General features: G+C 46.8%; 3 protein-coding genes across 5 annotated transcripts; all 3 read right to left on the minus strand.

The window, feature by feature from the left end:
• Window positions 1–359: 359 nt before the first annotated feature.
• On the minus strand, window positions 360–14,223 carry gtf2f1 (general transcription factor IIF, polypeptide 1). Its single transcript, XM_080216618.1, has 14 exons — window positions 14,138–14,223; window positions 12,481–12,544; window positions 9,414–9,460; window positions 7,501–7,573; window positions 6,900–7,093; window positions 6,609–6,779; window positions 5,406–5,608; window positions 4,689–4,842; window positions 4,495–4,556; window positions 4,036–4,164; window positions 2,602–2,675; window positions 2,364–2,499; window positions 1,508–1,634; window positions 360–1,293 (listed from the first exon to the last, which is right to left on the minus strand). The coding sequence occupies exons 2-14, from the start codon at window positions 12,490–12,492 to the stop codon at window positions 1,083–1,085; spliced, it is 1,593 nt and encodes a 530-aa protein (XP_080072744.1). The 5' UTR covers window positions 12,493–12,544; window positions 14,138–14,223; the 3' UTR covers window positions 360–1,082.
• Window positions 14,224–15,623: 1,400 nt separating this feature from the next.
• Window positions 15,624–28,474, minus strand: yju2b (YJU2 splicing factor homolog B). Of its 2 annotated transcripts, XM_080216660.1 has the most exons (10): window positions 28,433–28,474; window positions 28,051–28,113; window positions 24,543–24,596; window positions 23,500–23,582; window positions 22,797–22,852; window positions 20,936–20,996; window positions 20,619–20,761; window positions 20,183–20,355; window positions 18,502–18,640; window positions 15,624–16,141 (listed from the first exon to the last, which is right to left on the minus strand). In XM_080216660.1, the coding sequence occupies exons 2-10, from the start codon at window positions 28,051–28,053 to the stop codon at window positions 15,702–15,704; spliced, it is 1,152 nt and encodes a 383-aa protein (XP_080072786.1). In that variant the 5' UTR covers window positions 28,054–28,113; window positions 28,433–28,474; the 3' UTR covers window positions 15,624–15,701. The 2 variants fall into 2 exon arrangements, with proteins under 2 accessions (XP_080072786.1, XP_080072785.1); XM_080216659.1 differs by lacking the exon at window positions 28,433–28,474 and having other exon boundaries at window positions 28,051–28,188.
• A 20,737-nt stretch (window positions 28,475–49,211) lies between these two features.
• Window positions 49,212–105,432, minus strand: LOC145361040 (sphingosine 1-phosphate receptor 2-like). 2 transcript variants are annotated; one of them, XM_080216587.1, is made up of 3 exons: window positions 105,339–105,432; window positions 86,696–86,959; window positions 49,212–52,555 (listed from the first exon to the last, which is right to left on the minus strand). In XM_080216587.1, the coding sequence occupies exon 3, from the start codon at window positions 52,417–52,419 to the stop codon at window positions 51,352–51,354; it is 1,068 nt and encodes a 355-aa protein (XP_080072713.1). In that variant the 5' UTR covers window positions 52,420–52,555; window positions 86,696–86,959; window positions 105,339–105,432; the 3' UTR covers window positions 49,212–51,351. The 2 variants fall into 2 exon arrangements, with proteins under 2 accessions (XP_080072713.1, XP_080072714.1); XM_080216588.1 differs by lacking the exon at window positions 105,339–105,432 and having other exon boundaries at window positions 86,779–86,980.
• Window positions 105,433–144,179: the final 38,747 nt, after the last annotated feature.

The raw sequence follows: 144,179 nt of genomic DNA on the forward strand, positions 1-144,179 counted from the left end.
GCCTCTTGCCCTTTGCCCCAAGATCCAGTCACCCTGGTTGTCCCATTGTGTCCACAACTACCATTTCAGCTCCACTGATAGCAGTGATGAAACAAATCAGGATGAAAACCACTGGCCATTTTATTGGATAATAGGTCCAGCCTTAACCATTACATGTGGGACATTACACAGTTAATACAGTGAGTAAAATGAACACCCTGAAGAACCAGCACTGGGAAATAACATAACCTCGTACAGTCTCCATCTTACTCACAGCACTGTCTTTACACAGCTAACTCCAGCAACAGGAATAATCCTCTTCTGTTCTGCCTTCCCCTGATTCCACCACCGCCCCCCCCCCCCCCCCCCCCACTTCACCCCAATCCCAACCCAACCCAAATCAAATCACCACCAGCCACCACCCCCTGGGCTGCTCTGTAACAATCCACTGGGGCTGGTGTGTGTAGTTTATTCCCAATCGCTGCCCTCTCTCCATACAGCTACTCTCTGACCATCACTGAGAGGAGAGAAGGCAGTTGCTTTGTCATTTAAAGTTGACTGCCCATTTTAACCCCATGGTCTCTTTGTAAACAGTTGTGTTTGATGTCAAGCACCTTGTTCCTGAGCCTGTGTGTGGATTATTTAGTCTCATTCTATGCAGGGAGCTCTCTGCTGGGTTCAGTCTGATCAGCCACCCCCTCCCTGTGAAACTCTCAGTGACAGCCGCGGTGGAGCTGAGGATGTTGGTGTCTGTCTGAGGTGAGGGATTTCCCAAAGCAGTTACTGGAATGTGGAGCAGTCCCAATACCAGGCACCAGCCGCACAATGTGAATTTCAGCAGCCCCCCCTGCCCGCGAGTGAGAATGACCATGGTTTGATTTACCAGTCAGTCTGCGCTGTGGGTGAAACCTACCTCAAATATAAAACCCTTCACCCCTCCAGCTACCGGTCCCAGCTGGAATGGAAGCCCAGGCTGCCACTGAGGAAGGAAGTGCTGGGTCCAGGGCACAACTATCAGCATCCTGTACAGTAGGACAGAGAGATCACCCGCTATACACATAGGAACAGAACAAAAAGCTACATACACACAGACTGGGCGCCTCTCAAATCCCCTCCTTCAGGAAGAAGTGCATCTTCTCATTAATCATCTTACGCTCAGGGTTGAGCTTTTTCAGGATCTGTGCCAGTACGTTCACCGTCTGCTCACTACTCAGACCCGTTTTCTTGGTTTGGAATTTCTTCAGCAGGTCCTTGGTGGTCATGGGTTTCCGGATGAGGTATCGTCGGACAGCATCCTCCGTTAGTTGAATATCACTGGAACAGGGGGTGGGGAGGAAAGGGTTAAACACGAGGCACCAACTCACTGACAGCACTGAACACTGCCCCAAAACAATCCACCGACTCCATAAACCAGCCCCACCCTAATCCATCAATCTGTCTTACATCACACAGGTAACGCCACCCTCCCCCCCCCCAACCCCGGCCCTTCCTAAACTCCCCACCACACGGCTGGCACTGCTGCACTCACCCGCTGCTGGGCGTGGATTTTCCGGATTGTGGCTGTGGTGTGGATTTACCCGATGCCGACTGTGCCCCGGCATCCATCTTCAGCCGCTTGGCCACTGGAGTTTCCGCAGAGCCAGCCTGCCGCTTCCCTGGGAATGAACAAAACACAGACCTTATTCCCTTTCTGCTGCTCCCAGCACTGCCAGGATCCAGTCAACTCCTGAATTACCCAGTGTGGCTGCACATCCCCCGGGGACCCTGCTCTGCCACCCCCACCCCTCCCTGAGGACCTAACCCAGCCCTGCCCCCCTTCCATAAGAACTAGGGGCCATCTGGTCCCTCGAGCCTGCTCCGCCGTTCAGTAAGATTATGGCTGATCTTTTTGTGGACTCAGCTCCACTTACCCACCATAACCCTCAATTCCTTTACTGTTCAAAAATATGTCTATCCTTGCCTTAAAAATTCAATAGCCTCAACTGCTTCATTGGGCAGAGAATTCCACAGAACTTCCTCTTCAACTCCTGACACTCCCACCCCTCCCTGGGAACCAGGCCAACCCAACCCCCCATCCCCCCTCCATCTTCCACCCTGGGACCCAGCCCAGCCCCCCATCCCCAACAGGTGCACAGCCCTGGCCCCACCTTGGGGGACTCATCTCTGCACCTGCACCCCCTCCCCCTCCCCCCAACTTCTCCATCCTGGGACACTGCTCTGCCCCCAGAGCCCGCCCCTTGCCACATATTCTGGGTTCCTCGACTAACATCCCAGCCCCTGTCCCAGGGGATCTGGCTCCTGCCCTCCTCTCCCTATCCAGGGTTCTCAGCCCCCTCTCCTCTGCTGCAGTCTGGCTGTGTTAGGCTCAGATGAACTCTCTGCACCTTGCTCCAGTTTGTTGGCAGCTGCTTTGAGTGTGGACGAAGTGCTGATCTGTGGGGTGGGGGTGCCTGGCCGGCTGTTCCCACGGGAGCTGTTGTTTGATCCTTTCCAATCTTTCTTTGGAGGAGTTTTCTTCTTCTTTGAACAGAGAGAGAAACAAAGTGTTAAAGAGAGGACACAACCTCCTGTTAGGGGGAGGGGGGCGGGGGGGGGTCTGCATTCTGAATGTGAGAAACTCACCAACATGAAAAGGGCTGAGGCAGCTTCAGACTCAATGTCACTCTCATCTGAAGATTCTGATTCATCACTGCTGTCTGTGTGGAACAGAACAAATAAATTACACCTCAGCTCCCAAACCTTCAGCTTCAAAGCCCATCTCACCCTGAAACACCTGACAATTGAGACACATTGCTCACGTCCTGTGCTGCTGGTGTGGGGAACTCCCCTCCTGATCATTACCCACTGACTAATACACCCAGTGTATCTGTTCCCATACAACCTGTTCCTTACTTCTCACTACGCTTCTGCGCACCTCTCTCCATTTCAGTGCTTGTATCTGTGCATTGTTGGAAAACCCATATCTTGTGATTGCATTAGTTGGATCTTTTTAAACAAAGGGTTACAAGTTCACTTTGGACAGCCAACCTGCATGCTGAGGAAGTCACATGATTTCAGCTACCTGATCAGCTTCCTTCGCGGAGGGGGAAGAGTTAGTTTTAACTGCAATCCTTTGAATTGTTGGGAAAATCTATTTTAATGGTGATGGTTTCTTTTTATTCTTTTATGGGACGTGACATCACATCACTGGCAAGGCAAATATTTATTGCCCAGGCCAGGTTCCTTCAGAAGGTGAGCTGCCTTCTTAAACCGCTGCAGTCCAGGTAGTGTAGGTACACCCACAGTGCTGTTAGGGAGAAAGTTTGAGAATTTTGACCCAGTGACAGTGAAGAAATGGCAATTTATTTCCAAGTCAGGATGGTGAGTGATTTGGAGGGGATCTTATAGGTGGTGGTGTTCCCAGGTATCTGCTGCTCCTGTCCTTCTAGGCAGTAGTGGTCATGGGTTTGGAAGGTGCTGCCTAAGGAACATTAGTGAGTTCCTGTAGTGCCCCCTGTAGATAGTACATACGGCTGCCACTGTGCGCCGGTGGTGGTTTATTGTAAATCACCAGACTGGGGAGCGTTAGGTTTCAAACCTATTGTTTTTGAACTCTGTGTATTATGGGCAATAAGCTGAGAAGGAAGGGTTCTCTAACTCACTCTCCTCTACCTTGTCTGAAATACTGCGTGCAGTTATCAACCTGTAGCCAGAGCGTAACATGTCTGCATTTGGATCCTGTAAAGCTGAGATAAGAACTGATCCAGGTCCATAATGCTCTCCATGCCAAGGCTCCATGGCTGAAACCCTCCAGACATTGCAGAACCAGTGGCCCCGTCATCACATCAGGGAGCTTCAGAGCAACATCTTTATCCTTTAATTTACAAAGCCTATCCCCCAGAACCTGAAAAGACCCGGTTTCTTTGTCCTTTATTTGTGTGGGTGCTGGGGAATTTTTACAAAGGGACTGACAGTTACACTGTGAGTACAATCGTTTGTTTGTGTCCACAGCTACAGCACCAAGAGTCACACGAGACAGAGAGAAACGGCAGCTGGAAAAGCAATTCCAATTCTCACCTTTTTTCTTCTTTTCCCTCTTCTCAGGAGCTGCAGATTTCTTCTCCTCTTCCTCCTCATCTTTCTCTTCATTGGGTTTCTCCTCTTCACTCTCTTCACTGCTCTCCGATGCAGCACTCTCATCAATACCTGAAAAACACCGTGACAGAACAATTCAAAACCCTCGTCCCCTACACAACTGGAGAGAGAGAAAGTGGGGGAGTGCAGGGGGGAGTGGGGAAAAGGGCAGCAACAGACTGGAGGAGGGGGCAAAGGGGGGGGGGGGGGGGGGAAGGCAGAGGGCAGTTTTCAAAGTTTCAGATACTGCTGAAACACTGCGTATCTGCCTCTCCCAGGCACCCAGACACACCACTCCTGCTTCCCCGCACACCCCACTGCCCCTGCAGGACCCAGCTCCATCCTGACCCTGTCAGGGTGACCCTGCATCAGGGTGAAGAGACAAACAGAGTGGCTAAATACCTTTGGGTCCCTCTTCGCCTTTATCAGCTTTTCCTTTCTCTGCCTCCTCTTCATTATTGTCACTGAAAATCAGACAGAAGAGGATTTACAATCAGACACAGCACACAATGGAATCAGCTGTCCCAGCAGAACTGCTGTGGAAACTGGAGAGGAATCATAAACACACCCAAAGCAGGTAAAGACACAGCAAATACCTGGATTCATCATCGGAGATATAATCCACCTCCTGCCCCTCAAAATCTCCATCATCACTGTCCTCAAAGGCCTCGTCATCGGAAGCTTTCTTCTTCTTTTTCTTTGCTGCTGCTTTCCCTTTCGTCGGGGTCTTTGAGTCTTTTTTCCCACTTCCTGCAGAAAGTAAAACAAGTTACAAAACAAATCCGTGATTGCAGGAAAGTTCAGGCCTGGGGCCAGTGCCCACCCTCTCTGGGAGGCGCAGTGACCCACACCCTAAACTGGATGCATTTTCTTCAGTTCCAGACAACTGATTTTCCAGAGGATTTGCAGTTATTTGGGATAATGAGGGGACATCCTGGGTGAAAGGTGGGCATCACTGAGAGCTGTCCACACACAGGCTTACACTGTGGCTCATCAAATCCAATCCCTCTCAGACTGGGAAAACAAGATGATTGTCTGGATGATGTCAGGAGATGGTGCACTTACAACCGGACAAGGGCTGGGACAGGAAACAGTTACTGAGTTTCCTCTGTTCATTTTTAACTGATGTTGACATTCTACCTTCCTTGACATAGCCCGGGGGCGGGAGGGGGAGCAGCGAGGGGAGGGCACAGTCGGGGAGGGCAGGACACAGCAGGGAGCGGGACATGGCAGAGAGGCAGGGGTGAGATTGGAGAGGAGGGGCACTGGGTGGGACAGCTTTGGGAGCATCACAGCATCTGCCGGTCACTCACTGTCCTCATCGCTTTCCTCATCATTCTCATCCGAGCTCATTTCCAGGTCGTCTTCCAGATCATGGATTCGGAGGTCGCTCCCTTTCTTCTTTCTCTCCTTGCCTTTCTTTTGCTTCTCTTCCTCTTCGTCTCCATCATCACGGTCCTGATCTTTCAGCCTCTTCTGCAGCATGATGCTGAAATGGTTCACCACTTTGTTACGTCTGAACAATGGGGCCCGTTGTGAGGGTTCCCAGGTATTTGAGAGAGAGAGAGGGAGGGAGAGAGAGAGAAACAAAAAGGTGCAGGGACTGAAATCACAGAATGTCAAGCCAACCGACAATAAGCAAACTGTTTCTTTACATCTCTCAGGGCAGCTCCTGGTACAGAAGGGGTGATGTGCTTGTGGACTGCGGTTCTGTAAACCACGCAGTAAGAAGCCCCACAACACCAGGTTAAAGTCCAACAGGTTTATTTGGTAGCACGAGCTTTCAGAGCGCTGTTCCCTCACTCTCCTGATGAAGGAGCAGTGCTCAGAAAGCTTGCGATTCTAACTAAACCTGTTGTGAGAACTTTTTACTGTGCCCAACCCAGTCCAACGCTGGCATCTCCACATCAAGTAAACCACAGGTATAACTAGCTGGCTTTGTTCCCTCTGTGAGATGGTGGTCAAACACAGCTCCGGTTTCACTCTCAGCTATCCAGTGTTTGGACACTCACTGTGGTGCTGACATACACAATCCAGCAGGGATGCTGAGGGGCTACATATATTCAGTTAGCCTCCTGGGGGCAGGAAAGCTAAGCCAGGGCTCTCTGCCACACTGTAACCCCAGGACCCTGCCCTACAAAAACAAACATTAATTCTAAACCTTGGATTTTATTAAATACCAGCTCACTTTTAGAGGTGGGATAATTGAACAAGGGGCTCCCATTTCCACAGTCAAATCTGTCTTTATTATTATATTTGATTGGAAATTCCTTGAAAGGAATTATCTGTGAAGTAATCACAGGCTTATTCCCAGGGGGGAGTGGGGGAGGAGTGCCGGGTAAAGCATATCAACTTTGAAGAAGTTTCTTAAAACCCAATGGCATGAGGATTGAGGTGAAGTTGATTACTCAGCTCCGTCACTGTCCATCTGCAGGTGAGAGTTAAGTGGCAGAGCATGAACAGCAGGAGAGGGGGGTGGAGCAGAATTCCCGTGGCCACGTGCGCTCGGTCATTACCTTCCCCACTCCTCCTCTGCCTCCTCTGCAGTCAGCGTCTTGTGTTTTGCTACAGGGACAAAGTTGTACCAGGCGTTCACAGGAAATGCTTCGAATGCCCCGTCTGGACACTGGGTAAAGATGTAGTAGGAGGCATTTTCCGTGACCCCACCTTTCCTCTGACCTTTAAACCTTGAAGGAGGGAAAAAAGGGAGCATTAAACCGACCGGGTGGGTGGGGGAAAGAGAGAGAGAGAGAGCACGGGGGGCTGCTTCCAGCTGCTTATCAATAAGTCGACGGCACGTCACTTACTTGCGGCCAGCTTTCCCATTAACTCTCAGCAGCCAGGGCTGGTCTTCAGCTTTGAACTCTCGGGTGACGATCCCAAACTTCTTCTTGCGGGATTCCTCTCGCAGCTTTTTGCCAAACTCACTGCCAGCACCAAACATGGGTTGCTCTTCTTCCTGGTAAATCTTCTTATTGCTCAGATCACGCTCCATTTTAGCCTCAGAGAAAATAAGGAATTTTACAGAACGGTCTCCAACAATGCCAGGGAAAATGACGAGTCAGAGGCATCAACAATCCCCCGACACGCTCACACAGACACTGACATACGCACACACCGACACACACACACACATATATTTTATAGATTTGAATAAGATCCACTGTTGGGTGAAGCTTTTTGCTTGCCTCTTAGAAAAATGGAGTTTTTGTTCCGGTCCACATGAGCGAATAATAGAAACTGTTGGAACACTGAGCAGCTCAGGCACATCTGAGGCTCCCCCACCCTGTGGTGGCTCCACAACTCTCTCTTCCTACATCTCCCTTCCTTATGGCACCACCACAACTTTCTCTCTCTCACCCTGTTGGGGTTCAGAGCCACTCTCTCTCCCTGCCCTGCTGGTCTTACCTGTGTCCACGTGGAGAAGTTGATTTTATCTGCAGCATTGAATGCCATGATGTTGTGTTTCTTGGTGTTGTTCCTGGGAAGAGAATCGTTTTATGTTTAATGATCAGCCCATTAACCTCCACCCTGCCCACCTCCCACACACCCCACCCAGCCAAGTCACCCTGCGCCCCCTTTTCCACATCCTCCAGCTTTACACCACCCTCTGACCTCTCACTCCACCCTCCGACCTCTCACCCCACACTTATCAAGCCCCCTCACTCTCATCCCAGTGCAGCTCCCACCTCAACATTCTGACTCCAACTCTCTACAACCCCCCAACACACCCACCCTCATCCCACATCTCACCACATTCCCCACCTATATCTCCTCCCATAGTAAGTTTCTCTGCATCCTCCCACGCCCCAAATGCAACACCCCCAATCTGCTTGAGTTTTTCTTTCTCACTGAAATGTAAAGTGCATGGGATTGGGGGAAGTGTATTGAGATGGAAAGAAAACTGGTCAGCAGAGCAGAAACAAAGAGTAGGAATTAATAGGTGCTTTTCAAATTGGCAGGCAGTAACGAGTGGGGTGCCACAGGGATCAGCGCTGGGACCCCAGCTATTCACTATGTATATTATTGGATGAGGGAACAAAACGTAACATCTCAAAGTTTGCAGATGACACCAAGTGGGGTGGGAGGGTGAACTGTGGCTAGGATGCAGAGATCTTTCAGAATGATCTGGACAGATTGGGTGAGTGGACAACTCAATGGCAGATGTTGTATAATTTGGATAAACGTGAGGTTATTCACCTTAGAAGCAAAAACAAGGTGTCAGATTACTACCTGAATGGCTGAAAAATTCGGAGAGGGGAGTGTGCAGAGGGACCCGGGTGTCCTTGTACACCAGTCACTGAAGGTAAGCATGCAGGTGCAGCAGGGGATAAAGAAGGCAAATGGTATGTTGGCCTTCATTGCGAGAGGTTTCGAGTACAGAAGCAGGGATGTGTTGTTGCAATTATACAGGGCCTTGGTGAGACCACACCTAGAGTATTGTGAGCAGTTTTGGTCTCCTTTTCTGAGGAAGGATGTTTTTGCTCTCGAGGGAGTGCAGTGAAGGTTTAGCAGGCTGATTCTGGGACTGATGTATGAGGAGAGATTGACCAGGTTAGGACTGTTTTCGCTGATGTTCAGATGAATGAAGAAGGATCTCATAGAGACTTATAAAATTCTAATAGGACTAGACAGGGTTGATGCAGGGAGGATGTTCCCGATGGTGGGGGAGTCCAGAACTAGGGGTCACAGTCTGAGGATTCAGGGTAGACCATTTAGGATGGAGATGAGGAGACATTTCTTCAACAAAAAAGTGGTGAACTTGTGGAATTCATTACCACAGGAAATAGTTGATGTCAAAACATTGAATGTATTCAAGAGGTAGCTGGATATAGCACTTGGGACGAATGAGATCAAGGTTAAGGGGAGAAAACAGGATTAGACTATTAAGTTGGATGATCAGCTATAACTGTAATGAATGGCAGAGCGGGCTCAAAGGGCCAAATGGCCTCCTCCTGATCCTATCTTCTGTGTGCCTTTACCGAAATATCTCCTTAAAACTCTGCCTCTCTCTGCTGACCTATTCCTTTACCTACTTTCCCACCTGAATTTCATCAGCTGTTTTCATGTCCTGATAATTGCCTTTAGCAACATCACCCTGATTAACAGAGCCTCCACCTTTCCTTAGATTTACCGTACTTGTGCTGTTAATTGATCTGTTTTGTTAGGAATGCCACGTGCATTCAAAGACAGAACGAGACCATCAGCTGCAACTGAGCAAAAGCAGCTTACTGATTTGGGACAGACCGTTTACCAGCGAATCCCAAACTGTTCTGCTATTTTTACCAACTGTTGGCAGTAACGATCAGAGGGTCTCTTACTTGGGGACGCGGACTGTGTACTCGGTCACTGCTTGGCTGCTTGAACCCTGTTGAAAGAAAACAGCAACGTGGTCAGTGTGGATCTTGCAATGAACCACAATCTCAGCTAGTGCCACTGTAATTATAATAACATCTTTCAACTGCTGACTGGCTGCAAGACAACAATAATTGCCTCGTGCTCTGAAAGTCCCGATTAGAGAGAGCCAGAGATCTCACAACTACAGAAAAGATATAGTGCAGAAAAAGGCCATTCAGCCCATCGAGTCTTTGCTGGCCAAAAAACAAGAGTGTTAAGACACTAGCTGCTCAGTTAAATCTCACATTCCAACACCTGGTCCGTAACCGTGCAGGTTCCAGCACTTCGGATCCAGCTCCCTTTTAAATGAGTTGAGCATTTCGATTCTATCACTCTCTCTCTCTCTCCATATTACACCCTCAACATTCCCTGTACACTCCACCACAAACATATCTGCACTGCACCAGCTGCGCAGACAGGGCTGATCCCAGGGCAAAGAGAAGCAGAAGAGAAGGGACTACAAATAGTCAAATGGTCTTACTCTTTCCATCAAACTTCGTTAATGTAGAATCAAGCAGCTTTTACCCTCTAACAATCATAGCTTTTCTGCCCCTTGGGAATGTCTGAGTGGTTATACTGTTCACAGCTCAAGAAAGGTTCAAATGATTTGATTTATTATTGTCACATGTATTAACATACAGTGAAAAGTATTGTTTGTTGCACGCTACACAGACAAAATATATCCTTCATAAAGAAAAGGAGAGGGTGCAAATGTAGTGTTACAGTCATAGCTAGGGTGTAGAGAAAGATCATCTTAATGCAAGATAAGCTCATTCAGAAGGGAAGACGGTGTTCTTGAGTTGGTTGGTACGTGACCTCAGAATTATGTATCTTTGATCAAATGACTTTGATATTATAAATTTTATAGTTTGGTAATTGCTGCAAAAACTAAACTATGCGGTGAATGGAGCAACAGGGCTGAGGGGTTGTTTTTAAATAGGTTAAAATTGCTCAGGAACATTTGGACGAAAGCATTCACGTTGCTCAGTATGGCTTCCAGTTACTGAAGGGAGCACACGAGCTGCAGCCTCACATCGTTCTTAGCTTATTCAACAGCGAGCCTGGATTACATATCCTGTTCTTCAGCATCTGCCAGTGTACACTTACTGGGAGACACTGCGGCTGAACGCTAGCCAGGGTCAGCCTCTTTAGAAGTGAAAACAGGAAATGCTGGAAAATCTCAGCAGGTCTGGCAGCTTCTGTGGAGGGAGAAATAAAGTTAACATTTCAAGTCTAACATGTCTCTTCTTCAGAACTCTGAAGAGGGATGCTATAGACTCAAAACGTTCTCTCTCCACAGCTACTGCCAGACCTGCTGAGATTTTCCAGCATTTTCTGTTTGCACTTCAGATTTCCAGCATCCGAGGTATTTTGCTTTTAGAAACACTTTAAAGGTAATTACTACAGAGGATCCAAAAATAAAGGAATGTGGAGAAACAAGAGAAGCTCAGATTATTCTCCATATAGTGGAAATCTTTTAAAGATGTTCAAATTATTGGCAGTTTTGACATGACAAATAAGAAGTCATGTCTAGTGATAGAAGGGATACAGATTTAAGATGTTTGGAGAAAGATAGAGCAGGGAGATGAGAAGATTTGTCTTTTTAAATGCTGCAGGTTGTTGTGATCTAGAATGCATTGCCTGAAGAGTGTTGGATACAGGTATCATCACAGTGCAGGGGAGGCAACGGCTTAGTGGCATTATCACTAGACTATTAATCCAAAAACTCAGCTAATGTTCTGGGGACCCGGGTTTGAATCCTGTCACAGCAGATGGTGGAATTAGAATTCAATAAAAGTATTTGGAATTAGAATCTACTGATGACCCACTGTCAGAAAAATCCATCTGGTTCACTAACGTCCTTTAGGGAAGAAAATCTGCCATCCTTACCCGGTCTGGCCTACGTGTGACTCCAGAACCACAGCAATGTGGCTGACTCTCAACTGCCCTTCCAAGGCAACCAAGGATGGGCAATAAATGCTGGCCAGCCAGCAACACCCGCGTCCCACGAAGGAATTTTAAAGAAAATTCGGAAGAAAATTGGATAAAAACATAAAAAGGAAACATTTGCAGACTGGGAGTAATTAGATTTGTTCTTTGAAACTTTTTTGACTTCAGGAAGCGTAAAGGAGAACATGCCCCTGTCTACATCATTGGGGACAAAAAGTAGAAAAAGTCAAGAGCTTCAAGTTTTTAGGTGTCTAGATCACCAACATCCTGTTCTGGTCCCCCCATGCTGACACTATTGTTAAGAAAACCCATCAAGGCCTCTACTTTCTCAGAAGACTAAGGAAATTTGGTACGTCTGCTATGACTCTCACCAACTTTTACAGATGCATCATAGAAAGCATTCTTTCTGGTTGTATCACAGTTTGGAATGGGCTCCTGCTCTGCCCAAGACTGCAAGGAACTACAAAAAGTTGTGAGTCTAGCCCAATCCATCACACAAACCAGCCTCCCATCCACTGACTCTGTCTACACTTCCTGCTGCCTCGGCAAAGCAGCCAGCATAATTAAGGACCCCACATGCCCCAGACATTCTCTCTTCCACCTCTTTCATCGGTAAAAAGATACAAAAGTTGAAAGTCACGTACCAACCGACTCAAGAACAGCTTCTTCCCTGCTGCTGTCGGACTTTTGAATAGACCTACCTTGCATTAAGTTGATCTTTCTCTACGCCCTAGCTTTGACTGTAACACTACATTCTGCACTCTCTCGTTTCCTTCTCTATGAACAGTATGCTTTGTCTGTATAGTATATACTTTTTACTGTACGTTAATACATGTGACAATAATAAATCAAAGAAAGAGCCAACACAAGAGATGATGGGTAAATGGCCTCCGTCTGTGCCAGGATCCTACAGGCTGAGGACTGATACAATTGCTATACAATCTTTCCACAGTTCAGCCGCACATCAGACACCGCCACACAATTCTTCACAAACTATTCCAAACTACCCTCCCACCCCATTTTGGTAACCAGCTCACTTACCAGATTTGCCATAATTGTGAGTATTTGGACAGTTTTCAACTTCTGATTTAATCTGATTTAGATTCTGTAATAGGAATGAAATAAGATGAACAGTCCATAACATCCTTCACATTCATCCTGCATCTCTCACCCCAGGATAAGAATTCGGACTTGGGTAACGGCACAACTTTGAAATTTACAGTGACACAAAACATGGAAATGTAATAAACAAGAAGACGCAGTGGCACAGTGCTCAGCAGCTGCCTCACAGCAAGAGGTCTCACAATACCAAGTTCAAGTCCAACATTGTTTGGAATCATGGGCTTTCAGAGTGCTGCTCCTTCATCAGGTGATCATTGTGAGACTTCTTACTGTGTCCACTCCAGTCTAATGCCAACATCTCCACATCATGGCCTCACAGTGCCAGGGACCTGGGTTTGATTTCCAGCTTGGGACACTGTCTTGGGTGGAGTTTTCACATTCTCCCTGTGTCTGCGTGGGTTTCCTCCGTGTGCTCCAGTTTCATCATAGTCTAAAGATGTGTGGATTAGGTTGATTTGCTATGCTAAATTGACTCCAGTTTCAGGGAGATTAGCAGGATAAATATTTGAGGTGACAGGGTTAGGGCCTGGGTGGGATTTTTGTTGGTGCAAGCTCCATGGGCTGAACAACTATAATACTAAAGGCTTTTAAAGAGGGCATTGTACAGGCTGGAGGAACGGGTAGTCATAGCTGATGAAATTCTACTCAGTAAACTAATATATTTCAGACAGGCAAGGACAGTGAGACAATAGAAGCGAAACTGCACTGTTTCAAGAGTGTGCAGGAACAGAGACACTGATAGGGGTGGGGAGATTAAAATACAAATCTTCAAAGGTGGTAGGACAGGTCAACAAAGCAATTAATATAGTCCATGAGGTCTGGCGCTTTATAAATGGAGTAAAAAGATCCAGGAAACTTAATTAAATACAAGCATAAACTCCATGTGTAAATGTAGTCTGATACAGCCCAAGCTCCCATTGTTAATGTCCAGAAGCAGTTCATAGGCCAACAGCAGGCAACAGTGAGGGTTTGAGGGTAACAGAGAGTGCGGGGGGGGGGGGGGTAGTTTAGGGGTCATGGATCGAGTGGGGAGGTTAAATCATTTTGTGGGGATTTTGGCGTTTTCAGGTTTATTTTTGGAGCTACGTTGAGATTTTTGGAAGGTTGCAATACTGAAGGCTTTATTTGAGTTTTTCTGAGGGGTAGATGTTTTGGGGAGTCGGATATTTTGGGGAGTAAGTGATATATTTTGGGGAGTGATGTGTTTTGGGAAGATGTTTTGGGCAGTGGGGTATTTTGGGGAGATGGTTTAGGGAGGGGGGTATTTTGGGGAGATGGGGAAAGGGGTGTTTTGGGGAGATGGGGAAAGGGGTGTTTTGGGGAGATGGGGAAAGGGGTGTTTTGGGGAGGGGGATGTTTGGGGGTGTTTTGGGATTTTGGGGATATTTTTGAAGTTTTTGGGGGGTTTCAGGGACCCAGACATGATGTCCTCAGTGAGCATGCGCACTCGGCTCAATGCTAAATGAAAATGTCCGGGAAGCTGCGGGAGAATCGAAGGCTCCCGATCAATAAATCACCCATTAATCCGCCCAGAAACCGCGTTAATAACACCACAGCAAGAGAAACCGACACAAACCAGCGCCTTCACCACACCGATCCCACCGGAAACCGGCCCAGCGCACAATCTCGTCCCGCCGGAAACCGGTCCGACCAGCAATCCCGTCCCTCCGGAAGCTGGTCTGCCCCACACAGTTCCGGTGCACCCGTTCTATAGTTGCCACATTTCAGTGACTTCAAAGATCATCAAACCTAAAAACTCTCAACAAAATCCAGGCAATACCCAGCGAGCCAGACAGCACCCGTGGGGGAAGATAATATCCTGTGGCAATTCGGTCTTTTGACTATTTCCAGCTTTTTAAAAAATATCTGAGATTTGTTAGAAATATTTGTTAGTCACAAGTAGGCTTACATTAACACTGCAATGAAGTTACTGTGAAAATCCCCTAGTCGCCACACACCAGAGCCTCTTTGGGCACACTGAGGGAGAATTTAGCACAGCCGTTGCACCTAACCAGCATGTCTTTCAGACTGTGGGAGGAAACCCACACAGACACAAGGAGATCATGCAAACTCCATGCAGTGAGAAGTCTCACAACACCAGGTTAAAGTCCAACAGATTCATTTTACTTCAACAGTCACCTGAGCAGCGCTCTGAAAGCTCATGCTCTCATATAAACCTGTTGGACTTTAATCTGATGTTGTGAGAGTTGTTACTGTGCCCACCCCAGTCCAACGCTGGCATCTCCACATCAAGACTCCACACAGACAGTAACTCAAACTGGGAATCAAATCCAGGTCCCTGGTGCTGTTGACGCAGCAGTGCTAACCACCATGCCACCCATTTTTGCTACTGTGCTTTGTCTGAAAGCAGGAATTAGTAAATTCACAATAAATGATGTGCTTAGTTTACTTTTACTTCTCTGCACCTTTCTTCTGATTGTCTCTTCACTTTACCTCTTCGCCCAGAGCCAGTATTTCCAGGGAGATACATTCCTTCAGATGAAAGAGCTGAACCACCCCCATCCCTGCAAGGTGCCCTTCACTCAGCCGTGCCCTGTTACGAGACTGGGATGGTCTGGGTGCACATGTCCCTCCACTCACCTTGCATCACAAGCAACAGTAAATCAAAACATTTATTAGAGGCATTAACCAGAAATTGAGGGGCTGTAACTATCAGGAAAAATTGGCTTAGTTAGGCATTTTAGAAAAGAGAAAGATGTTATGGATCTTTAAGATTAGAATTTGATAGACTTGTTGGGGGGGGGGTGGGGCGAATCTAAGAACCATGGACATCATTACAAATAAATCCAATAAGGAACTCCAAAATATCTACTGTTATCCACAAGAGTGGTGATGACATGGAACACACTCTCACAAGGAATGTTTTAAATTTGATGTAATTTTAGGAATCGGTATCTCCTCACAGCTTTCCAAACTGGCTGGGAACAGACACTGTTTGGAATCAGGAAAGTTCCAATACTGAACTAAGAAGAGGCTTATTCCACTATCAATGTTAAATGTTGCTAGTTCAATACTGACAGAATTCTTCAAAAACACTCGGGTTGATATTAGCGTATTTATTGCACAGCAATGAATTACAAATCAGGAATATCCGTCTGCTATTTACATTCAGGCACAGCTCATGAAATGTCTGCATCTGAACCAGAGTCAGAATAATCAGCAACAAGTGAGCTAGTATTGGCATCAGAATCCATCACAGTCCCAGTCTGCAGAAGAAAACCAGTCTCCCCCCTTGAAGTACTGTCACTCTCTTGAATTGGATTGTCTGCAACGTGATCGACTCTGCTCGTCATCTGCAGTCTGGAGTCCTGATCTCCACTGACTGAGAGTGGTTGCTGCTTCTGGCTTGCTGAACATTCTCCCGATTTCCTTCGGATTATTCCCAGATCACTTGCAGCAATTCCGTTTGGGCTGTTTAAGGTTTTGTTCGTCAATATTTTACTCAATCCCAGTTTTTTTAAGGTCTCACCAGCCTTTTCTCCCACTGCAGCTTGGGGTGAAGCAAACCAGGACCGTGAGGTGATTTCCTTCCGTTTCATTCTCTGCTTGTCCTCGTAGGCTGTGTAAAGAATACCAAGACCATAAAAAACCAGGAGTAGGCCACCCTTGCTCCACCATTCAATACGATTATGGCTGATCCATTTGGGACGAGCACCAGAATCACTATTTTGCTGATATGACCTATGGTCTGTTATATACCACACAGAAACAGGACAATCAGCCTAACCAGCCCATGCCAATGTTTATGCTCCACGCAAGCATCATCTGCACCGACACTTGAGAAACACCTGACCTCCCATCTGATCCCATTTACCAGCACTTGGCCCACAGCCCTGAATGTTTTGACATGCCAAGTGCTCATCCAGATACTTTTTAAGGATGTGAGGCAAACTGTCTCCACCACCCTCCCAGGCAGCACATTCCAGACCGTCACCACTCTCCGATAAAAGTTTTCCTCCACATGTCTCTGGGATAGAGAATTCCAAAAATTCACTACCCTTCAAGTCAAATCATTTCTCCTCATCTGAGTCCTGAATGATTGATCCTCTTATCCTGAGACTGTGCCCCTGTGTTTTAGAGTTTGCTGACCAACTGAAGCAACCTCTCAGCACCTCAGAATTTTAAACATTTCAAAGAGGTCACCTCTCACTTTTCAGAGCTCCAGAGAATACAAGTCCAGTTTACTCAGGCCCTCATCGCAGGACAACCCTCCTCATCCCAATTTAGCGAACCTTCGCTGTACCCCCTCCAATGCCAGAACTGTGTACAGTTTTGCAGTCATGGTCTGACCTGTAGAAAGATTTCTTTATGCTGTATTCTGGCTCCCAGTAAAGGCCAGATGCCATTTGCCTCTCTGATTGCTGCAGCTGCATGAAAACTTTCATTTCTTGTGCAGAGAGCCAAGTCTCTTTAAACATCAACACTTACAAGTCTCACACCATTAAAAACTATCCATGCTTTTCTATTCTTAGGACCAAAGTGAATGACTTCACACTTCCCTATGTTAGACATTCCATGCCATCTTGTGGTCCACTCGCTTAATTTGTCCTTATCCTTTTGCAACTTCTGCATCCTCCCCACAGCTTACCTTCCCAGCTAGCTTGGAATCATCAGCAAAATTGGCTACATCACTCTCCGTCTCTTCATCCAAGTTATTGAGATGGATTGTAAATAGTTGAGGCCTCAGCGCTGATCCCTGTGGCACTCCACCACCACTCCCTGCCAACCAGAAACGGCCCCGTTATGCCCAGTCTCTGCTTACTGTTTTTTGGCCAGTCCTCTAATCCTTGGCTAATATACTACCCCCAGCTCCATAAGCCCTTATGTCATCCTGTAGTCTTTTCTGATTTGATTTATTGTCACAAGTATTGGTATACAGTGAAATGAATTGTTTCTTGTGCGCTATACAGACAAAGCATACAGTTCATAGAGAAAGAAACGAAAGGTGAGGAATGTAGTCTTACAGTCACAGCTAGGGTGTAGAGAAAGATTTTTGTGGTACCTTATTGAATGCCTTGTGGATATACTTCATTTACTTATTCTCTTTCATCTACCCTACTAGTTACATACACAAAAAATTCTAATCCATTTCCCTTTAGTAAAACCATGTTGACTTGTTGAAATTGTGTTGGTGTCGCTCCTGTACACAACTCCATGCACTGCTCTGGACTGAGTGCCGATCTGCTTTCTATTCTGCTGCTGAGCCCTGTTAAATAACACTGTGCACCCAGTCACTAACTACACCTCACTCAGGGAAGAAGCTTCTCACATTCTCTTCTATCTTGGTTGCTCTGACAGTGGATTTATCCAAAATGAGGCACAGCCCAGAACATCCTTTCCAAACATATAGTCTCAGGGCAATCCAGACTGAATCTCAGTGGACGAGGAGACTGACAGCTAATGGCACAAACAATTTTTCCACAACCCTGACAGTTAGCCACCAGTGACAGTGAAACTGGGCAAGTTCAATGCTCCCACATATGGGAAGAAGCCAAAACTCAGACTGCATCTGCCTGATTGAGGACATACTGAGTATAATCCACATACATTCTCACTCTGCTCTAATGACAAGCTAACATGCCCCAGACACTATCCCAGCACCTCCCCAAAATAACACTCAAAGATTAACCTGTCTCCTCAAGATTTTAGCTGACATTCAATCTCTTTTTAAACAGCCTGGGATAGAATGGATCAGTGTTCACAGAACTCCTACAGTGCAGAAAGAGGCCATTTGGCCCATTGAGCCTGCACTGACAACAAACTCACCTAAACCCTATAACCCCACATCTTTGCCCTGCTAGCCCCCTGACACTAAGGGGCAATTTGACAACAAGATCAGCTCCTATTTGAATGATTCAATTCACCCCTCCTGCTCTGGAGGGATTCTATGATTTTATGAATTGATCCCTCCCAACTTACAATCCATGGTGCGGAATTTGAGAAGTGAAGCCAGGTGCTTGTCATCCTCGGACTCCTGAACTAGAGGAATGCTGAGACAGGCTTTATTCCGAAGAGCTTCATCCTTTTCTTCCACCTCTTTCAACACCTTCTTCTCATCCTAGAGACAGGAGATGACATTAATCTAACAATGAATCTACAGGACTAATGGAGACATAGAAGATAGGAGCAGAAGGAGGCCATTTGGCTCTTTGAGCCTGCTCTGCCAATACGATCATGGCTGATCGTCCAACTCAATGGCCTAATCTTGTTTTCTCCCCAAAACCTTTAATCTCATTCGCCCCAAGTGCTATATCCAGCTGCCTCTTGAATACATTCAATGTTTTGGCATCAGTTACTTCCTGTGGTAATGAATTCCACAGGCTCACTGCTGTTTGGGTGAAGAAATGTCTCCTCATCTCCAAGCTAAATGGTCTGCCCTGAACTGTCAGACTGGCCCCTGGTTCTGGAACCCCCCCCACCATCAGGAATATCCTCCCTGCAGCGACCCTGTCTAGTCCTGTTAGAATTTTATAAGTCTGTATGAGCTCTCTCTCTCTCTCTTCTTGAACTCCAGCGAAAACAATCCTAACCTGGTCAATCTCTCCTCATATATCAGTCTTGTCATCCCCGGAATTAGCCTGGTAAACCTTCACTGCACTCCCTCGAGAGCAAAAACATCCTTCCTCAGAAAAGGAGACCAAAACTCCTTGGTGTGGCCTCACCAAGTCCCTGTATAATTGCAACAACACATCCCTGCCCCTGTACTCAAAACCTCTCGCAATGAAGGCCAACATACCATTTGCCTTCTTTACCGCCTGCTGCACCTGCATGCTTACCTTCAGTGACTGGTGCACAAGGGCACCCAGGTCCCTCTGCACACTCTCCCCTCCCAATTTACACCTATTCAGGTAGTAATCTGACACCTTGTTTTTGCTTCCAAAGTGAATAACCTTATGTTTATTCAAATTACACAGCATCTGCCATTGATTTGTCCACTCACCCAACCTGTCCAGATCATTCTGAAAGATCTCTGCATTCTTGTCACAGTTCACCCACCCACCCAACTTGGTATTATCTGCAAACTTTGAGATGTTACATTTCGTTCCCTCATCCAAATCATTAATATATATTGTGAATAGCTGGGGTCCCAGCACTGATCTCTGTGGCATCCCAATCGTTACTGCCTGCCAATTTGAAAAGCACCCATTAATTCCTACTTTTTGTTTCTTTAATAGAGCATAAATAATCATAAAGCACCCGTCAGGACACCAGGGACACAAGCAAGCCTTCACTAAGGATATTCTGCTTTCAATCTTGTGTCTATCTTCAGATCAGTGACTTGTATCACCCTCAAGGCGGTGCAGACACGGCGACACTGACTGCTCTGGGTGGGTGGGGTGCAGACACAGAGACACTGACTGCTCTGGGTGGGTGGGGTGCAGACACAGAGACACTGACTGCTCTGGGTGGGTGGGGTGCAGACACCGGGACACTGACTGCTCTGGGTGGGTGGGGTGCAGACACCGGGACACTGACTGCTCTGGGTGGGTGGGGTGCAGACACCGGGACACTGGCTGATGTTGGCCTCAGTTGAATATGTGTCTGGTGCCTCTAACTGACAACTTCACAGTTTGAAGATAATTGCTCACCAACGACGTACCCGGAATTTTTTGCGCAGCATGCTGTTAATGGCAAAGTCGTCTTTCCAGGCACTCTGCATCTCCTGGATGTTGGACAGGGTGGGGACAGCAATCTTCAGCTTCTCCTGGTCACCCACCCCATGTTCCAGCTTATACATGGGATCTGTCTCCAACTTCTTCTTCTCCTCATGTTCTGCAAGATTAAAGATGTTTGTGTTTAAATGTAGAAAACACAGCATCAGCCTCAAACCACGTCCTTCAGTCTCTTCTCCACATTGACCCTCCAGTCTCAGGCCCTCCCCACCCTCACATCACACCCAGACCCTCGCACCCCACTCTGCACCGACTCTCCAGCCCCCTCCTCGAATTGACCCTCGACCCCCAACCCTCGTGTCCTCCCAATGTCAATCATTGGCCCACAAACAGGATCCAGTGTCCCTCTTCTGGGTTACTAACCAGTAGTTAAAATTTGGTCATTATCCTTCATGTCCCATCGCTCCTCTTTGCGCCGTGCTCCACTCACAATCACATAGTCACAGTTCGCTGGGTCGGTTTGCATCTCAATGTAATTCACACACAAATGGCATTTCATCCGAAACCTGGAACACCCAACATCACATCTTTATCGAGAAAGAGTGGGAGACAGAGAGAGAGAAAGAGTGGGAGACAGAGAGAGAGAAAGAGAAACAGAGAGAGAGAGAGAGAGAGAGAGAAACAGAGAGAGAGAGAGAGAAAGAGCACTCAGGAAACGCAGATTGTGCCGTAGATGGTACCTGTAAATAGGGGTTGTGTAGTAGTTCCCAACTTTCTTCTTCTCGGCATTGTACCGGACACCTAGAACCAGGAAAAAAACCCATTGTAACTCCATCATTCCCAGTGCACATCTCCACCTACACTGTCCTCCATCACACAGTCCCAGGACAGGTACAGCACAGGGTTAGAAACAGAGTAAAGCTCCCTCTACACTGTCCCCCCCACCAAACACTCCCAGGGCAGGTACAGCATGGGGTTAGATACAGAGTAAAGCTCCCTCTACACTGTCCGCATCAAACACTCCCAGGACAGGGACAGCACGGGGTTCCTATTGCACTTTCTTCCTGATGGCACGTCTCAAAAAAAAAGCTGCAAAAATTTCTTGTGGAACCAAATGCAAAGAGCGGAGCTAACTGCACCCACTGTGACTTGACTCTTGACTTGGCATCTTGAAGGGAATTGCTTGATAGAGCAGACGCAGCACGGTTTCGTTAAGGGGAAGTCGTGTCTGACTAATTTACTTGAGTTCTATGAGGATGTGTCTAGAGCAGTGGATAGAGGAGAGTCGGTGGATGTGGTCTTTCTTGATTTTCAGAAGGCGTTTGACAAGGTACCTCACAAGAGGTTATTGCAGAAGGTCAGGGGACATGGAGTTGGGGGTAGGGTGTTAGCGTGGATAGAGGATTGGCTGTCAAATAGGAGGCAGAGAGTGGGGGTTAATGGGTGCTATTCGGATTGGCGGGTGGTGACTAGTGGAGTGCCTCGGGGTCGGTGCTGGAGCCTCAGCTATTTACCATTTATATAGATGATCTGGAGGAGGGAACCGAGTGTATGGTGTCGAAATTTGCTGATGACACCAAGATTGGTGGAAAGGCAAATTGTGCGGAGGGTGTGAAGAGTCTGCAGAAGGATCTAGATACGCTGGGCGAATGGGCCAGGAACTGGCAAATGGAATTTAATGTTGGCAAGTGCGAGGTGGTCCACTTTGGTAGGAATAATGGTAGGAAGGATTATTACTTACGTGGAGAAAAACTGCAGCAGGCGACGGTGCAGAGGGATCTCGGGGTCCTTGTGCATGAGTCGCAAAAACCCAGCCTGCAGGTGCAGCAGGTGGTCAGGAAGGCAAATGGGATGCTGGCCTTCATAGCGAGGGGGATTGAATATAAAAGTAGGGAGGTCTTGCTGAGGCTGTATAGGGCATTGGTGAGGCTGCAGCTGGAGTACTGTGTGCAGTTTTGGGCGCTGTACTTACGCAAGGATATTTTGGCCTTGGAGGGAGTGCAGAGGAGGTTTACTAGGCTGATACCGGAGTTGAGGGGATTGAGCTATGAGGAGAGGCTGAATAAACTAGGCTTGTACTCGTTAGAGTTTAGAAGAATGAGGGGAGATCTCATTGAGACGTATAAGATGATGAATGGGATGGATAGGATAGAGGTGGAGAGACTCTTCCCGCTCAGAAAGGACAGTAGGACTAGGGGGCACAGCCTCAAAATAAAGGGGGGGCGGTTTAGAACGGAGTTGAGGAGGAACTTCTTCACTCAAAGGGTGGTGAATCTCTGGAATTCTCTGCCCATTGAAGTGGTGGAGGCTGCCTCGCTAAATATTTTTAAGACGCGGGTTGATGGGTTTTTGATAAGAGAGGGGATTAAGGGTTATGGGGAGAGGGCGGGAATGTGGAACTGAGCAGCGACAGATCAGCCATGATCTTATTGAATGGCGGGGCAGGTTCGAAGGGCCAGATGGCCTACTCCTGCTCCTATTTCTTATGTTCTTTCTTATGTTCTTATGACTCAGCACCGTGAATTAGAAAGGATCTCACCAGGCTGAGCATCAAACCTCACCACCCCTTCACACACACACTCTGCATTTCACCAGGCTTACCCATTCCAATGTGCTTCCCACAGCCATCACACCAGATGTTGTATGGCATCTCAAACCTTCAGGGAAAGACAAGATTTGGATATCAGTAAACTTCAAAACTATTCTAATGGAATGATAATGATTTGCTTACCCTGAACTTCCATGTCCACAGAATCTGGTCCCTTTCTGCTGCACCACCTGGGCAAAGTGTGAGCTCACACAGTCAGCATTGGCAGGACATTTATCAGGACTAACAGGTGCACGACTGCCAAACCAACCAAGCCTCACCCCATTCTCCCACACAGATTTGGCTGGGCAGAAGCCATTGGTCAAATCTCCCCTGGTAACTGGCTCAACCTGACATCAATAGGAGCTCGAAAAACAGCAAGTAATCAGAAACGACAAGGTTTTCGGCGCTCTATAACACTACACTACAGCATGTAGTCAATCCCAACCCCCCACCACCATCTCCAGATACACACACCGGGGCCCGTCGCCCCCACGTCCACACACTCTGGGGCCTGTCACCTCCACCTCCAGACACACACACACACACACACACACACACACCCCGGGAGCCATCACCCCCACGTCCAGACACACACACCGAGAGCCACAGCCCCTCCATCTCAACAAACACCGGGAACCGTTGCTCTCACCACACTGCTCTAAGTGCAGTAGAAATTGGGTAGGCTGGAATATCAGACTGAAAGCGGGGACTCACCGGATAACAAGAATCCCCTGGGAAAGTTTCCTGGCCCTTTCCCGCAAAGGATGGCTGTTCCTGTATTTATTGAGGGAGCCATGCTGCCAGGGTCGAAAGACACATTAATATTGTTAAGAAATTAGAAGTAAAGACATCACAGCTTTAATGTCTGAGCAGATTTATCAGCAACCTAACCTAACCTCCCCACCCCCACCCCACTCCACCACTGAACGCAGTCACTGTGAAGGAATGGCCTAAATATATATATATGTATACCTGCTGCCCTTATTCTCCCAGGCGATAGTACATGCAGCTTTGCAATCTGCCATCTAAGGAGCCTTGGTGAGCCAATGCAGTAAATAGGGACACACGGCTATCACTGTGGAGGAAGGAATGAATGTTGAAGGTGGTGAATGGGGCCAATGAAACTGGAAACACTGGATGGTGTCAAGCTTCTTGAGTGTTGTGGAAGCTGCACTCATCCAGGCAAGTGGAAAGTATTCCATCACACTCCTGACCTGCAACAGGCTTTAGGGTGTCAGGTGGTGAGTCACTTACTGCACCCTGCCTCTAACCCATTTTTATAGCTACAGTAATCATAACACTGAAAGAGTTACCCTCTCTCCATAGACACAGCTTGATCTGTTGAGCAATCTCTGTTTGACTTGTTACTGGTCTAGTTTGGTTTTTGGTCATTAGCAAGCTCCAGATATTAATAGCGGTGAATTCAGTAATGGCAATGCCATTGAGTGCAAAGGCAAGATGGTTAGATTGTCTCTTGTTGGAGATGGCCATTGCCTGGTACATGTGGCACAAACGTTGCTGGTCTCTTAGCAGCCCAAGCTTGAATGCTGTGCAGGTCTTGCTGAATTTAGACACGGACTACTTCAGTATCTGAAGAGCAGTGTACAGTACCGAATGTTTCAGTGAACCTCTTTGCTTCTGGTCTTGTGATGGAGAGACGATTGTATGCAGCTGCTTATGAAAATATCTTTGTGGATACAGTCTGTATCTCTCACACACTGCTCAAGAACTTCACCTCAAACACAGCAAACTCTTACCTTGACAGGATCAAAGTCTGGAGGGTAATACTTATTCACGCCTTTCCGTTCCCCCTGTCGGAGAAAGAAAAATGGTCCTTTAATTAGAAAGGTCTTTTTCCTTTGAATGCATTCCTCTCCTCCCCAGTGGACAGAATTCTAGAAGTGATTTGACAAGGTGCCATACAAAATAACAGCTTGTGATGTAGGAGTGGCATCTCAGCAGAGATAGAGGATCAGCGGGCTAACAGGAAGAGTAGGCACAATGGGTCACTTTCAGGTTGGCAAAATGATTAGAGCACTGGGCCCTCAACTATTTACCATTTATATCAATGACTTGGATGAAGCACTGAATGTGTGGGTAGCTAAATTTGTGATGACACAAAGGAGAGTAAAGAAACATATTAAGGTTAAGCAGTGGGAAAAACTGGCAGAGTATAATGGGGGAAAATGTGAACTTTCCACTTTGACACAAAGAATAAAGTAGAGAGAGCTTGCAGAACTCAGTGGTGCAGAGGGATCTGGATGTCCTGGTACATGAGTCAGGAAACGTTAATATGCAGGTACAGCAAGTGCTGAGTGATCCATCATTATAAAGTTCTTCGAAAGGCTTGTCATGGCATGAATTCCAGCCTCCTGGACTACCTGGACCCACTACAATTTGACTACCACCGCAACAGGTCCACAGCAGACGTCATTTCCCTGGTCCTGCATTCAACCCTGGAACAGCTAGATAACAAGGACACCTATGTCAGACTACTGTTTATTGACTACAGCTCAACCTTCAACACCATTACTCCCACAAAACCCATCTCCAAACTCCATGGCCTGGGCCTTGCCACCTCCCTGGATCCTGAACTTCCTAACTCACAGGCCACAAGCAGTAAGGATAGGCAACAATACCTCCTCCACGATAATTCTCAACACCGGTGCCCCATAAGGCTGTGTTCTCAGTCCCCGACTATACTCTTTTTCATCTACGACTGTATGGCCAAATTCCCCTCCAATTTGATTTTCAAATTTGCTGGTGACACCACCGTAGTGGGTTGGATCTCAAACAAAGATGAGAATGAGTACAGGAATGAGATAGAGAATCTGGTGAACTGGTGCAGCAACAATAATCTCTCCCTCAATGTCAACAAAACGAAGGAAATTGTCATCGACTTCAGGAAGCGTAAAGGAGAACATGTCCCTGTCTACATCAACGTGGACGAAGTAGAAAGGGTCGAGAGCTTACACGTTTTTAGATCACCAACAACCTGTCCTGGTGCCCCCCGCAAGCCAACACTGTAGTTAAGAAAGCCCACCAACACCTCTACTTTCTCAGAAAACTAAGAAAATTTGGCACATCAGCTAAGACTCTCACCAACTTTTAGATACACCATAGAAAGCACTCTTTCTGGTTGTATCACAGCTTGGTATGGCTCCTGCTCTGCCCAAGACCACAAGAAATTACAAAAGGTCGTGAATGTAGCCCAATCCATCACGCAAACCAGCCTCCCATCCATTGACTCTGTTTACACTTCCCACTGCCTCAACAAAGTAGCCAGCACAATTGCGCACTATAGACATTCTCTCTTTCACCTTCTTCTGTTGGGAAAAAGATACTAAAACCTGAGGTCATGTACCAACTGACTCAAGAACAGCTTCTTCCCTGCTGCAATCAGACTTTTGAATGGACCTACCTTGCATTAAGTTGATCTTATTCTACACCCTAGCTATGACTGTAACACTACATTCTGCACTCTCTCGTTTCCCTCTCTTTGAACGGTATGCTTTGTCTGTATAGTGTGCAAGAAATAATACTTTCCACTGTATGCACATGACAATAATAAATCAAAAGGGAAATGGAATGTTGTATATGGAATGCAATATAAAAGTATTTATACACATGGTTTGCTGCAGTTGCACAGGATGCTGGTGAGACCAAATCCAGTTTTGGTCGCCTTATTTAAGAAAGTATATAAATGTTTTAGGAGCAGTTCATAAAAGGCTCACTCAGCTGATACTTGGGATGGGAAAGGATGATATAGGGCAGCATGGTGGCACAGAGGTTAGCACTGCTGCCTCACAGCACCAGAGACCCAAGTTCGATTCCCGACTTGGGTCACTATCTGTGTGGAGTCTGCACAATTCTCCCTGTGTCTGTGTGGGCTTCCTCCCACAGTCCGCAAGATGTGCGGCTTAGGTTCATTGGTCATGCTAAATTCTCCCTCAGTGTACCTGAACAGGCATCGATGTAGTGTAGCAAAAAGGGGATTTTCACAGTAGTTTCATTGCAGTGTTAATATATGCATACTTGTGAACTAATAAGTAAACTTTAAACTTAAACAGGTTGAGCTTATACCCAGTGGAATTTAGAAGATTGAGAGATGAATTTATTGAAACAGACAAGATCCTGGGGGAGTTTGAGAGGGTCAATATTGGGAAGATGTTGCCACTTGTGGGAGAAACTGGAATTTGAAGACATTAAAAATAAAAGGCCTCCAATTTAAAACAGAAATGAGAAGAATTTTTTTCCCTCTGAAGGCGATGAATCTTTGGAACTCTGTTCCATAGCAAGCAGTGGATGCAGCAACAGAGGCAGATAGATTCCGAACTAACAAAGACACCTGACTAACAAGTGAGTCAAAGGTTATCGGGGGATAAGCAGAATGTAGGATTCAGACCACAATCAGATCAGCCATCATTGTATTGAATGGCAGAACAGAGTTGATGGCTTACTCCTGCTCCTCAGTTGATTGCTGGTTGCACTCTGTACATCTCTGACTTGTCCACCCTTCGCAGGATTCCAGGTCCTGACACTAGCTGAGTATTTGAAAAAGGGAATTTAACAGTGGAGCCTCGGCCAGTTCTCACTGGTATCCATACTGACAGTTTCTGATAGAGTAGAGGAACAGGAACTCTGACTGAGATTTGCTCAAAAGTTACCTCTTTGAAATGTAAGACCAAGACTAGCTTCTCAGGCACCGTCTAGGCATAAACCAGGAGTCAGACTTTGGGACTGACTCGGGATCAAACCTTGATCAACTGGAGAGATGGTTTGCCTCAATACTTTGGAAAGAATCTTGAGAAATGATTTACAGCTGAGTCCCCTCACAGTCAGGCTTGCTGCAGCAACTCATCTCTCTGAGCAAATCACAAGAAATAGTATAGGCTAGTTGTTGCGGCAGAGATTTGGAGTGAGTGGTCAGATTGATTTTGGATTCAAACCATTGGTAATATTTATACAGGTTCATGTCTTCCTGCACATCTTAAACTTGTAACTAATTACAAAAACAAATAATTCTGATCCACCAAACATTAAGATAAAAGATTCACAGGTCATATCTCAACCTGCCAATCTCAGCAGTAACTCACAACGTGTCTGAAGATCAAACAGCATTAAAGGCAGGACTGAATTTTACCAGCTTAAACAGCACACAGCTCTCAAAGGATAAGACCACACATCCTTGGCTTTCAGATAGACAAGAATGATTGCCATTCTATGCATAAATATTCAAAACAACTGCTTGAATAACAAATTTACCATTGGCTATCTCTGAGCTTTCCGTCCAATTGCAGGAAATAGGTTCCTCTCCAATCCAAACCCCTGTGGACAAGAAGAAACTCAGAGTGAACTTTGAAGCAGTGTGCCCAGCTTCAGACACACAGAGTCACACAGACACACACATAGATGACAGTGCCTGGGGGAGGGGGCGCGGAGAGAGAGTGGGGGAAAGAGAAGCGGGAGGGGGCGGTGTCAGAGCTAGTAGGAGTGGCTCTCTCTCTCCCCTAGTTCAGGGCGAACACCAGCCAGGCTCCTCCCAGAGGGGCTGGGGGAGAGCCGAGTGCCGGGGTAAACGATCCAGACTGCAAATGAGACCCAAACCCCGTTTCCACAGCAACCTCCCCACCCGCCGCCATTTTACCCGCTCCCGGTGGTACCCTCACTGCGCAGGCACGTACTCCCCGTCACGACGTAAACACGTCGCTCCCCGCCCCTGACAGCTGGGACCCACCCCCAACAATCGGGCCCCGCCCCTGACTGTCCAGCTCCACTTCCAACAACTGAGCCCCGCCCAATGACAGACGGTCCCCGCCCCCTGGTAACCGCCCCGCCCCCTGGAAACCGGCCCCGGCCCCGCCCCCTGGTAACCGAGCCAGTGAGATGGGGAAGAGAAGATGGCGGCGGTGGGCTAGGAGTTCATATCCCACCTCAGTAATGTCCAGTTCAGAGAGTCTCCATCAGAAATACTCGAGCTAGAACAGGATTTAAGGTGAAATGGGGCAGGGACAGAATCCCAGAAATGTGATAGCAACAGAGAAGGCCATGCTGCCCACCGTGTCTGTACTAGCCCCCCCTGTTCAGTTTGTGCCACAGCTGGCCTTCTCCCTTCCTCATTCCCGGCATCATTCTCGCTAATCTTTCCTGTGACAGGCGGCAAGATGGTAAATAACCAAAGAGTTGTTGGTGCCAAGCCAATCGTAACATCCCTACAGTACAGAAAGAGGCTATTCAGCCCATCAAGTCTGCACCGACCACAATCCCACCCAGGGCCTATCCCTAAAACCCCATGCATTTACCCTGACACCATGGGCCGATCCATCTAACCTACACATCTTTGGACTGCGGGAGGAAACTGGAGCATCCGGAGGAAACCCACGCAGACACAGGGAGAACATGCAAACTCCCCACAGACAGTGACCCAAGCTGGGAATTGAACCCGCGTCCTTGGCTCTGTGAGGCGGCCGTGTTCACAGTGAAAATGGAACAAGCTGGGGGAGATGGGGGTAATGTTACTGGACTTGTCTTCCAGAGCCCCAGGCTCCAGCATTCAAATCCCACCATGGCAGCTGGAGGGATTTAAGTTCAATTAATAAAAATCTGGAATATAAAACTAACCTTAGTATTGGTGACCACTGATTGTCATAAAAACCCATCTGATTCACTAATGTCCTCACCCAGTCTGACCTACATGTGACTCCAAAGCTACAGCAATGTGGTTGACTCTCAGAGTACTCTGAATGTCTGAGACACTCAGTTCAAGGGCAAATAGGGATGGACAACCTGTCCTTCGTGGAGAAATTTTTCCGCAAACACACCTTTGACCACAAGGCGATTAAGCAGTGGTCAGCGCGTAACGTCCTTGGGGCCCTGAGAGAAAAGGAGACGGCGGATCCTGTCGGATGGTTCCCTGAGCAGACTGTCAGTGTCATCTGGCAGAACGCCTCATCACCAGAACTGACAAACAAGCACCAAGATCTGGCTTGGCTGGTGGTGAGAAGGGCACTCCCCGTCAGATCCTTTATGCACGCTCGAGGTCTCAACATCACCGCACGCTGCCCTCGAAGCGGCTGCGGGGCTGACGAGACGGTCGCACACCTCCTTCTGGAATGTGCCTTTGCAAAGAAGGTCTGGAGCGAGATGCAGTGGTATTTGTCGAGGTTCGTCCCGAGCAGCTCGGTGACGCAGGACTCTGTGCTCTACGGGCTGTTTCCGGGAACGCACACCGAGACAAATATCAACTGCTGCTGGAAGGTCATCAACTCGGTGAAGGACGCACTTTGGTCCGCCCGAAACTTGCTGATCTTCCAGCTGAAAGAACTGTCCTCGACCGAGTGTTGCAGACTGGCACATTCCAAGGGCCAGGTCTACGTGCTGAGGGACGGGCTGAAGCTTGGGGCAGCTGCTGCAAAGGCACAATGGGGAAAGGCCACGCTGTAAGGCCTTTTAACGGAGGCAGACCGAGGGCCCAGGAACTGCAGAATACCCTCGACCTGCGTAACTGTGTGCCAATCTGAACACTAACGGCACACAGTAATCTTTTGAGGCGTGTATATAGTTTTTTAAGTATTGAAATGTAATCATTGTAATTAGTACAAATATGTAAATATTGAGACATGGACATAGTTTTTTTTAAGTACTGAAATGTTAAGTAGTGAAATGTAGTCACTGTAGTTTTGGACAGATCTGCAAAAATGTTTTCATTCCGCATTGTTTTGCTACTCGAAGCCCTGTACATTGTAATAGATTACTTGAGATTTTTATGAATAGAGTATATTTTTGGAAAAAAAATAGGGATGGACAACAAATGCTGGCCTTGCTGCTGAGGCCCACAACCCACAAAAGAGATTTTTTTAAAAAATAAAGAAACAAAATGAGTCCAGAGTACATTCAAGTGGCAGAATAATGAACAGTAGGTGCCCAAAAGCAAGACTAAGATCAAAGTAAGCAAAGTGTTGGAGGTGAAGGATAGATATATGTGCACGGTAGCACAGTGGTAAGCACTGCTGCTTCACAGCTCCAGGGTCCTGGGTTTGATTCCCGGCTCAGGTCACTGTCTGTGTGGAATTTGCACATTCTCCTTGTGTCTGCGTGGGTTTCCTCTGGGTACTCTGGTTTCCTCCCACAGTCCAAAGATGTGCGGGTTAGGTTGATTGGCCATCTAAGAAATTGCCCCTTAGTGTCCAGGGATGCATTAGGTTAGAGGGATTAGTGGGTATAATGTGTAGGGAAAATGGGGGTAGGGCCTGGGTGGGATTGTGTTTGGTGCAGATTCGATGGGCCAAAGGGCCTCTTTCTGCGCTGTAGGGTTCTGTGATTCTATATTAGCAAGGAGGATTAAAAGGGTAAGCCAGCAGGAACTCAGGGTCACGGCCATGGTCTGAACAAGGGTGCTTGGCAAAGCGGTCACTCAATCTTCACTTGGCCTCCTTGCCTCGGGATTGCATTGTGAGCAGCAAATACAATAGCCTAAATTGGAAGAAATAAATCACTGCTTCACCTGGAAGATGTGAAAGGAGGGGGTAAATGGGCAGGGGTTACATTTCCTGTGCTTACATGAGAAAATGTCGTGGGAAGGGAAGGATACGGTGATTGAGGAGTGGGCTAAGGTGTCACAGCGGGAACAGTCCCTTTGGAATGCTAAAAGGAGAGGAGAGGGGCAGATGAGTCAGGTGGTGGTGAAAACTGTTAAATGCAAAGGCTGATAGAAGGTGTAGAAGGTGATAACTAGGGGAATCCTGTGATGGGAAGGTGTGAGTGCAGAAGTTCAGGAAATGGGCCATGGTGGAGGGATTCTTAGTTCAGGAAAAAGGAAGGCATTTCAAAAGCACAGGTATAAAAAGTTGCATCATGAGAGCAGATTTGACAGACGGATAAACTGGGAGATATTGTGTATAGTCCAGTAGATCTGAGTTTCTTGTCCTGTATAATTTAGCAGTAAGTGTTTATTAATTACTCATAACCATACACAATTAAAAATAGGATAAGGATTAAATAAGCTAGGAGCTGTCTCCATGCTTGCTCATACACATGCCTCTATCCAGCAAATGACTGCCCTCTAGACAGAGATCTCGTTCCTTTGCTTCACAGTGTGGGAGTAGTGGATAGGGGATTCCTTTCATCCCTCAAGATAGATGTGTGCTGGGAACAGATTTCAGATCGTCTATCTCAGTTGTCTTTTCAAGGGCCAAATCATCTCTCTACTGGAGACTGCATCATCTGTCAGTCCAACAATAATTCTAATTTATTTTGTTAGTCACAAGTAGGCTTACATTAACACTGCAATGAAGTTACAGTGAAAATCCCCTAGTCGCCACACTCCTGTGCCTGTTCAGGTACACTGAGGGAGAATTTACCACGGCCAATCCATCTAACCAGCACGTCTTAGACTGTGGGAGGAAACGGGAGCACCCGGAGGAAACTTATGCAGACACAGGGAGAATGTGCAGTCTCCGCACAGCCAGTGACCTAAGCCGGGAATCGAATCTGGGTCCCTGGTGCAGTGAGGCTGCTGATCTAGCCCTGATTAACTCTGATTTCAGGTCCCCATAGTCACAGTCTTCATCTATTCTGTTTAGCCCATTAATGAAAGAACAAGTTCTGTGTTAGACCTATGGTAAACTTTGTTCTTTCAATGGTCTGGTTACTGCTGAAATTAAAATTTGTGTCAAATGATGCTTTGATTCCTTGTCCAGCTGTTATATAGTCAGCTATTGTTCCTTCTGAGTAAAGCATTGTGTTAACCTGTTCAACTTCTGTCTTTTTGTTTAGACCTGAAGCAGTCACATATCTAAGGAATCTCTTTCTCCGATGTCCCTAATTGTGTGACTGGTCTGAGCCTTGGATACATCCAAACTGGTCTGGTAAGGTTGAACTTTGATCCATTTTCATTTAAAATTAAAAGTGTGTTAAAGTTTTAAACCCGGCGAGGAAATCCGAGATGGCACTGTTGAATTCTCAGTGAGATTTGCCCAGCTTGGCAATTTTGGCAGATTCCAGCCATTCTGCTTTTTAAAACTTTCAGCAGTGGTTCCCTGGATCAACTTTCCCCGCAGCATCAGAATATTTTCGGGTGGTGAAAGCACTGATTCCCAGCTGGTTTTTTAATTGCTGATTATTTGTTTAATGATATATTTTTTCTGATTGGAATGAGCTTGGACACCACTGGGACTTTATACAAGACAGGCCCCATTTTCCCAGTTATAATCCTGGGGACTCAACTGAGCTGTTCCCAAAGTTCCCCACATGGGCTGGGTTGCTGGTTTTGAATGTTCTGTCTGCCCTTACAGAATCATAGTTCTTCTAGCTCTCTTGTTGGGACTCCACCCTCCTCACCAGATTTGGGAACAATAGGCTTAACCTTGTCTGAAGTCTCCGTCCCATGAATAATTCCGCTGGGGTGATTCCTGGCATTATGTCAGGGGTGGTCTTGCAGCTGAATAAAAATCGTGCCGGTTTGGTCGCTATGGACTCTGGTTGCTCCTTCGTGCCAAGTTTAAAAGTCTGCAATGCTCGTTTGGCTAACCCATTTGATGATGGGTGAAAGGGTGCTGTCCTAATGTGTTTGGTTCCATTGGCAAGCTTGAAGGTCTGAAACTCAGTGTTGGAAAGGCAGTGCCATTATCAGAGTTCAGGGCTTCAGGTATCCCCTGCGTGCAGAAACTTTGTTGTAGTTTCTCAATGGTAACATGGGAAGTGGTGGAATTCATGCAGTGTATTTCCTGTGAAGACCTAGGCCAGAAACTCCCTGGGTGTTTTGTGAAGTTAGCCTATTTTACATTTGGTTTGGGCATTAGAGTGAGCACAGGATGTTTCACACCACATATGATTCAACTGACCTTCTAGGAAGCTTTTATCAAACAAAGTTATTTAAAAACACAGTTAGAATATAACAAGAATAATTAGCATTAGTTTTACTAATTAAAATACTTAACCAGGACCAGTATAACTCTCAATAGCCAGCCATCTCTATTGTTCCAATTTAAAGCAATACCTCATAGTCATACACCCTTCCTCAGAATTAGTCAGTACTAAAACAAGAATGCTCATGTGATGCTGGTTTTACAGCTTAGTAACACTTCTGCACAGAGATCTCAACAGCCGTTTTCAGGGGAGGATATATATATCTTCTAAACAGCAAAACCTCAGAGAGGTAAACTTAGTCTCTAGCAGCTTCCAGTCACCAACTTTAAAGAGAGAAAAGAAGAGATTCTTCTCCTTTAACTCAAAAGCAGCCTTTAAGCTTGAATATTCTGTGGAAAAGCCCAGCTTCCCCGTCACATGACCATACTTGTCAGTCATCCGAATGAAGCCGCACTCTGCAAAATCCCAAGGGAAAACAGCAGAACAACATTAGTTCAGATTATTTTGGCAATGAGTGTATGCTGAGTGGAATTACCATACTCCATGATTTCTAAATTACTGAGCTTGTCCAGCCAAGAGATGTTGATAATATGTCTGAGACAGTAACGATGGAAACTGATCCGTCTTTTCTCCTGCCTCACATGCACTGTCCTGGTTTCACTCTTTAGAGGAGTGCGCTGAGGACGCAGGCTTTCTCAGTCAGGTTGCTGTTATCACAAACTCTCTTACTCAATTTAGGCATAACAGCTACAAGTTTTGCAATGTGTTTAAGTTTAAAGTTTATTTATTAATCACAAGTAGGCTTACATTAACACTGCAATGAAGTTACGGGTTGATGGGTTTTTGATAAGCGAGGGGATTAAGGGTTATGGGGAGAGGGCGGGAACGTGGAACTGAGCCACGACAGATCAGCCATGATCTTATTGAATGGCGGGGCAGGCTCGAAGGGCTAGATGGCCTACTCCTGCTCCTATTTCTTATCCCCTAGTTGCCACATCCTGGTGCCTGTTTGAGAACACTGAGGGAGAATTTAGCACGGCCAATCCATCTAACCAGCCTGTCTTCCAGACTGTGGAGGAAACTGGAGCACCCAGAGGAAACCCATACAGACACAGGGAGAACATGCAGACTCCGCACAGACTGTGACCCAAACAGGGCCAGGATCTCGCAGTCTAAGAAAGGCAAATCCATTCCCCACTATTGTCTGCAGGGAAATCTCTTGATAGTTGCTGCAATTGCTGACGTCACCGTTGTTCTTGGATAGACTCACAGCCTTTGCATTACACATTCTGGGGCACTGCCTCCTCCCTCCAACAGAGACAGAAGCTTGTGCTGTAGGATTGGAATCCCCTCTAACTGGACTTTCATTAAATATAAAACCCCAACAGCTTCATGGGCATAAAGACTGCAAATAAATCGACCAAACCTCAACTCCAAGAGGCAAGCACTGGGATCTATCATCGGAAACAGTGGTCCTCTATGCAATTAAAACTGAGAGTCGATCAGAGCTGCTAACCCCAGACAACAAACCAACACTGACCATAGCTGAGGAGAAATGGATTTTATCACATGCATATCAATTTGGGAGCAAGATATCTCACCAGAATTGGGTTCATTGTTACGACCATGGAAACAACATCACAATGAGCTCTGACAAAAGGTCAGCCAGAATTGAAATGTTGGCTCAATTCTCTCTGATGTGGAGATACCGGCATTGGACTGGGGTAAACACAGTAAGAAGTCTCACAACACCAGGTTAAAGTCCAACTCGTTTATTTGGTAGCACAAGCCACAAACCTTCGGAGCGCCGCTCCTTCATCAGGTAAGTCGGAGTTCTGTTTGCAAACAGGGCATATTCCAATGATTATTCTGTAAATTGATTCAATTTACAGAATAATGGTTGGAATGTGAGTCTTTAGAGCTAATCAGGTCTTAAAGATACAAACAATCTGATTGGAGAGAGGGTTAAGCACAGGTTAAAGAGATGTGTATTGTCTCCAGACAGGACAGTTAGTGAGATTTTGCAAGCCCAGGCAACTTGTGGGAGTTACAGATAGTGTGACATGAGCCCAAGATCCCAGTTGAGGCCGTCCTCATGTGTGTTCAACAATCACTAGGCAAGAGTGTTCTCTTCTGTTGGGAAACACTTCAGCAGTCACGGGTATTCAGCCTCTGATCTTCGGGTAAGCGTTCTCCAAGGTGGCCTTCACGACACACGACAGTGCAGAGTCGCTGAGCAAAGACTGATAGCCAAGTTCCGCACACATGAGGACGGCCTCAACCAGGATCTAGGGTTCATGTCACACTATCTGTAACCCCCACGACTTGCCTGGACTTGCAAAATCTCACTAACTGGCCTGTCTGGAGACAATACACATCTCTTTAACCTGTGCGTAACCCTCTCTCCACTCACATTGTCTGTCCCTTTAAGACTTGATTACCTGTAAAGACTCACATTCCAACCATTATTTTGTAAATTGAGTTTGTGTCTTTATATGCCCTCTTTGTGAACAGAAATCCCACTTACCTGATGAAGGGGCAGTGCTCCAAAAGCTAGTGGTTTGTGCTACCAAATAAACCTGTTGGACTTTAACCTGATGTTGTGAGACTTCTTTCTATTTCTCTCTACAGATACTGTCAGACGCACTGAGATCTTCCAGCATTTTCTGTTTTTGTTTCAGCATCTGCAGTACTTTGCCTTTGTCACAATGAATTTGGTTTGTCTGGACCAAGGCAGGAACCAGGCGAAAGGATTAAAAAGATGTTAAACACCACCGTCCAAACAGAGTATCTTCAGGAAATGAGCTTTGATATTGTCAGTAAGGTTTGGTAATAGAAAGGCCAAGGCTGTCGGGTCTGGCACGCCATTCGGAAGGAGGGTCAGGGCTGGTCACCTTGATGCAGGCCTACTTTCAACCCTGGGCAAGACCAGGCATGTTTGGGATGGTCAGTGTTTTCAGCCAGGCCTGAAGGATTGGGACTGCAGTCTCCAAGGAGAGTCAGGAAGGGTCGCCCTGATCTGTGGCCCTACAACTAACCAAGTGGGCGACTGTAAGTATCAGCCAGATCCAAGGGATATTAGGATTAAAGGCAGGTTTAGGATAGCAGATAATCCTCAGGGAAATCCTTTGAGTTAGACCGAGGGAAGCTCAGGTCAGAAATGTGGGGTCTTGTCTGTGGTTTCTCAGTGGAGACTTTTATTATTGTGTGGCATTGTTACACTTGTTTACAGCCCTTTGGGCATTAGCAGCGTTTGTTTAATGAGCAAGTTTGTGGTAGTGCGAGTTTGTCCTTTATAAAAATGCTGAAGCCAAGAGCTCATAGTAAGGGAAATGGGAGTGTGCATCTCTTCCAGTGCAGGAGTCCGGTTTCCTGTGCTTGCATGGGTAAAACATCATCACCTGGAGCTTTGCCCATTGCAAACAGGCCAATTCTTTTGTTGGTGGATCTATTGCCGTCTTGATGCCTTCATATATGCCCCATATTCTGTGTGTCAAAGGACATCCGAATATCTTGGCAAAGTTATAACTGGTAGTCTCTGACGTACAGCTGGGCAGTCTGTTTCACTGTACTTTGAGCAGTTCTTAATGCAGTCAGAGTCTTTTCACTCAGATCTCTCGTCATTAATGAGTCAACAAGGGCTGGATGGGGAAGGGAAAAGTATAGCCTCGATGCTGAGAAGTCAGTTCAGTGCAGTCAGACCAGACTGAAAGAGGCTGAGCGTGGCCCCCTGTTTGTGTATTTTGGGAAGGGGTTAGAAGCAGGCTGTTCGGGTTTGGGTGAGGTTGAGGCTGGAGGCTTGGAGAGGAGATCAGGAAATGAGGTCAGTGATGGCCTGTGATATCACAGCTTGCTGTGTACTGGTGGGATCATAGTCTTGGCAAGGTCTAGATGGAGGGAGAATATTGGAGACAGGCGAAGGGTCTGATGATTAGAGCAGGAACCCAGGCCAAAGGAGTGGTAGTGGAGATGAAGGTGACATCATGCCAAGTCATGCTGAATGATATCACACTGTGGCTCCTGTGCTGGTTTCAGTGCTGGGGCAATGGTGTGACACAGGAGTCCTGGCCAAGCTGGGTCAGGCTGGATTTCCAGCCATTCTGCTAACCAGAGACACTAGGGAATAACCAGCCTGTTTCTGGAGGTGTTTGTTTTGAGATAACACTGTTGTCAGGACATTGGAGAGAACTCTCTTGCTCTTTGAAACAGTACCACCATCCCTTTGACATGCGCCTGTGGCTGTCACCTTCAGGATCCTCTCAGAATTGGTTTCAGAGTCAGCCAGTATGCTTTGTGCCCATGACTCTGAGTTACAGATTTGAGACAACAATAATCTGATTCAGAGATGAGGGAGCTACTGACTGACTCCTCATCAGTCGTTGTTTTAAATAAATAGAAAGCACAGAGATAAAAAAAGCAAACACATTCTTGGGCCATGTTAGCAGTTCCTTTGATTTAGAATTGTTATTGTAACATGTATTGGGATACAGTGAAAAGTATTGTTTCTTGTGCGCTATATAGACAAAACATACTGTTCAGAATACATAGGGGAGAAGGAAACGAAAGAGTGCAGAATGTAGTGTTACAGTTATAGCTAGAGTGTAGAGAAAGATCAACTTAATATAAGATAGGTTCATTCAAAAGTCTGACAGCAGCAGGAAAGAAGCTGTTCTTGAGTTGGTTGCTATGTGACCTCAGCCTTTTGTATCTTTTTCCCGACAGAAGAAGGTGGAAGAGAGAATGTCTGGGGTCCTTGACAATGCTGGCTGCTTTTCCCGAGGCAGCGAAAGTGTAGGCAGGGTCAATGGATGGGAGGATTTTTGTGTGATGGAGTGGGCTTCGTTCATGACCCTTTGTAGTTAGGAGCTGTAGGAATGAGATTATGTATGCTCTGGAGTTTAATTCCCTACAGGCAGCAGAGATGTGAGCCTGTTGGATTGGATTTAAGGTGTTAGAGGTGTCTGACCAAACAGCCCAGCCTGTTTCCCTGAGGAGAGTAGAAAGGTTTACTGCATTCTATGACAATGTTCAATTACAGTCACCTTCTCCCTCAATAGTGATGACTGGGAGCCCAAAATGTCACTGCAGAACTCCATGAATTTGTAATTATCTTTGTAAGAATGATAGCCTTAAGTTAATGCAGCAATTTCACTGGCATTCTACAAGAGCCATGATGTGGAGATCCGGCATTGGACTGGGGTAAACACTGTGAGAAGTCTCACAGCACTGGTTAAAATCCAACAGGTTGTGAGACTTCTTACTGATTCTACAAGAGCTGCAGCACCGTGAATTTAAATCCAGCAGGTGGCAGCCTTTAGCTAAGTGTGATCACAGTGAGGTCCCTGCTGTTTGGCGTTAGTGTGTCTGGGCTGTTCCCAGTACACAGAGTCCCAGCTAGGGATTGTCAGTAAACCTGCACACAACCGACTAGAGCTTCATGATGATCATGACTGTCAACATGCTGCAGCTGACTTAAACTAACTGCTGAGGCCGCCCTGTGCTGTCTGACAGAATGGACTCTGTACTGGGAACAGCCCAGACACACTAACACCAAACAGCAGGGACCTCAGTGGGTTCACACCCAGTTAAAGCCTGCCACCTGCTGGATGTAAAGTCACGGTGTGGGAATATCACTGTCCTCAAATTGCCCAGTAAAAAGTCTGACAACACCAGGTATAAGTCCAATCGATTTATTTGATAGTACACTCACTAGCTTTCGGGCTAGTCCCTTCGTCAGGTGAAAGTCACCTGTTTACCCCAGTCCAACGCCGGCACATCCACACCGTGACTCAAATTGCCCTCCAGATCACATACCATCACTCCTAACCCGAAACTATTTCACTGTTTCTTCACTGTCCCTGGCTCCAGAACTCCCTCCCTACAGCAGTACCTAGTCTGCCTAGACTGCATGGCTCCTCATTACTTTCTCAAAGATAATTCGAAATGGGAAATAAATGCTGACCTTGTCAATGTTGCCCACATCCTGTGAATGAGTTCATAAAAAAATGTTGAACAGAATATCTTGTCTGTGCTATTTTGTCTGTGTGCAGGTTGCCTATTTAAAATCAGATATCTTTGATCCTCTTCACACCTGTGTGATCTGTTTCCTGTCTGTGTGCAGCGCTCATTACAATCTGAAAAAGAGTCTCCACTGGCGATGATAGTGACAACAGCCATGACAAGCACAGGATCGGAAGTTCACTGACACATTCTTTCCACAATCAAAATCACAAAATGTTTTCTTCAATTCTGTAGAAACCCAAAAGACACTTTGATCTTTTGCTCCCCTACACGTCACACCTGGCAAAGGGCCCCTGTGATGTGAGGTTCCGAGAAACTCCCGAGTGAACTGAATGCCATCTGTACATCTGTAACCTGAGCTCTCAGTAAGGTCACACTATCGACCTGCAAGGGGAAATCTCCCTAACTCTCAGCTCCAACATCAACTGGTTTTTCTTGGATTCAGCTCAGACCAGGGAAGCACAGAACACTCCCAAAATTGGCATTCATTTCATCAGGAAGTTACAATGTAGAAATTGGGAAAACCTCACATTCTGTTTACAATGTGTGTGTCTTCCTGTGTTTATGCACCTCCGAGAGTCCGTTTCTATCTATGTATATATCTTCTCTTAATTCACTCATCGGACATGGGTGTTGCTGACAGCATTTTATTCCCATCCCTAATTGCTGCTGAACTGAGTGCCTTGTTCAGCCATTTCAGAGAGCAGTTCAGAGTCAACCCCAGTGCTGTGGCTTTTGAGTTACATGTAGGCCAGACTGGGTAAGGATGGCAGATTCCCTTCCCGAAAGGACATTAGTGAACCAGATGGGTTTTCCAAACAATCCAGTGGTATCCAAAACTGAAACTAGCTTTTTATTCCAGATTTGCTTGTATGGATTTGAAATTCCCCAGCTGGGATTTGAATTTTGCTAAACGCCTGGATTTGTATTCTAATCTTGCCTGTGTCTGGCTGTCTGTGCATGCACGTGTGAGTGTGTGTCTGTGTGTGCCTCTCTTCGTGTGTGTGTGTGAGAGACTCTCCATGTGTATATGTGTGTGTGTGTGACTCTCTCCAAGTGTGTATGTCTATGTGCATGTATGTGTGAATACCTGTGTGCATGTATGTTTGCATTGAGTCTGTAGATATGTCAATGTGTGTAGATGTGTGTGTCTATGCATGTGTGTCTACCTGTGTCCTCCTGTCTGTGTGTATGTCTGTATTATGCCTGTGTTTGTCTGAGTGGGGTGTGTCAGTGTTTGTATGTTTGTGTGTGTCTGTTTATCTGTGTATGTCACTTTGTGTGTCAATTTGTGGACGTGTCTGTGCGTGTGTGTCAGTGTGTGTGTGTCGGTATATGTGTGTGTGTGTCAGTATGTGTAAGCATGTGTCTCTATTTATGTGTCAGTAGGTGTCTGTATGTATCTGTGTCTGTCTCTAAGAGTCTACTTGTATATGTACAAGAATGTTCCCAATGGTGGGGGAAGTCCAGAACTAGGGATCATAGTTTGAGGATCAACCTTTTAGAACAGAGGTGAGGAGAAATTTCTTCACCTAGAGGGTGGTGGATGTGTGGCATTCACTACCACAGAATGTTGTCGAGGCCAAAAAGAAATTAGATAAAGTTCTTGGGGCTAAAGGGATCAAGAGATATGGGGGGAGGCGGGGGAATCAGGATATTGAATTTGATGATCAGAATGAATGGCAGAGCAGGCTCGAAGAACCAAATGGCCGCCTCCTGCTTCTAGTTTCTATGTGTCACCCACAGTGGTGTGTAAGTGTCAGTGTTTGTGTGCCTGTGTGTGCGCATGTCTGTGCGTGTGTATGTGTCTGTCTGTGAGTCTGTGTGTGTGACAGTGTGTGAGTGCGTGTGTGAGGAAGAGAGTCTGTATGTGTGAGTGAGTGTGTGTGTGTCTGTGTGTGTGTGAGAGAGAATCTGTGTTTATATGTGTGTGTGAGCATGAGACTGCGTGTGTGTGTTTGTGAAAGTCCGTATGTGTGTGAGTGTGTGTGCGCATGAGTGTGAGAGTCTGTGTGTGAGTCTGTATGTGTGTGCGTGAAAGAGTCCGTGTGAATATGTGTGAGTGAGTCTGTGTGAGTGTGTGCGTGAGTCTGTGTTTGTGTGTGTGTGAGTGTAAGAGTGAGAGAGTCTGTGTGAGTGTGTGTGTGAGAGAGTATGATGTGTGTGTGAGAGAGGGTTCGTGTGAATGTATGTGTGTGTGTGTGAGTGTGAGAGTCTGTATGTGTGCGTGAGTCTGTGTGTGTGTGTGAGTCTGTGTGTGTGTGTTTGAGTGTGAGAGTCTGTGTGAGTGAGAGTCTGCGTGTGTGTGAGAGTCTGTGCGTATGTGTGAGTCTGTGCAAGACTGAATATGTGTGAATGAGTGTGTGCGCGTGGGTATGAGTGTGTGTGTGTGTCTGTGTGTGCATGTGAGTCTGTGCATGTGAGAGAGTATGTGTGTGAATGAGAGAGTCTGTGTGAATGTGTGTGTATGTGTGGGAGAGTATGTCTGTGTGTCTGTGCACATGTGTGTGTGTGTGAGTGAATCCGTGTGTGTGAGTGAGTCTGTGCGCGTGTGTGTGAGAGTCTGTGTGTGAGAGAGTATGTGTGTGAGTGAGAGAGTCTGTGTGAATGTGTGTATGTGTGAGAGAGTGTGAGAGAGAGTATGTGTGCCCGTGTGTGTGTGTGTGTGTCAGAGTGTGTGTATGCGTGCATGTGCATGCGTGTGAGTGTGTGTGTGAATGTGTGTGCATGCAAGTGTGACTGTGAGAGTGTGTGTACGTGTGTGTGGGGAAGTGGGGTGTGTGTGGGGAAGTGGGGTATGTGTGTGTGAGTGTGTGCGCTAATGCCTGTAAAAGACTTTAAGAGGTATAAGTTTGTTGTTATAATTAATTGGTTCACTTAATGTCCTGCATATAGAGAGGCTGTCTCTGGCCATCCCAGACGGATCTCTCCAGCTCCGCTGTGCAGACCAGCAAACTGCCCCATCTGAGGGAGCGTCTATTTGTGTGGTCTTGCGAGAGTCACGCACATCCTGAACAAAAATAAGTTTTAAAACCATATTGACTCTGACCTCCAACTACACTCGCTGTGAGTTCATCGAATCCTACAGTGCAGAAGGATGCCACTCAGCCCATCGAGTCTGTACCAACCACAATCCACTCAGGCCCTATCCCCATAACCTCACTTATTTACCCTGCAAATCCTCCTAACACTAAGGGGCAGTTTAGCATGGCCAATCAACCTAACCTGCACATCTTTGGAGCGTGAGAAGAAACCGGAGCACCCGGAGGAAACTCACGCAGACATAAGGAGAATGTGCAGACTCCACACAGACAGTGACCCAAGCTGGGAATCAAACCCGAGTCCCTGGTACTGTGAGGCAGCAATGCTAACCACTGTGCCATGGGGAGTTACCCCCTCCCCCAACACTAATCCCCTTCACTCCAGTGAGAATCTGGAGTGAGAGTGGAGTGTGGAGCTTCTTGATCTGTGACTACAGGAAGAAATTTGGGATTGCTCCAAAGACAGTGAGTCAATTCCTAACTCCTGGCAGTTTATTAATGGCTCCTGATCAACCTCATGTTCCACTTCCTCTCATTAATGAGAACAGAAGGAGCGTCTGAGTAAAAACCCAACCCTGATTAGTTCCACTAAAAACTGCTAGACTAACCGAGTCAACAGATGCTCCCTTGTATTTCCAGCTAATACATTGATTGCATGGTTTGATTTGACAGAAAGTTCACTTGGTTGGGCTGGGTATAGTTTAACCAGTTACTAGCTCCCATCCCGCGGGAGCTGCTTTTTTGCTTCCTGCAGTTAATATCAAGCTGTCACTATTCCTTTGCCAGGATTTGTAATATCTTCTCTTGTAACCCAATCCCGGTTACTCTGAGTTCTCTGTTTATTTGAATCTGAACAGGATGTTTCCCATAACCAGTGAGAGTTCGAGCACATCAGAATCAACTGGAGCCAGAAACAGCAACTCACCACTTCACAGCAGTTTAACCCTGACAAACACACATTGCATTCAACTGGGAAACTGCAGGCACAAACAGACCAGCAATCTCTGGAATGAATTAAATAGCAGGGCAGTTCTGCTAAGAAAATAAATCTGAAAGTTCAGGGATTACAACACATAGGCAGTAACCCAGATAAAGGTTCTGGTCAGAGTCGGTGAGTGAGGGAAGCTGCAGCTTTCAGTGCTGGCCTCTTCCACGCTGAGCAATGCTGGGACGGGGAATTAGCCTCAGTGCCTCTGGACAAAAAAAATAAAATCAACTCCTGATCATAATCCAGTCATTCTCACTGGCAAGGAGTCCGCATCCATACTGGATTCTGGGCCTCCCAGCACTGAATCCTGATGTCACTGGATCCCAGGTTTCCCACCACTGGATCCTGGTGTCATTGGATCCTGGATCTCCCATCACAGGACCCTGGTTTCACTGGATCCTGGGCCTCCCATCACTGGATCCTGGTTTCAGTAGATTCTGCTGTCACTGGATCCTGCCCCCGCCCCCCCCCCCCCGCACTGGATCCTGGTGTCACTGGGTCCCAGGTCTCCCACCATTGGACCCTGGTGTCACTGGATCCTGGCCTCCCATCACTGGATCTTGGTATCACTGGATCCCAGGTCTCCCAGCACTGGATCCTTGTGTCACTGGATTCTGGGTCTCCCATCCTGGTGTCACTGACCAGTTAATAAAGCAGTTGTTCTTGTCCACTTGAGGGGAGCATGGTTGCAGCAACTACTAGACAGTTAAATAGCAGTGTTACCATATGAGAATGATTGGTTGGTTTGGAGCTGGGGGCATGTTAGGGGTAGATTCTATCACCAGGAACATCAGCTTTACCAAGGAGTCAATTTACAGGAAGTGTGAGAATCCCTCATATTGTCGAAGCTAATTCTGATCTTCACAGCTCGTTATAACTGAGGAAAGTGTAAGCCTGGCCAATTTCATATGTCTCTCTGCACAACAGTGAAATGGCCGTAAGACAGTGACCAGAACCCAGTGTCTGGACCCCAGCACCTAACCAGAGTTCCAGTGTCTGGACTCCAGTACCTAACCAGAGTTCCAGTGTCTGGGACCCTATACTTGATGTGGAGGTGCCAGCGTTGGACTTAGATAAACACAGTAAGAAGTCTCACAACACCAGGTTAGAGTCCAACAGGTTTATTAGGCAGCCTGAGCTTTCAGAGTCTCAAGGAGCCTGAGAGTTTGAAAGCTCGTGCTGCCAAATAAACCTGTTGGACTTTACTCTGGTGTTGTGAGACTTCTCAGTACCTGACCAGTGCTCCAGTGTCTGAGTCCCAGTACCTGACCAATGCGCCAGTGTTTGAGTCCCAGTACCTGACCAGTGCGCCAGTGTCTGGGTTCCAGCACCTGACCAGTGCGCCAGTGTCTGGGTCCCAGAACCTGAGCAGTACACCAGTGTCTGGGTCCCAGAACTTGACCAGTGTGCCAGTGTCTGAGTCCCAGTGTTTCTTTCGCACGCTGCCTCGAGGTCTACATAGTTGAAGCTTCCTCCAGATGAATCTTCCTGTTTGAGAAGAGGATCTGTCTCCAGTTTTCAGGAAGAGATAACTTTGATCTTCAGGCTCTTTGAGCTTATATAGGATATAAGCGAATGCTTGTAAAATAGATGAGTGTTTCATTCAATGTTTCTTTTTTTACAAGCTTTCTTTTTTTGTTGCTGCTTAACCCTAAGAACCTTATTTAATAAATTGTTCTTCCTCTCTCCATCACTGCTTCAATTTGTAGAATTCTTCATCCCTAAAATTGTGACCATATGTGGAACTGATCTATTTTCTTTGCCAAGACATCAGCCATGTCAATTCTTCCATTGAAACCCTATCAATTGTATCACCACCTTCTGATCCCGCTGGAGCCACCCAACTCCCACAAACTCCAACTTATCCATTACCCCTACCTGTGCTGACCCAACCAACTCATTGAATTGTCCAGCTGCTCAGTCCCTCCAGAGTCTCATCTCGTTCTCCCATAGTCAGCCCGTGCTCTGTGTCTGGGTTCATTCTGAAGCTCCCTTGCTAAAGCCCCTCTTTCCTTCCCTCTTGGCTGTCTGCCAATACTCGATATTTCCACTTGTGACCATAATGCAGACTCTTGTCTCATATTTAACTGATTTTCAAAGAACTTTCTCACAGCAAACCCACTTCTACAATCTACATGTCTTTAAAATTCAACCACTTCTCACCTCTTTGGTAACCTTGCATCAAGGCTCGGAATAAGTGGGACACAAACAGACAAGTTGTATTTGCAGTTTGGTCAATTTTAATTGATCTCTGGTCACTCATGCCAACCAGAGAAAGAAATATCAAATGATGAGGTGATTGCAATCTACCCTAAACCTGCCCAGACTTTCTGAATTAAGCAAGTAACTGAGGATTCAAATCAGCCCTTGCCTGGGGGATTTCTAACAGCACACAGATGTCTGACTAATCGAGTGTAGCAGTGAGTCAGCGTTGCTACCCCTTTCACTCACCCGTTTCCTATTTCAAAGTCAGGGTCTTTCCATGCTTGTATGGCTTAGCTGCTTTGTGTCACGTCCAGGTGCCATGTTTCCTTTCTTCTGCATTTTGTAAGTGGAAGTTTCTTCCTTCAGACGTCTGTATTTTTATAGTTCGGCCAATCATCTCAATGCAGGACATTGCTGGAGGACTTTCTCAGTGTCCTGGGGCCAAGCATCTCCAGTTGTTTCATTAACAACCTTCCCTCTGTCTTGTCACAGTGGGGATGTTCACTGATAATTGCACAGTGTTCAGTTCCAGCCACAACTCTTCAGATACTGACGCAGTCCTTGGCCGGAACCTTCCTGCTGATCACACCGGCGGGATCTGGGGTCTGTCAGTGGTGAAACATAAGAACATAAGAACATAAGAAATAGGAGCAGGAGTAGGCCATCTAGCCCTTCGAGCTTGCCCCGCCATTCAATAAGATCATGGCTGATCTGTCGTGGCTCAGTTCCACTTTCCCGCCCTCTCTCCATAACCCTTAATCCCCTCTCTTATCAAGAACCCATCAACCCGCTTCTTAAAAATATTTAGCGAGGCAGCCTCCACCACTTCAACGGGCAGAGAATTCCAGAGATTCACCACCCTTTGAGTGAAGAAGTTCCTCCTCAACTCCGTTCTAAACCGCCTCCCCTTTATCTTGAGGCTGTGCCCTCTAGTCCTACTGTCTTTTTGAGCGGGAAGAGTCTCTCCACCTCTATCCTATCCATCCCATTCATCATCTTATACGTCTCAATGAGATCTCCCCTCATTCTTCTAAACTCTAACGAGTACAAGCCTAGTTTATTCAGCCTCTCCTCATAGCTCAACCCCCTCAACTCCGGTATCAGCCTAGTAAACCTCCTCTGCACTCCCTCCAAGGCCAAAATATCCTTGCGCAGGTGCGGCGCCCAAAACTGCACACAGTACTCCAGCTGCGGCCTCACCAATGCCCTATACAGCTGCAGCAAGACCTCCCTACTTTTATATTCAATCCCCCTCGCTATGAAGGCCAGCATCCCATTCGCCTTCCTGACCACCTGCTGCACCTGCAAGCTGGGTTTTTGCGACTCATGCACAAGGACCCCGAGGTCCCTCTGCACCGTCGCCTGCTGCAGTTTTTCGCCACGTAAGTAATAGTCCTTCCTACCATTCTTCCTACCAAAGTGGACCACCTCACACTTGCCAACATTAAATTCGCTGAGTTGCTAGGTAAATCCCGCCCCTTGACTATAGGCAGCAAAGTGCCAGGCAACAGCTGTCTCCAAAAGCAAATTTAACCATCTCCCTGTGACATTCAATAGCATTATCATCGCTGTGGCCACATCAGCAGGTTAGAGGCTGGGAATTCTGTGGAAAGTAACTCACTGCCTACTCTCCAAAGCCTGTTCATCTACAAGGCACAGTCACATGCCTGGATGAGTGCAACTGCAAGAACACTCAAGAAGCTCAACACCAAAGGACAAAGCAGCTCGTTCAAGGAGGCAGCTCTCTACCAACTTCAGGCACAGTTTATGGACTGGCAATAAATACCATCCCTGATACTGACATTCAAATCTCATGAACAAATATGAAAAGGTTATACCAGGTGGCAGTGTAACAGGCCCACTGGAGAGGGATGGCTATCGTGCAAGAGAAGAGCCACAGACAAAAGATTGGCTCAAGACAACACAATCCAACTTCAAGAATTGAATGTTCTAAACTTCCACCATGACTAGGGAGCAAGACATCGTGATCTGCTTGACCAGTGCCCATTTACATGTGACAGTTTATGTTATACAGGCCATGATTTGAGCTCGGATCCCAGTGTTTTTGACTCAGTAGCACCCTATTCTCAGTCAGAAGCAGTGGGTTCAAGTCCAGATCCTTAGATGTGATGTATAATCCAGGTTGGCATTGCTGTACTTGTTTGCTTGCTTTGTAACTCCACACTTTTTTTACTTTCTGGAATATGGGGAAGTGTTGGAAGAATGAGTGAGTTATCAACCTGTTGTACCATGTTACAAACCGTCCTTCTGTGGCTAAAATGTCCCAGAGTGGAACTTAAATTTGCGGCTTATGGCTGAGACACATGGAACCAATGTGGTGCTGAAGGAGTGCTGCACTGTTCAGAGGCAAAGACTCTAACCGAGGCCCCCTCACATCCATGTTAAAGCTTCGATGGCATGATTTTGAAGAGCGGGGAGTTCATCCTGTCCCCAGCCAATATTTATCCCTCCAACATCACAAAGAGATATTATTTGGTTATTATGGGATCTTGCTTTGCACAGATTGGCTGCTCTGTATCCTAGTGATTACAGTTCAGAAATAATTGACTGTGAAGCACTTTGCGGAGTGATTCCTAAATACTGGGAAAGATGCCAACATCTATCAGATAATCAAGCTCACGTCTGCCTTTCTCCCTGAAAAAGCAGCAAGGAAAAGTGAACTGATTTTTAATTTAGAATCAGTTTCTGGCCTCCTGTACTGAGGCAGCGAGATATCAGAAGTAGCATCAGAGAGAGGCTTTGATTAAATTATCCAAGTTGATAGTATCAGTGAGTGAGTCATTGCTTCTTAAGAACAGCTGGTTGTACCTCGATATTACCCAACCCCATCCTACGCACTGTCCATTTCTGTCCCCTAATTGCATGACATTTGCACAGATGTTGTTATCAGGTGCTAACTGATGTTCAATTTCAGTTGCTATTTTGAGCCGCATGCAGTGAGATTTGAGCCTTGTTTGAACTCCAGTTGGAAAATGTACACTCTCAGCCTGGAAATAGCCTCTTGACGTGAAGCAAAGCAGTTGGAGCGAGAGAGACACACACACACACAGAGGAGGGAATGAGGCTGAATCCATAAGTACTGTCAGTGTCAAACGAGGCTGATCGCCATCTCAGTCCCTCTGCAGTGTGCGCAGGTCACGCTCTGACTCCAGATCCTTATTTGGATCCTGTCCTCATCTGCTTTCTTCAGGTTAAGGAAATTCACTATCTTTCCATTTCAGCAGCTGAAACTGAACCAAATGCCAAGGCAGGATTTTTTTTAGAAAAAAGTTTATTTTCTGTGGTTAATCTCAGTGAACAGTCACTGATCAGTTTTCGTACCGTTTACCATTCTATACTTGAATTCTGTACAGAGACATACACACATTAAACAACTGACAATTAATTGCTGGCTGCAGCTGTAGTGTTGCCACTTAGACATTCAAACTATACAACCAAGTTAAAATTAACTTCATTTCAAAGGGGCAGCCCGTATTGTGAAGAGCCTATACTGTACACAGCCCGTACTGTGGACAGTCTTCTTGATAGCTGACCATTCTCTTTAAACAACATTACAGTCAGCAATGTGCAGAGTGCTGCTCGTTGGCCATTAGTGATATCACCTCAACACTGATTGTTTACTGCCTCCATCACTTAGGGAAATATGGGCAACATAGCTCCGTTAAACTTTTACATTGGAGTTATGTTTATGGGAAAGGCAATCCCAACAGACTTTTGGACATTTTCACCTCAGCCATTGTCTAATCAGAAGCTGATAACCTTTATTCTTTCAGGTGTTTGGGTGTCACTGGCTGTACCAGCATTTATTTTCCATCCCTAATTGCTCTTGAACTGAGTGGTTTGCTCAGAGGATAGTCAAGAGTCGACCATATTGCTGTGGGTTTGGAGTCACATGTAGGTCAGACTGGGTAAACACGGCAGATTTCTTTCCCTAAAGGACATTAGTGAAGCAAGTGGGTTTTTACAACAATTGATGATATGGTCACCTGATTAACTGAATTTAAATGTTGCCAGCTGTCACGGTGGGGTTGGAACCTATGTCTCCAGAACATCACCCTGGCCCTCTGGATTACTAGTCCAATTACACTGCCACTATGCCTGCCACTGTCTCCACTGTTAATGGAATTGGAGTCCTGGGTCGGATCCCAGCTGTCAGTGCTATCAGGTTAGGGATTACTGCATCAGTTTTAGACTCAGTTGTAATGTTTCTTTGCTCAATACTTTGGAAATGTCTACGGAACAGAAAGTCCAAACAACAGAGATCGCACGGAAACATCATAAAACATGCTGATATTAAACAGCTGCTCAGATGGAGACACAGTGACTGTATAAATGACAGAGATCAAAGTTCCTGCCCAAACTGCAGAATTGTAAAAACAAACCTGATTTCAACTTTAACATTTAAAATACAATTAGAATATTCTATGTTGAAGCTGGTATTGGCCAGCAGTAATGAATTTTTTATGTACTCATGTCACGTAACTAATAGTTTACTCAATATACATACTGTCAGTCATGTTTGTTGCCAAGGCAATTGAGAGATAGCCCAATAGAGTTTACTCATGACATTATATTACCAAATCTTCCCCATAGGAATCCACACTCTCTATTGTGTTAGTGTGAGGGCAACAATTTCACAGTTGCCCACCATTAAGGGCTTGGTACTGTGTAACCGTTGAGCAGCGGCCAATGCCAGGAATGCCAGGCAGAGGGCATACCCCCCCTCCCCCAGGGAAGGACAGTGCCATCGGGATAGGCAGGTGCCAGTGAGGAAGGAGTGGTTCTAATAGGAGAGGGGGTGGGTGCCATTGGTAACAGGGTGGCCCTATTGGGGAGGGGGCAATGGTTAGTGCCAGCCCCACTGAATTTCTCTTAGGGTTGGTCTAGCACTGACATGGGATGAGAGAAGGAACAGCTTGTGTTATCCCAAATAATGCTTTATCATCTCCCTCCAGCCTCTATAGTAAATCACCCTCAGTATGGAAATCTGGCCATGTGTGAATGGGTGGATATAGACACAGTTTCCTATTGGCTATCTGCTGTTCAATGTTGTCAGTCAGCGGAGTCGCTGGGATTTCTGGGCTGCTTTGGGCAACAGACTTTGCAAACTCGGTGCTAGAGCTGAGCAATCAGTTATTGCAGCAATGTGCATTCCTTTCTGATTGACTGGTACCATATTGTTTATGTAGCGGCAAAAGTAAATCCCACAGGTCAGCTGACTGATTGCCAAGTGTCACACTGCAGAAGGGAATGTATGGAGTGTTACATCCAACTTGCCCATGGTTTGCTAGAGCCAGCGGATCCTGTGGGCTTGGTGACTGATCGTGGATGTGCTTTGTCTCTGGTGGGCGAGCGTGGAGTGCACATGTAGATGTCTGTGTCGGGTCACTTCTCACTCTCAGCCCCTCGTGCAGCACAGGACCCTCATACAAAAGTTGTGCATTCCGGCATGGTTGGCGAATCTGCTCCCACGTGTTTATGGTAAGAACGGTCCAAGGTACTGGGATGACGAAGACTAGGGAAGCAGCTCTCCATCCTTTTTTCCATTGTGCAGCAGAGGACACGCAGAAAGGCTCTGCGCATGTCCCTGCTTCTCAGCGTGTAAATGATGGGGTTCATGGCAGAGTTGAGGGTGGACAGGGCCAGGAAATATTCTGCTTTGTGCAGGATCTTCAATTCACTTTCCGTGTAGGCAAAGTCCAGCAATAACATGATGAAGGTGGGAGCCCAGCAAATAATAAACACTCCCAGCACAATGGTCACTGTCTTCAGCAAGGCCAAGGTCTGTGGAGCTGCAGTTTCACAGTGACTGGATCGGACAATCAGATAAATTCTCACATAAAGGATACCAATCAACAGAAGGATGACACTGAAGATGGTGATACAGAACAGAATGTAATTCTTGGAGAAGAGAGGGAGCACGGTGGAACATCCCTTCACGTGGCACAAGCAATTCCAGCCCATTATAGGCAGCCCACCTAGCAGCACAGAGGCAATCCAACAGCCTCCAATCAGCAAACACATCCGACTGTTCTTGTCACCGCTGTAGAGTTTGACTTTCACAATGGCGGCGTGTCTCTCGATTGCGATGGCCAGCAGACTGAGGACTGACGCAGCCAATGCGACAAACATAGTGCCCTCCCGGAAAAACCACTGCAGGGGTGTCAGCTTCATTGTCCAGCTGCCCGAGAACACAATGTTGAAAATATAAGCGATGCCAGCAAACAGGTCAGAGAGAGCCAGGTTCCCAATGAAATAAAACATGGCTGAGTGGAACTTCTTATATCTACAGATGGCCACCAGGACAAGTAGGTTTTCAAGGACAATGAAGGAACACAAAATGATAAAAACAACAGAGCTGCTTCTCAGTTTCTGGTTGTTATACTTGGGATCCTCAAGCTTCCCAGTTAGGTTATAATGAAATTTTATTAAATCCTTGTTGTAATAATCGTTAAAATAGCTCTTGGACACAGCGCATGGCACGTCCCCCATTTCTACAAAATTCGCAGACCACGCTTAGGCAGTTGATTCCGTCGATGGCATAATGACTTCTGTTTTTATAACACCACTTTCAGCCAAAGAATGGAGGTTCTCAGGTTTGGCAAGTTTGAAGAACTCTCCTCATTGCCTGTAAGAATCAACAAAGATAAGTTAGGGACTTTTGGGAGAAACACAACATGACAAAAGCACATCACATATCCACACTGGGGAAGTCAGAGAGAGAGAATGATGTCAGTGCTCTGGATGGGCATTTGGAATCGAATCAGCCTCTACTGGAGTTGGAAAGTACTCACTGGAAAGTTGAGGCACAGAGTCACTGGAGGAGAGACTGAATGGAATAGGTCAGTTTGGGGATAAACACGTCCTGAACATTTCAGAACAACAAACAATGAGAGGAAGTTATAACATGAGAGATACTTGTTAATCTCTAGCCAACAGGGAGGGACACTGCACCCCAGGCCTCTGTTCATCCAACTCCCAAACTGACCCAGCAAGCGGAATTCCCAGAGTAATAATGTTACACCCAAACTGCTGGGCACATTCACTGGGGCCAGGGTAGGGCTGGAACTGCACTGAGCCTGGTGCTGCACTGGAGCCTGAGTGGGACTGGATCCTGGCTCTGCACTGGGGCCCGGAGCGGGGCTGGAGCTGCACTGGGGCCTGGAGCGGGGCTGGTGCTGCACTGGGACCTGGAGCTGCACTGGGGCCCGGAGCAGGGCTGGCGCTGCACTGGGGCCCGGAGCTGCACTGGGGCCTGGAGCGGGGCTGGTGCTGCACTGGGGCCCGGAGCGGGGCTGGCGCTGCACTGGGGCCTGGCGCTGCACTGGGGCCCGGAGCGGGGCTGGCGCTGCACTGGGGCCCAGAGCGGGGCTGGCGCTGACTCACCAGCACTCAAGGAATTAGTCCAAGAATCATCATCACCAAGTTGAATGAATAGATGACACTCTTAGCGCTGCAGCACCAGGGACCCGGGTTCAGTTCTGGCCTCAGGTCACTGTCTATGTGGAGTCTGCACATTCTGCTATGTGGGTTTCCTCCGGGAGCTCTGGTTTCCTCCCACAATCTAAAGATGTGCGAACCAGGTGGATTGGCCATGCTAAATTGCCCCTTAGCGTCAGGGGGATTAGCAGGGTAAATAGGAGGAGTTACAAAAATAGAGCCTCGATAGGATGTGCTCGGTGCAGGCTCAATGGGCTGAATGGCCTTCTTCTGCACTGGCAGGATTCTATGATTCTATCTACATCATCTCTATTGAGGCAGCAGGGAGAGACAACTCAAAACACATTTAAAACACCAAATGTGACCCTTTGGGTTTATTCAGCCACGTCTCTGTTCAGTAAATAATCCACTGTTTCGTACGTCATTGCTGGAGAATAAACGCTAACACACTCTTCCTTTAAACTGGGACCAAAATCCGAGAAGTGGAAAGAGAAACAAGGATTTATTTTTAATCATTTCACCAAAAAAATGTAAGAGTGTGAGGAGATTACTCATTCATACACTGCCTCTGTACAAGCACAAATAACAGCCTCAGCATTTTGTCAAAATGCAGCTGTTGTAATATTTTAAAAATAACAATTCATATTTCATATCTTTCAATCAGTACATGAATGGGAATCTGATGCACCCACACTCCTCCTACTGATACACCCACGCTCCTTTTACTATTACCCCTCACTTTTCCTTCACCTCCTCCACACAGCTGAGTGCAGGTTAGTTACTCAATCATTTCAGCTTTTACTTGTTTATGCAAAGTTCCTTTTATGGAAAATTGACTGATTCAGTCGCTCAGAACCAAAGTACCCAGATCACATCTATAAAAAGAATTAGATAAATGTCTCCCTGCGAGGAGTTAGCAGCAAACTAGTCATAGCTCAAATTCATGAAAAAGGCATATGGGACACTTGCCTTTATCAATCGAGGCAGAGATTACAAAAGCAGGGAAGTCATGTTGAAGTTGTGTAGAACTTTATTGAGGCCACAGCTGGAGCACTGTGTACAGTTCTGGTTGCCAGATTATAGGAAGGATGTGATTGCACTGGAGGGAGTGCAAAGGAGATTCACCAGGAAGCTGCCTGGGATGGAACATTTAAGTCATGAAGGGAGGTTGGATAGGCTTGGGTTGTTTTCCCTGGAGCAGAGAAGACTGAGAGGCAACTTGATCGAGGTGTATAAGATTATGAGAGACATGGACAGAATGGATATGGAGCAGCTGTTCCCCTTAGTTGGGGACAAAGTCACGAGGGGACAAAGGTTCAAGGTGAGGGGCAGGAGGTTTAGGGGAGGATGTGAGGAAAAACTCTTTTACCCAGAGGGTGCTGCCTGGGATGGGGGTGGGGGCGGGATGCCTCACATCCTTTAAAAAGTATCTGGATGAGCACTTGGCACATCATAACATTCAGGGCTATGGGCCAAGTGCTGGCAGATGGGATGAAGTGGGAGTTCAGGTGTTTCTAACGTGTCAGTGCAGACTTAATGGGCCAAAGGGCCTCTTCTGTGTATGTTTCTAGAAACAAACATTTGTATTCCTCATCCCACATCAACGATAGCTAAACTTTTAATAACCTATTTGAGCTGATAATTAAACTTTGTATTTACACCCCCTCCCACACTGAAATTGTAGCTTGCAGAAAGCAGTCAGGCAGTAATAACTCAATAATGACAGCATTTAGGCTCATGTCAATGCAAAGCTATTGAAACTGCAGGCAAGGTTTTTTTCATAGACCTAGGCAGGCCTTTTTGATTTTTAATGGGCAGGCTCTTTAAATAATTTGACTATTCTACAGATCTTTCACGAGCATTTTATTCTACTCTTGAACTCACACTGAGTTCAGTTAGCTAGGTTAAGTCTTGGTTTCCCTTATGTGAAAGTCAAATTCTGCCCCCAGCAGAGTCTGTTAGAAATGCATACGGGCCTTCTTAATCCAGGTCCCAAAAATCATTTTTAAAGATCCCCAGACCCTCTAGGCTTTGGGAAAATCTAGGACTGTATCTATAATTCTCACTCTCTTCATCACTGTAATAACTCTCACTTTCTCTGTTTTTTATATTCATTTATGGGATGTGAGTGTCGCTGGCTAGACCAGCATTGACTGCCCATCCCTCGTTGCCCCTTATTGTCAGGGGATTAGCAGGGCGAATATGTGGGGGTTACAAGGCCTGGGTGGGATTGTGGTCAGTGCAGACTCGATGGGCTGAATGGCCTCCTTCTGCACTATAGGGATTCTATGATGAGCTGAAGATGGTTGGGTCTAGGACTCTACCCTGAGAAACTCCTGCACTGATGTCCTGGAGCTGAGATAATTGACCTTCAAACACCACAAACATCTTCCTTTGTGCCAGCGGAAGGTTTCTCCCTCGATTCCCACTGAGCCCCAGTTTTGCGAGGGCTCCTTGGTGCCAATCTGTCAAATGCTGCCTTGATGTCAAGGGTGGTAACTCTCTCTTCAGCTGTTCTGTCCATGTTTGAACCAAGGCTGTAATTGAGGTCAGGAGCTGAGTGGCCCTAGCAGTACCTAAACTAAGCGTCAGTGAGCAGGTTATTGCCAAGTATGTGCCGCTTGGTCGTGCTGTTAATGACCTCTCTCAGTTTTTAAAATCTTTCCAGCATTTTCTTTTTTATTTCTCTAAGATGCTGTATCCTCTATTTGCTGTATCATCATTTCAGCTGGTTTGAAGTAACTAATTTGGTCAGAATGGTGGCAGGGGGTTGGAACACATTCTCATACACATTGTATAACATGCTCTTGTGCCAGACAGTCAGCCTGTATGTCATGCTGACTGTTAGTATCAAACCAGGATGTCTTCCTGTGACAGAGAGAGAGAGCTCTAGTTAACTTCTGGTGCAGAGTGCCTGGACAGAAAGGGGAAAGTATGGCAGTATAGGAAAAGGCAGTATAAGCAAAGTCAGACAGTGTTTACGCTCAGTTGGAGCACAGGCAGATGATGTCATTGGAGTTTTTAGAACATTTTCACTCTGACATTCGTGTTTAGTTCAAACCCACACTGGGATTTTCCACTCTGCTGCTCACTCACCCTGTGTGAAGACAAGTCCCAGTGTCTGTATTGAATGTGCTATTTTGCTTGTTTTTGATAAATTCAGCTGCTGAATCTTCTTATCCAACCACACAGTCTAAGCTGGCAGATACAGATTCACTATCGCTTAGGCTGGAAGTGACCTGTGCATTGCCCTAGTAATAGTCTCAGACTCTGGGCAGCAGCAAAGATTAATGTAGCAGCAGCTACATCTCATATCTGTGGAAAGCTTCATTAGTAAGATCCTGGCCTTAAGGTTAGCCAGGGAAAACTCTGCTAAGTACCCTTTACACTAATAAATAAATGAAAAACATTGAAAAGCTGTAGCAACTCTGTTTTTCTCTGTTACTCTGTATAATTCAGAATTTCCTCAATCTTTGATGACTATTTCTTCATCACATTCTGCAGCATTACAGAAATCCTACTGCCACGGACTTGCCTATGGTCTTTGTTGTGTTCCAATGGGCTAACATATTTCCCACATTCCAACACTGACTAGCAGACTTTACAATGATTTCATAGGCTGTCAAATACATTAAGATGTCTGGAGGTCATAAATGGTGCTATCTAAGTGCAAGTCTTTCCTCCTTTAAAGGTGTTAGCTGTGGTGTTGTTAGCTGTTGTCAGGGTGGGAGGGTGCACGGTGGCACAGTGGTTAGCACTGCTGCCTCACAGCGCCAGGGTCCCGGGTTCGATTCCCGGCTTGGGTCACTGTTTGTGTGGAGTTTGCATGTTCTCCCCGTGTCTGCATTGGCTTCCTCTGGGTGCTCCAGTTTCCTCTCACAATCCAAACATATGCGGGTTAGGCAGAATGGCCCTGCAAAATTAATCCAGCAGGGTAAAAATGAGGTGTTACGGGAATAGGCCCTGGGTGGGATTGTGGTCGGTATACAGACTCGATGGGCCAAATGGCCTCTTTCGGCATTGTAGGGATTCTATGACTCTGTTTGTCTCATTGTTCTCCGGAGCATTGAACCTGGTGGCTGTGGCTGTGGTGAGTGACTGATTTAAAGTAAAAACTGCTTTTTTTCTGTACTTCCGGTTCTCGGGGCTTGTTAGAGTGTAGTTTACTTCCATACCGGAAGTTAGGCCAGGGGATAGTCATTAAGGGGGAGCGGGGGGTATAAAAAAGGGGTAGCAGCATACAGCGGGCAGCGTCGGGAGCGGGCAGCGGAGTGAGTGGGAACTGAGTGAGAAGGGCTTTGGCTCGCTGGGCTTAGGTGAGAGTAGGCTTAGAGAAGGGGCGTTGCACATTCTACCTTTGGGCACTTACAGGAGGTTGGGACATGGCAGGGAATATAGGGAGGAATGTAAGTTGTGTCAGGTGCCACATGTGGGAGTTCCTGGTGGTGTCACGTGTCCCCAAGGTCCACATCTGCAGTAAATGTTTAGAACTGCAGCGCTTGAGGGCCCGGGTCAGGCAACTCGAGGGGCGTCTAGTCAGGGAGAACGAGCAGATAATGGCTGGGAACCATGAGCAGGAGGAGGTCTCAAGGGCTGAAGAGAAGGGAGGATGGACGACTGTGAGGAGGGGAAAGAGGAAGAAGAAGAGTAGTCAGGGTCCCCCGGCCTCCCCAGAGGCCCCCCATGGTTCGTCGGCAGGGGCACAGAAAGATAGGCAGGAGGGGGAGACTGACTTAGAGGGACAGAAGGGGGCCGGAAAGGTGATAGTGGTAGGGGACAGGAGGGTCAGAGGTATCGATAGGAGGTTCTGTGGACAGAGGCGTGACTCCTGGATGGTGGTCTGCCTCCCTGGAGCAGGGGTAAAGGATGTAACGGACAGGGTAGAGGGAATTTTGAAAGGGGAGGGGGCACAGGCTGAGGTCATAGTACATGTAGGGGAGGGGGACATAGGAAGGAGGAGTAGGGTAGAGGTCCGTAGGCAATTTAGGGAGTTGGGGGCCAAACTAAAGAGTAGGACCTCCAGGGTGGCACTCTCTGGGTTGTTGCCCAGTACCAGCAGGGCAAAGAATGACGAGATCATGCAGCTGAATGCATGGTTGAGGGATTGATGTAGGGTAGAGGGCTTTACTTTTGTGGATCACTGGGAGGTGTTTAGGAGAGAAGGGCAATTGTACAGGAGGGGTGGGGAGAATTTGAATGGGAGGGGAACTAATGTCTTAGCGGGGAGGTTAGCTGGGGTGTTTATGAAGGATTTAAACTAATATGGAGGGGGGGTGGGGAGGTGGCTGGGAGAGAGTCGGGTGAAAGGAAAAGTATCAGGGAGAAGGAGGTTCCGAGGGACACTCGTGGGTTGAACTGTGTCTGTTTCAATGCTAGGAGTGTGGCAGGGAAAACGGATGAGCTTAGGGCCTTGATGTTTGTGAGGCAGTTAGATGTGGTGGCTGTAACACAGACATGGTTAAGGGAAGGGCAGGACTGGCAGCTGAATGTTCCTGGGTACAAGTGTTTTAGGTGTGACAGAGGAGGGTTGAAGAGAGGTGGAGGGGTGGCACTGTTAGTCAAGGAAAACATCACAGTAGTGCAGAGGGAGGACAATATAGAAGAGATAGGGATTGAGTCACTGTGGGTGGAGTTGAGGAATAAAAAGGGAGAGATTACGTTGCTAGGGGTATACTATAGGCCACCCAACAGCCCGAGGTCGGTGGAGGAAGGCATTTGCAGGGGCATTTTGGATAGGTGCAGGAAGAATAGGGTGGTTGTAGTGGGTGACTTTAATCTTCCTGGAGTGAATTGGGGGGGGCCTAGAGCTGGGGGTACGGAGGGAGAGGAGTTTGTGAAATGTGTTTTGGAAGGGTCTCTAGAGCAGTATGTAACTAGCCCGACTAGGGGAGGGGCTATACTGGATTTAGTGTTGGGTAATGAGCCGGGGCAGGTGGTTGAGGTAGAGGTAGGCGAACATGTGGCTAACAGTGACCACAAGTCCGTCTACTTTAGGATAAAAATGGAAAGGGACGAGTGCCGGCCAAATGGGAATGTGCTGAACTGGGGAAAGGCGAGCTATGGCAGGATTAGGAGGGAGCTGCAGGACACTGATTGGGAGGGACTGTTAGCTGGCAAGTCCACGGTTGGCAAGTGGGAGGCTTTTAAGGGCAAAATGAAATGGTTGCAGGGGAGGTATGTTCCGGTTAAGCGGAAGGATGGGAAAGGTAGGATTAGAGAGCCGTGGATTACAGGGGGTATTGAAGACTTGGTCAGGAAGAAGAGGGAGGCGTACGTTAGGTCGAAACGACTGTGTACGGAGAGTGCGCTGGAGGAATATAGACAGAGTAGGAGGGAGCTAAAAAGGGGAATTAGAAGGGCGAAGACAGGGCATGAAATGGCTTTGGCTGGTAGGATTAAGGAAAATCCGAAGGCATTTTATTCCTATATTAGGAGCAAGAGAGTAGTTGAGGGAAAATTGGTCCTCTTAGGGACAAAAGTGGGGAGATATGTATTGAGTCGGAGGGAATGGGGGAGCTCCTGAATGAATACTTTGCGTCGGTATTCACGAAGGAGAGGGGTTCGGAATCGTGCGGTCTGTTAGAGGGAGCTGAGGATCAGCTGCAGGAAATATCTATTACGAGGGAGGAAGTGCTAGGGCTTTTAGGTAGCGTAAGGACGGATAAAGCTCCGGGGCCTGATGGTATTTATCCCAGGCTGCTTAGGGAGGTGAAAGATGAAATTGCTGGGCCTCTGGCGCAAATCTTTGTCTCTTCTTTGGACACAGGTGAGGTCCCAGAAGACTGGAGGGTAGCAAATGTGGTACCGCTGTTCAAAAAAGGTAGTAGGGATAACCCTGGAAATTATAGGCCGGTGAGTTTGACATCGGTGGTAGGTAAATTAATGGAAAAAGTACTTAGGGGTAGGATGTATGAGCATTTGGAGTGTTGCGGTCTGATTGGGGATACGCAACATGGCTTTGTTAGAGGGAGGTCTTGCCTTATGAATCTGGTGGAATTCTTTGAGGAGGTGACAAAAACGGTTGACGATGGGAGAGCCGTTGATGTCATCTATATGGATTTCAGTAAGGCGTTTGACAAAGTCCCTCATGGTAGGCTGGTAGAAAAGGTTAAGGCGCATGGGATACGAGGTCAGGTAGCTAGGTGGATTGAGAACTGGCTGGGTAATAGGAGACAGAGGGTAGTTGTGGAGGGGACTTTGTCCGGCTGGAGGCCAGTGACCAGTGGTGTACCGCAGGGCTCAGTACTGGGACCTCTCCTCTTTGTAGTCTACATAAATGACTTGGAAGAGAGCGTAGGTGGTGTGATCAGCAAGTTTGCTGATGACACCAAGATGGCAGGGTTGGCGGGTACCGAAGTGGATTGTGAGGTGATACAACAGGATATAGATAGGTTGGTGCATTGGGCAGATAGGTGGCAGATGGAATTTAATCCTGACAAATGCGAGGTGATGCATTTTGGAAGGAATAATGTAGAGAGGAGCTATGTGATTAAAGGTAGACAAATTAGGAGTATAGAAACACAGAGGGACCTGGGAGTGCAGGTTCACAAATCCATGAAGGTTGCGACACAAGTGGAGAATGTTGTCAGGAAGGCTTATGGAATGCTAGCCTTTATAGGAAGGGGTATAGAGTTTAAAAGCTGCCGTCTAATGCTTCAGTTGTATAGAACGTTGGTTAGACCGCGTTTGGAGTACTGCGTCCAGTTCTGGTCACCTTACTACCGGAAGGACGTGGAGTCTCTGGAAAGGGTGCAGAGGAGGTTTACCAGGATGTTGCCTGGCATGGAGGGGCTGGGTTACGAGGAAAGGTTGGAGAAACTGGGACTGTTCTCCTTGGAAAGACGGAGATTGAGGGGGGACATGATAGAGGTATATAAGATACTGAAGGGAATAGACAGAGTCAGTAGTGAGAGACTGCTCCCTAGATTGGTTACAAATACAAGAGGACATGATTTAAGGGTGAGGGGGGAGAGGTATAATTTGGATATGAGAGGAAGGTTCTTTACGCAGAGAGTTGTGGGGGTATGGAACGCGCTACTGAGTAGGGTGGTGGAGGCGGGAACGTTGGACTCGTTTAAGGTTCAGTTAGATAGGCACATGAGTGAAACGAGGATGGAGGGTTATGGTAGGGGTTATTAAATAAGGGTTAGAACCTTGGGAGACACCGGAAAGGCAGGCTTGTGATTAACGTTTTTGTCTTTTTATTCCGCAGGTGGAGGTCCACCTCGTTGTCAGACGAGGGGCATGCACACGGTGGGTCGTGCGTGGGCTGCTCTTGGAGGTTCCGAGAGTGGCCTAGTACTTCGTGTCGGTGTGTGTGCTTGATCCTGGACCGGTAGACGGGCGCTGCAACAGCTCGGTGACTAGCACTGCTGGCTGTGCAGATACATGGATTTGGGCCTGTGTCTGTGGGAGTTTGCGCATTCTCCCTGTGGATGCGTGGGTTTCCTCCGGGCGCTCCGGTTTCCTCCCACACCCCAAAGATGTGCTCTTAGGCTGATTGGTTTTACCAAATTGACACTATTCTCCCCTGAATCTGGCTAAGTTAGGGGTTCCATTCATAGACACGCAGGGTAGAATAGGTGTAGGGTGATGCGGCGGCGCGGGCTTGTTGGGCCGAAGGGCCTGTTTCCCGTGCTGGGTTGTTCTTTGTTCTTTGTTCTGTGAAGTGGACTGGATTTAATCAAAACAGAGCAAAATGCTGCAGATGCTAGTGTTCCGAAATAAAATCTCAGCTTCTGTGGAGAGAATGAGTTACCATTTCACATCCAATATGGAGTTCAGAACAGATTTTATCAAGCTGGAGAGTACTGGATGAACGTGGACTGACAAATCTCTTGTCATTCCTTTAGGAATGAATGATTTGGCCTGCTTTTTGTGGACAATTTTCTGCATTCAGTTTGGGCTGCCAGTGTTGTAGATGAACTGGAATAGCTTAGCCCAGAACACAGCTAGTTCTGGAGCACAAGCCTCCAATATTATCGCTGGAATATTGTCAGGACCCATAGCCTTTGCAGGATCCAGCACCTTCATCTGTTCTTAATATCACATGCAGTGAATCGAATTGGCTGAAGATTGACATCTGCAATGCTGGGGAATTCTGGAAGAGGCAGAGACAGATCATCCACTTGGCACTTCTGGCTGACTATGGCTGCCAATGTTTTAGCCTTATCTTTAGCACTGATGTGCTGTCCGCTCCACAACCATCCACTCCCCATCACATTCAGATATTTGTGGAGCCTCCGCCTACTATTACTTAGAATCATAGAATCCCTACAGTGCAGAAGGAGGCCATTTGGCCCATCAAGTCTGCACTGACCACAATCCCACCCAGATCCTATCCCCATAACCCCATGTATTTCCCATGACACTAAGGGGAAATTTAGCATGGCCAATCTACCTAAACAGCACACCTGGTGAGAAGAAACTGGAGCACCCAGAGGAAACCCATGCAGACACGGGGAGAACATGCAGACTCCGCACAGATAGTGACCCAAGCCAGGAATCGAACCCAGGACCCTAGCGCTATGAGACAGCAGCATGAATCGTTGTACCACCCATCTTGTTTAATTGTCCACCACTATTCACAGCTAGATGTGTACAGACCAGGCATACACGGAGCTCAGTCAACTCATTTAGATCGTTTTCAACAAAGCTTTTAAGAGAATGCACCCAGGAGATCAGTCCAGAAGGTTGGAAGTCATGACTTAGTGGAATGCACTGGCTGAACAAAAAGAAGCAGAGAGTTTTTGCAAGCAATAGGACCTGAATATTATTCCACATGATTCGCAGTGAGATCTGGGCCACTGGACCTAGGCCCCTGAGTTATGAGAAGGAACTTTAGAAACAGAATATTTTACACAGGAAAGCCCAGCCATGACTGTACAAGATTAGTGAAGATGCTAAAGGTCAGTGAATGTAAATACCTTTAACATGGTCATAATTTCTTCAACAAACTTAGAAGTGAGCATAAAGCTTAACTACTTGCAGAGGGGAGAAAATATAAATTGAACAGCAATACAGACTTGTGATTCTGTAAGTCAGTAACTGCCAGTTGGATAAATGTAAATAGGGTACAAGAGATGACATGGACTATGCTCTTTCCAAACTGGGACCAACAAGCAGACCTAATGGATTTCTCCCAGTCCTGTCCACTGCTGAGAGTTTGTGGAATTGCAGGATGACTAACTCAGAGGCAAACACTGCTCTAATTTATCCTCATTACCATTGGCCCTTTCTCGGCACAATTAGCTTATTCTCTCTGATGTGAAGCCCAGCAACAAATTTACTCGAGGTTAATAATGAGCATTCCATATTTCCTGTCAGACAATAGCAACCAGAATTTTTTGATTTAGAGACACGCAGCTTGGCTGCACAGAGCACAGGCAGACCTGTAAATGGAGTGTACCTCATGCTTAAAATGGAATCAATTCAAGGCAGTAGAAAAATCATCTTCAATTCAAAACATAATAGTTAAGTGAGAAATTACTCAAATCTAATTTTCTTCTTCTTTATGCCAAATATTCAGATAACCATTCCCAGGACAGGTACAGCATGGGGTTAGATACTGAATAAAGCTCCCTCTACACTGTCCCCCATCAAACACTCCCAGGACAGGTACAGCACGGGGTTAGATACAGAGTAAAGCCCCCACTACACTGTCCCCATCAAACACTCCCAGGACAGGTACAGCACGGGGTTAGATACAGAGTAAAGCTCCCTCTACACTGTCCCCATCAAACACTCCCAGGACAGGCACAGAGTAAAGCTCCCTCTACACTGTCTCCATCAAATACTCCCAGGACAGGTACAGCACGGGGTTAGATACAGAGTAAAGCCCCCACTACACTGTCCCCATCAAACACAGTAAAAAGTCTGACAACACCAGGTTTTAGTCCAACCGATTTACTTGATAATAGACTCACAAGCTTTTGGGGTTAGCCCCTTTGTCAGGTGAATGGAGAGTTCTGGCCTCAGACAGAGCATATAAAGCACAGACAGTTTAGAGATTACTGATCTCTTACAGTGTAGAGGGAGTAAAGCTCCCTCTACACTGTCTCCATCAAATACTCCCAGGACAGGTACAGCACGGGGTTAGGTACAGAGTAAAGCTCCCTCAACGCTGTCCCCCATCAAACACTCCCAGGACAGGTACAGCATGGGGTTAGATACAGAGTAAAGCTCCCTCTACACTGTCCCCCATCAAACACTCCCAGGACAGGTACAGAATGGGGTTAGATATAGAGTAAAGCTCCCTCTACACTGTTTCCATCAAACAGTCCCAGTATTCATGTATTTTCAGCAATTTATTATGTGATTACAGTACATAAAGAGATCATTTAAAACTGAGATGCATAAAATTTCTTCTCGCAGTGGGTGGTCAATTTCTGGAATTCCCTGCCTCAAAGGGTGGTGGAGGTTGGATCATTAGAAGTATTTAAAGTGGAAGTGGATAAATATTTGATAGATCGAGGAATAGAGGAGTATGGGGAAATGGCACAGAAAATAGGGAAGCCCAGTGACACAATGGTTAGCACTGCTGCCTCTCAGCTCTAGGGACCCAGGTCCAATTCCAGCCTCGGGTCACTGTCTGTGTGGAGTCTGCACATTCTCCTCATATCTGCGTGGGTTTCCTGTGGGTGCTCTGGTTTCCTTCCACAGTCCAAAGATGTGCGGGTTAGGTTGATTGGCCATGATAAATTGACCCTAGTGTCAGGGAATTTGCAGGGTAAATATACGGGGATACGGGAATGGGACCTGGGTGGGATTGTGGTTGGTGCAGACTCAGTGGGCCGAAGGCCTCCTGCACTGTAGGGATTCCATGAAAAGGAGTTGAGACCAGCACAGATCAGCCATGATCGTATTGAATGGCAGGTGGCCATCCTGCTTCTCTTTTGCGTGTGTTGTGTGTCTGTGTTGATTATTATGCTTCACAAAAGCTTCCTTTCATTTTTCATCAGACCCAATCAACAAGTCCTCTAATCCCCCACATATTTCTTTAGCCTTCTCTTAAATGCACCTATCCTAGTTACCCTCAACTATTCCAAATGCTGGCAATTTCCATATTTTCACAACTCTCTGGATAAAGAGCTTTCTCCTGAATTTCCTATAGGATTTATCAGATTTTGATCTCGTTGAATGATTTTCATAGAATCCCTACAGTGCAGAAGGAGGCCATTCGGTCTATCGAGTCTGCACCGACCACAATCCCACCCAGGCTCTATCCTCATAACCTCATGCATTTACCCTAGCTAGTCCCCCTGACACAAAGGGCCAATTTAGCATGGCCAATCCACCTAACCACACATCTTTGGACTGTGGGAGAAAACTGAAGCACCTGGAAAGTGTGGAAACACTCTCTCTCCGTTTATCTAACAAATCCTTGAATAACTTGAAAGACCTCGTTGGATCAGCACTCTGGCTTCTCATTTCTCAAGAAGAATCTGAGTCTGTTCAATCTTTACAGACAGTTATAACTTCTCAGCTCCAGAATCATCTGTGTAAATAGGGTGAAGTGATAATGTCACTGGACTAGTAATCCAGAGGCCCAGACTAATGGTGAAATCTAACTTCATAAAATCTGGAATATAAAGCTGGTCTTGGTAATATGATAATGAAATAATTCTTGTAAAATCTCATCTCGTTCACTAATGTTCTCTAGCGAAGGAAATCTGCTGTCCTTGCCTGGTCTGGCCTACAAGTGACTGCAGATCCACAGCAAACAGCCCTTTGAAATGGCCTAACAAGCCACCCAAATCAAGGATAATTAGGGATGGGCAACAAACGATGGCTTTGCCAGTGATACTTACCTCCCATGAAAAAAATAAATAAATTTTTGTACCTTCTCCAAAGCAATATGGAGAGCAGACTCTGTGCCTACCGTAAATAGAGTCTACAAATTACCACAGGAGGATTCTGAGATTTTCTTTTATTAGATGGAGCTTACTAATATTCTTTAAAGAACTGTCAATAAAATAGGAATTGTGAAAAGCAGTCTGTTTTCACCTTGGTGGATGCATTGTCCACAACATTTAGAAAACAGCTTTATTCATCACTAAAGTTTCATTGGTGTCTGGCAATCCAATGCTATTCAATTGGTTCTACAAACCATCCATACTTTGATCTATCTGACAGCTCACTGATCCTCTGCAGAGAAGCTGGGTACATGTTGTTGTTTTTTCTTGATTTACACTTTGTTTAAATTTCCATCCTACTCAATAGACCCTGATTGATGCTTCATCCCTATAAAGACCCATCCAGCGTCCAAGTAACAGCCCACCCTGCTGCATTGTGTTGTTTCTCTGTCGTAAAGCAAGCACCTCTCTGTTCCTTACTTACTCAACCCCTTCTGCTGGCTGACTCAGTGTTGGTTGTTTTAACTGGGAGCCTATCCCACTGCCTTACTCTGTCACTTCCTCTCAATGTTGAATCAGAGGCAGGCTTTGGGCCAGCTGAGTTTTCCACTTTAATGACTGGTTTACCACATTACATGATGGCAGAGCTGAGCTGGAGCTCAAATTATCCGTTAGTCAGATTTTGGTAAGCTGCCACAGAATGGCAGACACTGGATCCACTTTATTGACTGGGGTTGGTGGCTTGGGATTACTGCACAGATTGACAGTGTGATCAGTGAACCCAGAGCATTAGCAGCAGGTATGACACATGACTTCTGTTTCTGCTTTAACTGTATCGATGTCAAGGTTGGAAAAACTTGGTTTGTTCTCACTGGAGCAGCGGAGGTTGAGGGGCGACCTGATAGAAGTCTACAAGATTACGAGAGGCATAGACAGAGTGGATAGTCAGAAGCTTTCTCACAGAGCGGAAGAGTCAATTACTAGGGGGCACAGGTTTAAGGTGTGAGGGGCAAGGTTTAAAAATGTACGAGGCAAATTTTTTACAAAGGGTGGCGGGTGCCCGAAACTCGTGGGGGGGGTAGTGGAAACAGATATGATAATGATTTTTAAGGGGCGTTTTGATAAATACATGAGTAGAATGGGAATAGAGGGATATGGTCACGGGAAGGGTAGGGATTTTGGTTCAGTCGGGCAGCATGTTCGCTGCAGGCTTAGAGGGTCGAAGGGCCTGTTCCTGTGCTGTGATTTTCTTTATTCTTTGTTCTTTGATATCACAGACTAACATCTCTATTTCACTACCCTTTAGAAGGGTAGTGCTGGCTAAAGCAGGCCTGAGCTGCTGGGATGGTAGCCCTGATCATGGGAAGTTATAACTCAGATATTTTTGTTGCAATAACAGATTCCTGGATTGCTCAGAAATCCCAGAACCTTGTTTGTTTTGGCATTTGCTGATGAATGTGGAATTCCCATTGAAGATTTTAAAAGTTGACATTTTGGGAATTTGATTACAGAAAGATCTGGATTTGTTAAATGGAGGACCAGTGGAAGATGACATTCAATTTTTTAAAATCCATGTACAGGATGTGGGCAGCTGTGAACCGATATGATCTTGTACTTGATGCCTCAACCACGCAGTCATTGGCAGATAGTCACATCCTGTTGGGAAGGTCGTTTAACAGATATTGGGAAAAGCCAAGTCCCAATTTGGTTCCCTGGGGAACTCTATCTCTGGGAAATGATAATTTCCTGTTGCATGCCACTCTATCTTCTGTTGGGTAGCAAGTGCCAGATCTAATTTAATAAAGTCACCCTGATTCCATACCAGTGAAATTAGGACAAGACCTTGCCATGAGGAACTTTGTCAAATTAGGATCATAGCTGATCCAACCAACATTCTTCATGTCCACTTTCCTGCCCTTTCAATTATCACTGAATCCCTCACTGTCAACAGCCTGGGGTTACCATTGACCAGATACCAAACTGGATTAACCATATAATTGCTGTCGTTACAAGTACAGGTCAAAAGCTCAGAATTCTGTGGGGAATAACTCACCTCCTGAATCCCCAAAGCCTGTTCACAGAAGTCAGAAATATAATGGAATACTCCCACTTGCCTGGATGAGTGCAGCTCCAACAACGCTTAAAAGCCTGACAATATCCAGGACAAAGCAGCTCTCTCGATAACACTTACCCACTACCTTCAACATGCACTCCCTCCACCACTGCACTCAATGACAGCATGTGTACCAGCTGCAATATGCACTGCAGGACCTCTACCATCTAGAAGAACAAGGGCAGAAATGCATGATAACACCACCATTTACAAGCTCCCCTCAAAGCCATACACCGTCCTGACTTGGAAAAACATCAGTGTTCCTTCGCTGTCGCTGCATAAAAATCCTGGAACTCCCCCTCTAACAGCACAATGGGTGTACCTACACCACAAGTACTGCAGCAGTTTTAGGGAACAGCTCACCATCACCTTCTCCAGGGCAATAAACGCTGAACTAGCCAGCGACACCCACATTCCACAGTTTTTATAAATCTCTTGTCACGTTGTTCATTGAAATTGAAAAATGAGAGGTTCTTATGAGCAACTTGGGAACAGTATTAGAACACATGGTGTGGAGAAATGACCAAAGGACTTACCCTTAGTTAGCTCATCACTATTTATCACTCATAGTTACTCTTAGCATCTTCCTGGTGCCACTATTTGGTGGGTGCTGAATGTCCGGAATTACAAAATGTGTCATTTTAGCTTCACATTCCTACTTCCTTCCACTTGGAAACATACATTCTGTATTTGTAGCGACTTTAACAACGTTGGAAGGTAGGTCTGCTGAGGAGCAGTGGAGGATCTTTGAGGAGATCTTTCTTGGTGCTCAGCAGAAATTTATTCCGATGGTTAAAAAGGACCGTAGGAGGAGAGGTAATAAGCCGTGGATAACAAAGGAGGTGAAGGAAAGTGTTAAATTAAAAGCGGAGGCGTTTAGAGTAGCTAAGAGTAGTGGGCGAGAAGAGGATTGGGAGAGGTTTAAATGTCAACAAAGATTGACAAAGAAGTTGATAAAGAAGGGTAGGAGAAACTATGAAGCTGGGCTAGCGCTTAATATAAAAAAGGATAGCAAGAGTTTTTATAAATATATAAAAAGGAAGAGGCTGGCTAGGGTGAACGTTGGACCCTTAGAGGATGAGAGGGGGGACTTAGTGGTAGGGGATGGGGAAGTGGCTGAGGTCTTGAATAACTTTTTTGTTTCGGTCTTCACGGAGGAGGACGTGAATAATTTGCCGGGTGTTAGCGATGGAAAGGTGGTAGGACTGGAGGGTCTCAGTGACATTATTGTTACTAGAGAGGCGGTGCTCGACAGACTGGTGGGACTGATTGTGGACAAGTCCCCAGGACCGGATGGAATGCATCCGAGGGTTCTGAAAGAAATGGCGGAGGTAATAGTGGATGCCTTGGTGGTTATTTTCCAAACGTCGCTGGATTCCGGGGAAGTGCCGGAAGATTGGAAAGCGGCTAATGTTACGCCGTTGTTTAAGAAGGGTGCCAGGCAAAATGCAGGGAATTATAGGCCGGTTAGTTTAACGTCTGTTGTAGGTAAAATGTTAGAATCCGTCATCAAGGAGGAAATAGCGAGGCATCTTGAGGGGAATTGCTTGATAGAGCAGACGCAGCACGGTTTTGTTAAGGGGAAGTCGTGTCTGACAAATTTATTGGAGTTCTATGAGGATGTGTCTAGGGCGGTGGATAGAGGAGAGCCGGTGGATGTGGTCTTTCTTGATTTTCAGAAGGCGCTTGACAAGGTACCTCACAAGAGGTTATTGCAGAAGGTAAGGGGGCATGGAGTTGGGGGTAGGGTGTTAGCGTGGATAGAGGATTGGCTGTCAAATAGGAGGCAGAGAGTGGGGGTCAATGGGTGCTATTTGGATTGGCGGTTGGTGACTAGTGGAGTGCCCTAGGGGTCGGTGCTGGGGCCACAGCTATTTACCATTTATATAGATGATCTGGAGGAGGGAACCGAGTGTAGGGTGTCGAAATTTGCTGATGACACCAAGATTGGTGGAACGGCAAATTGCGCGGAGGGAGTGGAGAGTCTGCAGAAGGATCTAGATAGGCTGGGCAAATGGGCCAGGAACTGGCAAATGGAATTTAATGTTGGCAAGTGCGAGGTGGTCCACTTTGGTAGGAATAATGGTAGGAAGGACTATTACTTACGTGGAGAAAAACTGCAGCAGGTGACGGTGCAGAAGGACCTCGGGGTCCTTGTGCATGAGTCGCAAAAACCCAGCCTGCAGGTGCAGCAGGTGGTCAGGAAGGCAAATGGGATGCTGGCCTTCATAGCGAGGGGGATTGAATATAAAAGTAGGGAGGTCTTGCTGCAGCTGTATAGGGCATTGGTGAGGCCGCAGCTGGAGTACTGTGTGCAGTTTTGGTCGCCGCACTTACGCAAGGATATTTTGGCCTTGGAGGGAGTGCAGAGGAGGTTTACTAGGCTGATACCGGAGATGAGGGGGTTGAGCTATGAGGAGAGGCTGAATAAACTAGGCTTGTACTCGTTAGAGTTTAGAAGAATGAGGGGAGATCTCATTGAGACATATAAGATGATGAATGGGATGGATAGGATAGAGGTGGAGAGACTCTTCCCGCTCAGAAAGGACAGTAGGACTAGGGGGCGCAGCCTCAAGATAAAGGGGGTGTGGTTTAGAACGGAGTTGAGGAGGAACTTCTTCACTCAAAGGGTGGTGAATCTCTGGAATTCTCTGCCCGTTGAAGTGGTGGAGGCTGCCTCGCTAAATATTTTTAAGACGCAGGTTGATGGGTTTTTGATAAGCGAGGGGATTAAGGGTTATGGGGAGAGGGCGGGAATGTGGAACTGAGCCACGACAGATCAGCCATGATCTTATTGAATGGCGGGGCAGGCTCGAAGGGCTAGATGGCCTACTCCTGCTCCTATTTCTTACGTTCTTATGTAACAGCTGTGTATTCCCCACACCCAGTATTGTGAATTTTCACTTGCACTGCACCCTGACAATAACACTCAGTGAATGGGTGACCTGCCGAATGAGAGTCATCCTCAGGACATACTCACTGAAATCAAACTAGAATACTTCAGTGCGAGATTTCTTTATGTTTTATTTAAACGGCAATGATTGATGGCAGTATCAACAGGAAATCATTGATTTGACACTAGTGCAAAGAAGATGATTACATTCACACAGATAAAACCTTCCAATCCCTTCAGCATCCCAGATTCCCTGCTGCATACTATCGAACTCAGTAACCCCTCTTCCCCAGTGCCCTGTGTTACTGTCTGTATCTCAATTGATGTTAATCCAACTCCCTCTCACTGTCACTCAATAATCCCTCTCCCCTCAGCACCTTGGGTTACTGCCTGTATCTCTACTGATGTTAATCCAGCTTCCTCACACTGTCACTCAGTAATCCCTCTCCCCCCAGCACCCTGTGTTCCTGTCTGTGTCTCTACTGCTCATAATCCAGCTCCCTGACACTGTCACTCTGTATTCCTCCGCCATCCTGTGTCATTCACTGTAACTTTGCTAATTTTACACTGTTCTACAGTCAGTGTACTCTGAACTCCATAGGGAAGATGTTTGAATAGTGCTGGAGAGAGCCGAGCAGAGTGACAGAGATCCTGCTCAGTCAGGCAGCAATGGCAGTGATCCCCTCCTTTGCCTGATTTAGTTGGTGGTGATTTTGCAGAACCAGTCGATGAAGCAAAACATAGGGGCAGCATGGTGGCACAGTGGTTAGCACTGCTGCCTCACAGTGCCAGGGGTCCAGGGCAGCACGGTGGCACAGTGGTTAGCACTGCTGCCTCACAGCACCAGGGACCCGGTTTCGATTCCTGGCTTGGGTCACTGTCTGTGTGGAGTCTGCACATTCTCCCCATGTCTGCATGGGTTTCCTCCCACAGTCCGAAAGATGCGCTGGTCAGGTGGATTGGCCATGCTAAATTCTCCCTCAGTGTACCTGAACAGGTGCTGAAGTGTGGTGACTAGGGGATTTTCACAGTAAGTGCATTGCAGTGTTAATGTAAGCCTACTTGTGACACTAATAAATGAATTTTATATATATATCCTAACTTCCCAGCACTTTTGTTATTTATGTGACTTCTTATCTGCTATGTAAATATGTGGCTCATGGAGTTTCATACTTTGCACTGCGTAAACAGACATTATGGGGCCCAAGAATGTCGCCCTTTGGGTGGGATGGATGGTTAAGGAGGAAGAGAGGCAAAAAGTTGAAGGAGACATATTCATAGGTAGCCTGTGTGTGATGGTGTTTAGTGTGGGGCTCCTGGTGGTTGGTGGCCAGATTCAGTGTTATGGCGGCCCTTGATGACTGGGGCTACTTCCCTGTTGCAGGCTTAGTCTATCTTTGCAACTGTTGGGGCCGCTGTCCTCCTCTGCCTATTCTGCTGTTGAGGAAATCGTAGATAACAGTCAGCAGCTAGGTGAGCTAACTCTTACGATACACTTGGTGTTAGCTTTGACCTCTCACTCAGAGCTGTGATTGGATTTAGAGTTTTTACGCCGTTTGATGTCTGCCAGCCCATGCTGGGGAATGTTAAACCTCCCACGTTTCTTCATCATTATCTCAATGACAACTCCTGAGCAGCATGTTATCAGCAGCACAACGGCAGAGGTAAAGGGAACTCAGCTGTTTGGAGTAAAAACCATCTTATTAAGCTTATTCCTTCCACAGCCCCCGTATGACCATTTAATCTACTCTCTCAATCTCAAAACTTTCATCATCATCATTTGAGTCATACAGACTGATTTAACTTGAACTTATTTGAGATGATAAAATCACATTATTTCGTTTTCAGAAACTCTTGTGGTAATCTGACAATGTTGTTTTAGCTCAGTGTGATCTTAGCAAAGTTGCCTTGATGCCAGTGATGAAGTTCCAGAAGATAGAGACTTGGCTTCGAGCTTCACCCTTTAAATTGGCCCCCTCAAATTGAAGTTTAGGGATGTAGTGAGTGGCTAATCCTCAAACTGTGGGATAATGGGAGGCAATCTGCATCTCTGAAAACCCACTGGGACAAAGAGTGCGGAGGGACGACATTAAGACGAGAGAGGAGCATGGAGGGGCTATAGTCGCCACAGCTCCAGGCTTCAAACAGTTTGAGTTTTTAATGACTGCCTGTTTATCCCTCTGTGCTCCAAGGCCCCGTTCAGAATTAACAATGGCATGGACTTTCAACTGCAACCACAATCTCTGCTCCAGTCTAACACTAATACACCCGTTTCTCAGGATGTGAGCGTGCCATTTCTTGCTTATCACTAATTGCCTTGAGAAGATGGCATAACCCCCTTTATTCTTGAATTGCTCCAATCTGTGTGCTGAGGGTCCTTCCACAGTTGTTAGGTAGAGGATTTGAGGACCCTGACCCAGCAATGATGGGTTGGCAATATGTTTCTAATTGAGGATGGTGTATGACCTGGAGAGTCATTTGAGGTGCTGGTGTTATCATGTGCCTGCTTAGCTTCAACCTTAGGAGATGAGGTTAGGAGTTTGGGAGGGCTTGTCAAAGAAGCCGTGGTGTCAGGGCATCTTATAGATGCTGCATTGCAGCCAGGGTGCGGAGGATGGAGATTTTAAAGCCAGTGGATTGGGAGGTGGGCAGGGATTGACCAGGCTTGTCCTGGACAGTATATATGTTAACAGGATCAGGCTCTCCACTGTCCTCATCTCAGCTCACAGTGGCTATTAGAGTTTAAAATTGGCAATCACACATTAAAGGAAAGAAAAGAAATATTCTAAAATGGAGGAAGGATTGACATTTTGGGGTTAAAGCCAAAAGGATGTAATGGATAATAACAAACGAGGTTATTGGGTCAGCTCACAGTCTGTGGTGGTATTTTTATAAAGCCCCATTGTATAGGTCAGCTCAGTGCTGAATGAATCTTTCATAGCACGCACAAGCAGCCATAAAGATAAAGCAGTGTATAATAGATATTGTGACTGTTTAAGATGGAAGTTCCAGTTCTGTCTGATTGCAATACAAGCCCATTGGGATCAGCAGCTTTCCTCACAGATGGAGCTAAACAATGGACAGATTGTATGGACTGAAGTCTCCAGATTCACAATTACAGATTTTATACATAGTCTGCAATGTACAAAGGGGTAAATGGAACTTAGTCCTGATTCTGTTGTACACAGGATAGTATTACCAATATACCCTGTACTGTACACAGGGCAATGTTATCAATATACCCTCATACTGTACACAGGGCAACGTTATCAATATACCCTGTACTGTACACAGGGCAATGTCATCAATATACCCTGTACTGTACACAGGGCAATGTCATCAATATACACTGTACTGTACACAGGGCAATGTTATCAATATACCCTGTACTGTACACAGGGCAATGTCATCAATATACCCTGTACTGTACACAGGGCAATGTTATCAATATACCCTGTACTGTACACAGGGCAATGTTATCAATATACTGAGCTATGCTGAATTGTTGTTATAACTCTTGCCTGCTCAGACAAGGATTGTAATTACACATCCTCCTTTCACATTAGGGAAAGGAGACAGTCATCACACCAGTCTGAATAACTTGAACTTAAGACCTTCTTGCTCAGAATCATGTGCTGACTTAGTTTAGCAACACTTTACTGGATATTTCAATAAATATTAGCCTGGGGCTGCTGCCTTCCATTTTATCCCTACAGTGCAGAAGGAGGCCATTTGGCCCATCAAGTGTGAACCCACTCTCCGAAACAGCATCCTATCCAGACATTGTCAGAGTGACAGTGAATAAACCCCACTCTCCCCCTTCTCACCAGTATCCCCACCCTTGGAGATACAGCTAGGCAGTTGCTAAATTTGGCCCAGTGCTGGTGAGAATGAAAAGATGACAGGGTCAGCTTCATGTGCAGACAGTCTGGAACCCATCACAAGCCGGCAGGGTTTGACATCATCAAGCTCTATCTGCTTGAGGAGGATGTGGAGAAGAACTAGCCTCACTGACCCACACTATTTTCCAGCTTTGCTCCCTGGAGGTGTGCCTGTGTCACAGACTTCTCACTGAACACATTTGGTATTGAGTAGCTCCTCAGACAGGAAACTTCTGAAATTACAGCTTCTCTCATTGAAGACAGCCCTTGCTCTGTCTCACACCATTCAGTATAGCAGGAAAATGGCTGCTGCCTGTCTCATTCTACCACAACTTTATAAAGAGAGTCTCACTCTCAGCATTTCTCACAGATAGCTTGGCTGTTAAGGTTCAGTTCCACAAATTATTTCCTCTTCTTTCAGAGAACGTGTAAATGTCTGATGCATGTTTAAGAAGTCTGTGCATAATTTGTAGTCATGGTATACGTGAAATTCTTTTGACCCTGGTGGGTCTACTCAGACAAATCCTTCCATTATTTGCACTGACAGCACAGCTAGCCGTTTGTTCTAGCATTCAAACTAAACACTGAATGCATTCCGGGCTGATTTGCTAATGACAACGTGCAGAGGTGAAGGTAACTGAGGCAAGATGTCACTGAGTGATGCTGAACAGGAAATTGTTCAAACAAAGCCACTTTATACAGAATCTGAATGTTGTCATTGCACTCGCATCCCCCCGCCCCCAAACACCAACTCGACTGAAGATCTAAGAAACCTGCACATAAGGCACCACTAATTCAAACCAGGAATCTGACCAAGTGATCAAAAGCAGGAAAGTGAGATTGATGGAATTTCTGCAAACAGAAACACCAACAAGGAATTTAATGTGGAGAAGGAATTGGCTGGAGCAGATGTCAAGCGTGGACACCATTAGATCAGGTACTCACTGATCTGGCATTGGCAAAGCTGCGTAAGAGAGAGTTTGCCTGGATACAGATGCCCCAACCTGCAGTGTGAACAGTTACTACTCAGGAACAAGACCCAACTACTGTCTCCACAGAGAGTAAAGAATGTTGACTCAGACCTCTGCAGCTCACACACCACTTCCCTGCAGAAATTCATCGCCAATTATGTGGTTGAAATAAAGGAAGTGGGATTATTTCCAGGCTTGTTCAGACAGTTAACCTCGGAAGAGAGAAATTCCAGTAAAGTCTCCATCACATTCTCCAGGGTCAATGGGAGGACCATTGAACAAACACTAATGTCCTTCTTGAAGTCAGATCTTCAAGCAGTCAGGCAAAAACTCCTGGAAAATCAACCATGATGGACTGGAGACTGTCTAGATGGCGGGGAGTGGTCTCTCCAGCCAGGTCCTGTTCTCTCAAAAGGCCAGTGTTCCAGGGAGGACAAAGAAGATGCTTCATAGACACTCTGACCATCTCCTCACAGTGTGGCAGCACTGATGTTAATGATTGGAAGGAGATTGCTTTCAACCATTCAGAATGGTGAAAACCTACCCATCAAACTGCTTCACGCTTTGAGCCTCTACACCTCAATGATGAGGCAGAGAGATGGAAGAGAAGGAAAGAAAAGGATATGAATCCTGCTCTCCGGATCCCACTACCTGGTGGGACATTGTGCTCTCTGTGCCCAAAGGTCCATGGGTGGAGAACTGGCCTGTTCAGTCACGAGGACCCACACCATACTGAATAGACACCATCCTCAAATCGAGACATTGATTTGACAACCATTGACTCATTTGTTAAGGATACAGAGTGATTTGCTATGTTATTCTAAGCTGATGTGTTAGAGTGGTAGTTGGTCTTCTGTCCACAGATAGTGATCCTGCAGATTATGTCTGTAAATATAGGACTGTTAGTGGAGCTCTGTAATTCATAAATTTAAGTTTATTTATTAGTCACAAGTAGGCTTACATTAACACTGCAAAGAAGTTACTGTGAAAATCTCCTCGTTGCCAGACTCTGGCACCTGTTTGGGTACACTGCGGGAGAATTTAGCACGGCCAGTGCATCCTAACCAGCACGTCTTTCAGACTGTGGGAGGAAACCAGAGCATCTGGAGGAAACCCATGCAGACATGGGGAGAATGTGCAGACTCCACACAGGCACTGATCCAAGCCAGGAATCGAATCCGGGTTCCTGGAGCTATGAGGCAGCAATGCCAACCACTGTGCCATAATTCATGTTATTACTGAGAATAGTTTAGAATTTAACTTCAATTTTCTCCTTTCCTGTCCATTTTATAAATACCAATATTCTGTATATTTCACTGCGTTAGTAGTTTGGTTCTTGCCAGTCCCATATTTGTGAAATTTCTTCATATCCATGCACAAATAGCCATGTGAGTGAGTACACATATACATATCTGACACGGGCACATTCATAAGGGTGACACAAATCTGCACAGCTTTTAAGGAAACTCTGTCATGCAGAGTGCTCAGCTTGTGATTAGCTAGTTTTATAAATACATACAGCCTGTGACATGGAGCCAGACACACTGCCTTCTCACAACTTCCACTTTCGCACTGACTATAAACTAGAACAGTAAAAGGTTGCTGCAGAATGACAGTAACTCATGTTCCATGAGTAAATTTAATGATATGAAAAGATTATTTTTAAAATTATAATGCACATCATCTTCTGTAAAGCATTTTGAAATTATCTGTGATTATGACAGGCGATAAATCAATTTCTTTACGGCACCACCATCCAATCATATGACACTTGGGGAAGGGTCAGTGACAGTGTCCTGGAACAGTACTCAGAAGCTGGGAGCCTGGGCACGGGGGCTAGGCTAGCTCATCAAGAGGATGTAGCGGCCTAAACCAAATGAATTCAGGTTCTAAACCCTTATCTAAATTTGCAAAAATGTGAATGTTTTAGATATCTGTTGGTCTGCAATGTTAGAGACAGGCTGGAAATAAAGACCAGAATGGCTCCAGACCACCTGAGAAACATGAGCCACTCTATACTGGCCCTTTTGAGGAAGAAGTCTCACAACACCAGATTAAAGTCCAACAAGTTTATTTGGTAGTAAATGCACAAGCTTTCGGAATGCTGTTCCTTCATCAGGTGAGTGGAAGGCTGTGAGCAGAACCTTCCACTCACCTGATAAAGGAACAGCATTCCAAAAGCTTGTGGCATTTACTATCAAATAAACTGTTGGATTTTAACCTGGTGTTGTGAGACTTCTTACTGTGTTTACCCCAGTCCAATGCTGGCATCTCCACATCATGACTACCTTCTGAGGAAGGCAATCTATCTGTCTGTATGCTGCATCAACAATAGTTAGCCCACTGTTTCTTCAATATTCTCTTCCAATCAAATATTCAGTGAAATACCACAACAATTACACTCTATGGAGTGTCTTTGAGACTGAATAATTTATATCTAATCAACAGACTTTTAGAATTGAAATAACAGGAACATCCAGGTGCTGGTGTTCCACCTGGGTGTTACACTGAGGGGTGTGGGGTATATCAGAGAGTGTTACACTGAGGGGTGTGGGGTATGTCAGAGAGTGTTACACTGAGGGGTGTGGGGTATATCAGAGAGTGTTACACTGAGGGGTGTGGGGTATATCAGAGAGTGTTACACTGAGGGGTGTGGGGTATGTCAGAGAGTGTTACACTGAGGGGTGTGGGGTATGTCAGAGAGTGTTACACTGAGGGGTGTGGGGTATATCAGAGTGTGTTACAGTGAAGGGTGTGGGGTATATCAGAGTGTGTTACAGTGAAGGGTGTGGGGTATATCAGAGTGTGTTACAGTGAAGGGTGTGGGGTATATCAGAGTGTGTTACAGTGAAGGGTGTGGGGTATATCGGAGTTACGGCGAGGGGTGAAGGGATAGCAGAGTTATGCTGACGGGTATTTCAGAGTTACAGCGACGGATATATCAGAGATATGGGGTATATCAGAGTTATGGTGTGGGGTAAATCAAGCTACAGAGGTAAAACTATGTAATTTGAACTTCTGCAATGATGTGAGGAATTAAAGGGAAGTTGTCAGTTTTACAGGCTGTGTGAGGGAGCAGTGTGCACAGGGATTTGCTTTGTGATTTCTATCAGAAACATTCATGTAGAATACACTGGCATCTAGAGGCCTATAGATGGGCTTGGCATAGAGCTAGGTGGCTAACAGTGATCTGACAGTGTGACAGACAGACACACTGTGGCATAGACAACCTCTTTAATACCATCAGACCAGTTCTGGGGGCTGTGTCTGAGTAATAACTTCTTTGGCAGTCCCTTGAGATTGTAGGTGACTTGAAAAACCTATTTCCGAGTTGCTCATCAGTTCAGAGACTCTGATCTCTATATCTCTTACTCAGTCTAATGGCTATTGGTATTCCCCCTCTACATGAGTCTCCTCCAGCTTTAGTTCAATGCATGGAAATCTGAAATAAAAACAGAAAATGCTGGATGAATGCAGCAGTTCTGGCAGCATCTGTGGAGAGAGAAACAGAGTCTGTATGACCCTTCTATTTTTTGCAGAAGGATCATACAGATTGGAAACATTAACTGTGTTTCTGTCTTCACAGGTGCTGCCGGACCTGCTGAGTTTATCCAGCATTTTCTGTTTCTATTACTTCAGTACACCTTGTCCAGCTATCCTTCTATTCCTTTCTCCCTCATGTGTTTACTCAGTTTCCCCCTTAAATGTATCTCAGTTAGACGTAGCACTTGAGGTGAAGGGAACCAAAGAAATTGGGGGTGGGGGGGTGGAGCGGGGAAGCGAGGGAAGTCAGGCTATTGTATTGGATGATCAGCTATGATCATAATGGATGGCGGAACAAGCTCAAAGGGCCAAATGGCCTCCTCTTCCTCCTATTTTCCATGTTTTTATCTCTGTTGTTAGTCTCAAGCTCCCTCAGGTAGTGAGTTCCACATTCTCACCTCTCTGAATTTCCCTGTTGGATTTATTGGTGAATATTTCTCCACAAGCGTCTCCACTATATCCACCCCAGAAAACCAGCACAGTGGAAGAGGTTCATACTGCTGCCTACAATGCTAGGGATCTGGGTTCGATTCCCAGCTTGGGTCATTGTGCTGAGTCCGCACAGACATTCTCCCCGTGTCTGCGTGGGTTTCCTCTGGGTCCTCTGGTTTCCTCCCAGAGTCTGAAAGACATGCTGGTTAGGGTGGATTGGCTAGACTAAATCCTCCCTCAGTGTACCTGAACAGGTGCCGGAGTGTGGCGACTGGGGGATTTTCACAGTAACTTGATTGCAGTGTTAATGTAAGCCACCTTGTGACACTAATAAATAAACTTTAAAACCACTTCATCATTTTCAGTTCCTCTTTTTTGGAGCACACCTCAGTCAGCTTACAGTCAGCCTGCTCTGTCACTCCTGCTCAGTTTGTCATTTCATTGTAAAAATGCACGACACTGAAACCAAAAAGGGCAGGAAGGTCAGTAGTTTGTCTGATTGATGAAAACAGCTGCTGAGATCATCCATTCTCCAGTGAACTGAAAAGTAGCTGACAAACTGCCCCACATAGAAAACTGGTGACACTTTATCTGCAAAACCTAGAAACCACAGCATCTTTCAATGATAGTGCAAGGTTCTGTGTACATGAGAATCCTGCTGACACTCAGGCCCACTCTGTGAGAAGCTCCCACCATTGGGCCATGGTGTCCAAAGTCAATGGGTTCCAATTAAATGCATTAGGGAGGAACCATACTCTCAATGTGAAGCTTAAGTTCAAACCCCAGTTTGGGCCCCTGGAACATAGTGCTCCTTGGGGCAGCGAAGGCTGATTTCCGGAATTCCATCAGACAAGAACTGGACTAGAAATCACCTCATCCGAAAGGTGAGATGAAAATGACTTGCAGCAATCTGGCGTGGGGCTAGGGAGGTGAGGGAATCTACCTCCCACACAAGTGCAGAAGACTTTCTGAATCTGACAGCTCTCTATAATCAATGCTATAAACCTGATTAACACTTAGCAAACAACGTGATAGCTTCCTCTGCACCAACAGATAGCATAGCATTGAATCATACAGCATAGAAGAGGCCCTTTGGCCCATCAAATCTGCGACGAAACATTAGAAACACCTGAACTCCCACCTAGTCCCATCTGCCAGCCCTTGACACATCATAACATTCAGGGCAGTGGACCAAGTGCTCATCCAGGTACTTTTTAAAGGATATGAGGCCTCTCCTACCCTGCCACGCAGTGCATTCTCACCACCCTCTGGGTAAAAAAAGTTTTCCTCACATTCCCCCTAAACTTCCTACCCCTCACCTTGAACCTATGTCCCCTAGTGACTGAGTCTTCAACTAAGGGGGACAGCTGCTCCATATCCAATTCGAGACTGTGTACACTAGTAGACCCAACTGAGTATAGATTAGAAAATTCCCAATTCCTCCCACCCTTTACTGAGGCACCATTACCCCAGCCTACCTCTTAATCTCCAAACATTATCAACCAATAGTAAGGCACAATCTGTATGGGGCAGTGTGGGTGATGTGCGTGTGTCTGGGGGCAGTGTGGGTGATGTGCGTGTGTCTGGGGGCAGAGTGGGTGATGTGCGTGTGTCTGGGGGCAGAGTGAGTGATGTGCGTGTGTGTGCATGGGCCTCAGCTATTTACCATTTATATAGATGATCTGGAGGAGGGAACCGAGTGTATGGTGTCGAAATTTGCTGATGACACCAAGATTGGTGGAACGGCAAATTATGCGGAGGGTGTGGAAAGTCTGCAGAAGGATCTAGATAGGCTGGGCGAATGGGCCAGGAACTGGCAAATGGAATTTAATGTTAGCAAGTGTGAAGTTGTCCACTTTGGTAGGAATAATGGTAGGAAGGACTATTACTTACATGGCAAAAAACTGCAGCATGCAACGGTGCAGAGGGACCTCGGGGTCCTTGTGCATGAGTCGCAAAAACCCAGCCTATAGGTGCAGCAGGTGGTCAGGAAGGCGAATGGGATGCTGGCCTTCATAGCGAGGGGGATTGAATATGAAAGGAGGGAGGTCTTGCTGCAACTGTACAGGGCACTGGTGAGGCCGCAGCTGGAGTACTGTGTGCAGTTTTGGTCGCCGCACTTACGCAAGGATATTTTGGCCTTGGAGGGAGTGCAGAGGAGGTTTACCAGGCTGATACTGGAGTTGAGGGGGTTGAACTATGAGGAGAGGCTGAATAAACTAGGCTTGTACTCGTCAGAGTTTAGAAGAATGAGGGGAGATCTCATTGAGACATATAAGATGATGAATGGGATGGATAGGATAGAGGTGGAGAGGCTCTTCCCGCTCAGAAAGGACAGTAGGACTAGGGGGCACAGCCTCAAGATAAACGGGTGCGGTTTAGAACAGAGTTGAGGAGGAACTTCTTCACTCAAAGGGTGGTGAATCTCTGGAATTCTCTGCCCGTTGAAGTGGTGGAGGCTGCCTCGCTAAATATATTTAAGACGTGGGTTGATAGGTTTTTGATAGGCAAGGGGATTAAGGGTTATGGGGAGAGGGCGGGAAAGTGGAACTGAGCCACGACAGATCAGCCATGATCTTATTGAATGGCGGGGCAGGCTTGAAGGGCTAGATGGCCTACTCCTGCTCCTATTTCTTATGTTCTTATGTGTATGGGGCAGTGTGGGTGATGTGCGTGTGTGTGTATGGGGCAGTGTGGGTGATGTGCGTGTGTGTGTATGGGGCAGTGTGGGTGATGTGCGTGTGTGTGTATGGGGCAGTGTGGGTGATGTGCGTGTGTGTGTATGGGGCAGTGTGGGTGATGTGCGTGTGTGTGTGTGTTTTTGGGGTCAGTGTGGATGATGTGTTTTTGGGGTCAGTGTGGATGTGTGTGTGTGTGTGTGTGGGGCAGTGTGGATGATGAGTGTGTGTGTGTGTGTGTGGGGCAATGTGGATGATGTGTGCATGTGTGTATGGGGCAGTGTGGATGATGTGTGTGTGTGTGTGTATGGGGCAGTGTGGGTGATGTGCGTGTGTGTGTGTGTGTGTGTGGGGGGGGGGCCAGTGTGGATGATGTGTGTTTTTGGGGTCAGTGTGGATGATGTGTGTGTGTGTGTGTGTGTGTGTGTGTGTGTGTGTGTGTGTGTGTGTGTGTGTGTGTGTGTGTGTGTGTGTCAGTGTGGATGATGAGTGTGTGTGTGTGTGGGGCAGTGTAGATGATGTGTGTGTGTGTGTGTGGATGGTGTGTGTGTGTGTGTGTGGATGGTGTGTGTGTGTGTGTGTGTGTGTGGATGGGAGCAGTGTGGATGATGTGTGTGTGTGTGTGGGAGCAGTGTGGATGATGTGTGTGTGTGTGTGTGTATGGGAGCAGTGTGGATGATGTGTGTGTGTGTGTGTGTATGGGAGCAGTGTGGATGATGTGTGTGTGTGTGTGTATAGAACATAGAACATTACAGCGCAGAACAGGCCCTTTGGCCCACAATGTTGCGCCGACCAGTTAAAAAACAATGACCCACTAATCTAAACCAATCCCTTTTCGTCCATAAACCTATCCACGGATCTCTTAAACGCCCCCAAACTAGGCGCATTTACAACTGCAGCAGGCAGGGCATTCCAATCCCTCACCACCCTCTGGTTAAAGAACCTACCCCTGACATCCGTCCTATAACTACCCCCCCCTTAATTTAAAGCCATGCCCCCTCGTGCTAGCTTTCTCCATCCGAGGAAAAAGGCTATCACTATCCACACTATCTAAACCTCTAATCATCTTATATGTTTCAATAAGATCCCCTCTTAGCCGCCTTCTTTCTAGCGAAAACAACCCCAAATCCCTCAGTCTCTCCTCACAGGACCTCCCCTCCATACCAGACAACATCCTGGTAAACCTCCTCTGCACCCTCTCCAAAGCCTCCACATCCTTCCTGTAATGTGGGGACCAGAACTGCACACAGTACTCCAAGTGCGGCCGCACCAGAGTTGTGTACAGTTGCAACATGAATGGGAGCAGTGTGGATGATGTGTGTGTGTGTGTGTGTATGGGAGCAGTGTGGATGATGTGTGTGTGTGGATGATGTGTGTCTGTGTGTGTGTGTGGATGATGTGTGTGTGTGTGTGTGGATGGTGTGTGTGTGTGTGTGGATGGGAGCAGTGTGGATGATGTGTGTGTGTGTGTGTGTGTATGGGAGCAGTGTGGATGATGTGTGTGTGTGTATGGGAGCAGTGTGGATGGTGTGTGTGTGTGTATGGGAGCAGTGTGGATGATGTGTGTGTGTGTGTGTATGGGAGCAGTGTGGATGATATGTGTGTGTGTGTGTGTGGGAGCAGTGTGGATGATGTGTGTGTGTGTGTATGGGAGCAGTGTGGATGATGTGTGTGTGTGTGTGTGTGAGCAGTGTGGATGATGTGTGTGTGTGTGTGTGTGTGTGTGTATGGGAGCAGTGTGGACGATGTGTGTGTGTGTGTGTGTATGGGAGCAGTGTGGATGATGTGTGTGTGTGGGAGCAGTGTGGATGATGTGTGTGTGTGTGTGTGGGAGCAGTGTGGATGATGTGTGTGTGTGTGTGTGTGTGTGTATGGGAGCAGTGTGGATGATGTGTGTGTGTGTGTGTGTGTGTGTATGGGAGCAGTGTGGATGATGTGTGTGTGTGGGAGCAGTGTGGATGATGTGTGTGTGTGTGTGTGGGAGCAGTGTGGATGATGTGTGTGTGTATGGGAGCAGTGTGGATGATTGTGTGTGTGTGTGGGAGCAGTGTGGATGATGTGTGTGTGTGTATGGGAGCAGTGTGGATGGTGTGTGTGTGTGTATGGGAGCAGTGTGGATGATGTGTGTGTGTGTGTGGGAGCAGTGTGGATGATGTGTGTGTGTGTGTATGGGAGCAGTGTGGATGATGTGTGTGTGTGTGTGTGAGCAGTGTGGATGATGTGTGTGTGTGTGTGTGTGTGTGTGTATGGGAGCAGTGTGGACGATGTGTGTGTGTGTGTGTGTATGGGAGCAGTGTGGATGATGTGTGTGTGTGGGAGCAGTGTGGATGATGTGTGTGTGTGTGTATATGGGAGCAGTGTGGACGATGTGTGTGTGTGTGTGTGTGTGTATGGGAGCAGTGTGGATGATGTGTGTGTGTGGGAGCAGTGTGGATGATGTGTGTGTGTGTGTGTGGGAGCAGTGTGGATGATGTGTGTGTGTATGGGAGCAGTGTGGATGATTGTGTGTGTGTGTGGGAGCAGTGTGGATGATGTGTGTGTGTGTGTATGGGAGCAGTGTGGATGATGTGTGTGTGTGTGTGTGGGAGCAGTGTGGATGATGTGTGTGTGTGTGTGTATGGGAGCAGTGTGGATGATGTGTGTGTGTGTATGGGAGCAGTGTGGATGATGTGTGTGTGTGTGTGTGTGGGAGCAGTGTGGATGATGTGTGTGTGTGTGTGTATGGGAGTAGTGTGGATGATTGTGTGTGTATGGGAGCAGTGTGGATGATGTGTGTGTGTGTGTGTGTATGGGAGCAGTGTGGATGATTGTGTGTGTATGGGAGCAGTGTGGATGATGTGTGTGTGTGTGTGTGTATGGGAGCAGTGTGGATGATATGTGTGTGTGTGTGTGTGTATGGGAGCAGTGTGGATGATTGTGTGTGTATGGGAGCAGTGTGGATGATATGTGTGTGTGTGTGTGTGTGTGTATGGGAGCAGTGTGGATGATGTTATCTGTACTTTTCTGCATCTTATTAAATGTTTGACTTTCTTCACATGTCTGCTGCCTCACTGACCTGCTGGCTTTGCTTCTATCTTCCACAGTGCACCTTGCCTGCTCCAGTCCGCAGTCTTCTCTCTCTCTGTTTCCCCCTCACTCCACCTTCACTGCAGAGCCTTCAAGAATAAAGCCTCCATTTCTATAACTGGCCCATTTCGCCACTCTCTCGCCTGCTACTGAATGCTGTGTCGGTCTTTCAGCAGCCTGTGATTTCCTCCCTTGTCACTGGAGTTATCCCAGTGCTCAGCTCTCACTACCTGAGTGGCTGAGACTCCTGACTCTGGGAACACTCGCAACCAAAATGTTTAGCAACAAGTTGAATTTAACTAGCAGCTTTAACATAATAAAGCATCCCTCCAAAATGACCACACTGTGACAGAGATATTGAGACAGATGTGAAGGAGAGTTTCAGAAATGATTCTGAGTTTGGGGAGGAGCTTTCAGAGTGGATCTGGACTAACTCCTGCCAGAATCCACCCTTCCACTGGCCTCTTCTGCTAACCTCATCCAGATCCTTGTTCCATTTCAATCTGAAATCCCCATTAATTTTAACCCAACCCCCATCTCTCCTCCAGCCTGGATCCTTCTTGAAAGGCAGAGCTCAGCCCAGTTCTAAACTCAAACTATCCAAATCAAGGGAAAAAATCCTGGAAGACAATGAAGCAGAGGAAGGTGAGAAAGGCAGAAATCATTAGCGGGACTAACTGGAGTTACAAGAATACAGTGTATTGAAGGATCAGCCAGTGTTTGAACTGAATCAAAGATTTACAGTAAATCCCCAGCACTAACCTTCACAGTGACTGGAAACTGTTTCAGAAATGTTACATCTGCTCAACATTTCTGAAACCCGGCTTCCAACCTGGAATTAAAAGGCGAGAGCTGCGGTACTGGCAGGGAAACTGAGAAAGAGCAGAAATTTCTTACCGTTACCGATCCGGATCTCTGTCTGTGTGTGTGTGTGTGTGCTCACATCCAACTCCTCATCGCTCACCAGAAACTTCACTCACCGCCCACTCCTTCACTCCCTCGCGAAGCAGCTTGTGCCGCTCTGTCTCTGAGTTGTGGAAGTTGCCCAGCCTTTCCTGGTATCCAAGCCCAGCTGAAGGCTTTGTTTCGAGTCTGTTTCAGATCAGCAGCTCCTGGTCTTTTGTATGTCCGGGATTCTGTGCTGATTTGCCTGGAGCCGGTCTGATTTGGTGAGGGGGGGGTGGGGGGGGGGGTGCGGAATAGAGGATAATTACTGCCGGAGTCTTAATAGCAATCAGCACGATTTACTGCCTGACTCACATTCAATACTGAAAGAGAGAGACAGAGGGGGCTGGAGCAGCCACATCACCAGCCCCTTTTCCAATTCCTCCAACTCCTCCCACAGCCCTCCATCTCCAATGCCCCTCCCCCTCCCCCACTCCCCCTTCTCCCAAATCTCTCCCTCCTCCTACCCTCCGCCCTCCACCCCCCCCCCCAAGACTTCACCCTGCCTGCTCTGCCACATCCTCCACCCTAACTCTCTTCTAATGCACTGTCCCATCAAACCACATCTTTCCCATCAAACACTCCCAGTACAGGTACAGCACGGGGTTAGATACAGAGTAAAGCTCCCTCTACACTGTCCCCATCAAACACTCCCAGGACAGGTACAGCACGGGGTTAGATACAGAGTAAAGCTCCCTCTACACTGTCCCCATCAAACACTCCCAGGACACTACAGCACGGGGTTAGATATAGAGTAAAGCTCCCTCTGGACTGTCCCCCCATCAAACACTCCCAGGACAGGTACAGCACGGGGTTAGATACAGAGTAAAGCTCCCTCTACACTGTCATAAACCCACATGAATTTTCTGTTCTGTAGTTGTGTGATTCATTTCCATTTTACCCCAAAGGTTTTGCAGACTCTTTAAATCAGATTTTCAATTTAATTTACAGTTGAACCATCTTTGCCCGAAGGATCATATTCTTGCACTCAGCAGTGAATCAATAATCTTGGAGCTTATTTCATGCATGGTCCTTAAGAGAGCATGAACCTTACATCACATCAGCCAGATTGGATTTGAATTTGCAGCCCAGAATCTTCGTTTTATTGAATGACAAAAGTCTAGAAGTCAGTTTAAAGGAAAATTTTAGCCTTGTGGCTTTGGTGGGAAACTGATAACTTTTCCCTCTGTTAATTCTGCTGCAATTCACAGGATTGCAGTTTTAACCTGTCTGTGTAGGGGAATGATCCGAAACTCCCTATGAGGCTGACCTGGCTGGAAAGTACGTGAAACATTTTCTTTGTTTGTTTCCTCTGGGCCACATGAGGAAACATTGAGTCCCCCATCAGCCCTGGCACAATGTCCCTTCTGTTCCAGTAACTGTGTGCTGGGGACTCCTTCCCTAGGGACCATTAAAGCTTCTGTCCAGTTGGGAGAGGGAGTGACATGTCCAGTTTACTGGGATGGGATGGTTCAAATTTCAGAGCTCCTGTCGGCATACACTCAGCATTGACATAAAGTTAAAAGTTTCGCAGCTTCTGGTGACCAAACAGAATATGGCAATGATTTAATTAATCTTATTTTAAAATTCTTTTGTGGGACATGGGTGTCGCTGGCTGGGCCAGCATTTATTACCCATCCCTGGTTGCCCTTGGAGGGCAGTTGAGAGTCAACCACATTGCTGTGGCTCTGGAGTCACATGTAAGCCAGACCGAGTAAGGATGGCAGATTTCCTTCCCTAAAGGACATTAATGAACCAGATGGGTTTTTCCAACAATGGTTCCATGGTCATCAGTACATTCCTAATTCCAGATATTTTTTGTTGAATTCAAATTCCACCATCTGCTGGGTCCCCAGAACATTAGCTGAGTTTCTGGATTAATAGTCCAGCAATAATACCACTAGGCCGTCACCTCTGTCATCAATTTATACAGGCGGAAACATAGACAAATTCACTGCTTAAAAAAAGTGTTAAATTTCTCTGCAACTGCTCAGAGACTGAAACAACGAATAAAATACAAATAAGAAGGTCAGCAGGATATTACTGCTCAACTGACTGACAAAATAAACCTTCTTGGTTTAATAAATCTTCCTGGAGGTCAGTAACACAGCACAAAACAACATCAAGCACCTTCCCCACTCCCCCAGAGAACAGTAACAGCACTCCCACCCCCCAGAGATCAGTAACAAACCTATACCCCAGAGATGGCGGGGGCGGGACTGGAGACTGCAGCAGGGGGAGTTGTTCTGGGTATCGGGGGGGTGATTAGGGGCTGCAGCAGGGGGAGTTGTTATAGATATTCGGCGCAGGACAGGATGGATGTGAGGAAGACACTTGTTTATTCGGTTGAAGATGGAATGGTTTGGCCTCTGGATATGGTGGGAAGCACTCATCACCAAGAGGGCAAGACAGCCAGTTCTAAAGCTGCAGCATATTGAGGCAGGATTCTTCAGATCATCTCTGGTTTATGTGAAGGGCCCTGAAACTGGGAGAGCAGCCTGGGCTGGTAAGTTCAGTAGGTGTCAAATAGATAAGACCTGAAGAATGCAGCAAGATGTAGCAGGTATGCTTGTGAGATCACTTTAACAATGAGATGTAGCATCTTTAAGCATGCCTTCGCCTACCAGATCATTCCTGTTTTCAATTAATCAAATAACCAATTAAACTTAATTAAATAAACCGGATTATTGACCAACTGTTTATAACATTCCTTGACTTTGATAGCTGAGCCAATTTTACCCACTTACGTCGAGCTCCCTGTTCTGTGAATGCCATGGTACCTTGTGCTGAGAGGATTAACACATACATCCTCCCTGACAAATAACAACAGCGAATACACACCGAGCTCCATCAGGGGTGGAGCTGTAGCATCTTTACAGGACTCTTCCACCCCTTGACAGGACAGTGCACTGGGCCTCACAATGCTCCTAGGGGCAGGTGCCTGTACTTTACCTGAGAGCTCAGGAGACTCCCTCGCTGTGGTCACTTGGTCAGACTGATGGGGGAAAGGGTGGTGTAGGGTCTTGACCATTCTGTTCTCAATGTGATGGCCTGTTGTCACTGACCATTGAGATGATGCCCTGGGGTGAATGAGCAGACGATTAACCCATGGGGATTCCTCAGTGTTCACTCTCTCTTTCTCCCTTTGCCGTGAGTAGTGTGAGAGACAAGAAATGAAGCCAGTGGAAGAGGAGAGAATTTACCAATGGAGGTGTAGATGCAGGAGCAGAACTCTGAGGAGGAAGGGGTGGCAAGGCCTACCTTGCTGCCACAGGAGGGGCTCTAGAGAGCAGCTGCTCGGAGGCACTTTCAGTGGCTGAAGGTCTCCAGATAGTACCTGACCTTCCTAGAGAGGGAAGAGCGAGAACCTGTGTTGAAGACTTGGCCAGTCCAGTAACCTGATGGTTCATCTGTGTGACCTTCTCCAGGAGTTAGCAGCGTGTGGGACTTGGGGCATTTACTAACTGTGGCTTTGAAAGTCACTGCTGCCCTCAATGATTACACAACTACCTCCTTTCAGGTGTCCATTGGTGACCTTTATAGCATCTCGCAGGCCTCCACTCAGAACTACATTAAGGCAGATGCACTCTTCACAAAGGCTCACAATGCTTTCCATTCGGACCAGGACCAGGCTAGCCAGGGCCATGGGAATGCTCCACATAGCAGCCTTTCCACAGGTACCGGCTGCCATTGACTGCAAACTCAGAGCTCTCCAATTCCCATGGCATCAAGATGCAGCTTATCAACCACAAGGCCTTCTTCTCCCTCAATGTTCAGCTGCTCTGTGACAACACAATGCACATCCTTCAGCTGTGTGCTAGTTCCGGGGAATGTCATGACAGCTTCATCCTTAGCCACTCTCAAATACCTCACGTTTTGAGGGAGAACAACAGCTACAGGGTTGGCTCCTTGAGGAAGTGGCTGATGATGCCTGTGCAGAGGCCATAGAGTGCAGCAGAGACACAATATAAGGAGGCTGATGTTGCTACTTTAGCTTTAGTGTAGGAGACGATTGGAATGTTGCGGATGTGATTCCAGTGCCTGGATCAGTCCGGTAAGCCCTGCAATATAGACCCCAGAGAGTGTTACGCACCCCAAAGATGTGCTCTTAGGCTGATTGGTTTTACCAAATTGACACTATTCTCCCCTGAATCTGGCTAAGTTAGGGGTTCCATTCGTAGACACGCAGGGTAGAATAGGTGTAGGGTGATGCGGCGGTGCGGGCTCGTTGGGCCGAAGGGCCTGATCCCATGCTGGGTTGTTCTTTGTTCTTTATCATTACTGCTGCATCCTCCATAACCAGGCACTCAATGGGGGAGGAAGAGGTGAATGAATGGCACGTCTCTGTTGAAGAGATGGATGACAAAGGTGGATGACAAAGACAAGGTTCTGGAGAGAGTGCAGGAAGGCCATTAGGCAGTGGCAATGGCCAGAAGGGGCTGGAGAGTTCAGGACACCTTCATAGCCAGCCTCCTGCTTCATCAGTGATAGGGATTAGGGTGGATTATAATGTCCCATCAAGCTGATGTCCCTTCCTGACTGGCTATTGGCAGCAACCCCTCTCACTGATATGGCTCGTGTCAGGGGAAGGGAGTGTTTGCAGGGGGATGATGGGGATTTGCATGGGGGAAAGTGCATTGGTTCAGAAAGAGCTGCTGCCAGTGTCTGTCTCCCAGCTGGCTGATGGGAGCTTATGAATTCCCATTGACCAGGATCCTATCAGGGAGATGTGGACAATCTCATTTCTCCTGATGTCTGGGCTCCTCTTACGAGTATCCTCAGGAATGGTGTCTCTGGATGCAGATACACAGGTTAAGGTCTAGCCATTGGCCTCCCTGTGCTGAGGTCAGGTGTTCACAGTGACTGGGTTGGGTGCTGGTCCTGAGCATTGTGAGGGATGCCCTCGTTACCAAGAGGACACCAGCCTGACTGAAGTGTACTGTTACTGTGAGCGAGCACTAGCCAAAGATCTGGCAGCCTTACAGATAGCACATGGAAGAGGCTCTGGACTGAGCATCCAACCTTTCAGTGGAAGATAAACACCATTGTCTCAGCGGCACTTCATGAAGAAATCTTCTGGGAGCAAGTTGCAGTCAGTGTAGTTAAAGGACTTTTCCTCCCCCATATGTTCCTCACAGGTAAGGAATTCCCCTCTCCCTGACGTGACAACATACTGACAAAGGTCACAACAGCTATGAAAAATGGGAAGCAGTTGGGGGAAACTCATTGGGGTGCATGTCTCTTCGAGGGGAGAAGGAAATGCCCGGGGTCAGTAATCTGGTACTGCTCCTGACATCCTCACAGTGCCACCTGACATTGCCTTCGATACTGCCAACTTTGCAGTGCCAACCCGGCAGTGTTGGGGCAGGGCCTCTGGGGAGCCTTGTTGAGGGTGGCTCCCATTATCTGTTGGGGGGGAGGGGGGAGCTGCTCGAGTGCTTTTGTTGGGGGGCGGGTGGGTGGGAGGGGGGAATTGCCGCTTGACTTGTGCCAAGTCCCTGGTGACTGTTGGGAGGGAGAGGCTGATCGGAGATCAGGTTATCCTGCTCGAACTGTGTGAAGCCAGTGTTTCTGGCTTCATCAGGCCCACCATGCCTGACAGCAGAAACTATGCCCTCAGATTTGCTTTGCACAGAGTGCCAGAGAATGTGGAGAGAAAACTCGGCTGTGCCACTGGGGAGCTACGCGCTGGTTTACTCACTGCAGCCAGCATTCAGAGTGCAAAGCTCTGCCCAGTGTGTGAGTGGGTGAGTGTGTGTGTGTTGGAATAATGAAGTTTCTTTATTAAACCTTTTTCTTTGATTTAATGGTTGGTGCAAGTTTGTTTCATTTTATTGCCCATAACTGAAGAGTACCTTCTGCTGGATGTATACAGTAGTTGGGCTGGAAGCAACAGACATGATCAGGGTGATGAGGGGAGAGCTATTTACTGAGCACTTTGTTAGAAAAATACTTTCCTACCTGCCCTGGCCCACAAGCAGTACTGTATGGATACAGACACAGCCAACCCCTTTAAGCTGCCACATTTCATGAGGCCTCATGCTGAAAATGAAATTACTTTTAAAATAAAAGCAAACAGCTTTATTGGAATATTTAAATGTGTGTGAGTGGGTGAGTGGGGGAGCGTGTGAGTGGGGGAGCATGTGAGTGTGAGTGTGTGAGCGGGTGAGTGTGAGTGGGTGAGCGTGTGAGTGGGGGAGCGTATGAGTGGGGGAGCGTGTGAGGGGGAGTGTGTGACTGGGGGAGTGTGTGAGTGGGTAGCGGGTGAGTGGATGGGTGTGTGAGTGGGTGAGTATGTGAGCGGGTGAGTGTGTGAGCGGGTGAGTGTGTGAGCGGGTGAGTGTGTGAGCGGGTGAGTGTGTGAGCGGGTGAGTGTGTGAGCGGGTGAGTGTGTGAGTGTGTGAGCGGGTGAGTGTGTGAGTGTGTGAGCGGGTGAGTGTGTGAGCGGGTGAGTGTGTGAGTGTGTGAGCGGGTGAGTGTGTGAGCGGGTGAGTGTGTGAGCGGGTGAGCAGGTGAGTGTGTGAGTGTGTGAGTGTGTGAGCGGGTGAGCAGGTGAGTGTGTGAGTGTGTGAGCGGGTGAGCAGGTGAGTGTGTGAGTGGGTGAGTGTGTGAGCGGGTGAGCAGGTGAGTGTGTGAGTGTGTGAGTGTGTGAGCGGGTGAGCAGGTGAGTGTGTGAGTGGGTGAGTGTGTGAGCGGGTGAGCAGGTGAGTGTGTGAGCGGGTGAGTGTGTGAGCGGGTGAGCAGGTGAGTGTGTGAGTGGGTGAGTATGTGAGTGTGTGAGTGGGTGAGTGGGTGAGCGGGTGAGTGTGTGAGCGGGTGAGTGTGTGAGTGGGTGAGTATGTGAGTGTGTGAGTGGGTGAGTGGGTGAGCGGGTGAGTGTGTGAGTGGGTGAGTGTGTGAGCGGGTGAGCAGGTGAGTGTGTGAGCGGGTGAGCAGGTGACTGTGTGAGCGGGTGAGTGTGTGAGCGGGTGAGTGTGTGAGCGGGTGAGTGTGTGAGTGGGTGAGTGTGTGAGCGGGTGAGCGGGTGAGTGTGTGAGTGGGTGAGTGTGTGAGCGGGTGAGCGGGTGAGTGTGTGAGTGGGTGAGTGTGTGAGCGGGTGAGTGGGTGAGTGTGTGAGCGGGTGAGTGTGTGAGTGGGTGAGCGGGTGAGTGTGTGAGTGGGTGAGTGTGTGAGCGGGTGAGTGGGTGAGCGGGTGAGCAGGTGAGTGTGTGAGCAGGTGAGTGTGTGAGCAGGTGAGTGTGTGAGCGGGTGAGTGTGTGAGCGGGTGAGCAGGTGAGTGTGTGAGTGTGTGAGTGTGTGAGCGGGTGAGCAGGTGAGTGTGTGAGTGTGTGAGCGGGTGAGCAGGTGAGTGTGTGAGCGGGTGAGTGTGTGAGCGGGTGAGCAGGTGAGTGTGTGAGTGTGTGAGCGGGTGAGCAGGTGAGTGTGTGAGTGGGTGAGTGTGTGAGCGGGTGAGCAGGTGAGTGTGTGAGCGGGTGAGTGTGTGAGCGGGTGAGCAGGTGAGTGTGTGAGTGGGTGAGTATGTGAGTGTGTGAGTGGGTGAGTGGGTGAGCGGGTGAGTGTGTGAGCGGGTGAGTGTGTGAGTGGGTGAGTATGTGAGTGTGTGAGTGGGTGAGTGGGTGAGCGGGTGAGTGTGTGAGTGGGTGAGTGTGTGAGCGGGTGAGCAGGTGAGTGTGTGAGCGGGTGAGCAGGTGACTGTGTGAGCGGGTGAGTGTGTGAGCGGGTGAGTGTGTGAGCGGGTGAGTGTGTGAGTGGGTGAGTGTGTGAGCGGGTGAGCGGGTGAGTGTGTGAGTGGGTGAGTGTGTGAGCGGGTGAGCGGGTGAGTGTGTGAGTGGGTGAGTGTGTGAGCGGGTGAGTGGGTGAGTGTGTGAGCGGGTGAGTGTGTGAGTGGGTGAGCGGGTGAGTGTGTGAGTGGGTGAGTGTGTGAGCGGGTGAGTGGGTGAGCGGGTGAGCAGGTGAGTGTGTGAGCAGGTGAGTGTGTGAGCAGGTGAGTGTGTGAGCGGGTGAGTGTGTGAGCGGGTGAGTGTGTGAGCGGGTGAGTGTGTGAGTGGGTGAGTGTGTGAGCGGGTGAGTGTGTGAGTGGGTGAGTGTGTGAGCGGGTGAGTGTGTGAGCGGGTGAGTGTGTGAGTGGGTGAGCGGGTGAGTGTGTGAGCGGGTGAGCAGGTGAGTGTGTGAGCGGGTGAGTGTGTGAGCGGGTGAGCGGGTGAGTGTGTGAGTGGGTGAGTGTGTGAGTGGGTGAGCGGGTGAGTGTGTGAGCGGGTGAGTGTGTGAGTGGGTGAGTGTGTGAGTGTGTGAGCGGGTGAGTGTGTGAGCGGGTGAGTGTGTGAGCGGGTGAGCAGGTGAGTGTGTGAGCGGGTGAGTGTGTGAGTGGGTGAGTGTGTGAGCGGGTGAGTGTGTGAGCGGGTGAGTGTGTGAGCGGGTGAGCGGGTGAGTGTGTGAGCGGGTGAGCAGGTGAGTGTGTGAGCGGGTGAGTGTGTGAGCGGGTGAGTGGATGGGTGTGTGAGCGGGTGAGTGGATGGGTGTGTGAGCGGGTGAGTGTGTGAGCGGGTGAGTGTGTGACTGTGTGAGCGGGTGAGTGTGTGAGCGGGTGAGCAGGTGAGTGGGTGAGTGTGTGAGCGGGTGAGTGGGTGAGTGTGTGAGCGGGTGAGTGTGTGAGCGGGTGAGCAGGTGACTGTGTGAGTGTGTGAGCGGGTGAGTGTGTGAGCGGGTGAGTGTGTGAGCGGGTGAGCAGGTGAGTGTGTGAGCGGGTGAGTGTGTGAGCGGGTGAGTGTGTGAGCGGGTGAGTGGGTGAGTGTGTGAGTGTGTGAGCAGGTGAGTGTGTGAGCAGGTGAGTGTGTGAGCGGGTGAGTGTGTGAGCAGGTGAGTGTGTGAGCGGGTGAGTGTGTGAGCGGGTGAGTGTGTGAGTGGGTGAGTGTGTGAGTGGGTGAGTGTGTGAGTGGGTGAGCGGGTGAGTGTGTGAGCGGGTGAGCAGGTGAGTGTGTGAGCGGGTGAGTGTGTGAGCGGGTGAGTGTGTGAGTGGGTGAGTGTGTGAGTGGGTGAGCGGGTGAGTGTGTGAGCGGGTGAGTGTGTGAGTGGGTGAGTGTGTGAGTGGGTGAGTGTGTGAGTGTGTGAGCGGGTGAGTGTGTGAGCGGGTGAGTGTGAGAGCGGGTGAGCAGGTGAGTGTGTGAGCGGGTGAGTGTGTGAGCGGGTGAGTGTGTGAGCGGGTGAGTGTGTGAGCGGGTGAGTGTGAGCGGGTGAGTGTGTGAGCGGGTGAGCGGGTGAGTGTGTGAGCGGGTGAGTGTGTGAGCGGGTGAGCAGGTGAGTGTGTGAGCGGGTGAGTGTGTGAGTGGATGGGTGTGTGAGCGGGTGAGTGGATGGGTGTGTGAGCGGGTGAGTGTGTGAGTGGGTGAGCGGGTGAGTGTGTGAGTGGGTGAGTGTGTGAGCGGGTGAGTGGGTGAGTGTGTGAGTGTGTGAGCGGGTGAGTGTGTGAGCGGGTGAGTGTGTGAGCGGGTGAGTGTGTGAGCGGGTGAGTGGGTGAGTGTGTGAGCGGGTGAGTGTGTGAGCGGGTGAGTGTGTGAGTGTGTGAGCGGGTGAGTGTGTGAGCGGGTGAGTGTGTGAGCGGGTGAGTGTGTGAGCGGGTGAGTGTGTGAGCGGGTGAGTGGGTGAGTGTGTGAGCGGGTGAGTGTGTGAGCGGGTGAGTGTGTGAGTGTGTGAGCGGGTGAGCAGGTGAGTGTGTGAGCGGGTGAGTGTGTGAGCGGGTGAGTGGGTGAGTGTGTGAGTGTGTGAGCGGGTGAGTGTGTGAGTGTGTGAGCGGGTGAGTGTGTGAGCGGGTGAGTGTGTGAGCGGGTGTGCGGGTGAGTGTGTGAGCGGGTGAGTGTGTGAGTGTGTGAGCGGGTGAGTGTGTGAGCGGGTGAGCGGGTGAGTGTGTGAGCGGGTGAGTGGGTGAGTGTGTGAGTGTGTGAGCGGGTGAGTGTGTGTGGGTGAGTGTGTGAGTGTGTGAGCGGGTGAGTGTGTGAGCGGGTGAGTGTGTGAGTGTGAGCGGGTGAGTGTGTGAGTGTGTGAGCGGGTGAGTGTGTGAGCGGGTGAGAGTGTGAGTGTGTGAGCGGGTGAGTGTGTGAGCGGGTGAGTGTGTGAGTGTGTGAGCGGGTGAGTGTGTGAGCGGGTGAGTGTGTGAGCGGGTGAGTGTGTGAGTGTGTGAGCGGGTGAGTGTGTGAGCGGGTGAGTGTGTGAGCAGGTGAGCGGGTGAGTGTGTGAGCGGGTGAGTGTGTGAGTGTGTGAGCGGGTGAGTGTGTGAGCGGGTGAGTGTGTGAGTGTGTGAGCGGGTGAGTGTGTGAGCGGGTGAGTGTGTGAGCGGGTGAGTGTGTGAGTGTGTGAGCGGGTGAGTGTGTGAGCGGGTGAGCGGGTGAGTGTGTGAGCGGGTGAGTGTGTGAGCGGGTGAGTGTGTGAGCGGGTGAGTGTGTGAGTGTGTGAGCGGGTGAGCGGGTGAGCGGGTGAGTGTGTGAGCGGGTGAGTGTGTGAGCGGGTGAGTGTATGAGCGGGTGAGTGTGTGAGTGTGTGAGCGGGTGAGTGTATGAGCGGGTGAGTGTGTGAGCGGGTGAGTGTATGAGTGTGTGAGCGGGTGAGTGTGTGAGCGGGTGAGTGTGTGAGTGTGTGAGCGGGTGAGTGTGTGAGTGTGTGAGCGGGTGAGTGTGTGAGTGTGTGACCGGGTGAGTGTGTGAGCGGGTGAGTGTGTGAGTGTGTGAGCGGGTGAGTGTGTGAGCGGGTGAGTGTATGAGCGGGTGAGTGTGTGAGTGGGTGAGCGGGTGAGCGGGTGAGTGTGTGAGCGGGTGAGTGTGTGAGTGTGTGAGCGGGTGAGTGTGTGAGTGGGTGAGCGGGTGAGCGGGTGAGTGTATGAGCGGGTGAGTGTGTGAGTGGGTGAGCGTGTGAGTGGGTGAGCGGGTGAGTGTGTGAGTGGGTGAGCGTGTGAGTGGGTGAGCGTGTGAGTGTGTGAGTGGGTGAGTGTGTGAGCGGGTGAGTGTGTGAGTGTGTGAGCGGGTGTGTGTGTGAGCGGGTGAGTGTGTGAGTGTGTGAGCGGGTGAGTGTATGAGTGTGTGAGCGGGTGAGTGTGTGAGTGTGTGAGCAGGTGAGTGTGTGAGCGGGTGAGTGTGTGTGGGTGAGCAGGTGAGTGGGTGAGTGTGTGAGTGAGTGTGTGTGTGAGGGATGTCTCCATGAATCCTGAACTGCTATTCTGCGCCTGGGACCAAGGAAGAAGTGGCAGGAGTGCACAGTGACCTTCCCATCTGCTGAGTGCTGACATGAACTGGCCGTCATGAGCCTGGCGAACAAGCCCCCATTCCATATTCTGGAATCTGCCTGAATCCCCTCCCAGTAAATGGTGCGGTAACTTTTTAACCTCTTTGATTGTCAGCGCTTCCTGCAGCCTTGTTGGGGACAAGTTTCCTTGCCCTTGGGTCTTCCCTGTGCCTTCCATTGTTTGTCATTTTCATCTGCCTCGACCCTCTGCCTGTTATTGTGAGTCCTCACCCTCACTCCCTCTTTCTGCATTGCCCCCATTGTGTTTTCCTTTCCTCCTGCCCTTGCATCCCACATTGTCCCCTTGTTTTTGATAGCTCCATCCTCCCCTCACCTTGCACCCTTTGGGCTGTTGGAGTGGAAGCTGTGTGAGTTCCTTAGCACACTGCCATCTAGACAATGGTGTGTGGCACTGGGAACGGAAGACTCTGTACTCCCTAATCTCGGACGCAGTACAGATCCGAGTCTGTCTGTGAGTCCAGCAGCATAGTGCTCTCCATAAAGACCAGCTTGGCGCAGAGCATTAGCAGACTGCTGTTCGATGCTGCGTTATGCCAGGTGGGCTCTATTTTGGACTCACCACAAAATGTCTTGAAGACTGAGGAGCACTTTATGCAGGGAACTTTTGAACGGGTTTGAGGGCAACCCAATTTCCTGAGGGCATGAAGCAAAGCTGGGTGGCTTGGTGAGATTCTGCTGAGCAAATGTTTTAATGAGTATTGGTTAGGTGAAATGATGTGAATGAAATTCACGCCATCAGGCAGCAAGATAATTGAGTCACTGTTAATCTTGTAGCTAGGAGAGTTTCAAACTGTTTTTACACTGGCCGCTTTCCAACGCTGCAGCTCCAGCAGGATTCTCCCGTCCCTCTGCCACCAAAACTGCCAAGGGCAGCCCGGGAGAATCCCACCCATTTCCTCTGTTACACCGGCTGGGTGGGAGAATGTTGGTCCTTGCAAGGCATTTCCCAACCGCTCATGGTGCTGAAGTCAGTAAAAATGTAGGCAGCTTTACGTAACGCACATTTATTTCTACGTGTGTTGGACCACAGAGACAAAGCAAGAAGATATTGCTTTGAGTTCCTGCAGGGTCTAGTGGTTTCTCTGAGCTGAATGAGGTTATCACAGGTGACCTAATACTGACCTCAGCCTGACCTAACTTCAGACGGGTATATTAAAGCATCTTTTGCATGTATGGAAAATGAAACTGAGTAGAACAATAATAAATAGGTCAGAAATATTGCAAAGTTCAAGAGCACAACCGCAGAACAATTCTCCCGTTTGTATTCATTTTACATTTTCTTTACATATTAGTGATGCAGAGTGTTACAGGTGAATAGAATAGACCAGAGTCCATTCAGGCAGGGGAACATAGAAGCAGTATATTACAAATGGAATAACACAGACTATTACCAGCAGGATACTCTCACTGCAGTACAGTCCCACACACACTGACTCATTGCAGTACAGTTCCACACACACTGACTCTCACTGTGGTACAGTCCCACACACACTGACTCTCACTCGGATACAGTTCCACACACACTGACTCTCACTGTGGTACAATCCCACACACACTGACTCTCACTGGGGTACAGTTCCACACACACTGACTCTCACTGGGGTACAGTTCCACACACACTGACTCTCACTGTGGTACAGTCCCACACACACTGACTCTCACTGGGGTACAGTTCCACACACACTCTCACTGGGATGCAGTTCCACACACACTGACTCATTGCGGTACAGTTCCACACACACTGACTCTCACTGGGGTACAGTTCCACACACACTCACTCTCACTGGGGTACAGTTCCACACACACTCTCACTGGGATGCAGTTCCACACACACTGACTCATTGCGGTACAGTTCCACACACACTGACTCTCACTGGGGTACAGTCCCACACACACTGACTCATTGCGGTACAATTCCACACACACTGACTTTCACTGTGGTACAGTCCCACACACACTGACTCTCACTGGGGTACAGTTCCACACACACTGACTCTCACTGGGGTACAGTTACACACACACTCACTTTCACTGGGGTACAGTTCCACACACACTGACTCATTGTGGTACAGTTCCACACAGACTGACTCTCACTGGGGTACAGTTCCACACACAATGACTCTCATTGCGGTACAGTCCCACACACACTGACTCTCATTGCGGTACAGTCCCACACACACTGACTCACTGCGGTACAGTCCCACACACACTGACTCTCATTGCAGTACAGTCCCACACACACTGACTCTCACTGGGATACAGTCCCACACACACTGACTCACTGCGGTACAGTCCCACACACACCGACTCTTACTGGGGTACAGTCCCACACACACTGACTCACTGCGGTACAGTCCCACACACACTGACTCTTACTGGGGTACAGTCCCACACACACTGACTCTCACTGGGATACAGTTCCACACACACTGACTCTCACTGGGGTACGGCTTCCACACACTCCGACTCTCACTGCGGTACAGTTCCACACACACTGACTCTCACTGGGATGCAGTTCCACACACACTGACTCTCACTGGGATACAGTTCCACACACACTGACTCTCACTGGGGTACAGTCCCACACACACTGACTCTCACTGGGATACAGTTCCACACACACTGACTCTCACTGGGATACAGTTCCACATGTACTGACTATCACTGGGGTACAGTTCCACACACACTGACTCTCATTGCGGTACAGTCCCACACACACTGACTCTCATTGCGGTACAGTCCCACACACGCTGACTCACTGCGGTACAGTCCCACACACACTGACTCTCATTGCAGTACAGTCCCACACACACTGACCCTCACTGGGATACAGTCCCACACACACTGACTCACTGCGGTACAGTCCCACACACACTGACTCTTACTGGGGTACAGTCCCACACACACTGACTCTCACTGGGATACAGTTCCACACACACTGACTCTCACTGGGGTACAGTTCCACACACACTGACTCTCACTGGGATACAGTTCCACACACACTGACTCTCACTGGGGTACGGCTTCCACACACTCTGACTCTCACTGCGGTACAGTTCCACACACACTGACTCTCACTGGGGTACAGTTCCACACACACTGACTCTCATTGCGGTACAGTCCCACACACACTGACTCACTGCGGTACAGTCCCACACACACTGACTCTCATTGCAGTACAGTCCCACACACACTGACTCTCACTGGGACACAGTTCCACACACACTGACTCTCACTGGGGTACAGTTCCACTCACACTGACTCTCACTGGGATACAGTTCCACACACACTGACTCTCACTGGGGTACAGTTCCACACACACTGACTCTCACTGGGATACAGTTCCACACACACTGACTCTCACTGGGTTACAGTTCCACACACACTGACTCTCACTGGGATACAGTTCCACACACACTGACTCTCACTGGGATACAGTTCCACACACACTGACTCTCACTGGGATACGGATTCCACAGTAAGAAGTCTCACACACCAGGTTAAAGTCCAACCAATTTTTTTGATAGTGAACTCACAAGCTTTCGGGGTTTGCCCCTTGGTCAGGTGAATGGAGAATTCTGGCCTCAGACAGAGCAGATAACAGCACACACAGTTGACTGAATACTGATTAGAAAGCGAGTCTTTACAACTAGCCTGCTATTCAAGTCTTAAAGATGCCGACAGTGTCAGTGGAAAGAGCATTAGGCATAGGTTAAAGAGATGTGTATTGTCTCCAGACAGTACAGGAAGTGAGGTTTTGCAAACCCAGACAAGTCATGGGGGTTACGGATAGTGTGACAAGAACCAAAGATTCTGGTTGAGACTGTCCTCATGTGTGCGGAACTTGGCTAACAGTCTCTGGTCAGCGACTCTGCGCCGTCGTATGTCGTGAAGGCCTCCTTGGAGGCTGAATACCTGTGACCACTGAAGTGTTCACCAACAGGAAGGGAACAGTCTTGTCTGGTGATTGTCGAGCGATGTTTATTTATGCATTGTTGTAGCGTCTGCATGGTCTCCCCAGTGTACCATACCTCAGGATATCCTTTCCTGCAGCATATTAGATAGACAATGTTGGCTGAGTTGTAAGGGTATGTACCGTGTACCTGGTGGATGATGTTCTCACGTGTGATGATGGCATCCGTGTCGATGATCCAGCATGTCTTGCAGAGGTTGCTGTGGCAGGGTTGTGTGGTATTGTGGTCACTGTTCTCCTGAAGGCTGGGTAGTTTGCTGTGAACAATGGTCTGTTTGAGGCATTGTGGTTGTTTGAAGGCAAGAAGTGGGGGTGTGAGGATGGCCTTGGCGAGATGTTAGTCTTCATCAATGACATGTTGAAGGCTCTGGAGAAGATGTCGTACCTTCTCTGCTCTGGGGAAGTACTGGATGACGAAGTCTTTGTTTGTCTTCTGAGGAGGTTGGTGTGGTTTTTCGCTGTGGCACGTTGGAACTGTCATCGATGAGTTGAGCACCATATCCTGATCTTAAGAGGGCATCTTTCAGCATCTGGAGGTGTCTGTTGCGATCCTCCTCATCTGAGCAGATCCTGTGTATACAGAGGGCTTGTCCGTAGGGGATGGCTTCTTAAACGTGTTTAGGGTGGAAGCTGGAGAAGTGAAGCATTGTGAAGTTATCTGTGGGCTTGCGGTACAATGAGGTGCTGAGGTGACCGTCCTTGAAGGAGATGCGTGTGTCCAAGAATGCAGCCAATTGCGGAGAATAGTCCATGGTGAGTCTGATGGTGGGGTGGAACTTGTTGATGTCATCATATAGTTGTTTCAGTGATTGTTCACCATGAGTCCAAAGGAAGAAAATGTCATTGACGTATCTAGTGTATAGCATCAGTTGAAGACCCTGTGCGGTGAAGAGGTCTTGTTTGAACCTGTGCATGAAGATGTTGGCATATTGAGGTGTGAATTTGGTCCCCATGGCTGTTCCGTGTGTCTGGATGAAAATCTGGTTGTTGAAGGTGAAGACATTGTGGTCCAGGAAAAAGTGCTTTGTTATCCGCTTTCAGCAACTCATCCGTTTTATCCTGGACCACAATGTTTTCACCTTCAACCACCAGTTTTTCATCCAGACGCAGAGACTGTTAGCCAAGTTCCACACACCTGAGGACGGTCTCAACCAGAATCTTGGGTTCATGTCGCACTATTTGTAACCTCCATGACTTGTCTGGGTTTGCAAAACCTCACTTCCTATACTGTCTGGAGACAATACACATCTCTTTAACCTATGCCTAATGCTCTTTCCACTGACACTGCCGGCATCTTTAAGACTTGAATAGCAGGTTAGTTGTAAAGACTCGCTTTCTAATCAGTATTCAGTCAACTGTGTGTGCTGTTATCTGCTCTGTCTGAGGCCAGAATTCTCCATTCACCTGACCAAGGGGCAAACCCCGAAAGCTTGTGAGTTTACTATCAAAAAAATTGGTTGGACTTTCACCTGGTGTGTGAGACTTCTTACTGTGTTTACCCCAGTCCAACGCCGGCATCTCCACATCATACAGTTCCACACACACTGACTCTCACTGGGATACAGTTCCACACACACTGACTCTCACTGGGATACGGATTCCACACACACTGACTCTCACTGGGATACAGTTCCACACGCACTGACTCTCACTGGGATACGGATTCCACACACACTGACTCTCACTGGGATACAGTTCCACACACACTGACTCTCACTGGGATACAGTTCCACACACACTGACTCTCACTGGGGTACAGTTCCACACACACTGACTCTCACTGGGATACAGTTCCACACACACTGACTATCACTGGGGTACAGTTCCACACACACTGACTCTCACTGGGATACAGTCCCACACACACTGACTCTCACTGGGATACAGTTCCACACACACTGACTCTCACTGGGATACAGTTCCACACACACTGACTCTCACTGGGATACAGTTCCACACACACTGACCCTCACTGGGATACAGTTCCACACACACTGACTCTCACTGGGATACAGTCCCACACACACTGACTCTCATTGGGATACAGTTCCACACACACTGACTCTCACTGGGATACAGTTCCACACACACTGACTCTCACTGGGATACAGTTCCACACACACTGACTCTCACTGGGATACAGTTCCACTCACACTGACCCTCACTGGGATACAGTTCCACACACACTGACTCTCACTGGGATACAGTTCCACACACACTGACTCTCACTGGGATACAGTTCCACACACACTGACTCTCACTGGGATACAGTTCCACACACACTGACTCTCACTGGGATACAGTTCCACACACACTGACTCTCACTGGGATACAGTCCCACACACACTGACTCTCATTGGGATACAGTTCCACACACACTGACTCTCACTGGGATACAGTTCCACACACACTGACTCTCAGTGGGGTTCTCACTGGGGTATAATTGTAGATGGTTTGGTTCTTTTATGTAGCTGTTTCCTGAGAAACTGTTTAAGTTGTTTAAACAGAATTGACTTCTTACAGCATCTGTTGTGGCTGCTTTGAGGTTGCTGTATTTTGCAGCAGGGATCAGTTACTGCATTGTCATCCTAACAGGTTTGTTAACCCTAACTTTATATTCCCATTGGCAACATGTACATTTTTGGAAGGATTCTTGTTTCTTTCAGTGACATATCTTGCTTCAGACAGCCCCAATAATGATCAGAATCTCAGTCCCACCTTCAGACTGATCTCTATTGCAGGAATTGTAGCCCAGTGAGGAGATTTCCTCTGTATTCCTGTGTCATCTAGCATGAAGTAGTAATTGTCCCTCAGTGACAGCACAGTGCAGCTTGCTTACAATCCTTACCATTGGTGTTTGCATTTCACAGTGAATCTGGCTCTGGGTTTTTGGATTACAGGAGAGGAGGTTAGCTGGTCAGAATCAGTCAGAATCCTGCCTGCAGCTGGGCTGGAGAGCTGCACAGGGAGAGCCTCTCTCGACTGATTCAGAGTAAAAAAATTAAACACTGGTCTCTTTTTGTGAAAATGTGGAGACCTTAGGGTGTTTGCACCTGCCTTTATACAAAGCAGTATATATTTATATATGTTCCAGTAATGTCTTTTCTATCTGTCAAGAAGGAATTGCCTCTTGCAAATCACAAACAAAGGTAATTCCCCCGTGAACTTTGTGCCTGTTTCAGGAGGGCTGGAGCAGTGATGTCACATTGGAAATGATCAAGTCAGATCATTAAATTGGATAGTTTGTCAATGACAAGGGTCTGGAGCGGTCAGTGAGATACTTGCTCCCTCCCGTACACAAGGTTACTCAACAACAAACATTTCAACACTCACCACACATTCCACGTAGCAGTTCTCCTGAGGATAGCAGTGACCTCAGGCGCTGGGCAAAGTTCATAGTCCAAAGGAAGGGAGAGAGACTGAGGAGAGACTACACCCGCGCCTGCTGTGAACTGTTAGAAACATAGGTTTGCTCGAGCACAGAGAGATGTTGCTCCATGATCGCTTCAAAGGGCAGTCTCAGTGTGCGAAAGAGGTGGGGCACTGCATTAAAGGGACAGTGTCAGTGTTTCTGGATTTCAGATATTCTCAGAGCTGTGATCCTGTGTGCTTTTGCCTTGCTGGATATCTGGGTAAATCGATAACATACATAAGAAACAACTTAAAAACCCTTTCTCACATTACTTCAAATGCTGGCTCTATCCTGAACTCACTAAAGTCCAACTCGTCTTTAGAACATTGCAAAATGTGACCACACTAGAGTTTATTTAGACTGTTTTACATACACACATCACGCACACACATGCACACACGCTGACACACACACTCACACACACACTGACAAACACACACACACACACTGACACACACACACACTGACACACACACACACTGACACACACACCTTACAAACACACACACTGACACACCCACAGACACTTACAAACACACACACTGATACACACACACACTGACACACACACAGACACGCACACACACACACACATACAGACACACACACACAGACACACACTGACACACACACCTTACAAACACACACACTGACACACACACACTGACACACACACACTTACAAACACACACACTGATACACATACACACTGACACACACACACAGACACGCACACACACACACTGACAAACACATACAAATGCACACACTGACACACACACACACTGACATACACACACTGATACACACATGCACACACACACTGACATACATACACACTGACATACACACACTGATACACACACACACAGACTGACATACACACACTGATACACACATGCACACACACACTGACATACATACACACTGACATACACACACTGATACACACACTGACATACAACACTGATACACACATGCACACACACACTGACATACATACACACACTGATACACACAGACATACAACACTGATATACACATGCACACACACACTGACATACATACACACTGACATACACACACTGATCCACACACGCACACACACACACTGACATACACACACTGATACACACATGCACACACACACTGACATACATACACACTGACATACATACACTGATACGCACACACACACTGACACACAACACTGATACACACACGCACACACACACTGACATACACACACTAATACACACACGCACACACACACAGACATACACACACTGATACACACATGCACACACAGATACACACGCATGCACACACACTGATACACATACGCACACACACAGACACACACACACATATGCACACACAGACAGGCACTTTTTTTTACTATAGTAGCTAGTTTGGAATAGCAAATAGTTTGCCAATTTGCACTCTGATATAAAGAATATGATGAGGTGGTGATTTTTTTCACCTTGTGAATATGATCTGGTCTGGCTGTCTGCCTTTGGTTCCACACAGCCTCACAATGATAGAAATCAGGTTCATAAACACCTTCAGAAAGGAGCTGGTAAACTCAAATCATCACATCAAATTCTGAAGGAGCTACAAACTCAACATATCATTGAATAAATCACACAGAATTCCCATCTTTGAATTGAATGGATTGGTTCCTTCCTCAGACAACAATTTAGCTACATATTATTACGAATGCTTCAGTTTAAGATGGGATATAATAATTGAGTGAAGTTAATTTTTAGTAACCTCCTTACAGTGATTAGAACTATCATATATTTTAGACTAAACTGCTTGATTTTTGTCACAGTTTTTTTGGGAAGCTTATTCAGCCATTTCCTCAAATCAAACTGTAAATTCATGACTGTTTTCAGCCTGCTGCCTTTAATTCTATATAACCAGACTGTAGGAAGTTCACAAGCTGAGAATTAAAAATATTCTCTGCCTCCCTGTGGGTAAGATCTTGGTTTATCTGTCCCTCCGCTTTACAGTCAAGAGGTAGAAAAGTAGGAGCACAAAGTTGTGCCCTGTTGCTGGAGGAAGCTTCATTCAATGCTTCTTCACTGTAAATTGTTCTATAGACCAAGAATATTAAAGTGTTGTAGCTAAGTAGAGAGGGGAACCTCCAGCAGATGTTAGGCTTACATAATGTGCAGCTTGTTACATAACCAATAGGCAGTTAGGATATGTGAAATACTGAGAAACCATCAAAGAGGAACAATTTGTGGGAAATAGCACCTTATCTTTGTAAAGACTGATGCTCGCAATCAGCCCCATTTACAAGATTGTCTGTGTGCCAAGAGTGTTTTAGATTAAGGGAGAAAATACAGAGCACGGGATTAGCTTGGAGGAGTTAAAAAGGAGAAATAGTTCAGAGCAGTTAGTATAGTCGGAAATGGGATGTGATGTCCCATAAGATTCATTTATAGAGTTTGCTGACTGGATACCAAGGCTTAGTGTGAAAACTGCAATATGATTCGGTAGTAGACCATGGAAAACTGGAAAAAAGAAAATTTGATAAGTTGAGTGACTGGGTTAAAACTCGGCAACTGGGATTCGATGTCAGTAAGTGATAAATAATGCAATTTAGTCAAAATAACAATAGTAATACCATGAAGAGGAATAGACTCGGTGGCTGTGGAAATGAAGATATATTTGAGAGATCGTTGGGTTCTCAGGACATTAAAGACACATGGTTAGCACTGCTGCCTCACAACGCCAGGGACCTGTGTTCAATTCCCGGCTTGGGTCACTGGCTGTGTAGAGTTTGCGCATTCTCCTTGTGTCTGCGTGGGTTTCCTTCGGGTCCTCCGGCTTCCTCCCACAGTCTGAAAGACGTGCAGGTTGGGTGCATTGGCCATGCTAAATTCTCCCCCAGTGTACCCGAACAGATGCTGGAATGTGGCAACTAGGAGATTTTCACAGTAATGTGTTAATGTAAGCCCTACTTGTGACAATAATAAATAAACTTTAAACCTCGGATGACAAAGCTGTTTCTAGGTTTAAATCATAAAATGGAGAGAATCTAAAAGCTGCTAAGTTTGAATCAGGTGTCAGTTAGCGCACTGTGGACAGTATTGAGCTTTCAGACCAAAGAAAGGATATTGAGGTTTTGGAAAGGATATAGCTCTGGTTTGCTGCCTGGGCAAGTCTGTGTGAGCACACACTGATGAGAAGGGAGAGTTTAAGAAGCTCAACGTGAGGCACTAAACCTTTGATGACCAGAACAGCTTCTCAGAAACAGTGAAAACTATAAAAATATATCAACTTGCAGAATGGGAAATAATATTAATATTACTTCCTGCCTCAAACTTTTCTCTTTCTTAGATTCAGCAGCAGAAAGTTTGCAATCTGTCTTTGTGTACAAGCTGAGGGTAAGGGATGTTCTCCTCAGCTTGAGCCCTGGAGCAGAGACTAACACTGGGACTAACCTTCATTGAAACATGGTCAATGCAGTGGAGGAGGGAAGCTTTCGTCCAGCTTGCTCCAGCTGTGTGCTCATCGTGAGGCTCACAGATTATGGACTACTTCACTAAACAAACATCTGTCCAGTTGAACAGAATATGGGGACAGCCACATTATTTCTGGACTTGTCCCTGAGCCATCCTGTGCTCCAAAACACCAATTGAAATTGACATTTTGTTCATAACGTATTGTTAAAAAGAGGAAGAGATAAAATATATGGATTTATTTTATCGGAGAGCCCCTTTTGTTTACCTTTAGGTGAACTTTTAATGTTTAAAATTATGATGCAATTTTTCTTGACCTGAACTCTGATTTGAACTAGCTCCAAGCCTCTAGTTTCTGTATGTATCTGCCTGGCGATCTCCTCCTCTCAGGCTTTGTCAGTGTAAAGTGAGCTGATCAGTCAGAATGATCAAGACACAGACTCGTTCTGCATCGTCCAGCTGCCCAAAAACACCAAACTTCATCTAACCAGTTAGGGGCATCTTCAATATGAATGTATGGTTCCATATACTGAAGAGCCAGTTTACTGTGACATCCTCTCAATCCCCCACTACCCACACACACCACTGTCCCCCTGATCCACCCACCCCCACTACCCACACACATCACTGTCCCCCTTACCCACCCCCCCCCACTACCCACACACATCACTGTCCCCCTGATCCACCCACCCCCACTACCCACACACATCACTGTCCCCCTTACCCACATCCCCACTACCCACACACATCACTGTCCCCCTGATCCACCCCCCTCTACCCACACACATCACTGTCCCCCTTATCCACCCACCCCCCACTATCCGTACACATCACTGTCCCCATTATCCACTACCCCCGCTACCCAGACCGATCGCCACCTCTGCTCCCTCTCCCCACCGATCACCTGCAGAGTGGCAGCAGAGCCCCCCCCCCCACCAGAGATCCATCTGCTCCCCACCGGGGGAGCCATTCCCCCCACCCCACCCAGACAACAGTCTGGCCTCACTCCCCTCCACCACCACCACTCCCACCCCCGCACCCCAACCTCACCTCCACCACCACCAGAGAATGATCTGACCCGCCTTGTCCTCTCCCTCCACCACTGACCTGAGTCAGAGAGCCGCTGGAAGCTCTGAACTCGCCTCTTCAGCAGCTGGAGCGCCTGATTCAGGGTTTTATTCAGCAGGTCCATTATGGTGCGGTTCAGGATTGGCAAACGTGGTGGTAAAGGGGGGAAATGCTGATAAAGTTGGGTGGGCAGTTCATTAATTCAATTTAAATGCATGCACATGTATTTAAATCGTAGTTGCACCTGTTTTGGGCACAAAGCGGATGGCTGCCATTCCCTGGTTTCAGTAAAGTGGCAATCTGCGCAGACATAGATGCGGATCGCAATAATGGCCTTACACCTGACTTTACCACAGTTTGGTAAAAGAGGGCCCTTACTCATGTCGCTGTGGATGGAGTGATAAAGGTGGCCAAAGACTCAGCTCGTTAATGTGACTGCTAAAACATTCACTGGCTGTCATCTACATATTGCTCCAGCTAATCTTTGGCACATTGCTTTTCCACCTCCTCCTCTTTTTATTTCTCATAGAACGTAGAACATAGAACATAGAACACTACAGCACAAACAGGCCCTTCGGCCCACGAGTTGCGCCGATCACATCAACACCTACCAATCTATTGACCTATCTATAACCCCCAATCCCATAAAACCCCATATACTCATCCAGAAGTCTTTTAAAAGACCCCGGCGAGTTCGCCTCCACCACCACTGACGGCAGCCGATTCCATTCACTCACCACCCTCTGAGTGAAAAACTTACCCCTAACATCACTTCTGTACTTTCCTCCCCGCACCTTAAATCTGTGTCCTCTCGTAGCGACCATTTCAACCCGGGGAAATAGCCTCTGAGAATCCATGTTCTTGTGACTTGCAGCCCTCACAAAACCGCCAACTAAAAATGATCATTGTTTTTGTAATCTTCTCCAGCCTTACACTCTGTCCCAAACTTTCTGTTTCTCCAAATGGTGGTTGGGAGTGGAGGGGAGGTGGAATTCATTTCCCTGGTTACCGATGGTAGGAATCTCGATTGCCCACTGAATCGGGCACAGGGGCTAAAATTGGGATTCCCACTGGGTGTGAGGGCTTTTGGGATTCTCCTGCCCTGCCCCTCACGCTCCCACAGCCTCAGACCCCCACTCAGACTCAGACCTCCACTCAGCTCCTCCCCTTCAGATCTCCACTCAAGCTCACCTTCAGGCCATATGCCTTGGCAGTGCCAATGGTGCAGTACCACCTGGCACCATGGCACTGACTCCCTGCCCTGGCACTGGAGTACCTGAAGGGGGGTTAAGGAGGTTTGTGCAATACCCATTTGCCCCTCTGCTGCTGCCAGGTTTTTTTAATGGGAAGAAGTGGTCTGCAGAAGATGAAGTTAAATCAAGTATTCCCTTTGAAGAAACCAAAGCTGTCAATTAGGCTTAGAATCTATATAAACAATCTGATTAGAAACATTGGAGGTACTTGGGATGCATTCCAGCATAAAGAGAAATGTAAGTAAATATAGCTGTCTGGAGGCTAAGCAGGAATACATTAAGCTCTCAATGGAAGACTTTTCAAAGTACTACACTTTGAAATTGAAACTGACAGAGATCAAAGTTTTCCAATGGAATAGAGAGGGTTTCCAAGGTTTAAGGTTCAGAGACATCAAATCAAAGCTGGATGCATAACTGGGACTGAGTGAACTGTTGGACACACTGGACCACCTAGTCTGAGGGAGGTCTGAAAGGGGAGGGGCCAGAGAGGGGGTCTATAGGGGGAGGAGATGATTGGGGGAATCTGAGGGGGAAGGTGCCTGAGTTGAGGATCTGAGGGTGGTCTGCAGGGGTAGAGAGCTCAGTAGCCTGACTGGAGGGTGATGGGGTGCTTTGGGTCACCCTTGTGCCTATGTGGTGAATCATTCCCTTTTTCCCACTAGCATGGGCACTTAGCCTGAAAATGGGAGAATTCTGCCCCTCTGCCTTCATCCTAACATTGGCTGCTGCACAGCCAACATCTAGGCTTCACGCTTTGAATGCTGCCTCAAACACACCTCCTCCTTACATATAAGACACACTCATCACTCCTTCCTTCACTTATGTGTCCATTTCTTGATGATGCCTCTGTGGATCTCCTGGAGATATTTTCTCTGTAAATGGTGTGGTACAAATACAAGTTGGCATTATCATCATAAATCACTCAAAAAAGTAACGGCATGGTTTCTTAACTAGCTGCATATCTGCAACAAACACACCAGAACCAGTTAGTTACACAATTCTGAGCTCACCACAATCTATCCTAATATCACTGCTGAAGCAATGGGCATTTGCCACAAAACACATTTTTTACTGGGATTAATTTCCAGTGCATACTGCTTATGTTACTGAAATGTCCAACTTCACCCATTGCTGTGAGTATTTACTGTGTGTGTGTGTGTGTGTGTGTGTGTGTGTGTGTGTGTGTGTGTGTGTGTGTGTGTGTGTGTGTGTGTCATTGTTACAGTCTGTCCTCCAGTATATCTATGCTGTATCTGTCTGTACACTTCATCTCCTGCGCATTGTTCTGACTTTCAGTCTGTCTGTGTGAGTGTGTGTATATGTGTGTGTGTGTGTATATGTGTGTGTGTGTGTCTATGTGTGTGTGTGTGTGTGTGTCAGAGAGAGAATGGGCCTGATTTTACCGTTGCATTGCACCCATATCTGGGTGTGAAAACTTGGTAAAGTTGGGCCTGAGGCGAGTAACATGATCTGCACCCTCCTCCACACCTGTTCCTCCTTTACCAAGGCCTGAAAATGGGCATGATCAGGACCGCGCCCAAGATGGATGCAAAGGCCATTTAAATGCCTTTGCATGCATTTAAATTGACTTAATGGGCTACATGCCCAACTTTACCCGCACTTCCCCCTTTACCTCCGCGTTCGCCCATCCAGAATCAGCGTGAAACAGACATGCTCCATCTAACTCCGATTTGAGCGCTCCAGTTACTGAGCAGGTTAGTGCCAAGTGTCCGACACCTCTCTGCTCGAGATCAATGTTCTGGGGGAGATCTGCTGCTCCTCTGCCTGAGTTCAGTGAGGGGAGGGGGGGTCCGCTGACCCTCTGCCTGAGTTCAGTGAGGGGAGGGGGGGTCCACTGCCCCTCTGCCTGAGTTCAGTGAGGGGAGGGGGGGGTCCGCTGCCCCTCTGAGTTCAGTGAGGGGAGGGGGGGGTCCGCTGCCCCTCTGAGTTCAGTGAGGGGAGGGGGGGGGTCTGCTGACCCTCTGCCTGAGTTCAGTGAGGGGAGGGGGGGGTCCGCTGCCCCTCTGAGTTCAGTGAGGGGAGGGGGGGGGTCTGCTGCTCCTCTGCCTGAGTTCAGTGAGGTGAAGGGGGGGGGTTCACTGCCCCTCTGCCTGAGTTCAGTGAGGAGGGGGGGTTCACTGCTCCTCTGCCTGAGTTCAGTGAGGTGAAGGGGGGGTCCGCTGACCCTCTGCCTGAGTTCAGTGAGGGGAGGGGGGGGTTCACTGCTCCTCTGAGTTCAGTGAGGAGGGGAAGGAGGAGGGGCCCCTCAATCAGTCTGTGGGGTGGGGGGATTAAAGGGGTCATTAATGTTGTGGGGGTGAGGCAATGTCTGTGGTCGCCAGGGGAATGCATTATCCAGCCCTGGAGGGATGTGGCAGGGGAGTTGCATTCTATCATTTTTCTTTCTGCGTGTGTGCAGTTGGAGCTGCAGGGTTTTGGGGACATTAAATCCTGCCCACAGGCTCCTGCAGCGCAATTCGGACTCACTGATATTTTTGCAGGCAGAGTGTGGAAATAGGCACCTGAGAATGGGTCTAAAAGTTGATTGGAAACATTCCCAGTTTCAAATCAGCCCAGCATTTAGAATCAAAATAGTAAAATAGGGCCCAATGTGTGTGTGTGAGTGAGAGTGTGTGAGAGTGAGAGTGTGTGAGAGTGAGAGTGTGTGAGAGTGAGAGTGTGTGCGTGTGAAACAGAGTGTGTGTGTGTGAGAGAGAATGTGTGTGTATGAGAGAGAGGGTGAGTGTGTATGTGAGAGAGAGTGTGTGTGTATGTGAGAGAGTGTGTGTGTATGTGAGAGAGTGTGTGTGTGAGAGAGAGTGTGTGTGTGTGAGAGAGGGAGTGTGTGAGAGAGTGTGTATATGAGAGAGAGTGTGTGTGTGTGAGAGAGTGTGTGTGTGTGAGAGAGGGAGTGTGTGAGAGAGTGTGTATATGAGAGAGAGTGTGTGTGTGTGAGAGAGTGTGTGTATGTGAGAGAGTGTGTGTGTATGTGAGAGAGTGTGTGTGTGAGAGAGAGTGTGTGTGTGTGAGAGAGGGAGTGTGTGAGAGAGTGTGTATATGAGAGAGAGTGTGTGTGTGTGAGAGAGTGTGTGTGTGTGAGAGAGGGAGTGTGTGAGAGAGTGTGTATATGAGAGAGAGTGTGTGTGTGAGAGAGAGTGTGTGTGTGTGAGAGAGAGTGTGTGTGTGTGAGAGAGGGAGTGTGTGAGAGAGTGTGTATATGAGAGAGAGTGTGTGTGTGAGAGAGAGAGTGTGAGTGTGTGTGTGTGAGAGAGAGTGTGTGTGTGAGAGTGAATGTGTGTGAGAGAGTCTGTGTGTGTGAGAGAGAGAATGTGTGAGAGTGTGCATGTGTGTGAAAGAAAATGTGTGTGAGAGAGAGTGTGTGAGAGGGAATATGTCTGTGTGTGTGAGTGTGTGTGTGTGAGAGAGTGTGTGTGAGTGTGAAAGAATGTATGTGCGCGAGTGAGTGTGTGTGAGAGAATGTGTGTGTGAGAGAGAGAATATGTGAGAGTGTGTGTGTGAGAGAGAGAGTGTGTGTGAGAGACAATGTATGTGTGTGAGAGAGAATGTGTGTGTGAGAGTGTGAGACTGTGTGAGAGTGTGTGTGTGAGACAGAATGTGTGTGTGCGAGAGTGAATGTGTGTGTATGTGAGAGAGAGTGTGTATGTGAGAGAGAATGTGTGTGTAAGAGTGAGTGAGTATGTGTGTGACTGAGTGTGTGAGAAAATGTGTGTGTGTGCGTGAGACAGAATGTGTGTGTGTGAGAATGTGTGTGCGAGAGAGAGAATGTGTGAGAGAGATTGTGTGTGAGTATGTGAGAAAGGGAATGTGTGTGTGGGAGTGAGTGTGTGTGAGTGTGTGAGAGAGGGAATGTGTGTGTGGGAGTGAGTGTGTGTGAGAGTGAGCGTGTGTGTGAGCAAGAGAATGTGTGCGTGAGGATGAGTGTGTGTGTGAGAGAGAAAGTGTGTGTGTGAGAGAGGGAATGTGTGTGCGAGAGTGTGTGTGAGAGAAAGAGAATGTGTGCGTGAGGGTGAGTGTGTGTGTGAGAGAGAAAGTGTGTGCGTGAGAGAGGTGTGTGTGTGAGAATGTGTGTGTGTGAGAGAGGGAATGTGTGTGCGAGAGTGTGTGTGAGAGAAAGAGAATGTGTGCGTGAGGGTGAGTGTGTGTGTGAGAGAGAAAGTGTGTGCGTGAGAGAGGTGTGTGTGTGAGAATGTGTGTGTGTGAGAGAGGGAGTGTGTGTGCGAGAGTGTGTGTGAGAGAAAGAGAATGTGTGTGTGAGGGTGAGTGTGTGTGTGAGACAGAATGTGTGTGAGAGTGAGTGTGTGTGTGAGAGAGAAAGCGTGTGAGAATGTGTGTGTGTGAGAGAGAGAATGTGTGAGTGAGTGTGTGTGTGAGACAGAATGTGTATGTGAGAGTGAGTGTGTGTGAATGTGTGTCTGTGTGAGAGTGAGTGTGTGTGTGAGAGTGTGTGTGTGACAATGTATGTGTGTGAGTGATAATGTGTGTGTGAGAGTGAGTGTGTGTGTGAGAGTGTGTGCGTGAGAGAGTGTGAGAAAATGTTTGTGTGAAAGTGAGTGTGTTTGTGAGAGAGTGTGTATGTGTGTGTGAGAGTGTGTGTGTCTGTGAGAGAGAGGGTATGTGTGTGTGAGAGAGAATGGGTGTGTGTGTGAGAGAGAATGTGTGTGTGTGAGAGAGATTGTGTGTGTGAGAGAGAGAATGTGTGTGTGAGAGAGAGTGTCTGTGTGGGAAAGAGAGAATGTGGGTGTGTGAGAGTGAGTGTGTGTGCGTGTGAGAGATTGTGTGTGTGTGTGAGAGAGAATGTGTGTGTGTGAGAGAATGAGTATGTGTGTGAGAGAGAGAATGTGTGTGTGAGAGAAGGGTGTGTGTGAGAGAGAATGTGTCTTTGTGAGTATGTGAATGTGAGAGTGAGTGTGTGAGAGAGTGTGTGTGTATGTGAGAGAGAATGTGTGTGCATGGGAGTGAGTGTATGTGAGAGAGAGGATGTATGTGTGTGAGAGAGAATGTATGTGTGTGAGAGAGAATGTGTGTGAGAGACAGAATGTGTGTGAGAGACAGAATGTGTGTGTATGTGAGAGACTGTGTGTGTGTGAGAGTGAGTGTGTGTGTGAGAGAGAATGTGTGTGTGAGAGAGAATGTGTGTGTGAGTGTGAGACTGTGTGAGAGTGTGTATGAGACAGAATGTGTGTGTGCGAGAGTGAATGTGTGTGTATGTGAGAGAGAGTGTGTGTGTGAGAGAGAATGTGTGTGTAAGAGTGAGTGAGTATGTGTGAGACTGAGTGTGTGAGAAAATGTGTGTGTGTGTGCATGAGACAGAATGTGTGTGTGTGAGAATGTGTGTGCAAGAGAGAGAATGTGTGAGAGAGATTGTGTGTGAGTGTGTGAGAGAGGGAATGTGTGTGTGGGAGTGAGTGTGTGTGAGAGTGAGCGTGTGTCTGAGCAAGAGAATGTGTGCGTGAGGATGAGTGTGTGTGTGAGAGAGAAAGTGTGTGTGTGAGTGTGTGTGTGTGAGAGATTGTGAAAGAGTATGTGTGTGTGAGAGAGAACGTGTGTATGTGTGAGAGTGTGTGTGTATGAGAGAGAGAGTGTGTATGTGAGAGAGTGTGTGTGTGAGAGAGAATGTGTGTGTGTGAGAGTGAGTGTGTGTGCGTGTGAGAGAGAATGTGTGTATGTGAGAGACAGAGTGTGAAAGAACATAAGAAATAGGAGCAGGAGTCGGCCATCTAGCCCCTCAAGCCTGCCCCGCCATTCAATAAGATCATGGCTGATCTGAAGTGAGGTAAACATTATGACTACTATCGACACCGCAAACTGCCGGATCCAAGTCCAACGCTGGCACATCCACATCATGATCTGAAGTGGCTCAGTTCCACTTTCCCGCTTTCTCCCCATAACCCTTAATTCCCTTGCCTACCAAAAACCTATCTACCCGTGTCTTAAATATATTTAGCGAGGCAGCCTCCACCACTTCAACGGGCAGAGAATTCCAGAGATTCACCACCCTTTGAGTGAAGAAGTTCCTCCTCAACTCCGTTCTAAACTGCACCCCCCTTTATCTTGAGGCTGTGCCCTCTGGTCCTGCTGTCCTTTCTGAGCGGGAAGAATCCCTCTACCTCTACCCTATCCATCCCCTTCATCATCTTATACGTCTCTATAAGATTGCCCCTCATCCTTCTAAACTCCAACGAGTATAAGCCCAGTCTATTCAGCCTCTCTTCATAGTTCAACCCCCTCAACTCCGGTATCAGCCGAGTGAACCTCCTCTGCACTCCCTCCAAGGCCAAAATATCCTTGCGCAAGTGCGGCGACCAAAACTGCACACAGTACTCCAGCTGCGGCCTCACCAGTGCCCTGTACAGTTGCAGCAAGACCTCCCTACTTTTATATTCAATCCCCCTCGCTATGAAGGCCAGCATCCCATTCGCCTTCCTGATCACCTGCTGCACCTGTAGGCTGGGTTTTTGCGACTCGTGCACAAGGACCCCCAGGTCCCTCTGCACCGTGGCATGCTGCAGCTTTTCACCCTTTAAATAGTAATCCCTCCTACTATTATTCCTGCCAAAGTGGATAACCTCACACTTGCTAACATTGTACTCCATCTGCCAGGTCCTCGCCCACTCGCTCAGCCTATCTAGATCCCTCTGCAGACTTTCCACACCCTCCACACAATTTGCTTTTCCACTTCTCTTTGTGTCATCAGCAAATTTCAACACCCTACACTCAGCTCCCTCCTCCAGATCATCTATATAAATGGTAAATAGCTGAGGCCCCAGCACCGACCCCTGGGGCACTCCACTAGTTACCAACCGCCAATCTGAATAGCACCCATTGATACCGACTCTCTGCCTCCTATTAGACAGCCAATCCTCTATCCATGCTAACACCTTACCCCCAACTCCATGCCCACTAACCTTCTGTAGCAACCTTTTGTGCGGCACCTTATCAAAAGGTGTGAGAGAGAATGTGTGTGTGAGAGAGAGAGGGTGTGTGTGAGAGAGAATGTGTGTGTGTGAGAGTAAGTGTATGTGTAAGAGAGAATATGTGTGTGTGTGAGTGAGTGTGTAAGTGTGTTTGTGAGAGAGAGAGTGTGTGAGAGAGGATGTGTGTGAGAGAGAACATGTGTGCTCATAGTGAGTATGTGTGTGTGTGAGAAAGAATCTATGTGTGTGAGAGTGAGTGTGTGAGAGAATGTGTGTGAGAGAGTGAGTGTGTGTGTGTGTGAGAGTGAGTGAGAGTGTGTGAGAGAGAATGTGTGTGAGAGAGTGAGTGTGTGTGTGAGAGAGAGAATATGTGTGTGTGAGAGTGTGTGATAGAGAATGTGTGTGTGAGAGTATGTGCATGTGAGAGAGTGAGTTTGTGTGTTTGAGAGAGAATGTGTGTGTGTGTCTGAGAGAGAATGTGTGTGTGTGTGAGAATGTGTCTGTGTGAATTGTGAATGTGAGTGAGTGTGTGTGTGAGAGAGAGAATGTGTGTGTATGGGAGTGAGTGCGTGTGAGAGAGAATGTGTGTGAGAGAATGAGTGAGTGTGTGAAAGAGAAATAGTGTGTGAGAGAGAATGTGTGTGAGAGAATGAGGGAGTATGTGTGTGAGAGAGAACGTGTGTGTGAGTGTGTGTATATGTGAGAGAGAAAGTGTGTGTGAGAGTGTGTGTGTGTGTGAGAGAGAGAGAGGGAATGTGTGTGTGAGAGTGAGTGAGTGAGAGAAAATGTGTGTGTGGGAGTGTGTGTGTGTGAGAGAGTATGTGTGAGAGTGAGTGTGTGTGAGAAAGTGAGTGTGTGTATGAGAGAGTGTGTGTGTGAGAGAGAATGTGTGTAAGAGAGAGAATGTGTGTGAGAGAGAGAATGTGTGTGAGAGAGAGAGAGAGAGTGTGTGTGTGTGTGTGTGTGTGTGTGTGTGAGAGAGAGTGTGAGAGACAGAATGTGTGTGTGTGGGAGAATGAGTGAGTGTGTGTGAGAGAGTGAGTGTATGAGAGAGAGAAAGTATATGTGTGACAGAGAATGTGTGTGAGTGAGGGAATGGGTGTGCATGTGACAGAGAATGTGTGTGAGAGGGGGTGTGAGTGTGTGTCTATATGAGGGAGGGAGTGTGTGAGGGAGGGAGTGTGTGTGAGGGCCTGGGGGAGAGAGTGAGCATCTCTACCCTAACTAATAATACGCCATCCTTCATGGAATCCTTACATTGCAGAAGGAGGCCATTCGGCCCATTGAGTCTCTAACAGAGTATCTTATCTAGGCCCGCTCACTGCCTTAACTCCGTAACCTTGCCATTTCCCCTTAACCTGCATATTTCAGATTGTGGGAGGGAACCGGAGTACCTGGAGGAAACCCATGCAGCCATGGGGAGAATATGCAGACTCCACACAGACATCACCCAGAGCTGGAATTGAACCTGGATCCCTGGTGCTGAGAGGCAGCAGTGCTAACCGCTGTGCCACCGTGCCTCCCCTTAGTAACAATACTCCACCTTCAGTAACAATACTCTCAGTAACAATACTCCACCTTCAGTAATAATACTCTCAGTAATAATACTCCACCTTCAGTAACAATACTCTCAGTAACAATACTCCACCTTCAGTAATAATACTCTCAGTAATAATACTCCACCTTCAGTAACAATACTCTCAGTAATAATACTCCACCTTCAGTAACAATACTCTCAGTAATAATACTCCACCTACATCCCTGCCTATCAGATTTCTCTTCTCTGAAGCACTTTTAAAAGGAGTAAAGTCTAAACCTACAGAAAGTCGTTAGTTCCACATCAGCAATGAAACTGTTTGGGTTAAATTTGCTCTGAGCTACTAAGGTTCTGGAATCATTCCACTCTCTCATCATTTCCCATCATTTCACTCTTATTTTGGACCTGTCGCATCACACAAACTTCCTGTGCTATCCTGCTTTGAGCTGGAACCTTGCACAAGTACCCAAAGTTCTTTGTCCTCTTCTTTATAGATGAGCAAATTTTGTACACACTGCCCTTTTCTGTATAAAGCTGTTAGCTGGATACTAAGAGTGAGTGATTGTCAAGAAAGCTGGCACTCTCACACATTGACTTGGTTGATAGCAGGAAGAATGCATTGTATTATCCAGTTGGCATCTCTAACTGAATGAGAAGTCTCTGTAAAGCTCCAGTTGTTCCAGCAGGATACTAGAACGCGTCTGTGTAAAGTTAGATTCCAAGCATGGATAGATCAAGCTTCTGCCAAGGGAGGGCATCACTTGAGTGGAGCAGTCCAATAGAATCATCCAGTGTCAATGGACTCATAATCCAGAGGCCCAAGATAATACCCTGGGAACACGAGTTCAAATCCCACCACTGGCAGCCAGTGGAATTCAACTTCAGTTAATAAACCTAAAATTGTAAAGCTGGTCTCAGCATTATTACTGAAACCATCACCGATTGTCTTAAAGACCCACCTAGTTCACTAATGTCCTTTAGGGAGGGAAATCTGCCGTCCTTATCTGGTCTGGCCTACATGTGACTCCAGATCTACAGCAATGGGATTGACTCCTAACTCCCCCTCTGAAATGAACAAACCACTCATTGAAAGAATAAATTTTTAAAGATCAGTTCCTGTCAAAGAAAGCCAGCAAACTGAGGGGGAGGAGAGATTAAAGGGAAACAAATGATATTTTGCATAGTTGTCATACTAGGAAACATTGTACAGTCATTTTCCTTTTACACTCTGAGAGGTGCACTCACACAGAGCAGTAGTGTCACCAAAGCCATTATAGATGGGGTTTCCCCATAAATGGCCAGACAGTAAATTATTCAGCGTCTATGTCTGACTACTGCATGTGTCAAGCCTCCGAGGTGAGTGGTTGGCACTTACTACCTTTGCATGCTATAACTTCAACACAAGAGGAAGTTGAATTTAAAGAAATGTGCATTTATATTTATACGATGTAATAAAAAGGATACTTCACATGAGCAAGAATTGAAACTGAACAACATGAAAGTTGGGATTTTCCTTTACTCCAGCCGCGTTTGCTGGTCCCATTAATGTGAAGGGGGATTCAGAGGCCCACTGGCCCCACTGCAGGGCTGGGAATTCTGGCCAAATATAAGCTGTTGACCAGAAGGTTGGCTAAAGGTAAGTTTTAATGGGAGAGGCAAGGAGCTGCGAACATTCAGACCTCAGTAGCTGAAGGTTTGGCCACCAGTGATACAGTCATTAACATGAGGGATGCAGAACAGATCAGAATTAGTGGACTGCAAAGATATTCAAGGATTGTGGGTTGGAGCAGATAGTGTGGGGCAAGACCAAGGAAGGATTTGAAGAGAAGGATGAGGATTTTAAAACTGAGGCATTGCTAGACCCGGCACAATTCGTTATTGTCACAGGCACCAGAGTTTTGGATGAACTGTAGTTTAAAGAGTGTAGGAAATGGGAGATTGTTGAAGAATGAATGTGAATAGCTGAGGCTGGTCCAGCATCCTTTAAACTAAAATAATGAGACGGGTCAGAGTCAGGAGGGGAGAATAAACTGCAAAGACATCGTGGCAGAGATTCTAGGGACACAAGGTCTCAACTTGGAAGGCTTTTTACTATTTTTCTCTTTAGTTGTTAGTTTGTTCTGAGCTCTGTGGAAATCTGTCCAGCTGCTCCGCTGTCCCCAGTGATCCATTTCAGTGTTCCAAGTGTTCAGACTGATTTCTTCCCCACCCATGGTGGGGTATTTGGACTCTGCCTAATGCCTCTTTGGCGTGACGTGGCAGAGAACAGGAAATGAATACTTGGAAATAGATTCCAACTGGCTGGCCAGTCCAGTCCTGACAAAATCTTTTAATATTCTAACACACTGCTCCACCCACACTCAGTTAGACAATATCTAGGCACAGCTCCCATATCAGAGAATCCCATTTGCTTTGTGCAACTGATCCTTTGCCTCATTCATCAGGGATAAATCAAAGATGCTGAAATGCTTCAAACACACAGTAGACTTTCCAGACTCCCACTGGAGGGAAGGCTGTGTGGAGGATTTCACTGAAGTAATTCTCAATGAGCCCATTTTAATCCCCATCACTTAGAAATGGAACAATTTCATCAGGCTAGTAAAGAATGGAGCGCACTTGGGCTGCGCAAGAAAATTAAATGGATTTGTAGAGTCCATGATAGGACAGGATGGAGCAGGAGCAGACCAGACAACCCTCAAGCCTACCCCATTAAATAGAATCTCCTGCCTCAACCCCACTCAACCTGATGAAGGAACAGCATTCCAAAAGCTTGTGGCTTTACTATCATATAAACTTGTTAGACTTTAATCTGGTGTTGTGAGACTTCTTACTGTATTTACCCCAATCCAACGCCGGCCTCACCACATCATGTCAACCCCACTTTCCCAGCCTCTCCTCATATCCCTGAGAAACCAAACATCGGTCTATTTGTCTTGAAATATATTCAGCAGTGGAACATCCACAACCCTTTAGGATAGAGTTCCAAAGGTTCACAGCCCTTCAAGTGATTTCTCATCATCACAATCCTCAACTATCAATCCATTATCTTCTTCCAGCCAGGGGTAAACAGCCTGTAACTCTGTCAAACTCCATCATAATCTTGAATGTTTCAATGAGATCACCTCTCATTCTTCTAAATATCACAGATAATAGGTCCAATTAACTCAGTCTCTCATCTAAGGATAGCTCTCTAATCTCGGGAGCTAATCTAGTGAACCTTTGCTGTTCACCTCCAGTGCAACTAGATTCTTAGATATGGAGACCAAAACACCACACAGTATTCTAGGATTAAAGCAAATTACTGTGGGTGCTGGAATTCTGAAATGCTGCAAAAACGTCCGGCAGCATCTGTGGAAAGAGAAACAGAGTTAAGGCTTCAAGTTCTTATCACTCTTCTTCAGAGCTGAAGAGAGGAAGAAGTATGAAGAGTTTTATGATGTTGAAAAGTGGGTGTGGGGATGGAGCAATATAGAAGGTTGGGGATAGGTTAGAGGGTGGGAGAGGTTAAATGACAAAGATACATGGACACAAGTCAAAGGAAATGGTAATGATTGTATTACTGCTGGTGTTAGCACCAATATAAAGGGCAATCCTGTTTGAAAGCAAGATAGAAGAATGTGTTAATAACAGAACAGGGGTCAGCACATTCTGATGACAAAACAATCATTGATATGCAGGAAAAAGAATTGTGGGAGAGGGCCTGAATAGAACTGGAACAGAGTGTTCCACATATCCCACAGTATTCTAGATATGGTCTCACCAAGCATGGAGTGTATGACGAGATTTAAGAGGGTGAAGTCAAGACTAGGGTAGATTGTACATGAGGTATTTGTCTGAATAGCTTGTGCAGAATTGAATATTTTGTAACCATTCTATCGCAATTTGTCACTGGGCTTGCGCGTAAAACACAGTTTAAAATGAGAGCAGTTGCTGCTGTTAGTCTCTAACACTGCGTATCTTTGTTACATTACTGCACACAGAGATGGCTTTGAATTGGACATATTAAAGTTCAAGGATAAAGCGGGCTTGGATTTGACTGGTTCACAGACTGGAAATTGGGGAGAGTTGCGGGGGGTGGGGGCAGGGGAAGGGGTGGAAAAAATCAAAATGGGACACAGAGTTAATCGTCTGAGGTCATTATTAAGTCCAGAAGTCTATAAAGTACGTACTTGGAAGATGAGGTGCTGTTCCTCGAGTTTGCATTGGGTTTCACTAGAACGTTGAAGCAGGCTGAGTACAGAGCACAAAAGGCAGATGGTGAATTGGAATGACGAGTGGCAGGAAATTGGGATGATGCTTGTGGAGTGAGTGAAGATGTTCTGCAAAGTGTTCCCCAGCCTGCGTTTAGTCTCCCTGGTGTAGACGAGACCACATTGTGAGCAGTGAATACAGTAGACTAAACCAAACAAAGTGTACATTGTACTGACCCACCCAGGTGAGGTTTCCCAAAGTTGTTGATCTCGGTGAGATCCCTCAATTTGTCACCATCTGCTGGAAAACCCCCAACTTGTCACAATCCTGAATGAGAAGGGATAAACTGGTCCCCTGTCTTTATTCAACTCCCTCTGTTGGTCACAACAAGATGTAATCTAAAAGAATCCCTTTTCACGGATACCTTTTTCCCACATCCAATGCTTTAAAAATGAGTCAATTTTGAGTTAAAGATGGAGCTTATTAATTACCAAAGGCAAGGAAATGGAAAAACACACGCAGATATATTCATACAGATTAGAATGGAGAAGTGAATTCAATGAAAGTGGATATAAATGACAGGTATACGGAACAGACCTTGACTGCTGAGAAGTAGATGATCAAAGTATTGCAACCATTGAGATTTGAGATTCCAATCAAGTTGACTTCAGCAGGCGAATAGTCAGTTGCAAGGTTTAAGTAGAGATGACTTCAGCAGGGGAAGAGTGGGTTTTGCGATTCCAGTGTCATGTAGTCACGCAGAGAAGCTTCCCAGTTCTCTTCTCATCTGAGAACTGAATTTCACAGTCAGAGAGAGAGAGAAATTGAGAATATGTCTGCACATGGCTATTTGCAGGGCTATGCAAATGCTTGCTGGTGGCTGTGGCTTACAATGAATATTGATAGTCTATCACCAGAAATGGAGACAGAGGTCACAGAAGGGAAGGGATGTGTAAGAGACGGATCTTGCAGAGGTGAGAGAGGGGTGGAAATTGGAAGCAAAACTGACAATTATTTTCAGGTCCAAATGAGAATAGAAAAAGGCTCTGATCCAATCATTGATATGCAGGAAAAAGAGTTGTGGGAGAGGGCCTGAATAGAACTGGAACGGAGTGTTCCACATATCCCACAGTATTACATAAGAACATAAGAAATAGGAGCAGGAGTAGGCCATCTAGCCCTTCGAGCCTGCCCCGCCATTCAATAAGATCATGGCTGACCTGTCGCTGCTCAGTTCCACATTCCCGCCCTCTCCCCATAACCCTTAATCCCCTCTCTTATCAAAAACCCATCAACCCGCGTCTTAAAAATATTTAGCCTCCACCACTTCAACGGGCAGAGAATTCCAGAGATTCACCACCCTTTGAGTGAAGAAGTTCCTCCTCAACTCCATTCTAAACCGCCCCCCTTTTATCTTGAGGCTGTGCCCCCTAGTCCTACTGTCTTTTTTGAGCGGGAAGAGTCTCTCCACCTCCATCCTATCCATCCCATTCATCATCTTATACGTCTCAATGAGATCTCCCCTCATTCTTCTAAACTCTAACGAGTACAAGCCCAGTTTATTCAGCCTCTCCTCATAGCTCAACCCCCTCAACTCCGGTATCAGCCTAGTAAACCTCCTCTGCACTCCCTCCAAGGCCAAAATATCTTTGCTAGATATGGTCTCACCAAGCATGGAGTGTATGACGAGATTTAAGAGGATGAAGTCAAGACTAGGATAGATTGTACATAAGGTCTGAATAGCTTGTACAGAATCGAATATTTTGTAACCATTCTATCGCAATTTGTCACTGGGCTTGCGTGTAAAACACAGTTTAAAATGAGAGCAGTTGCTGCTGTTAGTCTCTAACACTGCGTATCTTTGTTACATTACTGCACACAGAGATGGCTTTGAATTGGACATATTAAAGTTCAAGGATAAAGCGGGCTTGGATTTGACTGGTTCACAGTTATGATTCTTTCATATCTAACCAGATGTCTACGATGAAGTAAAGTATGACTGAACTGAAACTTCCGAATACTGAGAGCAGACAGGGGGTGTGAAGATTATGCAGCAAGTATTTCAAGTGCATAAAAACACAAGTCTGCGTGATTATTTGATAAGGGGATTTTTTTTTAGCAGAGCCCACATTTCCTGGACTGATCTGATTACACTTTCTGGAAGAGATCATTATTGCTGCCTTTCCAATTCGCCTATTCTCAGAATCACAGAATCCTACAATACTGAAAAGGCTCTTCAGCCCATTGGGTCCACACTGATACATGAAAGGCCCTGACCTGCCTGCCTAACCCCATCTGCCAGCGCTTGGCCCATAGCCCTGAGTGTTATGATGAGCCAAGTGCTGAACCAGGTACTTTTTAAAGGATGTGAGGCATCCAGCCTCCACCCCTATCCCAGGCAGCACATTCCAGACTGTCACCACCCTCAGGGTAAAAACGATTTTCCTCAAATCCCCCCAAACCTCCCACCCCTCTCCTCAAACTGCAGCAGACAGGCTGGATCAGGGCAATGCTTGGTTGGGGAATGTGTGGGAATCCTCTGAGAGGGTGGGGTGCAGTGGAGGGTACCCTGGTGGGTGAGCAGCAGGGGTGGCGAGGGAGGGTCTTTGGGGGTGTGAAGGGTGGTGTGGGCCTTCTTGGGGGAGGGAGAGAGGGAGAGTCGGTAGTGGAGATGGTGTGGGGGCTCCTCTGGAGGTTTGGTGGAGTAGGGTTGGTGTAAATGGTCGCTGGGGTGTTGGGAGTGAAGGAGGGGAGGTGACATGCGAGCTCAGTCTGAGTCTTTAAAGTAGTTACAAGTGCTTTTCTTTCCTTTTGACTCTTCTTCAGAGTAGCTGCAGGGAGGGGGGGGGTGGCGGGGAAGATAAAACTGGCAGGAGTTAGTGATTTAAATCGCTTTGTCAGACATTTCCCAGCTCAGTGCAGTTGTCCAGGGGAAGATAGCCCTTCTAGATAACTGCCAGCTAAAGCCTTACGTGGCGACTGCCAGGAGGATTTACCCAGCACATCTTTGGGGTGCCTGCCAAAAACGACACTGGGGAGCAAGGAAATTCTGGCCCAAAGATGAAGCAAGAAAGGAAGCTGTTACTACCCATGATCAGTATGTTGATATGAAAAAAGAGTGTGTGTTTCTTACCCTCAGAGAGTGTGACCCAATTAATAATAAGCTTTTTATGAGGTTTGAAAGATAAGGGAGGTAATTTCTGAACACATGCTAGCATGGGACGTTAAATGAGGACATCTCATCACTCATTGGATATAGGAGCCTTGCACACACTCTGACACACACAAAGATTAAATGCAGATTAAAGCTAAATGATACGATTGAAATTTATAATTATTTCAGGACAGGATTTTCTGGCCTGCTTGTCGCTTGATTTTTCCAGTTCTGCTGAAAGTCAGTGATTGGGTTGCTGAATCAGTGCCGCCACAGTCAGGCTGGAAAATTCCAGCCTCAGTCTATTTTTGCTGCAATCTGTAGTTTGGTAGATAAAGATGATGCTTTAGTTGAAGTGAAAGTCCGCTAGAGTGGAGGATTCTCAGAATGTGGTGAAGATTCTTGTGATTAAATTTCCAGGAGTTTAGTTCCCGTGTGGTGAGTCCTTCTCCCACTTTTAGGGTTTTGCAGTTTAGTACATTGGCTGAGCTGTTTGATGGCCTTTGGTGAAATTCTCTCTGTCTCCCAGCAGCCTCTTTCTGTTTTCAAGGGCAGAGAACCAAAATGTAACTTGCACAAGTTTTTCCAAAAGGAGGCTGACGTATCTGTTTATTTCAATCATTCTGCATTGTCATTTGGCATCAAGTGGAGGCAACCAGAACCTTTGTGTTTGAATGCTTGAGATTTCCATTTTGAATTAATTTCAGAAAAGGGCATCAATACAGCATCAGTCTGGAAGATTCCTTTTGTTCTCGCTTGAGGGAAGTGGTTTCAATCCCCCCCCCAAAAGCCAGATAACCCCATATTCTGCACCTTTTGCTCAGCATTTAAAACTATGAAGTATTGACAGAAAGTCTGTAATATGCTGGGAACATGATAAAACAATGAAACAAAAGATGTGCTTGGTATAGGTGTGTTTCTGTCCAAAAGAAAAAATAATCTGGAAAGGAAAAGAAACAAAATAGAAAGAAAATGAACAGAGTTCACAGTTTGAAATTATTAAATTCAATGTTGAGTCCAGATGGCTGTAATGTCCCTAACATGGAATGGTGAAACAGGATAAGGACGGAGATGTCAGTGCGAGAGAAAGGTGGGGAATTAAAATGACAGGAAGTCATTGCTATGGAAGTTACTAGAGGCTGAATGAAAGTGATCACCCAATCACATTTGGTATCCTTGGTGTAGAGGAGACGGCATTGTGAGCAGTGAATTACATTGAAAGAAATATGTATAAATCACTGTTTCACCAGGAAGGGGTGTTTGGGGCCTGGGCATTGTGGAGAGAGGAGGTTAAGGCCTCGCTCGCTTAAAGCTAAAATCCTACTCAAGGTCAACAGACCTTCCCATTGTCCGCCCCTTACACGTTCTCATTCCCGTGGCAGGCGGGGTGGTAAAATTCCAATGTACATCTCCTGGGTTTGCATGGACAGAGTTGTGGAAGAGGATGAGGTATTGGGAGAGATTGACGAGTTGACCAGGGTATCCTACAGGGCATGGTCCCTTTGGAATACCAAGAGGGCGTGAGGGGGAAGATTCGTTTTTATTTCAGATTTCCTGCAATAGCAGTATTCTGCTTTTTGATTAGGATTGAAGGGAGTCTGTTAGCTGCAGTGACTTGTTTTCACTGTTAGGAGACTTTAAATGCTGTTACACTGCACACTGCAACTGTTCACTTGGAAGGTGTGGCTGTCTCTGTGTCCTAATGGACTAGTTAGGTGCCTGCCCCTGTTTCCCCTCTTACTGATTGTAGGGATGTATTTTATTACCACTTTTCCTGCTGGACCTTGGCCATTGCCTGTGCACATCAACAACTCCAGTAAATCAGATTTGAAAGACAAGGATCCACCTCTGGGACATAGTGCAGAGGCACTAGGTACAATGAATCACTCTGTGAGCATTCAGTGCGCTTGCCAGTGCAGACTGGAGTCAGTGGAATAACAGGCAGACCCCTAGTTGCAGATTTTAGTGTAACCATATGTCTGTACAGTGCTGGTTGCATGATTTTAAAAACTCCAGCAAACTAATCTTATTATGGGTGCTGTGCAGGTGACATTGATTGGGCATGCTAAATTAACCCTAATATCAGGGGGATTAGCAGGGTAAATGTGTGAGGTAAGAGGAACAGGGTCTAGGTGGGATTGTGATCAGTGCAGACTTGATGGGCTGAATGGCCTCCTTCTGCACTGCAGAGATTCTATGATTCTATAGTCACAACCACACAATGTAATTAAGTATGATTTGTAACCTCTGTGATAGGGCGAATCAAAGCTCACCCCAAAAACCCGTCTTCACTTCATTTTACCTCAAACACGTCAAATGGATTTCTTGTATTTGCGTTCAAGTTCCATCAAATTGAGTAACCCAGTTCATGCACATTGTACAAGTGATTTTTCAAAGCACCTTAAATTTTTCAGTGGTTAGAATGAGTCCTTCCCAGTTTGAGCTGCATTGTGTGGAAGCAGCAGTTCAGATATCAGGCAAGTGTCTGCATCACTCCTCTATTGCTCAGAACTCAACCCTTTGTCCAACTGCAAAGTTAAAGTGCACTGCATGTACATATTACCACAGCTACGTATTACACCATTCAGGCAGCTAACTATTATACAACATCATCCAGCACGACACTATCTAACCCACTCCAACCCTGTCATCAGTTCCTTGTCTGTGGAACAAACACTCAGTTAGCTGGCTCAGATCACAAAGACCACAATATCTAACTTGTGCACCTGCCCCTAATACCACAAGGATCTAACTTGTGCACCTGCCTCTGCTCTTGCTAGGCTACAGTGTTTTCTGACAGTCTGTGCTTTAATTCTGCTCACACTGAGGTTAAATCGGGTTTGAAATATTACATTTCAATTTGCACCTTACTGTAAAATTCTGTTAAACCTTTCCCAAACATGGGTATCCCATACCAGTTGGTCAGCATAAGTCATTTCATCTTATTCTGCAATTGTTATGGTGTAGAAGGAGGCCATTTGGCCCATCATGTCTACACTGGCTCTCCAAATGAGCATCATGACTGCAAACCTTCCTCCAGCCTGAAAAATATCCATTGCCCATCACTCTCTGCTTTTTATTATTCGGCCTATTTTGCATTTATATTGCTACTGTCCCTTTTATTCCATGAGCTATAACTTTTCTCACAAGCCTACTGTGTGGCACTGTGTCAATGCTTTCTGAAAGCCCAAATACACCAAATCAACAGCATTATCCCCATCAACCCTTTCTGTTACCTCTCAGTAAGTTTCACACTGGAGTTAGGATTCTCAGTAAGTTTCACACTGGAGTTAGGATTCCCAGTATGGGTAACACTGGAGATAGGATTCCAGTAAGTGTCACACTGGAGTTAGGATTCTCAATACGTGTAACACTGGAGTTAGGATTCTCAGTCAGTGTAACACTGGAGTTAGGATTCCCAGTACGTGTAACACTGGAGATAGGATTCCAGTAAGTGCAACACTGGAGTTAGGATTCTCAGTAAGTGTAACACTGGAATTAGGATTCTCAGTAAGTGTAACACTGGAGTTAGGATTCTCAGTAAGTGTAACACTGGAGTTAGGATTCTCAGTAAGTGTAACACTGGAGTTAGGATTCTCAGTATGTGTAACACTGGAGTTAGGATTCTCAGTTGTGTAACACTGGAGTTAGGATTCTCAGTTGTGTAACACTGGAGTTAGATTCTCAGTAAGTGTAACACTGGAGTTAGGATTCTCAGTAAGTGTAACACTGGAGTTAGGATTCTCAGTATGTGTAACACTGGAGTTAGGATTCTCAGTAAGTGTAACACTGGAGTTAGGATTCTCAGTAAGTGTAACACTGGAGTTAGGATTCTCAGTATGTGTAACACTGGAGTTAGGATTCTCAGTAAGTGTAACACTGGAGTTAGGATTCTCAGTAAGTGTAACACTGGAGTTAGGATCCCCAGTACGTGTAACACTGGAGTTAGATTCTCAGTAAGTGTAACACTGGAGTTAGGATTCTCAGTAAGTGTAACACTGGAGTTAGGATTCTCAGTATGTGTAACACTGGAGTTAGGATTCTCAGTACGTGTAACACTGGAGTTAGATTCTCAGTAAGTGTAACACTGGAGTTAGGATTCTCAGTAAGTGTAACACTGGAGTTAGGATTCTCAGTATGTGTAACACTGGAGTTAGGATTCTCAGTAAGTGTAACACTGGAGTTAGGATCCTCAGTAAGTGTAACACTGGAGTTAGGATCCCCAGTACGTGTAACACTGGAGTTAGATTCTCAGTAAGCGTAACACTGGAGTTAGGATTCTCAGTAAGTGTAACACTGGAGTTAGGATTCTCAGTACGTGTAACACTGGAGTTAGGATTCTCAGTACGTGTAACACTGGAGTTAGGATTCTCAGTACGTGTAACACTGGAGTTAGGATTCTCAGTAAGTGTAACACTGGAGTTAGGATTCTCAGTACGTGTAACACTGGAGTTAGGATTCTCAGTTGTGTAACACTGGAGTTAGGATTCTCAGTACGTGTAACACTGGAGTTAGGATTCTCAGTAAGTGTAACACTGGAGTTAGGATTCTCAGTACGTGTAACACTGGAGTTAGGATTCTCAGTTGTGTAACACTGGAGTTAGGATTCTCAGTACGTGTAACACTGGAGTTAGGATTCTCTGTACGTGTAACACTGGAGTTAGGATTCTCAGTTGTGTAACACTGGAGTTAGGATTCTCAGTAAGTGTAACACTGGATTTAGGATTCTCAGTTGTGTAACACTGGAGTTAGGATTCTCAGTAAGTATAACACTGGAGTTAGATTCTCTGTATGTGTAACACTGGAGTTAGGATTCTCAGTAAGTGTAACACTGGAGTTAGGATTCTCAGTAAGTGTAACACTGGAGTTAGGATTCTCAGTAAGTGTAACACTGGAGTTAGGATTCTCAGTATGTGTAACACTGGAGTTAGGATTCTCAGTTGTGTAACACTGGAGTTAGGATTCTCAGTACGTGTAACACTGGAGTTAGGATTCTCTGTACGTGTAACACTGGAGTTAGGATTCTCAGTTGTGTAACACTGGAGTTAGGATTCTCAGTAAGTGTAACACTGGATTTAGGATTCTCAGTTGTGTAACACTGGAGTTAGGATTCTCAGTAAGTATAACACTGGAGTTAGATTCTCAGTATGTGTAACACTGGAGTTAGGATTCTCAGTAAGTGTAACACTGGAGTTAGGATTCTCAGTAAGTGTAACACTGGAGTTAGGATTCTCAGTAAGTGTAACACTGGAGTTAGATTCTCAGTAAGTGTAACACTGGAGTTAGGATTCTCAGTAAGTGTAACACTGGAGTTAGGATTCTCAGTAAGTGTAACACTGGAGTTAGGATTCTCAGTAAGTGTAACACTGGAGTTAGGATTCTCAGTAAGTGTAACACTGGAGTTAGGATTCTCAGTTATGTAACACTGGAGTTAGGATTTTCAGTAAGTTTCACACTGGAGTTAGGATTCTCAGTAAATGTAACACTGGAGTTAGGATTCTCAGTTGTGTAACACTGGAGTTAGGATTTTCGGTAAGTTTCACACTGGAGTTAGGATTCTCAGTAAGTGTAACACTGGATTTAGGATTCTCAGTTGTGTAACACTGGGGTTAGGATTCTCAGTAAGTGTAACACTGGAGTTAGGATTCTCAGTAAGTGTAACACTGGAGTTAGGATTCTCAGTATGTGTAACACTGGAGTTAGGATTCTCAGTTGTGTAACACTGGAGTTAGGATTCTCAGTTGTGTAACACTGGAGTTAGGATTCTCAGTAAGTGTAACACTGGAGTTAGGATCCCCAGTACGTGTAACACTGGAGTTAGATTCTCAGTATGTGTAACACTGGAGTTAGGATTCTCAGTAAGTGTAACACTGGAGTTAGGATTCTCAGTATGTGTAACACTGGAGTTAGGATTCTCAGTAAGTGTAACACTGGAGTTAGGATTCTCAGTAAGTGTAACACTGGAGTTAGGATTCTCAGTATGTGTAACACTGGAGTTAGGATTCTCAGTAAGTGTAACACTGGAGTTAGGATTCTCAGTAAGTGTAACACTGGAGTTAGGATCCCCAGTACGTGTAACACTGGAGTTAGATTCTCAGTAAGTGTAACACTGGAGTTAGGATTCTCAGTAAGTGTAACACTGGAGTTAGGATTCTCAGTACGTGTAACACTGGAGTTAGGATTCTCAGTATGTGTAACACTGGAGTTAGGATTCTCAGTAAGTGTAACACTGGAGTTAGGATTCTCAGTAAGTGTAACACTGGAGTTAGGATTCTCAGTATGTGTAACACTGGAGTTAGGATTCTCAGTAAGTGTAACACTGGAGTTAGGATCCTCAGTAAGTGTAACACTGGAGTTAGGATCCCCAGTACGTGTAACACTGGAGTTAGATTCTCAGTAAGTGTAACACTGGAGTTAGGATTCTCAGTAAGTGTAACACTGGAGTTAGGATTCTCAGTATGTGTAACACTGGAGTTAGGATTCTCAGTATGTGTAACACTGGAGTTAGGATTCTCAGTAAGTGTAACACTGGAGTTAGGATCCCCAGTACGTGTAACACTGGAGTTAGATTATCAGTAAGTGTAACACTGGAGTTAGGATTCTCAGTAAGTGTAACACTGGAGTTAGGATTCTCAGTACGTGTAACACTGGAGTTAGGATTCTCAGTATGTGTAACACTGGAGTTAGATTCTCAGTAAGTGTAACACTGGAGTTAGGATTCTCAGTAAGTGTAACACTGGAGTTAGGATTCTCAGTATGTGTAACACTGGAGTTAGGATTCTCAGTAAGTGTAACACTGGAGTTAGGATCCTCAGTAAGTGTAACACTGGAGTTAGGATCCCCAGTACGTGTAACACTGGAGTTAGATTCTCAGTAAGCGTAACACTGGAGTTAGGATTCTCAGTAAGTGTAACACTGGAGTTAGGATCCCCAGTACGTGTAACACTGGAGTTAGATTCTCAGTAAGCGTAACACTGGAGTTAGGATTCTCAGTAAGCGTAACACTGGAGTTAGGATTCTCAGTAAGTGTAACACTGGAGTTAGGATTCTCAGTACGTGTAACACTGGAGTTAGGATTCTCAGTACGTGTAACACTGGAGTTAGGATTCTCAGTAAGTGTAACACTGGAGTTAGGATTCTCAGTACGTGTAACACTGGAGTTAGGATTCTCAGTTGTGTAACACTGGAGTTAGGATTCTCAGTTGTGTAACACTGGAGTTAGGATTCTCAGTACGTGTAACACTGGAGTTAGGATTCTCTGTACGTGTAACACTGGAGTTAGGATTCTCAGTTGTGTAACACTGGAGTTAGGATTCTCAGTAAGTGTAACACTGGATTTAGGATTCTCAGTTGTGTAACACTGGAGTTAGGATTCTCAGTAAGTATAACACTGGAGTTAGATTCTCAGTATGTGTAACACTGGAGTTAGGATTCTCAGTAAGTGTAACACTGGAGTTAGGATTCTCAGTAAGTGTAACACTGGAGTTAGGATTCTCAGTACGTGTAACACTGGAGTTAGGATTCTCAGTTGTGTAACACTGGAGTTAGGATTCTCAGTACGTGTAACACTGGAGTTAGGATTCTCTGTACGTGTAACACTGGAGTTAGGATTCTCAGTTGTGTAACACTGGATTAGGATTCTCAGTAAGTGTAACACTGGATTTAGGATTCTCAGTTGTGTAACACTGGAGTTAGGATTCTCAGTAAGTATAACACTGGAGTTAGATTCTCAGTATGTGTAACACTGGAGTTAGGATTCTCAGTAAGTGTAACACTGGAGTTAGGATTCTCAGTAAGTGTAACACTGGAGTTAGATTCTCAGTAAGTGTAACACTGGAGTTAGGATTCTCAGTAAGTGTAACACTGGAGTTAGGATTCTCAGTAAGTGTAACACTGGAGTTAGGATTCTCAGTAAGTGTAACACTGGAGTTAGGATTCTCAGTAAGTGTAACACTGGAGTTAGGATTCTCAGTTATGTAACACTGGAGTTAGGATTTTCAGTAAGTTTCACACTGGAGTTAGGATTCTCAGTAAATGTAACACTGGAGTTAGGATTCTCAGTTGTGTAACACTGGAGTTAGGATTTTCGGTAAGTTTCACACTGGAGTTAGGATTCTCAGTAAGTGTAACACTGGATTTAGGATTCTCAGTTGTGTAACACTGGGGTTAGGATTCTCAGTAAGTGTAACACTGGAGTTGAAATATCTCCCTCAGTGAGTTTGTGAATCATATCCATTATCATCTGTCAACAGGACTGTCCCATCACCAATGTGAAAAGCTTTATCAAAGCCCATAAGGATTACACTCTCTTTGACACTAATTGTGATTATACTCTGTGTATTATACTGTGAATTACACTCTCCTTGACATGCTACTTGCTGATTATTCTCATTGTTCAAACTTTCCTCAGTCCCTGCTTTTGTCCACACTGCTACAGAACTGTGCAAGTATAAGCTTTCAGTCCTCACCTTCAGTAGTGTGAGGTTGGAATGATTGGGGCTTTGTGAGACTGTATGTGAGCAGTGAATGCAGCCATTACTGTTCCTGCCCACCTACTTTTATTCCTCAACTTTTTATTGAAATTGCTGCTCAGTTTAGACAAGGTGATTGGAAGCTCACACAGAGCCTTATTTTCTTTCAGCTCTTCATTTTAAACTGTTTGTTCCCAATCACTTTACCTTCATCATTTTAGCTCAGTGATGGTCTGCATAAATCTCTACCCCATGCCCTAATCACACTGGTTTTATGGGATGGATCTCTGTCTTTTGGTTTGAACCAATACAGGATAGGTTTGAACTGGGCTTTGTACAATCCTCAGCCAGAGCCCCACTCCAGCTCCAGTCAGCATTGACTGGATGTCAGTGGTAGGTCCCTGCTCCTTTGGCTGGTGTGAGCAACACACTGGTATATTTCTCCAGCAGGGTGGAGACGGGTTGTTCTCCAGCCAGTACGTGGATGTGTCTTGGACGCTCACTGTCCTGTGACCCTCTCGGCTGGAACACAGCAGCTTTAAGGCTGCTCCAGAACTGAATTGCAGAAGGGATGACTCACATACACACACAAGGCTAGAATGACATGTTCAGCCCACACTTCCTGACACTAAATTATTCCAAGCTTTAAAACAGACCAGCTGAGATTGTCTTCAGGTTTCAGATTTCCTGGGAAAGGAGCTGCAGTAATGTGTATGAATTGATTATAGTTTGTTCTGCTTCATTTAATCTTCACGGAGTTGTGGGGGAAGGGAGGATAGAGCTTAATGACGATAAATTGGCACTGGGGTATACTGGAAAATAGAATGATGGTGAGGTAAGCTCTTCATACACATGGAGAAAGCATGTTTCCAGAATTGGCAGAAAAGTGCGTGTCTTTATTAACAGATTTGCAGCCAGGAACTCTTGAGGGACTGTTAGAGAATATTAGCAAAAGGGTGGGATTAGAAGCAAGGAGCAGAGGGAGCAATAATAAAACTGAAACCACACAACTGCCAAATATCGTAATGTTTAACATTGCTGGACATACTTCCAGACATACCTCTGAGTGGCAGCAACCTCGCAGCCATGTCCTACTCCTTTCAGTGTATACAGGGCGGCACGGTGGCACAGTGGTTAGCACTGCTGCCTCACAACGCCAAGGACCCCGTTTCAGTTGCGGCCTTGGGTGACTGTGTGGAGTCTGCATGTTCTCCCCATGTCTGCATGGATTTTCTCTGGGTGCTCCAGTTTCCTCCCACAGTCGGAAAGACGCGCTGCTTAGGTGCATTAGCCGTGCTAAATTCTCCCTCAGTGTACCCAAACAGGCGCCGGAGTGTGGCGACGAGGGGATTTTCACAGTAACTTCATTGCAGTGTTAATGTAAGCCTTACTTGTGATACTAAACTTAAAGTTCCTCTTGAGGTTTTCCTCTGCCACCCTGCTCATGTCTAGTGAAGGTAGGTGGGCAGGAGAGAATGACATGAGTATGCTGGACTAGTTTAAATATGGCACTACGATCTTCAAACCTGACAGCGGGTGGACAAATCACTGACCGGCCCGCCAGATGCCGTGGAGGGGAACACAATTTGTTTAATTAATGAGGTTCCAAGTACAATATCTGGTCAGCGAGACAGGCACCATTGGAGCTGCATGCCACTGCACTTAGTCTCAAAACACAAGAATTCCACCCACTGTCTTACTGCCAATATTACCATTACTTATAGATGAGGGTCACACACACGGGCACAGTGGATCAGATTTCTCTGATCAAGTGTCAATCCAGGAATGATAACAACATAGTTGGTTTGTCAGTAATTGGAGAGAAATTCTTTCAGTTGTATATCTTTCATTGTATACCTATCGTGCCGGTCTGCATTCCAATCATTCAGCTGCCTCTTGTTTCTTCAGATGATGAAGATTCTGATGAATATTTCCAGCGTTCTTATTTCAGACATCATTTTGAAATCTATAATAATATTGTAGGTGACATGCTCTGACCTCTGCTGGGGTTTTGATTTGAATCCAAGCTGTTAGGATTGATGCAGAATCGGATGACACCCCTGGGCAGGTGACAGGATGCTTTTGCCCCAAGCTGGAGCTCAAGGCAAGTAGACACAGAAGTGAGTTCTAGAAACTGGTGACCCCGTGCCTCTGCATTGGAAGTCTGTAGGTGCAATTTTCTCTCATCTTCTGAAGCCTATTCCCCACCAAGCATTGGGAGAACACTTTCAAAGGGGCTCAAGCTCTGAAGCAGAGTGCTTGCAGGTTTTGAGAATATTATTCACTGTAAAATGTGGCAGCGGCTAGCAGCCACGTTCACACTTACTGACTCACAGGATACATCTTCAAACTGACTGCACTCGGGTAACCACTCTGAACCAAGTTGCCAGTGTTTGCCCAGCAGTGAGAGGGTAAATGCCAATTTCACAACACAATGCAGTTTTCTGATCCATTTGTGTCTATTTTTGTTTTAGTTTGGACTAGAATTTACATTGCTAGTTCTAGAGCACTGAGGTTTAATGACCAATGAGATTATATTGTGCAGAGAGATTGAAAGGTTATTTGCACCAGGCTTCTGGTCAAGAGCAGTTTACAGACACAGCCTAGCTCAGGAGACAGAGCAGACAATGTAGAGAACAGCACAGTAGGGGCCATGTCCCAACTAAACATGTCCAACTTTTAGGTGGAAGGCAGCAGTTAGTGTATAAGAAATGTTCCAGGAATTCTCCAGCCATTCACAAACCACCCCCCCGCCATCCCCCAATCCTGCTCCGCCATTCAGTAGGATCTTGGCTGAAGTTTCCAGCTGTTCACTCCCCCCCACTCCCCGACTGCAAGTGAGGAAAATGTCCGTTCACCGCAGCGGGAGCAGAGGATCCCGCTGGTATGGATGGTCAGAAAATTTATCCTTTTTCTAAAGAATAATAATACCATAAGACCATAAGAATTAGGTACAGGAGTAGGCCATTCGGCCCCTCAAGCCTGCTCCGCCATTCAATAGGATCATGGCTGATCCAGCATTCCTCTCGTCCACTTTCCTGCCCTTTCCCCGTAATCCTCGATTCCCTTACTGAATTTATCTCAGCTTTAAATATACATAATGGGCCGGATTCTCCAATCGTGCTGCACTGAATGGTGGGGCTTAAACAGCTGGAGAATTCCGGCTCCAATTCCTAAAAGCAAAATACTGTAGAGGCTGAAATAAAAATAGAGAGTGCTGGAAAGCCTCAGCAGGCCAGCCAGCATCAGTGGAGAGAGAAACAGAGCCAGAACTTCAAGTCCAATACAACTCTGCTTTGGAACTGGTTTATTCTTGTTCCTATATGGGTTTTTAGGATTGATGTTAACATGGAAGAGAAGGATCATCACTTTACACAGCCTCTGCTGTAATATAACCAGTTTTATAAACCATATGAAAAATATCCTACTGATAATATTGAGTAGGGATCTCTTCTATAGGCCAGTATCTTCAGACCGTGAATGGATAAATCATGCTGTAACTTCCTAGCTTCTTTGTTGCAGTGAGTACGATTCAGGTGTGTCGGTGACAGCGCCCATTCGAGGTGTATCTGGCCTGTTGGTGCATGTACAAACACGGCAGTGTTTCGTCTGTGAAAGATTCCAACCCCTCAGAGCTGGGACAGGTACAGAACTGAGCATCTCCAACATAAACACACAGAGAACATGGCTGAATAACTCAAGTGCTGCTGTGACAATATAATTACCCCTCCTGTCCCAGGATAAAAAAATTCTGTTTTTTTTTAATAACATAAATGCAAAGAATCTCAGCCTTTAGCTGATCAAGGAAGCTGGAACGTTGAAAATCAGCAAGTCCAACAGAAAACATTGATGTGGGAGGAGAGATTAGCCAGGAAAAACTCGCAAACAAGAGGAATTACTGACAGATAAGTGGATATGAATTCAACTCCCAGTGTGAGAGGGGAGGGGTTACTTCCACTACCTGCACATTGTTCACTGATGTGAGAACCATTTCATGGTAGTTCTCAGCTGAAGGCTAAAGTCCACCATGCAATAGACAGGCCAGAGAGATCTCAGCTTCCATCACAAGTCTGTGCTAATCCCATCTACAAATGCTGCACTTGGTCAGATTGTTAGGAAGAGCAGAAACCGAATTGTTATCCAGTTACTGCTGAGTGTGGTAGCATTTGGCATTTATTGAAAATAGTCCCTGTCTGAGGTACTGAGAATACTGTCTGTATGATGTACCAGAGCACTATCTGTGTGAGGTACTGTATATGTGAGTTATTGAGGTCCTGTCTGTGTGATGTACCAGAGTACTGTCTGTGTGAGGTACTGTATATGTGAGTTATTGAGGTCCTGTCTGTGTGATGTACCAGAGCACTGTCTGTGTGAGGTACTGTATATGTGAGTTATTGAGGTCCTGTCTGTGTGATGTACCAGAGCACTGTCTGTGTGAGGTACTGTATATGTGAGTTATTGAGGTCCTGTCTGTGTGATGTACCAGAGCACTGTCTGTGTGAGGTACTGTATATGTGAGTTATTGAGGTCCTGTCTGTGTGATGTACCAGAGCACTGTCTGTGTGAGGTACTGTATATGTGAGTTATTGAGGTCCTGTCTGTGTGATGTACCAGAGCACTGTCTGTGTGAGGTACTGTATATGTGAGTTATTGAGGTACTGTCTGTGTGATGTACCAGAGCACTGTCTGTGTGAGGTATTTAGGTATTGTCTGCATCTCTGCAAGGAACAGAAGGAGGAACGTTGAGAAATAAACAGTAAGTTGTAACAAGGTAGTTTGATTCTGCGCTATGAACTGTTGTGCATTTTCCACACTCCACAAGGCATTGAGTGGCTAAGCCTTGTTCCTGATTTGTATATTCCTTATCAGCTATCTCCTACTCTATTTTGATTCTATCTTATCATGGACCATCACAGAGTCTAGTGACAACATCAGTCTCCATCAGTTAGTGCATCACATTCTGTACACAGACGAGTTCTCTGAATGTTCCGACAGTCTACATCACAGCCTCAAGCTGATGCAGAATAGAAACTGTGTCAACATATGATGTGAAATCTGGTACACACTCAACATGCAGCTGACACCAAGGTGTTTCTAACTTACACTGATTGATGTGCTCTGCCCAGTGATCTTAGTGAGGCAGCAGTCAGCAGGCTCTGTGTAGACCAGAACATCAGAAAGTCTCTTACAGCCAAAGGAAGCTCATGCCAAGGTCACATCAAAATTAACCCAATAATTCACTGTATGTTGCCCTGTATCAATGAGAATTCCTTGTGTTATTTATAGCAAACCTGTATATCATTGCTATCTGCTTTTGTTAATGAATTTATTAGAATGGCCATGCTACACTGGCTATCAGCTGGGATTCTCCCAAGATAAATCGAAAAACGGGAGCATTTTTTGGGCATATTTACCAGAATGAACCTCCAACATGTTGTGCCTCAGTGTGATTCCCTCGGGTAAGTGGTGGACAGAGCCTATTCCCTCCCGAGAGGCTGGCAGCACAGCGCTCAGCAAGCCACAGCACATGCATTGGTGTGTCATTGCGGAGATGGGTGCGTGCACAGCGGCCCCCCCATTGCCGTTCTCCCGATCACTGGTCTTCCAGAGGACTACTGCACCTCCCTCGGCCAGCCGTGATATACCCCCCCACCCCCTCCCAGGCCAGCCCTGATATACCCCCCCACCCCCTCCCAGGCCAGCCCTGATATACCCCCCCACCCCCTCCCAGGCCAGCCCTGATATACCCCCCCACCCCCTCCCAGGCCAGCCCTGATATACCCCCCCACCCCCTCCCAGGCCAGCCCCGATATACCCCTCGTACCCCCTCACCCCTCCCAGCCCAGCCCTGATATACCCCCCCACCCCCTCCCAGGCCAGCCGCGATATACCCCCCCACCCCCTCCCAGGCCAGCCCTGATATACCCCCCCACCCCCTCCCAGGCCAGCCCTGATATACCCCCCCACCCCCTCCCAGGCCAGCCCTGATATACCCCCCCACCCCCTCCCAGGCCAGCCCTGATATACCCCCCCACCCCCTCCCAGGCCAGCCCCGATACCCCCCACCCCCTCCCAGGCCAGCCCTGATATACCCCCCACCCCCTCCCAGGCCAGCCCTGATATACCCCCCGTCCCCCCCCCAGGCCAGCCCTGACCCCACTCTAAAATTGCCAGCCGTGACCCTCCCCACCCTGTGTATTTGGTAATGGAATAGTCAGTCTGTGTTACCCAGTACTGCTTATAGCAGCAGCACAATCCGCTTCATGAGACGTAGCCACTAAATCCGAAACAAGTGAGTCATTATTACAAATAGTAATGAGAAAAGCAGATTTGCTCCTCCAACAGCTATAACACCATAGGAATGTCAAATTCTAAACTTCATATATACAACATGAAACTCCTGTGTCTCTGAGATCATAAATGTATTAAAACAGTGGGGCAAATTCCTGATTAATATAAACCAATTACTTTGCATTGTGAATATTAAAATAATAACCCTTGAGTCGAACACAACAACTTTTATATTTAACCGAACAAAATATCCAAAGGTCCCACCTTACAAAGGAATAGTGGAGAGAGTCTGTTTCATATGTTCCAATATCTCACTTTTCATGCAGAGCATTCAAACACACAGTGATCAAAGCAATCTCACTGGACACAATCTGGCATTGTAAATTGTACGCCTGCATTATACCATCATTCTTGATGCCAGCATATGGAGAATCGTGTGAAATTTAGAATATGCTGTTTAAGATCTAAAAGCTTTAGTGTGGGCACTTTGTAAAATGTAATGACATCAAGATAGGTCTGTGTAAGTCAGCAAAATGATCTCCCCATGTGGCGAAGCATGACTGTCCTTTTGGGTTCAGTAAAGCATTGGGTTTAGTCCTGGGCAAGCAACTGAAATCCTGCAAATAGAACTCTCACTCAATGCAACACAGTTGCATCAAAAAAGCCCATCACTGCTCTCAGGACCATGAGAGATGAGAATCAATGGGGCCACCCACATGCTGACAACAACTTAAATAAACCCAGTAATAAATAAACTGGGTTTGATCATTTCAATATTATAACAAGGTTGAGTGCCTCAGATTTAACCTTTTTTTTTGCAGTTTCACTGTCTGGGACACAGAAAACCCAACAACTGGAGGGGATGAGGATTGCTTTCATGGGAAAAGTGCTTTTACAGCATTGCTTGTGGGTTCATTCTGTAAGTACATTCTGCACTCTCTCATTTCCTTCTCTATGAACGATACGCTTTATCTGTATAGCACACAAGAAACAATACTTTTCACTGTATGTTAATACATGTCACAATAATAAATCAAGTCAAATTCAAATCAAATCAAAAGGAATAGGAGTACCTCCTCCCTGCTCACCAAACTTCTTACCCTTAGATCCTTAATCAGGATGAACAACCAATCCACGCCCCCCCCGCCCCGGCCCTGTTCTGGGCTGTAGTTTCCTCCTTACCTGAAAAGGATACAAGTCTTGTTGATCAGATTGGTTTCTGGGCAGGAACTTGCTTGAAAAAAGGCACGTTGTGTTGTCAAAACTGTACAGCATTATGTGGACTTCTCTTCCTCACTCATAAACACATCTCCAGTAAATACCAGGGTCCTTGTTCCAGCAGATCAACCTTGAATTTACTCCAGGAATTGCGAACTGTGTCATTGCATTCTGTTCTGGACAAGTGAAATAGGCCCTTTTGAATCCTAAAAATAGTTAAGAACATAAGAACATAAGAAATAGGAACAGGAGTAGGCCATCTAGCCCTTCGAGCCTGCCCCGCCATTCAATAAGATCATGGCTGATCTGTTGTGGCTCAGTTCCACTTTTCATTTGTCTTTTTTTCAGTCGCTCGACTATTTAATATTCTCTGTCTTTTTTTTACTGTTTCTTATACCTGATCCTTCCTTTATTCCAAGGTTCGATCTAGTTTCCAATCTTTCCTCAGTTTCCAATGGAGTATTTAATTTCTATAGCACCATTCACAACCATAGGATGACCCAAAGCATTTTACAGCCAGTTAATCATCTCTGAACTGTAGTAATGTATGAAATATGGCAGCTAACCTGCACATAACAAGATCCCAAAAACAGTGCTGTGTCAATACAAACATAAGAAATAGGGATAGGAGTAGACCACAAGCACCCTGAACCTTACCTCCACTTCTCCACTTACTCCCATATCCCTGAAATCCAAAGTCTGTCTATCCCAGCCTGAACTGTTTTCAATGCTGGAGCATCCACATCTCCAGCATAGAAAATTGCAAAATTTCAGGACCCTTTGAGTAAAGAAATTTTTACTCTTCCTCGTCCTGAATGAGCTATCCCTTATCCCCTGATTCTAGATTCTTAACAAGAGCAAACATCCTCTCAGCATCTACCCTGTTAAATCCTTCTAAAACCACTGCTGTCCCTGAGCTGTAGGAACACTCACCGTTATATGGTGGTTGGATATAACTGAGCAGCATGCTAGGCCATTTAAGAGTCAACCACATGACTATGGGGTCTGGAATCACATGGAAGCCACACCAGCAGGTTTCCTTCCTGAAAGGACATGAGTGACCAGATGGGTTTTTATGACAATTTGTTAAACTTTTAATTCTGGATGTTTTATTGAATTTGAATTGCACTTTCTGCTGTGGTGGGATTCAAACCCAGGTACCCAGAACATT

This window comes from Carcharhinus amblyrhynchos, chromosome 33 (assembly GCF_965287045.1).
Source record: "Carcharhinus amblyrhynchos chromosome 33, sCarAmb.v2.hapA, whole genome shotgun sequence".
In the NCBI taxonomy this organism is placed as follows: Eukaryota; Metazoa; Chordata; class Chondrichthyes; order Carcharhiniformes; family Carcharhinidae; genus Carcharhinus; species Carcharhinus amblyrhynchos.

Coding starts and splice junctions, on each gene's coding strand:
- LOC145361040 (XM_080216587.1), bottom strand. CDS start 52,419: ATGGGGGACGTGCCATGCGCTGTGTCCAAGAGCTATTTTAACGATTAT.
- gtf2f1 (XM_080216618.1), bottom strand. Junction 7,094..7,500: donor ACTTCTCCACGTGGACACAG/GTAAGACCAGCA, acceptor ATTTTCTCTGAG/GCTAAAATGGAGCGTGATCT. Junction 4,843..5,405: donor TGAGGAAAGCGATGAGGACA/GTGAGTGACCGG, acceptor TACTTTCTGCAG/GAAGTGGGAAAAAAGACTCA.
- yju2b (XM_080216660.1), bottom strand. Junction 20,762..20,935: donor TACACAACCCCTATTTACAG/GTACCATCTACG, acceptor TGGGTGTTCCAG/GTTTCGGATGAAATGCCATT. Junction 18,641..20,182: donor TGCTGCGCAAAAAATTCCGG/GTACGTCGTTGG, acceptor TCCTGTCTCTAG/GATGAGAAGAAGGTGTTGAA.